Below are 144,179 nucleotides of genomic sequence, written 5' to 3' on the forward strand. Positions count from 1 at the left end.
CTGAGCACTGAGCTACAGAAGCCATAATAGCAAAGAATTCATATTGATACACCATGCTAGTATTTAATTAATTGCTCTGGTGCATCATGGCATGTGAATATGCATTGAGAAAATGTGTCGGATTTACTTTGAAACAATTTTCACTCTGAAATTGCTAGGGAATTTTTACAAATTACAAATAAACAGGAATGAAACACTTTGATTTAAACATGAAATTTTGAAGTAGAAAGACTAAAATAGCATTGTCTTGTGCGCCAATAATCTTTGTTTTATTTGCGGTGTGGTATTACCATCTGATTACATTAATGTACCATGGTAATGCATAGCTGTTTCTTTTTCCACAGTCTATCCTTGATGTCATCAACGGCTTCCATTATAATGATGTTGCTATGGTCACCAAAGCTCTGGATGTTGTCAGTCAGGCCATAGACAGCATGAAACAGGCCCTTAAACTAATGCATGGTAATACTGTCAGGAGAACAGATGAAGTTGTTTTAATATATTCATTCAAGTGGATTTAATACTGCATGTAAAATATAAATCTTTACTGTTTCAGAATATGTAGATCCCTCCATATTCTATGGCATTATGAGGATCTATCTGTCTGGGTAAGTCATACTGTAGATTTCACTGCTGTTGTTTGGATTTCCTTCAGAGTTCTTCTGAATCTATAAAAGTGGATTAACTCTCCTTCTGCATGTGGGTGTTAGATGGAAAGATAACCCATCGATGCCAGAAGGTCTTGTGTATCAGGGAGTTCAGGAGAAGCCAATGGAGTTTTCAGGAGGCAGTGCCGCTCAGAGTAGTATCTTACACTGCTTTGATGAGCTGCTGGGAGTCCAACATGAAGGCAACAGCGGTAAGAGAACCATCAGTAATTGTTCTTATGGTTAGATCATTCCTGGTTGCATGATGCATTACAGGTCCTTCTCAAAAAATTAGCATATTGTGATAAAGTTAATTATTTTCTGTAATGTACTGATAAACATTAGACTTTCTTAAATTTTAGATTCATTACAACACAACTGAAGTAGTTCAAGCCTTTTATTGTTTTAATATTGATGATTTTGGCATACAGCTCATGAAAACCCCAAATTCCTATCTCAAAAAATTAGCATATTTCATCCGACCAATAAAAGAATGGCCATTATGTTAATTTATGCACTCAATACTTGGTCGGGAATCCTTTTGCAGAAATGACTGCTTCAATGCGGCGTGGCATGGAGGCAATCAGCCTGTGGCACTGCTGAGGTGTTATGGAGGCCCAGGATGCTTCGATAGCGGCCTTAAGCTCATCCAGAGTGTTGGGTCTTGCGTCTCTCAACTTTCTCTTCACAATATCCCACAGATTCTCTATGGGGTTCAGGTCAGGAGAGTTGGCAGGCCAATTGAGCACAGTAATACCATGGTCAGTAAACCATTTACCAGTGGTTTTGGCACTGTGAGCAGGTGCCAGGTCGTGCTGAAATATTAAATCTTCATCTCCATAAAGCTTTTCAGCAGATGGAAGCATGAAGTGCTCCAAAATCTCCTGATAGCTAGCTGCATTGACCCTGCCCTTGATAAAACACAGTGGACCAACACCAGCATCACTGACTGTGGGTACTTGACACTGGACTTCAGGCATTTTGTCATTTCCCTCTCCCCAGTCTTCCTCCAGACTCTGGCACCTTGATTTCCGAATGACATGCAAAATTTGCTTTCATCCGAAAAAAGTACTTTGGACCACTGAGCAACAGTCCAGTGCTGCTTCTCTGTAGCCCAGGTCAGGCCCTTCTGCCGCTGTTTCTGGTTCAAAAGTGGCTTGACCTGGGGAATGCGGCACCTGTAGCCCATTTCCTGCACACGCCTGTACACGGTGGCTCTGGATGTTTCTACTCCAGACTCAGTCCACTGCTTCCGCAGGTCCCCCAAGGTCTGGAATCGGTCCTTCTCCACAATCTTCCTCAGGGTCCGGTCACCTCTTCTCGTTGTGCTGCGTTTTCTTAAACACAGGTGATGAGAATGAATGAACTAACAAGGAACTGATGAGGAAAACTGGAACAAAACCAATTAAGGGCAAACAGGAAACTAAGCAGAAACCAAGGTCGGCAGTCTTACCCATGATTGCGGTTTTGAGTAATGAACCAGGCTGGGAGTTTTTAAAAGCCTCAGGAATCTTTTGCAGGTGTTTAGAGTTAATTAGTTGATTCAGATGATTAGGTTAATAGCTCGTTTAGAGAACCTTTTCATGATATGCTAATTTTTTGAGATAGGAATTTTGGGTTTTCATGAGCTGTATGCCAAAATCATCAATATTAAAACAATAAAAGGCTTGAACTACTTCAGTTGTGTTGTAATGAATCTAAAATATATGAAAGTCTAATGTTTATCAGTACATTACAGAAAATAATGAACTTTATCACAATATGCTAATTATTTGAGAAGGACCTGTATATGAAAATTATAGTTTTGCTCTATCAACACTGTCCAAACAGGAGACTTCCTGAGAAGAATGAGGGACTACATGCCGCGCTCTCATACGCAATTCATTGAAAACATCTCTAGTCGCCCATCTCTGCGCAGCTTTGTGCTCCAGCAAGCGGATGAGCGTCTAACCCACACATTTGAGCAGTGTGTTGTGCGCTTGGTGGACTTTCGAAATTACCATATCAACATGGTCACCCGTTACATCACTATCCCGGCCTCCCGTGCCAAACAGCTCCGTTCCAACAAGCAGGGTTTAGCCGAAGAGCTGGACGTGATCAGAAGAGCACCCACAGCGCTGGAGGAAAGAGGTACTGGAGGGTCAGGGATTATGACCTTTCTGAAGACAGTGCGTGACGAAACCAAAGACACTTCCATCTCACAGTTTACTGTTGAAAACCAAATCTCGCCAGACCCATCGATAACAGAAATACAGAAGGCTGCATCTGAACTCATAATAGAATGATAATAGCACCAAAGTATTATCACCAAAGTAAATCATGCACTACGGTAAAAGTGTTTTTATAGGTCATAATATAATTTAGGGTGATATTACACACACAGACAGCAGTAGTTCCCATTCCCATTCTGACTTTAGCAAGGGCTTAATTCAAACTGTCTTTAACAATTTGACCCCATAATGAGGTAATATTTGTGTTTCTGATTAAACAATCCAGATATGAAACACATGGAGAATTTATGCACAAAACATGACACTATTTAACAAAATATAACTATGTTGGTTGTTTCACTGCTAAACCCTAACACAAAACCAAAGAAAACATATTAAAATACAAACTCCTCGAGGCTGTACTGTCTGTGTGCATGTTTATAACGTGACAAACAATCCTGATTTAAGGGTTATTCAAGGTTAAATCTAAATTTCATTCATTTTGAAGTCAACATGAATTGTTTGTAACTCATCTTACTTCCAAAATTTGACATGCAGTATTTTCATATAAAACAGGATATACAATAACAAAGTTGAGACTTTTTGAGTTGAGATTTTTTTGAAAGTGTATGTCTAATAGGCAATGTGCTATAAATAAATTGTTTAATAAATAAAAAATAAATAAATAAAAAACTGAGTTAGTATTCTTTTTGAAATGGAGTGGAGGCTTGGACAATATTTTAGATAATATTGTGTCTAAAACATAAATCACTTAATATTAACTTCTTGTTAATTGAACTGTTTAATAAAATCAATATCACATTTGCAATTGCACAATACCAAACATTGTTAAAAATGTACCTTTAGGTGTACAACAGCTTGTCACTGGGGCATTACCCTTAAAACTCACCATATATATTTGGACACTGACACAATTTTCATAATTTTGGCTCTGTATGCCACCAGAATTGAATTAAAATGAAACAATCAAGATGAAATTTAAGTGCAGACTTTACGCTTTAATACAAACTATTGAATTGCAAATACGCATTGAACAAAAATATAGCATAAAATGCTTAGGAATTACAATTTTTATACACAGTCCCCCCATTTTCAGGGGCTCAAATGTAATTGGACAAATATAATCATAAATAAAATGTTCATATTTTAATATTGTGTTGAGAATCCTTTGCAGGCAATGACTGCCTTAAGTCTGGAACTCATGGACATCACCAGAGACTGGTTCTTTTTGTTTATTCACTATTTGATTTTTCAAGCCTAAAACTTTCAAGCTTTGGTCTTCTAGTACAGGGGCATCATCTTACAGTTTTTCACATTTGCTAAACCTAAACAAATTTGTCAAATTAATCACTCTTTTTTGCAAAACCTTAAACAAGTTCAGGCAGTTTAGACACTGTTTGAAGATCTCACGCACCCTTTTTTGCAAAATTCTAAACACTTTCTCACTCATTAAGACACAATTTGCACTGTGATTAGGGTGACCATACTGTCACGGTTTGGTTTCTGCTTAGTTTCCTGTTTGCCCTTAATTGGTTTTGTTCCAGTTTTCCTCATCAGTTCCTTGTTAGTTCATTCATTCTCATCACCTGTGTTTAATTAATTATCTTGTTTCCTCGTTTGGTTGGTCCCTTTATAAGTCCTCAGTTCTCCCTCAGTCTTTGTCTTGGATTAATGTTAAATAATGGTAGTGTGTGTTGAAGCTTAAAAAAAAAAAAAAAATACTCCTTTTCGTCTATTCCTCGTCGTGCGCATTCTTCTACAACCACATCCCGTAACACATACGTCCTCTTTTCCCCGGACAAGTCCTCTTTTTGGACCAAAAAAAATGCGTCTGGCCAGGATTTCTAAATCGCCTAGAATGTTTGGGAATCGGTTTTTGCTTTCTACAGTCACCATTCATTGTGTGCATCTTTGTATTAAAGCCCTGCACGGGACTGTTTTTTTTTTAAATCCCGCTCCCAATTTCTGACTATTACCGCCTTCGCATAATAACAAACTTCACATCTTTTTTTCCAAACTTTACACACAAATCCAAGAATTGCACACACAAAATGCAAAATGCCTCACATCTCTTGAAAATGAAGCACTGCATTCAAAATATCACAAACACATCTCAAAAGCAAACATTTGTCTTGCGTTGAACGCAAGATTGAAAACACTTTTTTTTCCATTTAAATTTTTATTTTATTTTACAGTAAGCATTTGTGGTTGTGGATCCAGTATTACACAGTGAGAAAGAAAGGAAATACATTGTTTGCATCCATTGTTTAAAACCTACAGTTTTTCTCAGTCGCTTTGGTGCATTTCTCGAATCATCCTTACTGTAATACTGGCAAAGAACTATGTGCATTTCTCAAAACTATTTGTACAAACAGCACCATACAATGGATTATTTGCATGATACATAATCAATTGCATGAATGTACCAAAGCAATTGCAACTTGTTCAAAAGAATGAGAAACTGATTTTATGATGTGCACAAGTGACTAGATGATGTGGAGTTTCAACAAGTAATGTTGAGAATTTAATTTTTGATCTGAGAAATGCATCAAAGCGACTGAGAAAACCTGTATAACTTGACCTGTGGCCTATTTATAGACTTATTCTAAAGCCATGAGTGTTTGCAGATGTGAACAGTTAGTGTGAAGCACTGATGAATTAGCGTGGCTTTTTAAATGATTTTGTTTGAAAAAGGAAATCAAGACTCTTCCTGTTAGGGGATCACATGACGCTTTCATGAGCCAAGTCTCACATTAGCTGAGCTCCGTGTATATTACCGTCTTTTACTGTTGTTCATCTTCGTTTTTTATATTTGGGGTAGTTTTTTCATTTGTCGTTGGTCTGAAAAGACTACGCCTAACCCTGATCGTAAGGCTAAAACAGATATTTTCTGAAAAGTTATCAGAATCAGAATCAGAATCAGAAATCAGAATCAGAATCAGAAAGAGCTTTATTGCCAAGTGTGTTTGCACACACAAGGAATTTGTCTTGGTGTTATGAGCTTCCAGTACAGAAAGTACAAACATAGTGCAGACAACATATAATTAAGGTGATAAAGAACACTAATGAGAGAATATACAATAATTAAGGATAACAATAGTAATAAAAATAAAAATATACAGAAAAGAGACATGACCATAGACAGAACTGTGAATGTGCATGTGTCCTATGTACAGATGAAGGTTTGATGGGTTATTTACAGATGCACAGTACCGGGGTGTGTTATGTGTTGTTCAGGTGGGATACGGCCTGGGGGAAAAAAACTGTTCTTGTGTCTGGCTGTTCTGGTGCTCAGTGATCTGTAGCGCCGGCCAGAGGGCAACAGTACAAAGAGAGAGTGAGCTGGGTGTGAGGGGTCCAGAGTGACTTTCTTAGCCCTTTTCCTCACTCTGGAGGTGTAAAGTTCTTGGAGGCTGGGCAGAGGGGCACCGATAATTCTCTCAGCAGTCCTGACTGTCCGTTGTAGTCTTCTGATGTCTGTTTTGGTAGCTGAACCAAACCAAACAGTTATAGAAGAACATAGGACAGACTCGATGATGGCAGAGTAGAACTGTTTCAGCAGCTCCTGAGGCAGGTTGAACTTCCTTAGCTGGCGGAGGAAATACAGCCTCTGCTGGGCCTTTTTCGCAATAGAGTCAATGTGATTGTCCCACTTCAGGTCCTGGGAGATGGTGGTGCCCAGGAATCTGAATGACTCTACTGAAGTCACAGTGCTGTTCATGATGGTGAGTGGGGGGAGAGCAGGGGGGTTTCTCCTGAAGTCCACTATCATCTCCACAGTTTTGAGCGTGTTCAGCTCCAGGTCGTTAAGACTGCACCAGACAGCCAGCTCCTTAACCTCCTGTCTGTAAGCAGACTCGTCACCGTCCTTGATGAGGCCTATGACTGTAGTGTCATCCGCAAACTTCAGGAGCTTGACAGAAGGGTCCTTTGATGTGCAGTCATTCGTGTAGAGGGAGAAGAGCAGTGGGGAGAGAACGCAACCCTGAGGGGCGCCAGTGCTGATGGTGAGAGTCCTGGATGTGAGTTTGCCCAGCCTCACTAGCTGCTGCCTGTCTGTCAGGAAGCTGGTGATCCACTGACAGATGGAGGAGGGCACAGAGAGCTGTCTCAGTTTGTCTGAGAGAAGGTCAGGTATGATGGTATTGAAGGCCGAGCTGAAGTCCACAAATAAGATCCTTGCATAATTCCCAGGTTTATCGAGGTGTTGCAGGATGTAATGCAGTCCCATATTGACAGCGTCATCCACAGACCTGTTTGCTCTATAGGCAAACTGAAGAGGATCCAGCAAGGGTCTAGTGATGTCCTTCAGGTAGGCCAGGACCAGTCTCTCAAGTGACTTCATGACCACAGACGTGAGTGCGACAGGTCTGTAGTCATTAAGTCCAGTGATTTTGGGCTTTTTGGGGACGGGAATGATGGTGGAGCGTTTGAAGCAGCAGGGAACTTCACACAGCTCCAGAGATCTGTTGAAGATTTGTGTAAAGCTGGGGGCCAATTGGTCAGCACAGACTCTATCAATTCTGAGTTATCTCTCAATTCTGAAAGATGTTGATCCAGGAGCATGTTGTACTTGGTGAGGAACATGTTGTACTTGATGAAATCACGCTCACCACATTTTTTATGACATCATATAGAATCCAAATGTTTTGTACCATTTTAGTGTCATGTGATGTCTGGTCGAGATGCAGAATCAGTAATATGTGAATATCAGCTCCGCAAATGTGAATTAGAACATATATTAATTATTATATATTATACTATGGGCCGTTGAATGCTTGAATCTGATTGGCTGACGAATGTTCTAAGGTGTGCAATTATTTTCAGGGAAACGCACGGCGAACGTAGTTCCAGGGACAGCATTACATGTCCATATCACTTCGCCAAATGATTTGTGTTATTTCAAATGTCCTTACAGCCTAAAACAGCAAAAGAACCAAAACCCACAACGACACTGGCCAAACAAATAAATATAGTAAACATAAGGATACAAACGACAGATTATATTCATGTTTTCGCTACAAAATTAAATTTTATTACCAGTTCTCAACTCCACAGGACCTCCAATCAACCACATCCAATGCTCTAACTCCCATCTTCTCCTTCTGTCCCCTCACCGAGGCAGAAGTATCCAAACTTCTCCTCTCCAGCCATCCTATAACATGTCCTCTCGACCCAATCCCCTCACACTTTCTCCAAACAATCTCTCCCACACTCTTACCGGCACTCACATACATTATCAACACATCTCTCCACACAGGCATCTTCCCCACAGCATTCAAGCAGGCTCAGGTAACCCCACTGATCAAAAAACCTACATTAAACACTTCTCTTTTAGAAAACTACAGACCTGTCTCTCTCCTTCCATTCGTATGGAAAACATCTGTGGGGAAGATGCCTGTGAGGAGAGATGTGTTGATAATGTGTGTGAGTGCCTTTATGAACTACTTTACTTCCAAGATCGATACTATCAGAGATAAAATTGTAATCATGCAGCTTCAGCACGTCAGCTACAGTATCGCATCAGATCCCCTGAGGAACAATTCCACTCATTCTCTACTATAGGAGAGGAAGAATTGTATAAACTTGTTAAATCATCTAAACCAACAACATGTATGTTAGACCCTATTCCATCTAAACTACTAAAAGGGCTGCTTCCAGAAGTCATAGATCCTCTTTTGGCTATTATTAATTCATCATTGTCATTAGGATATGTCACCAAAACCTTCAAATTAGCTGTAATTAAGCCTCTCATTAAAAAAACACAACCTGACCCCAAAGATCTAGTTAATTACAGACCGATCTCAAATCTCCCTTTTCTGTCAAAGATACTAGAAAAGGTAGTATCCTCACAATTATATTCCTTCTTAGAGAAAAATGGTATCTGTGAGGAATTCCAGTCAGTATTTAGACCGTATCATAGTACTGAGACTGCTCTCATTAGAGTTACAAATTGTACTTATCTGTCCGCCATCAATTCGTAGCAGTGAATAAAGAGGTATCATATCGATCACAAGTGCAGTACGGAGTACCTCAAGGCTCAGTACTAGGGCTGTTACTTTTCACGCTTTACATGTTACCCTTGGGTGATATTATCAGGAGACATGGCATGAAACGGCTTTCACTGTTATGCTGATGATACTCAGCTCTATATTTCTTCGTGGCCCGGTGAAACACACCGAATTGAGAAACTAACGGAATGCATAGTCGGTATAAAAAACTGGATGACAAGTAATTTCTTACTGCTAAATTCTGAAAAAACAGAAGTGTTAAATTTCGGACCTAAAAACCCCACATGTAATAACCTAGAACACTATCTAACACTTGACGGCTGCTCTGTCAATTCTTTGCCATCAGTTAAGAACCTAGGTGTGCTGTTTGATAGCAATCTTTCATTTGAAAGCCATGTTTCTAGCATCTGTAAAACTGCGTTTTTCCATCTCAAAAACATATCTAATTTGCGACATTTGCAATGTCAAATGCAGAAATGCTAATTCATGCGTTTATGAGCTCAAGGTTAAACTATTGTAATGCTTTATTGGGTGGTCTTTCTGCACGCTTGATCAACAAACTACAGCTGGTCCAAAATGCAGCAGCTAGAGTTCTTACTAGAACTAGGAAGTATGACCATATTAGCCCGGTTCTGTCAACACTGCACTGGCTCCCTACCTACATTTCACTGCTGGTTATACCCTGTATAACTGTATATGTGACAAATAAAAATCTTGAATCTTGAACATCGTATAGATTTTAAAATCTTGTTAACTACTTATAAAGCCCTGAATGGCTTAGCTCCTCAGTACCTGAGCGAGCTTACTTTACTTACTTACTTTTACTTTTGTAATTTAGCAGACGCTTTTGTCCAAAGCGACTTACAAATAAGAAAAAGTAACTAAAACTAAAAGTTATAACTCTATAACTCTTATCACATTATAGTCCTCCATGTCCGCTGCGTTCTCAAAACTCTGGCCGTTTGATAATCGTTTTGATAATAAGGTAGATCCTTTTACTATTTAGCGCCCAAACTCTGGAACAATCTATCTAAAGCTGTTCGGGAGGCAGACACACTCTGTCAGTTTAAATCTAGATTAAAGACACATTTCTTTAACCTGGCTTACACATAACACACTAATACGCTTCTATTATTCAAATCCATTAAAGGATTGTTAGGCTGCATTAATTAGATCAACCGTGTAGCGTAGTTCAAAATAGCACAAAGGACGAGGAAGTCAGGGGTGGCGAGCAGGGTGTCCTTTAATGAAAATAACGAAAAAAATAAACCAACAAATAATCTTTAGTCGAGACACATAAGGCAAACATGCGTTCCGTACTCCTCCGGCTCTGCCGCTCACTCTCCCCTCTCAATGATCTGCGGGCGTTTTTCAGTCATCTCTCCCCAATCACTGGAACCAGACACAGGTGTTAGTCATCATTCACTTGACCTCCTTTTTACCACTCGCGTTGGTATCCTTCATACGGTGGTGCCACTGGAGGGGCGCGTGGTCCGAACAGAGGGTGAATTCCCGTCCCAGGAGGTAATAGCGGAGGGTAAGGACGTCCCAGCGAATGGCTAAGCATTCCTTCTCAATGGTGCTGTATCTGGCCTCTCTCTTTGAGGGCTTCCGGCTCAGATACAGCACCGGCCGCTCCTCCCCTCCGACCACCTGGGCCAGGACTGCCCCCAGCCCCCTGTCCGACGCGTCCGTCTGCAACAAAAAGGGGAGATCAAAGTTAGGAGAGTGCAAGAGTGGCCCGCCGCACAGGGCAGCCTTTACGTTGGTTAGGGCCTGTTGGCACAGCTCCGTCCACTGGACCGGATCTGGGGCTTCCTTTTTAGTGAGATCCGTCAACGGGCTGGTGAGCTCCGAATAATTAGGAATAAACCTTCTATAATACCCCGCCAACCCTAAGAACTGTCTCACCTCCTTTTTGGTCTTGGGACTTGGACAGGCCGCAATCGCTGCCATCTTATCAATTTGGGGACGCACCTGCCCATGTCCCAAGTGGAAGCCCAGATACCGTACCTCCACCCGCCCAATTGCACACTTCCGCGGGTTCGCCGTGAGTCCAGCCACCCTCAGGGACCTCAGGACAGCGCGCAGATGTTCCATATGCCGCTGCCAATCATTACTGTGTATAATGATGTCATCGAGATAGGCAGCGGCGTACGCGCTATGAGGCCGGAGGATTTTGTCCATGAGCCGCTGAAAGGTGGCGGGAGCCCCGAACAAACCGAACGGAAGCGTAACAAATTGGTGTAACCCGAACGGCGTGGTGAAGGCTGTCTTTTCCTTGGATAATGGCGACAAGGGGATCTGCCAGTACCCTTTCGTTAAATCCAGTGTCGAATAAAAGCGAGCCGAACCTAACCGATCAAGCAGCTCGTCAATCCGGGGCATTGGATAAGCGTCAAATTTCGACACAGCGTTCACCTTCCTGTAATCAACACAGAAACGGACGGAGCCGTCCGTCTTAGGCACTAACACTATCGGGCTCGCCCAGTCGCTATGCGATTCTTCTATGACTCCCAACTTAAGCATGGCCTTTAATTCGTCCTGGACCACCTTTTTCTTGTGTTCCGGTAATCGATAAGGATGGCTACGTGCCACTACCCCGGGGATCGTTTCGATATGGTGCTGTATGAGGTCTGTGCGACCGGGCAGGGGTGAAAACACATCAGCAAAATCTGCTTGCAACTTGGCTACATCTGTGAGCTGCCGCGGTGAGAGGTGATCTCCCCTGGGGACCAGAGCCAGCGGATTGGTTTTGATAGCTGCTTCTGGCCCGAGATCCTCCTCCGCCGAAACGGCCGCGGCTAACTCAACCGATGTCACCTCATTCCAGCGTTTTAGGAGATTGAGATGATAAATTTTACGTGAATCACCCCTGTCTGTTCGCTTTACCTCATAATCGAGATCCCCAACTCGCCGTGTAACCACAAAAGGTCCTTGCCACTTTGCGAGTAATTTTGAACTAGAGGTTGGGAGTAATACAAGCACTTTATCTCCCGGTGCAAATTGACGTTCTCGTGTGCCCCGGTTGTACAGCCGACTCTGCCTGTCCTGGGCCTGGAGCAAATTTTCCATTGAGAGCCGCCCCAATGTGTGGAGTTTTGCTCGGAGGTCCAGGACATACTGAATTTCACTACGACTGTTTGAAGGCCCCTCCTCCCAAGCTTCTATAATGACGTCAAGTACCCCTCGGGGCTGACGCCCATAGAGGAGCTCGAATGGGGAAAACCCAGTGGAGGCTTGCGGAACCTCCCGCACCGCGAACAACAGGGGCTCGAGCCATTTATCCCAATTTTTGGCGTCTTCCTTTACAAACTTACGAACCATGGATTTCAACGTGCGATTAAATTGTTCCACCAGGCCGTCCGTCTGTGGGTGGTAGACGCTGGTGCGGATTGATTTAATGCCCAACAGTTCGTATAGTTCGCTTAACGTACATGACATAAACGCCGTGCCCTGATCAGTGAGAATCTCTTTCGGGATCCCCACTCGGGAGATGACTCGAAACAGCGCCTCCGCTACACTCTTTGCCGAAATGGTGCGCAGCGGCACTGCTTCCGGATATCGAGTGGCATAGTCCACCAGAACTAATGCAAAACGATGTCCCCGTGCAGACCGTTCTAATGGCCCGATGAGGTCCATACCAATTTTCTCGAAGGGGGCCTCTACTAGTGGTAATGGGCGCAATGGCGCTTTTGAAGTGGCCGGTGGATTAACCAGCTGACATTCACGACACGCCGCACACCACCGGCGTACGTTCTCGTGAATGCCCGGCCAAAAAAATCGGTCCATGAGACGTTCGCGTGTCTTTGCCTCCCCCAAGTGGCCTGCCATGGGACTACAATGAGCCGCCTGGAAAAGCATTTCCCGACGGCTTCTTGGGACTAACAATTGGGTTGCATTTCCTTTTACCTGGGTATCTTGGGTCACCTGATACAACCTATCACTGATAAGGGAAAAATAGGGATAGGAGAGTGGCTAGTCAGGCTGGAGCAGCTGTCCGTCGATGGAGCGGACCTGGTTATATGCGTTTTTGAGCAACTCATCACGCGACTGCTCCAGAGGAAAGTCATCCCGCTCAGGGGGCTTAAGTTCCACCCTTGCTCTCGTTTCCTCCGAGCCAGTCGGCGAAGGTCCCAGACCCGCATCTCCAGCCTGAGCCAGGGCCTCACCGTCTCCCCGCCCTGTCCCCCAAGAAGCATCCGCACACAAAACCCCCAATAATTGTGCAAAAGGTGGCCAATCTGTACCCAGAATCAGCGGATGCCTGAGGTGGGAATTAACCGCTACCTTCACTCTATGCGTTTTCCCCCGAAATTGAATACTAACAGGCACTAACGGGTAGTTCACCACCTCCCCATGCACACACCTCACCTTAACCTCGCGGCTCGTATCCAATGCCCTTGATTGCATCAGGCTTTGATGAATAGAGGTTTGGTTGCAGCCTGAATCCACCAAAGCCTGATATGTACCCCCCTTGATACTCACAGGTATTTGGTACTGCCCGGCTTGATCGGGGGCAGCCCCCGGGGAGTCGGGGACCCGAATCAACACTCCCACCTCCATCATCGGACACCGATCCTGAAAATGACCCGGGTCCCCGCATCTCCAGCAGACCAGCCCAGGCTTTCCCGCCACCCCAACGGCAGGAGGAGAGCCCAGAGATTGGCGGAGAGATGGAAAAGGTGCCACGGGAGCGGTGGCCCCTGCAGTCTCCGCCACGCCCCCTCGTGTCCACGCCCTGTTCCCCTGGAGGACGCTTCCCCGCTGTGGGGTTCGAGGGGGCGCGTTGCTACGCGACCTAGGAGCAGGAATAGGGCGAGAGAGAGTCGATAGGGAAGGAGAGGGGTTGGAGAGAGAGAGGTTAATAAGGGGCTCGCCGACCCCAGGGCACGCCACCAGATGATCTTCAGCCAGCTGGATGGCCTGCGTCAGCGACGTCGGGCGGTGGCACTGGACCCACTCGGCCGTTGGACGTGGTAGCCGGGCGATGAACTGTTCCAGGACCACCAAGTCGACAACCTCCTCGACGTCGCGATCTTCGGCCATCAGCCACTTGCGGCAAGCGTCTCTGAGCTGTTGGGCCAACACAAATGGTCGGCCGTTATCCCCCAGTTCCACGGAGCGGAAGCGTTGCCGATGCTGCTCGGGGGTACGGCCGACTCGTTGAAGGATGGCCCGCTTGAGATCGTCGTAGGCCAGGAGGCTCGTTACCGGCAGCTGTTGGGCTGCCACCTGTGCCTCACCAGTCAGCAGCGGGATCAAGCGCACCGGCCATTGGGTGCGCGCCCAGCCACACGCCTCCGCTGTTTTTTCAAGGAGGTCCACAAACGCCTCCGGATCGTCCTGTGGACCCATCTTCATCAGCGGGATGTGGGCGGTGGAGGGGGCCGCGACGGGGGTGGCCTCCCGGCCCACCAAGCTCCTGAGGACCTGCCGATCTTCCTCCTGGACCAACAAGCGGAACCGATCCTCTTGTTCCCGCCTGAGGTCCATGAGCGCCTGGTGTTGAGATTGGTGAAGACCGGCAAGGGACTTCACCAGCTCCGCAAGTGGCGTGGGTGATGCTGGCTGCATGGCGGCGTACCGGCTTCCTCGTCCCGGGTTTCGGCACCAGTGTAGCGTAGTTCAAAATAGCACAAAGGACGAGGAAGTCAGGGGTGGCGAGCAGGGTGTCCTTTAATGAAAATAACGAAAAAAATAAACCAACAAATAATCTGTAGTCGAGACACATAAGGCAAACACGCGTTCCGTACTCCTCCGGCTCTGCCGCTCACTCTCCCCTCTCAATGATCTGCGGGCGCTTTTCAGTCATCTCTCCCCAATCACTGGAACCAGACACAGGTGTTAGTCATCATTCACTTGACCTCCTTTTTACCACTCGTTCTCCCGCCGCAGCCGACGTCTTCCCACGCCCCCCTCGCCACAAACCGGAACCGGGAACACTCCCCATAACACACAATGTACTCGTTACATCGTAAGAAGAATGGCATCTACGTTAATATTTGTCTGTTTCTCAGTCCGTGTCCGGATCAGATGGTGGATCGGCGCCAGGAGATGATGTCTCCCTGATCGTCGGCAGAGGCCGGGACACCTGGATGAGCCCCAGGGACATATCCCCAGTGAAGACCTCGACTTAAATGCAATAAAAGTAAAACTAAAAAGAAAAGAAAATAACTAAAAATATAATAAAATACCTAACTACATAATACTATTATTGTTAGAAATTGCAACAATACAAAATATAAATAAATACATTTATACATTTAAAATTTTAATTAAAACAATAAGTAAACAATAAATAAACAATTATCTCCTGGCCAGAGGAGAACTGGCCCCCCAACTGAGCCTGGTTTCTCCCAAGGTTTTTTTTTTTCTCCATTCTGTCACAGAGGGAGTTTTGGTTCCTTGCTGCAGTCGCCTCTGGCTTGCTCAGTTGGGGACACTTAATTTCTAGTGATTATCGTCAATTTGATTTAGCAGATACTATTTAAACTAAACTGATCTAGACAATGACATCTCTGAACTCAATAATGAAATGCCTTAACTGAACATTGAGTGTTTAATCTTATTTGTATACATTACTGACACTCTATCCTCCAATTTGATACTGTTAAGTGCTTTGACACAATCTGTATTGTTAAAAGCGCTATATAACTAAAGGTGACTTGATTTGACTTGACTTGAAAATGCCGCTGCAACCTTTCAAAGGCTTATGAAGAACATTCTGAAAGACTACATAGGGAAGTTCTGCTTTGTATATCTTGATGACGTAGTGATCTATTCTAAAACTGTCCAAGACCACTTTCAACATCTCAAGCAACTTTTTGCAAAACTGGAATTCTCAAGATTGACACTCAAACTCAAGAAATGTTCTATGCTGCAAAAGACCATAACATATCTAGGACACCAAAGCTTCTAAAATCAAAGCTGTTCAAGATTTCCCTGTACCTAAGAATCTCAAAGAGGTACAAAGGTGTTTAGGTCTTGCAAGTTGGTATCACCGTTTCATCTCCCACTTATCCGAGCGAGCAGCCCCTTTATATGCACTAAAGGCTAATAATGCAATTTGGGATTGGACAGTTGAATGTCAAAATGCTTTTTATCTTAAATATGCCCTACAACGAGCACCAGTTTTAATGCAGCCTGATTTCATCAAGGATTTCAGAGTACAAATGGATGCCAGCGATATAGGATTAGGAGCTGTATTGACACAAGATTTTGATGAGGCAGAACAGGTCTTTGCCTACACTTCGTGGCTTCTGCATGGAGCAGAGAAGTCATACTCTACTGCAGAGAAGGAATGTCTTGCAGTAGTGTGGGCCGTGGAAAAGTGGAGACAGTACTTGGAGGGAAGAAACTTTGAAGTACTCACAGATCATTCTGCACTGACTTGGGTATTCAATCACCCTAAACCATCCTCACGCTTGACCATGTGGGCTTTACGTCTGCAAGGTTTCAGCTTCATGGTAAAGCATTGGAAAGGATCATGTAATGTGGTACCTGATGCCCTATCTAGAGGAGTACCTGTACAAGAGGTGGTAAGTCATATTGCCCTATGTCAAACTTCAAAACCAGACCCTAATTTGCCCGTCAGTGGGGATGAAATTGGAAAAGCCCAAAAGCTTGATTCTTCTTTGCATGCTCTATGGGAGTTTGCAAAACAACCTACCACAAATCCTAACCGCATTGCTTACATCATACAGAATGACTACCTGCTTCGCAGTTTGCCTGACAAGCACCAAGGATACACTCACCAACTAGTCATTCCAGCATCACTTCAGGAAACGTTTTTGCATTTTGCTCATTCGAACCCACTGAGTGGACATTTGGGGAGAATGAAAACCTTAAGGAGACTATGAGGTTATGTTTGTTGACGTAAATAGTAATATGAGAAGGAATGTGCAAAAAGTTGTGCAGGGTATTTACATAGCAGCAATACGAGGTAGAAAAAAAAATATGAATCACTTGAAATAGTGATATTTACATGGAGTCGTGAGATGTTATGACACAGAGTTAAAGTTTAGGAGCCTGATGGCCTGGGTGAAGAAGCTCCTCCTAAGTCTCTCAGTTTTTGCCATCAGGCTATGGAAGCGCTTGCCGGATGGTAGCAAAGTGAATAGATGGTTACCAGGGTGATTTGAGTCCTTGATGATTTTGACAGCTCTACTTTTGCAGCGTTTGAGGTAGATGTCCTACATAGAGGGGAGAGCAGACCCTGAGATGCGCACAGCTAAGCTAAGCTCTGTGGTGCTTTGCAGTCCTGATTGGAGCTGTTTCCATACCACACTGAGATGCACTGAGTCAATACACTTTCTATGGTCCCTGAATAGAAAGTTTTCAGGATTGCTGGTGAGACCCTGAATTTTCTCAGCTGTCGCAGATGGTACAGTCTTTGCCTGGCTTTCTTAACCTGTGTTTGGATGTATGTAGTCCAAGTCAGGTTCTCGGAGATGTTTACACCAAGGTACTTGAAGAGACTCACCCTCTCCACAGGGGTCTCACTGATCATAAGAGGAGTGTAGAGCTGCTGCTGTCTCTTACTAAAGTCCATGATCAGCTCTTTAGTTCCCTTCCAGGAACTTCGAGCTGCGTCGAAAACGCATATGGGAACGCCTTCAGCGTGACCAGGCTCTGAATATGATGTGTAATCAGTCAAACAAGGGCGAGGCGTCACGGGCGGGGTGACGTCACGACCAGGAAGCATATAAGCACGTGCGGCGGAGCCGGCTTCAGCTTTTTGTCATTCAGCGAAGCGCTCTGTGTGTGACAGTCTTATTTACTCCTCCCGTATCCGCCAGATCTGGCGCCCCGTCTCTCGGTGTGGAAGCGTGACCAGGCTCTGAATATGATGTGTAATCAGTCAAACAAGGGCGAGGCGTCACGGGCGGGGTGACGTCACGACCAGGAAGCATATAAGCACGTGCGGCGGAGCCGGCTTCAGCTTTTTGTCATTCAGCGAAGCGCTCTGTGTGTGACAGTCTTATTTACTCCTCCCGTATCCGCCAGATCTGGCGCCCCGTCTCTCGGTGTGGAAGCTGTCTCTTCCCCCGAGACGAGGGCTCAATGCTTCGTCTCTCTTCCTCTGAGGAGGTTGATATGCATACATAAACATATGTGACAAGCGTTCACGAGGTTTCGCCGCCTCTGTCACCCCAATATGATATAACTATGAGCTTTGTAAGCTGCAGTGTTTGCACAAGCATAAAATGAATAAAGCCGGTCCCGCTTCTGCCTTTAAATCAGAGAGAAAAAAAGGCAGAGCGGCGGCTGCGCTCGCGGGGCTTGCAGAGAGAAAAAAAAAAGAGAGAAAAAGGCTGATCTGGCTGGCGAGAGTCAGACGGGCATGTCCCTATCTCCTCCCGCGCCTGATCTGGCGCCCCGTCTCTCGGTTCGGAAGCGGTCTCTTTCTTCCCCCGAGACGAGGGCTTGACGCTGCGTCCTCCGAGGAGGTTGATGTGACGAGCGTTGACGAGGTTTCGCCGCCTCTCTCGCCCCAGAGAGCTACTTCTACACAGGAGCCTCTCGTTTTCCCCGATCTCCTCACCGAGGTGTCGAGATCGCGGGTGAAATCTTTTCGTCCCGGCCATTCGTTCCCGCGGGAACTGAAAGAGCGCGGGTATGCGGCGATGCCGCGGGTTGAACAGACGCTTGCGAGCTATCTGTCTCCCTCTACGGTATCGCCTTTGAAGGCTCCTGCTCTGCTTACAACATCTTTGGTGGGCAGAGGGTATGCGCGCTCTCTAAACTCGGTGACCACTTCACCTCGGTGCCCTCCAGGGACTTGTCTGCTGACCCTGCCGCTGTTCCAGGGCACAGCCGGTCCCAGCGAGCATATTTCTCAGGTTTGTCCGCCCGGCAGCGCGGAGCCGTGAAACTCGCCTCAGCCGCCAGATTACGCGTCTCATTCCGGTGCACCGCATCGAGACAGCGGTCTGGCCGCTTCTCTGAACCCAGAGGTCAGTCTCGAGAGACTGATTCCCTTAGAAGATCATTGGGCAGCGAGCTGCCGAATGTGTTTCTTTGGGTCCTGCCTTGCAGGGTCTGGTTCGTTCAGAGGTCCTGACGCGTGAGCCCCAGGACTACGGAGGACGACCCCTACTGGGGTGGAGCGGCTGACACCGGGGCACACGGTGACCGTCTCCCCTCGGTGCCCTCCAGGGACTTGTCTGCTGACCCTGCCGCTTTTCCAGGGCACAGCCGGTCCCAGCGAGTATATTTCTCAGGTTTGTCCGCCCGGCAGCGCGGAGCCGAGAAACTCGCCCCAGCAGCCAGGCCACGTGCCTCCTTCCGGTGCGCCGCTTCGAGACAGCGGTCTGGCTGCACCAGAGGTCAGTCTCGAGAGACTGATTCCCTTAGTAGAGCATTTGACAGCCTGGCAGCGGCTGCCGAATGTGTCTCCTTGGGTCCTGCAGACCGTAGCGAAAGGCTATCGTATTCAGTTCGGCGGGCCACCCCCGCCGTTCTGCGGGGTTGTTATGACTGCGGTCCGCCCCGGGCAGGCTCTGGTTTTAGAACAGGAAGTTGGTACTCTGCTGAGGAAGGAAGCCATCGAGTTGGTTCCTCCTCACGAGACCCAGTCCGGTTTCTACAGCCGGTACTTCATTGTTCCGAAGAAGGATGGAGGGCTGAGGCCCATACTGGATCTGCGTCTACTGAACCGCTCAGTCAGAAAGCTGAAGTTCAGGATGCCTACTATCAAGCAGGTCGTGACTCAAATCAGGTCCGAGGACTGGTTTGTCACGATAGATCTCGAAGACGCATATTTCCATCCTTCCTTCTCACAGGAAGTTCCTGAGGTTCGCCTTTGGGGGCAAAGCGTACCAATATCGGGTTTTTCCTTCGGCCTAGCACTTTCACCCCGCACTTTCACCAAGTGTGTGGATGCGGCACTGGCCCCGTTGCGGCTTCAGGGCATCCGCATACTCAATTATATCGACAATTGGTTGATCCTCGCTCAATCAGAGCGGTTGGCGGTTCGGCATCGAGATGTCGTTCTCGCCCACATGAAAGAACTGGGGTTGAGACTGAACACCAAGAAAAGTGTGCTTTCTCCGGTTCTGAGAATCACTTATCTAGGCATGGTGTGGGATTCGACCACGATGCAGGCACGATTGTCCCCTGCTCGGATCGAGTCGATCCTTACTACAGTCAGGAGAGTGCGAGAAGGCCAGTCACTCACTGTCAAGCAGTTTCAGAGACTGCTGGGGCTCATGGCAGCTGTGTCCAGCGTGATACCTTCTGGCCTGCTGTACATGAGACCCCTACAGTGGTGGCTCAAGACCAAGGGGGTCTCCCTGAGGGGAAACTCACTCCGCGCTGTCAAAGTGTCACGCCGTTGTGTCCGTGCCTTCGACATGTGGAGGAATCCTTGGTTCTTGTCCCAGGGCCCGGTGTTGGGAGCTCCTTGTCGCCGCATCTCGCTAGCGATGGACGCTTCCCTCTCCGGTTGGGGTGCGGTCATGAGTGGCCACCCTGCCCGCAGTCTGTGGAGAGGTTGCCACCTGACGTGGCATATCAATCGGCTAGAGATGTTAGCGGTGTTCCGTGCACTCAAGCACTTCCTCCCAGACCTGAGAGATCACCACGTGCTGGTGCGCACCGACAGCACGGCAGTGGTCTCTTACATCAACCACCAAGGAGGTCTGCGGTCGCGCCCCTTGTATAAGCTGGCATACCAGATCCTTGTGTGGTCCCAGGGCAAGCTCCTATCACTGAGAGCTGTGCACATTCCTGGGCATCTTTATGTGGGAGCAGGCGTCCTGTCGAGACAGGGGCCGAGGCCCGGGGTATGGATCCTTCACCCTGAGGGGTGAAGCAGATGTGGAAGGTTTTTGGCCAGGCACAGGTGGACCTCTTCGCCACTCGAGAGTCAGCGCAATGTCCCCTCTGGTTCCTCCAGCTCCTCCGGGACTGGACGCTATGGTACAGACGTGGCCGAGGCTCCGTCTGTACGCCTTCCCCCCCGATCGCTCTGCTCCCTGGAGTTCTGGCGAGAGTGCGCCGGGACGAGGTCAGTCTACTGTTAGTAGCACCGTTCTGGCCGGGCCGAGTATGGTTCTCGGACCTGATATCTCTCCTCGACGGCACTCCGTGGGAAGTGCCAGTCAGGAGGGACCTCCTCTCATAGGCCGGGGGCACCGAGTTGCACCCTCGCCCGGAGTGATGGAAGCTGTTGGTGTGACCCCTGAGGGGGCACAGCTCATAGCTTCCGGTCTGTCAACCGAGGTTGTCGAGACCATCCTCCAATCCAGAGCTCCCTCTACGAGGAAACTGTACGCCTTGAAGTGGAGGCTCTTCACTTCTTGGTGCGGGGACCGCCAGCTCGACCCTGTCAACTGCCCCGTTGGTGCAGTACTGGAGTTCCTGCAGGCCCGTTTCTCCGCAGGGGTAACCCATTACACTGTTAAGGTCTACGTGGCAGCTATTTCGTCATACCACGCCCTTACCGGTGGCCAGTCAGTGGGTAGACACCCCCTGGTTACACGTTTCCTCCGCGGTGCGCTGAGGCTGAGGCCTCCGGTACGATCTCGTCCCTACGTGGGATCTGGCTGTGGTTCTGGAGGCTCTGTGCAATGCACCTTTCGAGCCCATTCAGGAGATAACTGAGAGACTCCTCACTATCAAGACCGTTTTCTTATTGGCTATCACCTCTCTGAGGAGGGTGAGTGACCTTCAGGCCCTGACTACGGCCTCTATTCACTTTGCGCCCGGTTTGGCGAAAGTATTCCTCTACCCCCGCGTGGGGTATGTTCCGAAGGTCCCATCGGTCGTTCCACAGCCGGTCGTACTGCAGGCCTTCTGTCCTCCTCCCTTCGGGGAGCCAGACCAGGAGAAGCACAACCGTATGTGTCCAGTGCGAGCACTAGACGCATACATCCACAGGTCCTCCCTGTGGAGAAAGCGGACCAGCTGCCCGTGTGCTATGGTCCGCCTAAGAGGGGTCTTCCTGCTACGAAGCCCTCCTCTTAGTAGGTGGATTGTGGGTGCCATGGCTTTGGCATACGAGGCCTCTGAGCTCCCCCCGCCGGTGGGAGTCAGAGCGCACTCAACCCGAGGTGTGGCGGCCTCCAAGGCCTTCTGGGCAGGTGTTCCATGCAGGACATCTGCAACGCAGCTGGGTGGTCCACGCCCCTGACTTTCGTTAGGTTCTATGACCTCGACATCCGAGCCACTCCCGGCTCCTCTGTCCTTTCGTCCTGACACCAGGCAGGGACTTGTCAGTCTGGCGGCGTTGGTATCTCGTTCCCATATGCGTTTTCGACGCAGCTCGAAGTTCCTGGAAGGGAACGTCTCAGGTTACGTATGTAACCATGGTTCCCTGAAGGGAACAAGACGCTGCGTCGCGTTGCCACACTTCCGGCATCCCTGCCAGCGCTTGCTTCATGACTTGAAGCTGAAGCCGGCTCCGCCGCACGTGCTTATATGCTTCCTGGTCGTGACGTCACCCCGCCCGTGACGCCTCGCCCTTGTTTGACTGATTACACATCATATTCAGAGCCTGGTCATGCTGAAGGCGTTCCCATATGCGTTTTCGACGCAGCGTCTCGTTCCCTTCAGGGAACCATGGTTACATACGTAACCTGAGACGTTTTCCTCACATTCAGAGAGAGACAGTTGTCCTGGCACCGTGATGTGAGTCTCTCTACCTCATCCAAGTATGCGGTCTCATCATTGTTGGAAATGAGGCCCAGAACCACAGTATCATCAGCGAATTTGATAATGGATGTGGAGCTGTGAGAGGACACGCAGTCATGCGTGTAGAGAGAGTAGAGCAGGGGACTCAGGACACAGCCCTGTGGGGCTCCTATGTTCAGGGTGATGGAGTTTGAGGTGAACTGGCCAACTTTCACCACTTGAGGTCTGCCGATGAGGAAGTCTTGAATCCAGTCGCAGAGTGAGGAGTTTAGGCTGAGGTCTGTGAGTTTAGAAGCTAGCTTGATGGAGACTATAGTATTGAAAGCTGAGCTATAGTCAATGAATAGTAACCTTACATAATTCCCATTGTTGCTGTCTATGTGTGTGAGGGAAGAGTGGAGGACGTGAGAGATGGCATCGTCAGTAGATCTGTTTGGGCGATAGGCAAACTGAAGAGGGTCCAAAGTAACAGATATGTAGGAGCAGATGTGGCTCTTTACAAGTCTCTCAAAAACCTTCATTACTATTGATGTGAGGGCAACTGGGCGATATTCATTCAGGCAAGAGGGTTTATTGTTCTTTGGCACAGGGATACTGACGGATTTTTTAAACGAGGTGGGAACCATGGCGGTAGCAAGGTACTCATTAAAGATAGAAGTGAAGAAACCAGTGAGCTGATCAGCGCAGGACCTCAGAACACGGCCGGTTCTCCCATCAGGTCCGGCTGCTTTCCTCACGTTCACTTTCTTTAGTGCCCTCCGAACCTCATCCTCTGACACGGTGATTACAGGATTATCGCTGCTCTGCCTGCTGCTTCCTGACGCGCTGAACGGCAGAGTCGCGATGCTGCAGTTGCAATCGAAGTGGCCATAGAAGATGTTTAACTCGTCGGCCAGCAACGGATCTGCTCTCACCTCTGCGGAGGATTTGTTCCCGAAGGCACAGATGGTCCTCAGTCCCTGCCACATCCGTCGAGAGTCCTTGAGCTGGAAATTAGACTCAATTCTCTCTCTGTATCTGAGTTTGGCGGCTCTTAGTGTGTGTTGGAGAGCATAGCACGATGCTTTGTACTCGCTCATATTCCCGGTCAGAAGAGCCTCATTGTAAGCGCCAGTGCGTTTGTTAACCGCAGCACGGATTGTTCTGTCCACCCACAGTTTCTGATTAGAGAAGGTCCTTATAGTTACTGTTTCTGTAGCTTGCTCGGTTAGCGTGTTTACAAAGCTTAATGCTACATCCGTGAACTCACTGACATCAGATGAACTCGCCCGGAACATGTCCCAGTCGACGCCATCAAGAGCCGCCTGTAGCATAGCTTCTGAGTGGGAAGACCAGCGCGTCACTACTCTCTCTCCACCGGCGGATCCTGAACGAGCCTTTGTTTATATTCCGGTGTGAGGAAAATGGCGGCATGGTCCGATTTGCCAAAAGCCGGTAGTGAGCGGGCTTTGTAGGCATTCTTAAACTGAGAGTAGCAGTGATCCAGTGTATTTGGTTCCCTATCTGTCGGTCACTACGAGTTATGTCGTGACGACATTAGGGGATTTACTTGGAAGCCCCAATCATCTCTGACTTAAGAGAAAATGCCAATGAATATTGGCTAGTGGATTTTGCATACCTGAGCCACTCTACGAGTATAAAAGGGCGACAGGTGCATCCACTCATCAGATTTTTGCTTCGGAGCCGAGTGGATGAACGTGCTGATCTCCACAAAGCCATTCATCATCTGTCTGGAAGCTGTTCTGGTTGGCGTCACGGTGCGAACAGCGGTGTCCTGTCTGCAGCGATTCCCCTGGGCACTTCAACTAAAAGAGCAGATTTCCTAAAAGAGCAAATCATGGTCGGTTCACGTCTTTTTAAAGACGCTGTTCCGGCCGTGTCCTCTTGGTTGCGGTCGTTTCCTGTCCTCCGTCAACAGCCACGATCGTTGTCTTCAGTGTCTGGGGCTCCAGCACGCTGAAGCTGCGTTCGTGGATGGTTTACGCGTTCACTGAGCGTGTAACCATAGCAGCGCTGCGATCGCGCCTCTCTCTCCTCTCTCTCCTCATGGGGATGGGACGGGCTCCCTCCGTCTTCGGGATGAGGTGATTGGCTCCTCGGCATGGGCTGTGGCTCGCGACCACGCCCTGCTTTGGCTCCTTTCTTCCCGGAAGTGCACGAGGAGCTGATGGAGTCGTGGACGGCCCTTTTTACGGCCAGAAGCGGCGCGTCTGCCTCCTCCGTCCTCGCTACCCTCGATGGCGGGGCGGCTAAGGGTGACGGTGACATTCCCCAGGTGGAGAGAGCGGTCGCAGTGCACTGGTGCCCGCAAAACGCCGCCACTTGGAGGAATCGTCCGTGTCTCCCGGCCAAAGCCTGTAAATTCACGGCCGCGCTTGCCGCCAAGACTTACAGTGCTGCGGGCCAGGCAGCTATCCTGCGAGTACACAAGCCAAGGCATTAAATGCACGAGGGTAGTACCAACCCAAGGTTGACGCAGGTGCTGCGCTCAGCGACTGACCTTGCCCTTGGGCAACGGAAGTCACGGCGTAGTCCCTCGGGAAGGCAATGTCCACACTCTTGTGGTCCAAGAGTGCCGCAGGGTTCAGCCTGGTGAGAGGGACGAAATCGACAAAGTGCACTTTCTCGATGCTCTCGTCTCCCAGGCCGGACTGTTCGGCGACACTGTCGGGAGCTGTGCCAGCAGTTCTCGGCAGTACTGCAGCAGACTGAGGCGTCCAGCACATCTTGCCCCGGCGTGATGCTTCGCTCTGCCGCAGGGCAGCCCCAGTCTGCTGGCCGCCGTGGGCGCCCTCCTGTGTTCCCCTGAGCTGCTCCGCCTTGTGCTGGGGCGTCGAGCCTCTTGCAGGAACGGAGCTTCAGAAGCTCTGAGCAGCTCTTTGTCTGCCACGGAGGTCAGCAGAAAGGGAAGGCTGTCTCCAAGCAGAGGTTGGCCCACTGGATAGTTGATGCCATCGCCCTGGCGTACCAATCCCAAGGCGAGCCGTGCCCCCTTGGGGTGAGGGCTCACTCCACACGGAGTGTTGCCTCCTCCTATGCGTTGGCGCACGGCGCCTCTTTGGCAGACATCTGTAGAGCTGCGGGCTGGGCGACACCGAACACCTTCGCAAGATTTTACAGTCTCCGCGTTGAGCCAGTCTCTTCCCGTGTGTTGGATAACAGGTAAGTGGCGGGAAGAGTTGGCCGGTGTCACGCTTGCTGCGCCATTCCCTCTTACCCGGGGATATGAGCGCCTGTTTCTCTCCTCCAGTTTAGTTCCCCGGACGGCGAACCCTGGGGGAGTCCTCCAGCATCCCCGGCAGTCAGACCGGGCGGAGCAGTCTGACGCCAGGCCCAGTACCGGTGTTAGCTTGCTCGGGTCTCTGGTCAGTCCCTGTACTCGGCTAGGTGCCCGTGTGGCCTGATTCCCTTCGGGTGATCCCACACGTGTATTCATCCACGATACGGTTTCCCTCACGGTAAACCCATGTCTTCCCTTTGACAGAGCTCTGTCAGACCCTGCTGGCAGCCCTCCTCCCTACTCCTAGGTAGGATCTGCCTCAGGGTCCAGGCGTATGTAGCACTGCCCCAGGCCTGGGCCAGTCCATACCAGTGTCTCCACATGTTACCTCCCTTCGGGCAGGATGTGGCCTCCGTAGCGCCCTTCTCCGGAAGGCTCGCTTCCCTGTCGTTACTGCAAAGCTGTAACAACAAATAGGAAAGACTTGAAGCGGTCTTTCATAGAAGGTCGAAATCCCTTCCAATTTCTTGGGGAAAGGAACAGCGGCTTGGCTATCTCCAGCAGCAATGTACTCAGTGGTCCCTGCGGGCGCCAAGGTTAGCGAATTTGCGCTGGGGCGGTGGGAAGGTTGCGACCTTCGCATGGCATTTGTCTGTCACGCGCTAGCTTGTCAACATCTGCATGCCACAAGGTCGTGACGGGGTTCAGGTTGTGGCGCTTTCCATAGACCCCTAATGTCGTCACGACATAACTCGTAGTGACCGACAGATAGGGAACGTCTCGGTTACGTACGTAACCCTCGTTCCCTGATGGAGGGAACGGAGACGTTATGTCCCCATGCCACAATCTTGAACCATCGCTGGTTGCCAGGGACACGTTCTCGGCTCCTCAGCGGAAAACCTGATGAGTGGATGCACCTGTCGCCCTTTTATACCCGTATGCACGGGGAGTGGCTCAGGTATGCAAAATCCACTACCCAAATTTAATTGGCATTTTCTCTTATCAGAGGCAGTCGGGGCTCCCAAGTGAATCCCCTAATGTCGTCACGACATAACGTCTCCGTTCCCTCCATGAGGGAACGAGGGTTACGTACGTAACCGAGACGTTTTTTTTCTCCAGGAATGTAATGCAAGTAAAAGTACAAGTAACTGCTTTAAATTGTACTTGAATAAAGTACAAATCCCCCAAAATAATACTTAAGTAAAAGTTAAATTACTCAAGTATTTTACACCTCTGGTTATTAATCTTTCAATAGAAAAGCGATTATTTTGTCAAGACAATTTTTTAATGCAAGTAATTACACAATGTGATGATAAAATTGGAGCATCACATAAGAATCACAAATCAAATGGCTTAGTCATTTTGTGTTAAAAGAGAAAGCATCAAATAGAATACAGAAAGTACCTTTAGAAAGGAATATTTTACTTGATTCAGCACATAATTTATTACACATTATTACGCTTTTTTAAAACTAAAATTATATGACAATTTCCTTTAACATAGCCATCTTTGTTAAATAACCATTTAAAAACAAAAAATTGTTGAAGTATAGAGAGAAAGCGGGGGAAGTGGGATATTTAGGCCCACATGCCATAATAATGTTTAGAACTACCATAAAGAGATGTGCATGTGGAAGCACTGGCATTTTCACTGCACACCATCTTCACTGCAACCAAAACCACCTGCGATTTGTCGCTTTCTGTGTGTCTCTCTTCAAAAAGAACCAGACATATCATCTATGCCATGTCCCATGTGAAACTGCAATTATGTCTAAGTGGTGCTGCCAGCCCAATATGTGTCCCAATGTGCATACTATCCATCCTAAATTCTATGTGATATTAGTCATTTTCAATGCTATTTCGGGCAGATAGGGTGGATAGTATGCACATTGGGACGCAGGGTATGAGCAGCCCACTGGCCCCATCACCTGATGGCCACTCCGGGCCTGCTTAGTACACTATTTTCTCTCTGATTTCCGATAGGGGAAGTGAGGAAAGATCATTGTTATTGGCAGAAGAGAAAAGAAAGAAAAAGAAAAAGAGAGTGAAAGTGCTATTGCCTGGCAGATGAGGTTCATTCCACTTCCAGCTACAGAGTGGTGACAGTGCAATACACCCAGTGCTTGCTAAACGGAGAGCCAGTAACTAGTATTGTACTAAAAATGATGGGCACTAATGAGAAAAATAAAGAGACACCATTGTCTTTCAGACAGTTTCACATCTCTGTGGATTGTGGGTTTATTCTTCCTGAGCCTATGGTAGGTCACTCTTTTTTCTTCGCAAATTGCAACATTGTAGTAAGAATGTAATAAATAGGGGAATGAACAGGCATGCAAAAGGCAAATTTATGACAAAATAGTAAATAATAATAATAATTGCTATCAGGTACAAAGCTACAGTTTGTTTTATTACTTGTTAGTAAAACTGATAGTGTCACTGGGCTGGTGAGAATTTAACAAACTTTAATTTGCATTCATGTACTGTATAGTCATATATTTTCAGATACTGTAAGACAAATTTTTGTATATGAAAGCATTAGACATAGGATGCTTGAGTGACCTGTATATATGCGCTTTAATGGTAAATAGGTTGATACAAAACTTTTATCTCCAAAGACACAATTTTCTCTCTAAAGACACAAGTTTTTGATTATAATTTTGCACAGAATCCAAGAAAGCTAGACAGTGGTCTTAGAAAGATTTGTAAGACGACTTTGATATAAATTTGGTGACAAATGCAGTTCGTTTTTAGCTGTAAAATAATAATAATAATAATAACTTGTTAACTTTGACTTACATTTAGTATCTGGCATTATGTATCTCTTTTAAGGATTGGTTTAAAACTTATAAACTACCTTAAGATACACCAATGGACTATATAATCTGTTGTATTAAACTCTACGGCTGAAAAAAACAAAACAACAACAACAAAAAACATAACTGTATGGTGCTTTTTGTGGATATATCTAGGAGTAATAACATGATCTGACGTAAATTAGCTAGGCAGTATGCAAAGGATTATTTTTTTTTTTAAATCAAAACATTAGTATAAATGTAATTAGAATGAGAAATGAAAATATTTTAGTTAAGTATTTATATTATGATGTAACAATATATATTCTTATTAATTTTTCATTACATTATTATGGAATGTATCATAGACATATACATTATATAGATTATAGACATATATACACATTGTGTTTCAGACAGACCTGCCGGTTTACTACAACCCCTGGATGGACATTGCCAGAAATGTGCCAGAACTCATCTCTCGCCATTCTTTGCGCCTCAGAATTCATGATGTATGATCTTTCATACTAATAACATTATAGTGAAAGAGTCTTACCTGCACAGATAAAATTGTTTCTATAATTGCTTTTCAACAGTGGCAACATCCAGATAAATACATATGGATTTGCTGTATGTTTTTTCCCCAAGAAATTTAACTGACAGAATTATTCATTTTGAATTTCGTTGATGTAAACCATTAAATCTATGTGAACTCTTAACAACTTAAAAGTAATGCATAATTGTGTGCTTATGTCACATTTCAACTTTAACAAAGTTTTATTTATACAAATTATCTTTTATTTACACAAAATATGGCCAGTTTTATATTATTTTTTACATCAACATCAATAAAAAACATTGTTTACAATTGAATTAACTACAGTTAAAATAATTTAGTTGTCATTTCTAATGCTAATTGTTTCTGAACGGTTGCAACCTTTAGATCTTGTAATGCTGGCTAATGTATGATGACCTGCATTTCCGGTTTATTTATTCCGGTTCCACCAATGAATTTGTACATACACTATATGGAGCGGTCGCTTCTGAGACAGAGGCTATTAACCGCAATATGGATTCGATCACGGATAAGCTCTCGGCTTTGGAAAGGAAAATTGATGGACAAGGAGATTAGAATGGACAATGAGAATAGCTGTGAAATTAGGCAGCTGTTCGCCCAAAGACCAAACAATCTTATCTCTTTTCGGCTTCCCAAAACAACAGAACAGCTTGGCAAGGTTGTTCTGGAATCTAACTCCCCGGACGAATGCTGCAGGGAGACGCTCTTTCTTCCCTCCCCCCCTCAACAGACACCTTGTGATTGTCGAGCGTTTGGGCTCCGGCCAAGGTCGTTTCCATGGCAATTGCTGTGTCGCACCACAACCTGCGGACTGAGACAACTTGCTTGGAGTGCCAGCGCGGCGGATCTCTAGGCACACAAACTTACACATACACACACTCATACGCTCATAGATACAGATATTCATTCACCTCCCTTTACCCACATCCAACGCCTTTGCCGCTTCTTCCCGTCAGACTGATAACGGGTCTGGGTTAGCGCTGTAATGGCTGCAGACCGGATGGCTGGTCGTCTGAACTGGATTATTCTCTGCAAGTTCCTGTATTGACTGTGCTCTATGCTGAGGTTTTTTGTCTGTTCTCACACGGTACTCCCGTTCAGGAGCATAGTGTGAGGATTATTTTTTTCTCCTTCCTTTCCTCATGTTGTGCTGTATTTTTCTTCTCTATTGCATTTCGTTGCCTTGTATCTACATGTGCAATGACAATAAATTGAATCCAATCCAATCCAATCCAATATGGACATTAGTATTGGGACACCCCCTTCTTTAGAACAGAAGGCACTTCCAAAACTGTGGCAACAAAGATGGAAGCATAATTCACGTATTTAAAAACTGTATTTCCATATCTGTTGCAAGAGTTTTGAAAGTGTCTAAAATTACTACTCATATACATGTCATTGGTGTTTGGTGATGAGTTTATGGCTCAAGGTCTGCATATAAAGTCACACTAGAGATGTTCAGCTGAGATTGGTTTTAATCAGACCAGTCAAGTTCTTCCACACTGTCTGAATCAATCACTTCTTTTTGAACCTTGCCGTATACACAGAGGCACTGTCATGTTAGACTAGAAAAGGGTTCTGTCCAAACCGTTGCTATAAAATTAAAAACATACAATTCCTTAGAATATCATTATGTGATGTTTTATTAACAAATTTCGGGAGAAGCACGCGCAGATAATTAACACGGCCAATTCACCATCAGCAATCACACAGTCTATCCTATCAGCTGAGAGCGAACTTCTATAAATAGACCAAGCCATCTTACCTTCATTCTCTCTACAGTTTTAGCATTCGGTTTTGCTCCTTTGCTATTATATCACAGACGCATCTTTTTCTGGAAAATGAAAGAACCTCCATCGCAATCTGCAAGCTCTAGGCTCACTTCTTTTCCATCAGTCACCACCGCCGAGCACCAGGCTTCATCGCAGCCGTTGCTCCGCTCGACCAGCCACACAATGCTACACAAAGCTGAGGCTTAACCTCGCCTCAACCGACATCCTCGTCTCATTCGGCCATTCCAATATATTCTCTGATCGGAAGTGGGCAGTATTTAAGCCAGAAGCAAACGCTGATTTATTCTGACCAATCATTCCCGCGGAGGGCAAGCAAAGCAGATACGTGCGATCCATTCGTTACACTGCAAATTAGCCAACCACACTCCTAAATCCACTCCAGGCGCAAGGCGGCCAATAGATCGAGCAAAGCCCCGATCTTGCCTCACTCTCCACCATCATTGTCCCGTACAAGACCCGGCTCCCTTAGAGCGCTGGGTCGCAGCGCCAGGCCTCAAACGAGCCTATGCCGCACCCCAGTTCTCACCGCAGCGAAACCTCACTCACTCACTTCTTTTCTCCGCAGTTCTTCCGGCCGCAGTGCCGTATATAGCTCGAGCTCCAGCTCTCGTAGCAGTCAGCGCGAGGCTGCCTCCGGTAGCGGCGCAGGCCGTGTTGCAAACATCAACATGGTTTGCATCATTTGTTGCAAAAAAAAATTGTTAAACAATGCGATGACATTATGGATGGCGATGTCATGTCGGCAACCATGACGCAAACTGCGTCAAAGAGCACACAAGGTAATGATTCATTTTCCGTATTAAATTCAACTAGCATTTTACCTGTATTTTAAATTGCACATTACTCTGATAGACAGATAAGATGTAAAACATTGTTTGAACTTAATTTTTTGAAATCGTTGTACCTAAATTAACAATTATAGGTGCAAACTAACAACTAAGGTGTATCATAAAGAACTATTTATATCATCATTGAACAAATGCAACCCACTTTGCATGTGTTGTGCATACTACTAGGCACCCCTCTTCAAGTCTCTACCAACCGATGTGCGGCTTGGCTGGCCAGCTTTTTCAATACTTCCTCCCTTTCGCGTGGTTAAGAGAAAAACATGTATTTTCATAAATATTTTCTCCTGCTACTTCCAACCCCTCTTTCTTTTTCAGTGGTCTCCAGCTCCCACAACACTCGCTAGCGTGAGTCTGCCTCCGCTAGCGGCACAGGCTCTCCAGCTATTTTTCTCCGAATATCACAAGCCTCCACGGCCTACAGCTACAGAAGCTGAAACGAGCACAAAGTTGCTTATGCTTGCAACACATGCCCTCACATCTCAGTCTTTACCTCCCATTACTTCTAATCCTTTTCCTTTTGAGTGGCCTCCAGCTCCCATAGCACACACTAGCGTGAGTCTGCCTCCGCTAGCTGCGCAGGCTTTTCAGGATGTCAAAAAACCCCACTCCTGTGGTCTACAATGGCTGAAGGAAGCGTGAGGCTGCCTCCGCTTGCAAATCAGGCCCACACATCTTGGGCTTTTCTAACGACCCCCTTTTTCTTAACAATCGCCTCCAGCTCCCATGGCAGACACTAGCCCAGAGGCCTACTTAAAGTCAGGCTGCCTCTGCTGCAGGGTTGTCAATACGATGCATTCGAATTTTAGGCGTGTTAGGCAGCCTTATCAGTAGCACACAGAAGGCGTATTTTGCACATTTTCTAGAGTGACATCACTTTTAGTCTCGTATCTCGCACGAGAGAAGCATGTTTAGAAAGTCATGCAACATGTCTTATTGGCTCTCGTCGCTTTATATTAAACTATGCATACATGATGCTGTTTTGTTCACCATTGTTTAAGCAACTTAATTGATTTATATTTGGTTCATAAAGATTATGCACTTTTTCGCAGATAGTCATGTTTTATTGCTTTAATAAACGTGCATTAGTAATATTCTGCTCTATGCACCTTCCTGCGGCCTCAGGAGAGAAGCCAAAAGCTTTCTCCCCCTAACTGAAATTATGCCTTTCAAATTTGAATAGAATTCGAATATTGATAATATTTAGGTGGAGAATTCAATTGTTTTTCAGCCATGTCTGACAGCCCTACTCTGCTGTCAGTTGTGTCCCATGCTCCTTTCCCCCAGAGCTCCCTACTTCTTTCAAAATAATGTTGTCTTTTTCCAGATCAAGATCCGGCTCCCCTCGAGATTCAAGACGCAGCAGCAAGCATGGGCCACGCCCCAGACTCGGCCGCTCCTCACACTGCATTGCCTCTCTCCTCTTCTCAATAAATCACTGCGGCGCCTTCAGCTACAGCGCCACATGCAATGCTGCTGGCTTAGCTTCCCAAACTCCCATCCTTCGCATTCCCTTCCTTCTACCTCTGGCGGCAGACGCTAGCGTGAGGCTGCCTCCGCTAGCCACTCAAGCTTAGCCACCTTACACTTATCCTTTCGCTACTCCTTTTCCCCATCAATGGCCAGCAGCCCCTGCTACAGACATCCAAGTAGGGCATCATCAGCCAGCAATGCAAGCTTATTGGCCTTCTCCCTCATTTCCTTCTACCTCTTCCTACATGCTTCCCTAAGCACCAAAGGCTAATCCGTGCGCGAGGCTGCCTCCACAAATGGTTTTGGCCCCTCTCTATCTTCTTTTTAACCCTTCTCTCCAATCTAAACCCCAGTACACTTCAGTCACTCACTGCAGTCCCACTACCTACCCCACTGAATGTTGCAGCTCCAGAACTACCAACCGATGTGCGGCCTGGCTGGCCAGCTTTTTCAATACTTCCTCCCTTTCGCGTGGTTAAGAGAAAAACATGTATTTTCATAAATATTTTCTCCTGCTACTTCCAACCCCTCTTTCTTTTTCAGTGGTCTCCAGCTCCCAAAACACTCGCTAGCGTGAGTCTGCCTCCGCTAGCGGCACAGGCTCTCCAGCTATTTTTCTCCGAATATCACAAGCCTCCACGGCCTACAGCTACAGAAGCTGAAACGAGCACAAAGTTGCTTATGCTTGCAACACATGCCCTCACATCTCAGTCTTTACCTCCCATTACTTCTAATCCTTTTCCTTTTGAGTGGCCTCCAGCTCCCATAGCACACACTAGCGTGAGTCTGCCTCCGCTAGCTGCGCAGGCTTTTCAGGATGTCAAAAAACCCCACTCCTGTGGTCTACAATGGCTGAAGGAAGCGTGAGGCTGCCTCCGCTTGCAAATCAGGCCCACACATCTTGGGCTTTTCTAACGACCCCCTTTTTCTTATCAGTCGCCTCCAGCTCCCATGGCAGACACTAGCCCAGAGGCCTACTTAAAGTCAGGCTGCCTCTGCTGCAGGGTTGTCAATACGATGCATTCGAATTTTAGGCGTGTTAGGCAGCCTTATCAGTAGCACACAGAAGGCGTATTTTGCACATTTTCTAGAGTGACATCACTTTTAGTCTCGTATCTCGCACGAGAGAAGCATGTTTAGAAAGTCATGCAACATGTCTTATTGGCTCTCGTCGCTTTATATTAAACTATGCATACATGATGCTGTTTTGTTCACCATTGTTTAAGCAACTTAATTGATTTATATTTGGTTCATAAAGATTATGCACTTTTTCGCAGATAGTCATGTTTTATTGCTTTAATAAACGTGCATTAGTAATATTCTGCTCTATGCACCTTCCTGCGGCCTCAGGAGAGAAGCCAAAAGCTTTCTCCCCCTAACTGAAATTATGCCTTTCAAATTTGAATAGAATTCGAATATTGATAATATTTAGGTGGAGAATTCAATTGTTTTTCAGCCATGTCTGACAGCCCTACTCTGCTGTCAGTTGTGTCCCATGCTCCTTTCCCCCAGAGCTCCCTACTTCTTTCAAAATAATGTTGTCTTTTTCCAGATCAAGATCCGGCTCCCCTCGAGATTCAAGACGCAGCAGCAAGCATGGGCCACGCCCCAGACTCGGCCGCTCCTCACACTGCATTGCCTCTCTCCTCTTCTCAATAAATCACTGCGGCGCCTTCAGCTACAGCGCCACATGCAATGCTGCTGGCTTAGCTTCCCAAACTCCCATCCTTCGCATTCCCTTCCTTCTACCTCTGGCGGCAGACGCTAGCGTGAGGCTGCCTCCGCTAGCCACTCAAGCTTAGCCACCTTACACTTATCCTTTCGCTACTCCTTTTCCCCATCAATGGCCAGCAGCCCCTGCTACAGACATCCAAGTAGGGCATCATCAGCCAGCAATGCAAGCTTATTGGCCTTCTCCCTCATTTCCTTCTACCTCTTCCTACATGCTTCCCTAAGCACCAAAGGCTAATCCGTGCGCGAGGCTGCCTCCACAAATGGTTTTGGCCCCTCTCTATCTTCTTTTTAACCCTTCTCTCCAATCTAAACCCCAGTACACTTCAGTCACTCACTGCAGTCCCACTACCTACCCCACTGAATGTTGCAGCTCCAGAACTACCAACCGATGTGCGGCCTGGCTGGCCAGCTTTTTCAATACTTCCTCCCTTTCGCGTGGTTAAGAGAAAAACATGTATTTTCATAAATATTTTCTCCTGCTACTTCCAACCCCTCTTTCTTTTTCAGTGGTCTCCAGCTCCCACAACACTCGCTAGCGTGAGTCTGCCTCCGCTAGCGGCACAGGCTCTCCAGCTATTTTTCTCCGAATATCACAAGCCTCCACGGCCTACAGCTACAGAAGCTGAAACGAGCACAAAGTTGCTTATGCTTGCAACACATGCCCTCACATCTCAGTCTTTACCTCCCATTACTTCTAATCCTTTTCCTTTTGAGTGGCCTCCAGCTCCCATAGCACACACTAGCGTGAGTCTGCCTCCGCTAGCTGCGCAGGCTTTTCAGGATGTCAAAAAACCCCACTCCTGTGGTCTACAATGGCTGAAGGAAGCGTGAGGCTGCCTCTGCTTGCAAATCAGGCCCACACATCTTGGGCTTTTCTAACGACCCCCTTTTTCTTATCAGTCGCCTCCAGCTCCCATGGCAGACACTAGCCCAGAGGCCTATTTAAAGTCAGGCTGCCTCTGCTGCAGGGTTGTCAATACGATGCATTCGAATTTTAGGCGTGTTAGGCAGCCTTATCAGTAGCACACAGAAGGCGTATTTTGCACATTTTCTAGAGTGACATCACTTTTAGTCTCGTATCTCGCACGAGAGAAGCATGTTTAGAAAGTCATGCAACATGTCTTATTGGCTCTCGTCGCTTTATATTAAACTATGCATACATGATGCTGTTTTGTTCACCATTGTTTAAGCAACTTAATTGATTTATATTTGGTTCATAAAGATTATGCACTTTTTCGCAGATAGTCATGTTTTATTGCTTTAATAAACGTGCATTAGTAATATTCTGCTCTATGCACCTTCCTGCGGCCTCAGGAGAGAAGCCAAAAGCTTTCTCCCCCTAACTGAAATTATGCCTTTCAAATTTGAATAGAATTCGAATATTGATAATATTTAGGTGGAGAATTCAATTGTTTTTCAGCCATGTCTGACAGCCCTACTCTGCTGTCAGTTGTGTCCCATGCTCCTTTCCCCCAGAGCTCCCTACTTCTTTCAAAATAATGTTGTCTTTTTCCAGATCAAGATCCGGCTCCCCTCGAGATTCAAGACGCAGCAGCAAGCATGGGCCACGCCCCAGACTCGGCCGCTCCTCACACTGCATTGCCTCTCTCCTCTTCTCAATAAATCACTGCGGCGCCTTCAGCTACAGCGTCACATGCAATGCTGCTGGCTTAGCTTCCCAAACTCCCATCCTTCGCATTCCCTTCCTTCTACCTCTGGCGGCAGACGCTAGCGTGAGGCTGCCTCCGCTAGCCACTCAAGCTTAGCCACCTTACACTTATCCTTTCGCTACTCCTTTTCCCCATCAATGGCCAGCAGCCCCTGCTACAGACATCCAAGTAGGGCATCATCAGCCAGCAATGCAAGCTTATTGGCCTTCTCCCTCATTTCCTTCTACCTCTTCCTACATGCTTCCCTAAGCACCAAAGGCTAATCCGTGCGCGAGGCTGCCTCCACAAATGGTTTTGGCCCCTCTCTATCTTCTTTTTAACCCTTCTCTCCAATCTAAACCCCAGTACACTTCAGTCACTCACTGCAGTCCCACTACCTACCCCACTGAATGTTGCAGCTCCAGAACTACCAACCGATGTGCGGCCTGGCTGGCCAGCTTTTTCAATACTTCCTCCCTTTCGCGTGGTTAAGAGAAAAACATGTATTTTCATAAATATTTTCTCCTGCTACTTCCAACCCCTCTTTCTTTTTCAATGGTCTCCAGCTCCCAAAACACTCGCTAGCGTGAGTCTGCCTCCGCTAGCGGCACAGGCTCTCCAGCTATTTTTCTCCGAATATCACAAGCCTCCACGGCCTACAGCTACAGAAGCTGAAACGAGCACAAAGTTGCTTATGCTTGCAACACATGCCCTCACATCTCAGTCTTTACCTCCCATTACTTCTAATCCTTTTCCTTTTGAGTGGCCTCCAGCTCCCATAGCACACACTAGCGTGAGTCTGCCTCCGCTAGCTGCGCAGGCTTTTCAGGATGTCAAAAAACCCCACTCCTGTGGTCTACAATGGCTGAAGGAAGCGTGAGGCTGCCTCCGCTTGCAAATCAGGCCCACACATCTTGGGCTTTTCTAACGACCCCCTTTTTCTTATCAGTCGCCTCCAGCTCCCATGGCAGACACTAGCCCAGAGGCCTACTTAAAGTCAGGCTGCCTCTGCTGCAGGGTTGTCAATACGATGCATTCGAATTTTAGGCGTGTTAGGCAGCCTTATCAGTAGCACACAGAAGGCGTATTTTGCACATTTTCTAGAGTGACATCACTTTTAGTCTCGTATCTCGCACGAGAGAAGCATGTTTAGAAAGTCATGCAACATGTCTTATTGGCTCTCGTCGCTTTATATTAAACTATGCATACATGATGCTGTTTTGTTCACCATTGTTTAAGCAACTTAATTGATTTATATTTGGTTCATAAAGATTATGCACTTTTTCGCAGATAGTCATGTTTTATTGCTTTAATAAACGTGCATTAGTAATATTCTGCTCTATGCACCTTCCTGCGGCCTCAGGAGAGAAGCCAAAAGCTTTCTCCCCCTAACTGAAATTATGCCTTTCAAATTTGAATAGAATTCGAATATTGATAATATTTAGGTGGAGAATTCAATTGTTTTTCAGCCATGTCTGACAGCCCTACTCTGCTGTCAGTTGTGTCCCATGCTCCTTTCCCCCAGAGCTCCCTACTTCTTTCAAAATAATGTTGTCTTTTTCCAGATCAAGATCCGGCTCCCCTCGAGATTCAAGACGCAGCAGCAAGCATGGGCCACGCCCCAGACTCGGCCGCTCCTCACACTGCATTGCCTCTCTCCTCTTCTCAATAAATCACTGCGGCGCCTTCAGCTACAGCGCCACATGCAATGCTGCTGGCTTAGCTTCCCAAACTCCCATCCTTCGCATTCCCTTCCTTCTACCTCTGGCGGCAGACGCTAGCGTGAGGCTGCCTCCGCTAGCCACTCAAGCTTAGCCACCTTACACTTATCCTTTCGCTACTCCTTTTCCCCATCAATGGCCAGCAGCCCCTGCTACAGACATCCAAGTAGGGCATCATCAGCCAGCAATGCAAGCTTATTGGCCTTCTCCCTCATTTCCTTCTACCTCTTCCTACATGCTTCCCTAAGCACCAAAGGCTAATCCGTGCGCGAGGCTGCCTCCACAAATGGTTTTGGCCCCTCTCTATCTTCTTTTTAACCCTTCTCTCCAATCTAAACCCCAGTACACGTCAGTCACTCACTGCAGTCCCACTACCTACCCCACTGAATGTTGCAGCTCCAGAACTACCAACCGATGTGCGGCCTGGCTGGCCAGCTTTTTCAATACTTCCTCCCTTTCGCGTGGTTAAGAGAAAAACATGTATTTTCATAAATATTTTCTCCTGCTACTTCCAACCCCTCTTTCTTTTTCAGTGGTCTCCAGCTCCCACAACACTCGCTAGCGTGAGTCTGCCTCCGCTAGCGGCACAGGCTCTCCAGCTATTTTTCTCCGAATATCACAAGCCTCCACGGCCTACAGCTACAGAAGCTGAAACGAGCACAAAGTTGCTTATGCTTGCAACACATGCCCTCACATCTCAGTCTTTACCTCCCATTACTTCTAATCCTTTTCCTTTTGAGTGGCCTCCAGCTCCCATAGCACACACTAGCGTGAGTCTGCCTCCGCTAGCTGCGCAGGCTTTTCAGGATGTCAAAAAACCCCACTCCTGTGGTCTACAATGGCTGAAGGAAGCGTGAGGCTGCCTCTGCTTGCAAATCAGGCCCACACATCTTGGGCTTTTCTAACGACCCCCTTTTTCTTATCAGTCGCCTCCAGCTCCCATGGCAGACACTAGCCCAGAGGCCTATTTAAAGTCAGGCTGCCTCTGCTGCAGGGTTGTCAATACGATGCATTCGAATTTTAGGCGTGTTAGGCAGCCTTATCAGTAGCACACAGAAGGCGTATTTTGCACATTTTCTAGAGTGACATCACTTTTAGTCTCGTATCTCGCACGAGAGAAGCATGTTTAGAAAGTCATGCAACATGTCTTATTGGCTCTCGTCGCTTTATATTAAACTATGCATACATGATGCTGTTTTGTTCACCATTGTTTAAGCAACTTAATTGATTTATATTTGGTTCATAAAGATTATGCACTTTTTCGCAGATAGTCATGTTTTATTGCTTTAATAAACGTGCATTAGTAATATTCTGCTCTATGCACCTTCCTGCGGCCTCAGGAGAGAAGCCAAAAGCTTTCTCCCCCTAACTGAAATTATGCCTTTCAAATTTGAATAGAATTCGAATATTGATAATATTTAGGTGGAGAATTCAATTGTTTTTCAGCCATGTCTGACAGCCCTACTCTGCTGTCAGTTGTGTCCCATGCTCCTTTCCCCCAGAGCTCCCTACTTCTTTCAAAATAATGTTGTCTTTTTCCAGATCAAGATCCGGCTCCCCTCGAGATTCAAGACGCAGCAGCAAGCATGGGCCACGCCCCAGACTCGGCCGCTCCTCACACTGCATTGCCTCTCTCCTCTTCTCAATAAATCACTGCGGCGCCTTCAGCTACAGCGTCACATGCAATGCTGCTGGCTTAGCTTCCCAAACTCCCATCCTTCGCATTCCCTTCCTTCTACCTCTGGCGGCAGACGCTAGCGTGAGGCTGCCTCCGCTAGCCACTCAAGCTTAGCCACCTTACACTTATCCTTTCGCTACTCCTTTTCCCCATCAATGGCCAGCAGCCCCTGCTACAGACATCCAAGTAGGGCATCATCAGCCAGCAATGCAAGCTTATTGGCCTTCTCCCTCATTTCCTTCTACCTCTTCCTACATGCTTCCCTAAGCACCAAAGGCTAATCCGTGCGCGAGGCTGCCTCCACAAATGGTTTTGGCCCCTCTCTATCTTCTTTTTAACCCTTCTCTCCAATCTAAACCCCAGTACACTTCAGTCACTCACTGCAGTCCCACTACCTACCCCACTGAATGTTGCAGCTCCAGAACTACCAACCGATGTGCGGCCTGGCTGGCCAGCTTTTTCAATACTTCCTCCCTTTCGCGTGGTTAAGAGAAAAACATGTATTTTCATAAATATTTTCTCCTGCTACTTCCAACCCCTCTTTCTTTTTCAGTGGTCTCCAGCTCCCAAAACACTCGCTAGCGTGAGTCTGCCTCCGCTAGCGGCACAGGCTCTCCAGCTATTTTTCTCCGAATATCACAAGCCTCCACGGCCTACAGCTACAGAAGCTGAAACGAGCACAAAGTTGCTTATGCTTGCAACACATGCCCTCACATCTCAGTCTTTACCTCCCATTACTTCTAATCCTTTTCCTTTTGAGTGGCCTCCAGCTCCCATAGCACACACTAGCGTGAGTCTGCCTCCGCTAGCTGCGCAGGCTTTTCAGGATGTCAAAAAACCCCACTCCTGTGGTCTACAATGGCTGAAGGAAGCGTGAGGCTGCCTCCGCTTGCAAATCAGGCCCACACATCTTGGGCTTTTCTAACGACCCCCTTTTTCTTATCAGTCGCCTCCAGCTCCCATGGCAGACACTAGCCCAGAGGCCTACTTAAAGTCAGGCTGCCTCTGCTGCAGGGTTGTCAATACGATGCATTCGAATTTTAGGCGTGTTAGGCAGCCTTATCAGTAGCACACAGAAGGCGTATTTTGCACATTTTCTAGAGTGACATCACTTTTAGTCTCGTATCTCGCACGAGAGAAGCATGTTTAGAAAGTCATGCAACATGTCTTATTGGCTCTCGTCGCTTTATATTAAACTATGCATACATGATGCTGTTTTGTTCACCATTGTTTAAGCAACTTAATTGATTTATATTTGGTTCATAAAGATTATGCACTTTTTCGCAGATAGTCATGTTTTATTGCTTTAATAAACGTGCATTAGTAATATTCTGCTCTATGCACCTTCCTGCGGCCTCAGGAGAGAAGCCAAAAGCTTTCTCCCCCTAACTGAAATTATGCCTTTCAAATTTGAATAGAATTCGAATATTGATAATATTTAGGTGGAGAATTCAATTGTTTTTCAGCCATGTCTGACAGCCCTACTCTGCTGTCAGTTGTGTCCCATGCTCCTTTCCCCCAGAGCTCCCTACTTCTTTCAAAATAATGTTGTCTTTTTCCAGATCAAGATCCGGCTCCCCTCGAGATTCAAGACGCAGCAGCAAGCATGGGCCACGCCCCAGACTCGGCCGCTCCTCACACTGCATTGCCTCTCTCCTCTTCTCAATAAATCACTGCGGCGCCTTCAGCTACAGCGCCACATGCAATGCTGCTGGCTTAGCTTCCCAAACTCCCATCCTTCGCATTCCCTTCCTTCTACCTCTGGCGGCAGACGCTAGCGTGAGGCTGCCTCCGCTAGCCACTCAAGCTTAGCCACCTTACACTTATCCTTTCGCTACTCCTTTTCCCCATCAATGGCCAGCAGCCCCTGCTACAGACATCCAAGTAGGGCATCATCAGCCAGCAATGCAAGCTTATTGGCCTTCTCCCTCATTTCCTTCTACCTCTTCCTACATGCTTCCCTAAGCACCAAAGGCTAATCCGTGCACGAGGCTGCCTCCACAAATGGTTTTGGCCCCTCTCTATCTTCTTTTTAACCCTTCTCTCCAATCTAAACCCCAGTACACTTCAGTCACTCACTGCAGTCCCACTACCTACCCCACTGAATGTTGCAGCTCCAGAACTACCAACCGATGTGCGGCCTGGCTGGCCAGCTTTTTCAATACTTCCTCCCTTTCGCGTGGTTAAGAGAAAAACATGTATTTTCATAAATATTTTCTCCTGCTACTTCCAACCCCTCTTTCTTTTTCAGTGGTCTCCAGCTCCCAAAACACTCGCTAGCGTGAGTCTGCCTCCGCTAGCGGCACAGGCTCTCCAGCTATTTTTCTCCGAATATCACAAGCCTCCACGGCCTACAGCTACAGAAGCTGAAACGAGCACAAAGTTGCTTATGCTTGCAACACATGCCCTCACATCTCAGTCTTTACCTCCCATTACTTCTAATCCTTTTCCTTTTGAGTGGCCTCCAGCTCCCATAGCACACACTAGCGTGAGTCTGCCTCCGCTAGCTGCGCAGGCTTTTCAGGATGTCAAAAAACCCCACTCCTGTGGTCTACAATGGCTGAAGGAAGCGTGAGGCTGCCTCCGCTTGCAAATCAGGCCCACACATCTTGGGCTTTTCTAACGACCCCCTTTTTCTTATCAGTCGCCTCCAGCTCCCATGGCAGACACTAGCCCAGAGGCCTATTTAAAGTCAGGCTGCCTCTGCTGCAGGGTTGTCAATACGATGCATTCGAATTTTAGGTGTGTTAGGCAGCCTTATCAGTAGCACACAGAAGGCGTATTTTGCACATTTTCTAGAGTGACATCACTTTTAGTCTCGTATCTCGCACGAGAGAAGCATGTTTAGAAAGTCATGCAACATGTCTTATTGGCTCTCGTCGCTTTATATTAAACTATGCATACATGATGCTGTTTTGTTCACCATTGTTTAAGCAACTTAATTGATTTATATTTGGTTCATAAAGATTATGCACTTTTTCGCAGATAGTCATGTTTTATTGCTTTAATAAACGTGCATTAGTAATATTCTGCTCTATGCACCTTCCTGCGGCCTCAGGAGAGAAGCCAAAAGCTTTCTCCCCCTAACTGAAATTATGCCTTTCAAATTTGAATAGAATTCGGATATTGATAATATTTAGGTGGAGAATTCAATTGTTTTTCAGCCATGTCTGACAGCCCTACTCTGCTGTCAGTTGTGTCCCATGCTCCTTTCCCCCAGAGCTCCCTACTTCTTTCAAAATAATGTTGTCTTTTTCCAGATCAAGATCCGGCTCCCCTCGAGATTCAAGACGCAGCAGCAAGCATGGGCCACGCCCCAGACTCGGCCGCTCCTCACACTGCATTGCCTCTCTCCTCTTCTCAATAAATCACTGCGGCACCTTCAGCTACAGCGCCACATGCAATGCTGCTGGCTTAGCTTCCCAAACTCCCATCCTTCGCATTCCTTTCCTTCTACCTCTGGCGGCAGACGCTAGCGTGAGGCTGCCTCCGCTAGCCACTCAAGCTTAGCCACCTTACACTTATCCTTTCGCTACTCCTTTTCCCCATCAATGGCCAGCAGCCCCTGCTACAGACATCCAAGTAGGGCATCATCAGCCAGCAATGCAAGCTTATTGGCCTTCTCCCTCATTTCCTTCTACCTCTTCCTACATGCTTCCCTAAGCACCAAAGGCTAATCCGTGCGCGAGGCTGCCTCCACAAATGGTTTTGGCCCCTCTCTATCTTCTTTTTAACCCTTCTCTCCAATCTAAACCCCAGTACACTTCAGTCACTCACTGCAGTCCCACTACCTACCCCACTGAATGTTGCAGCTCCAGAACTACCAACCGATGTGCGGCTTGGCTGGCCAGCTTTTTCAATACTTCCTCCCTTTCGCGTGGTTAAGAGAAAAACATGTATTTTCATAAATATTTTCTCCTGCTACTTCCAACCCCTCTTTCTTTTTCAGTGGTCTCCAGCTCCCACAACACTCGCTAGCGTGAGTCTGCCTCCGCTAGCGGCACAGGCTCTCCAGCTATTTTTCTCCGAATATCACAAGCCTCCACGGCCTACAGCTACAGAAGCTGAAACGAGCACAAAGTTGCTTATGCTTGCAACACATGCCCTCACATCTCAGTCTTTACCTCCCATTACTTCTAATCCTTTTCCTTTTGAGTGGCCTCCAGCTCCCATTGCACACACTAGCGTGAGTCTGCCTCCGCTAGCTGCGCAGGCTTTTCAGGATGTCAAAAAACCCCACTCCTGTGGTCTACAATGGCTGAAGGAAGCGTGAGGCTGCCTCCGCTTGCAAATCAGGCCCACACATCTTGGGCTTTTCTAACGACCCCCTTTTTCTTATCAGTCGCCTCCAGCTCCCATGGCAGACACTAGCCCAGAGGCCTATTTAAAGTCAGGCTGCCTCTGCTGCAGGGTTGTCAATACGATGCATTCGAATTTTAGGCGTGTTAGGCAGCCTTATCAGTAGCACACAGAAGGCGTATTTTGCACATTTTCTAGAGTGACATCACTTTTAGTCTCGTATCTCGCACGAGAGAAGCATGTTTAGAAAGTCATGCAACATGTCTTATTGGCTCTCGTCGCTTTATATTAAACTATGCATACATGATGCTGTTTTGTTCACCATTGTTTAAGCAACTTAATTGATTTATATTTGGTTCATAAAGATTATGCACTTTTTCGCAGATAGTCATGTTTTATTGCTTTAATAAACGTGCATTAGTAATATTCTGCTCTATGCACCTTCCTGCGGCCTCAGGAGAGAAGCCAAAAGCTTTCTCCCCCTAACTGAAATTATGCCTTTCAAATTTGAATAGAATTCGAATATTGATAATATTTAGGTGGAGAATTCAATTGTTTTTCAGCCATGTCTGACAGCCCTACTCTGCTGTCAGTTGTGTCCCATGCTCCTTTCCCCCAGAGCTCCCTACTTCTTTCAAAATAATGTTGTCTTTTTCCAGATCAAGATCCGGCTCCCCTCGAGATTCAAGACGCAGCAGCAAGCATGGGCCACGCCCCAGACTCGGCCGCTCCTCACACTGCATTGCCTCTCTCCTCTTCTCAATAAATCACTGCGGCGCCTTCAGCTACAGCGTCACATGCAATGCTGCTGGCTTAGCTTCCCAAACTCCCATCCTTCGCATTCCCTTCCTTCTACCTCTGGCGGCAGACGCTAGCGTGAGGCTGCCTCCGCTAGCCACTCAAGCTTAGCCACCTTACACTTATCCTTTCGCTACTCCTTTTCCCCATCAATGGCCAGCAGCCCCTGCTACAGACATCCAAGTAGGGCATCATCAGCCAGCAATGCAAGCTTATTGGCCTTCTCCCTCATTTCCTTCTACCTCTTCCTACATGCTTCCCTAAGCACCAAAGGCTAATCCGTGCACGAGGCTGCCTCCACAAATGGTTTTGGCCCCTCTCTATCTTCTTTTTAACCCTTCTCTCCAATCTAAACCCCAGTACACTTCAGTCACTCACTGCAGTCCCACTACCTACCCCACTGAATGTTGCAGCTCCAGAACTACCAACCGATGTGCGGCCTGGCTGGCCAGCTTTTTCAATACTTCCTCCCTTTCGCGTGGTTAAGAGAAAAACATGTATTTTCATAAATATTTTCTCCTGCTACTTCCAACCCCTCTTTCTTTTTCAGTGGTCTCCAGCTCCCAAAACACTCGCTAGCGTGAGTCTGCCTCCGCTAGCGGCACAGGCTCTCCAGCTATTTTTCTCCGAATATCACAAGCCTCCACGGCCTACAGCTACAGAAGCTGAAACGAGCACAAAGTTGCTTATGCTTGCAACACATGCCCTCACATCTCAGTCTTTACCTCCCATTACTTCTAATCCTTTTCCTTTTGAGTGGCCTCCAGCTCCCATAGCACACACTAGCGTGAGTCTGCCTCCGCTAGCTGCGCAGGCTTTTCAGGATGTCAAAAAACCCCACTCCTGTGGTCTACAATGGCTGAAGGAAGCGTGAGGCTGCCTCCGCTTGCAAATCAGGCCCACACATCTTGGGCTTTTCTAACGACCCCCTTTTTCTTATCAGTCGCCTCCAGCTCCCATGGCAGACACTAGCCCAGAGGCCTATTTAAAGTCAGGCTGCCTCTGCTGCAGGGTTGTCAATACGATGCATTCGAATTTTAGGTGTGTTAGGCAGCCTTATCAGTAGCACACAGAAGGCGTATTTTGCACATTTTCTAGAGTGACATCACTTTTAGTCTCGTATCTCGCACGAGAGAAGCATGTTTAGAAAGTCATGCAACATGTCTTATTGGCTCTCGTCGCTTTATATTAAACTATGCATACATGATGCTGTTTTGTTCACCATTGTTTAAGCAACTTAATTGATTTATATTTGGTTCATAAAGATTATGCACTTTTTCGCAGATAGTCATGTTTTATTGCTTTAATAAACGTGCATTAGTAATATTCTGCTCTATGCACCTTCCTGCGGCCTCAGGAGAGAAGCCAAAAGCTTTCTCCCCCTAACTGAAATTATGCCTTTCAAATTTGAATAGAATTCGGATATTGATAATATTTAGGTGGAGAATTCAATTGTTTTTCAGCCATGTCTGACAGCCCTACTCTGCTGTCAGTTGTGTCCCATGCTCCTTTCCCCCAGAGCTCCCTACTTCTTTCAAAATAATGTTGTCTTTTTCCAGATCAAGATCCGGCTCCCCTCGAGATTCAAGACGCAGCAGCAAGCATGGGCCACGCCCCAGACTCGGCCGCTCCTCACACTGCATTGCCTCTCTCCTCTTCTCAATAAATCACTGCGGCGCCTTCAGCTACAGCGCCACATGCAATGCTGCTGGCTTAGCTTCCCAAACTCCCATCCTTCGCATTCCCTTCCTTCTACCTCTGGCGGCAGACGCTAGCGTGAGGCTGCCTCCGCTAGCCACTCAAGCTTAGCCACCTTACACTTATCCTTTCGCTACTCCTTTTCCCCATCAATGGCCAGCAGCCCCTGCTACAGACATCCAAGTAGGGCATCATCAGCCAGCAATGCAAGCTTATTGGCCTTCTCCCTCATTTCCTTCTACCTCTTCCTACATGCTTCCCTAAGCACCAAAGGCTAATCCGTGCGCGAGGCTGCCTCCACAAATGGTTTTGGCCCCTCTCTATCTTCTTTTTAACCCTTCTCTCCAATCTAAACCCCAGTACACTTCAGTCACTCACTGCAGTCCCACTACCTACCCCACTGAATGTTGCAGCTCCAGAACTACCAACCGATGTGCGGCTTGGCTGGCCAGCTTTTTCAATACTTCCTCCCTTTCGCGTGGTTAAGAGAAAAACATGTATTTTCATAAATATTTTCTCCTGCTACTTCCAACCCCTCTTTCTTTTTCAGTGGTCTCCAGCTCCCACAACACTCGCTAGCGTGAGTCTGCCTCCGCTAGCGGCACAGGCTCTCCAGCTATTTTTCTCCGAATATCACAAGCCTCCACGGCCTACAGCTACAGAAGCTGAAACGAGCACAAAGTTGCTTATGCTTGCAACACATGCCCTCACATCTCAGTCTTTACCTCCCATTACTTCTAATCCTTTTCCTTTTGAGTGGCCTCCAGCTCCCATTGCACACACTAGCGTGAGTCTGCCTCCGCTAGCTGCGCAGGCTTTTCAGGATGTCAAAAAACCCCACTCCTGTGGTCTACAATGGCTGAAGGAAGCGTGAGGCTGCCTCCGCTTGCAAATCAGGCCCACACATCTTGGGCTTTTCTAACGACCCCCTTTTTCTTATCAGTCGCCTCCAGCTCCCATGGCAGACACTAGCCCAGAGGCCTATTTAAAGTCAGGCTGCCTCTGCTGCAGGGTTGTCAATACGATGCATTCGAATTTTAGGCGTGTTAGGCAGCCTTATCAGTAGCACACAGAAGGCGTATTTTGCACATTTTCTAGAGTGACATCACTTTTAGTCTCGTATCTCGCACGAGAGAAGCATGTTTAGAAAGTCATGCAACATGTCTTATTGGCTCTCGTCGCTTTATATTAAACTATGCATACATGATGCTGTTTTGTTCACCATTGTTTAAGCAACTTAATTGATTTATATTTGGTTCATAAAGATTATGCACTTTTTCGCAGATAGTCATGTTTTATTGCTTTAATAAACGTGCATTAGTAATATTCTGCTCTATGCACCTTCCTGCGGCCTCAGGAGAGAAGCCAAAAGCTTTCTCCCCCTAACTGAAATTATGCCTTTCAAATTTGAATAGAATTCGAATATTGATAATATTTAGGTGGAGAATTCAATTGTTTTTCAGCCATGTCTGACAGCCCTACTCTGCTGTCAGTTGTGTCCCATGCTCCTTTCCCCCAGAGCTCCCTACTTCTTTCAAAATAATGTTGTCTTTTTCCAGATCAAGATCCGGCTCCCCTCGAGATTCAAGACGCAGCAGCAAGCATGGGCCACGCCCCAGACTCGGCCGCTCCTCACACTGCATTGCCTCTCTCCTCTTCTCAATAAATCACTGCGGCGCCTTCAGCTACAGCGTCACATGCAATGCTGCTGGCTTAGCTTCCCAAACTCCCATCCTTCGCATTCCCTTCCTTCTACCTCTGGCGGCAGACGCTAGCGTGAGGCTGCCTCCGCTAGCCACTCAAGCTTAGCCACCTTACACTTATCCTTTCGCTACTCCTTTTCCCCATCAATGGCCAGCAGCCCCTGCTACAGACATCCAAGTAGGGCATCATCAGCCAGCAATGCAAGCTTATTGGCCTTCTCCCTCATTTCCTTCTACCTCTTCCTACATGCTTCCCTAAGCACCAAAGGCTAATCCGTGCACGAGGCTGCCTCCACAAATGGTTTTGGCCCCTCTCTATCTTCTTTTTAACCCTTCTCTCCAATCTAAACCCCAGTACACTTCAGTCACTCACTGCAGTCCCACTACCTACCCCACTGAATGTTGCAGCTCCAGAACTACCAACCGATGTGCGGCCTGGCTGGCCAGCTTTTTCAATACTTCCTCCCTTTCGCGTGGTTAAGAGAAAAACATGTATTTTCATAAATATTTTCTCCTGCTACTTCCAACCCCTCTTTCTTTTTCAGTGGTCTCCAGCTCCCAAAACACTCGCTAGCGTGAGTCTGCCTCCGCTAGCGGCACAGGCTCTCCAGCTATTTTTCTCCGAATATCACAAGCCTCCACGGCCTACAGCTACAGAAGCTGAAACGAGCACAAAGTTGCTTATGCTTGCAACACATGCCCTCACATCTCAGTCTTTACCTCCCATTACTTCTAATCCTTTTCCTTTTGAGTGGCCTCCAGCTCCCATAGCACACACTAGCGTGAGTCTGCCTCCGCTAGCTGCGCAGGCTTTTCAGGATGTCAAAAAACCCCACTCCTGTGGTCTACAATGGCTGAAGGAAGCGTGAGGCTGCCTCCGCTTGCAAATCAGGCCCACACATCTTGGGCTTTTCTAACGACCCCCTTTTTCTTATCAGTCGCCTCCAGCTCCCATGGCAGACACTAGCCCAGAGGCCTATTTAAAGTCAGGCTGCCTCTGCTGCAGGGTTGTCAATACGATGCATTCGAATTTTAGGTGTGTTAGGCAGCCTTATCAGTAGCACACAGAAGGCGTATTTTGCACATTTTCTAGAGTGACATCACTTTTAGTCTCGTATCTCGCACGAGAGAAGCATGTTTAGAAAGTCATGCAACATGTCTTATTGGCTCTCGTCGCTTTATATTAAACTATGCATACATGATGCTGTTTTGTTCACCATTGTTTAAGCAACTTAATTGATTTATATTTGGTTCATAAAGATTATGCACTTTTTCGCAGATAGTCATGTTTTATTGCTTTAATAAACGTGCATTAGTAATATTCTGCTCTATGCACCTTCCTGCGGCCTCAGGAGAGAAGCCAAAAGCTTTCTCCCCCTAACTGAAATTATGCCTTTCAAATTTGAATAGAATTCGGATATTGATAATATTTAGGTGGAGAATTCAATTGTTTTTCAGCCATGTCTGACAGCCCTACTCTGCTGTCAGTTGTGTCCCATGCTCCTTTCCCCCAGAGCTCCCTACTTCTTTCAAAATAATGTTGTCTTTTTCCAGATCAAGATCCGGCTCCCCTCGAGATTCAAGACGCAGCAGCAAGCATGGGCCACGCCCCAGACTCGGCCGCTCCTCACACTGCATTGCCTCTCTCCTCTTCTCAATAAATCACTGCGGCGCCTTCAGCTACAGCGCCACATGCAATGCTGCTGGCTTAGCTTCCCAAACTCCCATCCTTCGCATTCCCTTCCTTCTACCTCTGGCGGCAGACGCTAGCGTGAGGCTGCCTCCGCTAGCCACTCAAGCTTAGCCACCTTACACTTATCCTTTCGCTACTCCTTTTCCCCATCAATGGCCAGCAGCCCCTGCTACAGACATCCAAGTAGGGCATCATCAGCCAGCAATGCAAGCTTATTGGCCTTCTCCCTCATTTCCTTCTACCTCTTCCTACATGCTTCCCTAAGCACCAAAGGCTAATCCGTGCGCGAGGCTGCCTCCACAAATGGTTTTGGCCCCTCTCTATCTTCTTTTTAACCCTTCTCTCCAATCTAAACCCCAGTACACTTCAGTCACTCACTGCAGTCCCACTACCTACCCCACTGAATGTTGCAGCTCCAGAACTACCAACCGATGTGCGGCTTGGCTGGCCAGCTTTTTCAATACTTCCTCCCTTTCGCGTGGTTAAGAGAAAAACATGTATTTTCATAAATATTTTCTCCTGCTACTTCCAACCCCTCTTTCTTTTTCAGTGGTCTCCAGCTCCCACAACACTCGCTAGCGTGAGTCTGCCTCCGCTAGCGGCACAGGCTCTCCAGCTATTTTTCTCCGAATATCACAAGCCTCCACGGCCTACAGCTACAGAAGCTGAAACGAGCACAAAGTTGCTTATGCTTGCAACACATGCCCTCACATCTCAGTCTTTACCTCCCATTACTTCTAATCCTTTTCCTTTTGAGTGGCCTCCAGCTCCCATTGCACACACTAGCGTGAGTCTGCCTCCGCTAGCTGCGCAGGCTTTTCAGGATGTCAAAAAACCCCACTCCTGTGGTCTACAATGGCTGAAGGAAGCGTGAGGCTGCCTCCGCTTGCAAATCAGGCCCACACATCTTGGGCTTTTCTAACGACCCCCTTTTTCTTATCAGTCGCCTCCAGCTCCCATGGCAGACACTAGCCCAGAGGCCTATTTAAAGTCAGGCTGCCTCTGCTGCAGGGTTGTCAATACGATGCATTCGAATTTTAGGCGTGTTAGGCAGCCTTATCAGTAGCACACAGAAGGCGTATTTTGCACATTTTCTAGAGTGACATCACTTTTAGTCTCGTATCTCGCACGAGAGAAGCATGTTTAGAAAGTCATGCAACATGTCTTATTGGCTCTCGTCGCTTTATATTAAACTATGCATACATGATGCTGTTTTGTTCACCATTGTTTAAGCAACTTAATTGATTTATATTTGGTTCATAAAGATTATGCACTTTTTCGCAGATAGTCATGTTTTATTGCTTTAATAAACGTGCATTAGTAATATTCTGCTCTATGCACCTTCCTGCGGCCTCAGGAGAGAAGCCAAAAGCTTTCTCCCCCTAACTGAAATTATGCCTTTCAAATTTGAATAGAATTCGAATATTGATAATATTTAGGTGGAGAATTCAATTGTTTTTCAGCCATGTCTGACAGCCCTACTCTGCTGTCAGTTGTGTCCCATGCTCCTTTCCCCCAGAGCTCCCTACTTCTTTCAAAATAATGTTGTCTTTTTCCAGATCAAGATCCGGCTCCCCTCGAGATTCAAGACGCAGCAGCAAGCATGGGCCACGCCCCAGACTCGGCCGCTCCTCACACTGCATTGCCTCTCTCCTCTTCTCAATAAATCACTGCGGCGCCTTCAGCTACAGCGTCACATGCAATGCTGCTGGCTTAGCTTCCCAAACTCCCATCCTTCGCATTCCCTTCCTTCTACCTCTGGCGGCAGACGCTAGCGTGAGGCTGCCTCCGCTAGCCACTCAAGCTTAGCCACCTTACACTTATCCTTTCGCTACTCCTTTTCCCCATCAATGGCCAGCAGCCCCTGCTACAGACATCCAAGTAGGGCATCATCAGCCAGCAATGCAAGCTTATTGGCCTTCTCCCTCATTTCCTTCTACCTCTTCCTACATGCTTCCCTAAGCACCAAAGGCTAATCCGTGCACGAGGCTGCCTCCACAAATGGTTTTGGCCCCTCTCTATCTTCTTTTTAACCCTTCTCTCCAATCTAAACCCCAGTACACTTCAGTCACTCACTGCAGTCCCACTACCTACCCCACTGAATGTTGCAGCTCCAGAACTACCAACCGATGTGCGGCCTGGCTGGCCAGCTTTTTCAATACTTCCTCCCTTTCGCGTGGTTAAGAGAAAAACATGTATTTTCATAAATATTTTCTCCTGCTACTTCCAACCCCTCTTTCTTTTTCAGTGGTCTCCAGCTCCCAAAACACTCGCTAGCGTGAGTCTGCCTCCGCTAGCGGCACAGGCTCTCCAGCTATTTTTCTCCGAATATCACAAGCCTCCACGGCCTACAGCTACAGAAGCTGAAACGAGCACAAAGTTGCTTATGCTTGCAACACATGCCCTCACATCTCAGTCTTTACCTCCCATTACTTCTAATCCTTTTCCTTTTGAGTGGCCTCCAGCTCCCATAGCACACACTAGCGTGAGTCTGCCTCCGCTAGCTGCGCAGGCTTTTCAGGATGTCAAAAAACCCCACTCCTGTGGTCTACAATGGCTGAAGGAAGCGTGAGGCTGCCTCCGCTTGCAAATCAGGCCCACACATCTTGGGCTTTTCTAACGACCCCCTTTTTCTTATCAGTCGCCTCCAGCTCCCATGGCAGACACTAGCCCAGAGGCCTATTTAAAGTCAGGCTGCCTCTGCTGCAGGGTTGTCAATACGATGCATTCGAATTTTAGGTGTGTTAGGCAGCCTTATCAGTAGCACACAGAAGGCGTATTTTGCACATTTTCTAGAGTGACATCACTTTTAGTCTCGTATCTCGCACGAGAGAAGCATGTTTAGAAAGTCATGCAACATGTCTTATTGGCTCTCGTCGCTTTATATTAAACTATGCATACATGATGCTGTTTTGTTCACCATTGTTTAAGCAACTTAATTGATTTATATTTGGTTCATAAAGATTATGCACTTTTTCGCAGATAGTCATGTTTTATTGCTTTAATAAACGTGCATTAGTAATATTCTGCTCTATGCACCTTCCTGCGGCCTCAGGAGAGAAGCCAAAAGCTTTCTCCCCCTAACTGAAATTATGCCTTTCAAATTTGAATAGAATTCGGATATTGATAATATTTAGGTGGAGAATTCAATTGTTTTTCAGCCATGTCTGACAGCCCTACTCTGCTGTCAGTTGTGTCCCATGCTCCTTTCCCCCAGAGCTCCCTACTTCTTTCAAAATAATGTTGTCTTTTTCCAGATCAAGATCCGGCTCCCCTCGAGATTCAAGACGCAGCAGCAAGCATGGGCCACGCCCCAGACTCGGCCGCTCCTCACACTGCATTGCCTCTCTCCTCTTCTCAATAAATCACTGCGGCGCCTTCAGCTACAGCGCCACATGCAATGCTGCTGGCTTAGCTTCCCAAACTCCCATCCTTCGCATTCCCTTCCTTCTACCTCTGGCGGCAGACGCTAGCGTGAGGCTGCCTCCGCTAGCCACTCAAGCTTAGCCACCTTACACTTATCCTTTCGCTACTCCTTTTCCCCATCAATGGCCAGCAGCCCCTGCTACAGACATCCAAGTAGGGCATCATCAGCCAGCAATGCAAGCTTATTGGCCTTCTCCCTCATTTCCTTCTACCTCTTCCTACATGCTTCCCTAAGCACCAAAGGCTAATCCGTGCGCGAGGCTGCCTCCACAAATGGTTTTGGCCCCTCTCTATCTTCTTTTTAACCCTTCTCTCCAATCTAAACCCCAGTACACTTCAGTCACTCACTGCAGTCCCACTACCTACCCCACTGAATGTTGCAGCTCCAGAACTACCAACCGATGTGCGGCTTGGCTGGCCAGCTTTTTCAATACTTCCTCCCTTTCGCGTGGTTAAGAGAAAAACATGTATTTTCATAAATATTTTCTCCTGCTACTTCCAACCCCTCTTTCTTTTTCAGTGGTCTCCAGCTCCCACAACACTCGCTAGCGTGAGTCTGCCTCCGCTAGCGGCACAGGCTCTCCAGCTATTTTTCTCCGAATATCACAAGCCTCCACGGCCTACAGCTACAGAAGCTGAAACGAGCACAAAGTTGCTTATGCTTGCAACACATGCCCTCACATCTCAGTCTTTACCTCCCATTACTTCTAATCCTTTTCCTTTTGAGTGGCCTCCAGCTCCCATTGCACACACTAGCGTGAGTCTGCCTCCGCTAGCTGCGCAGGCTTTTCAGGATGTCAAAAAACCCCACTCCTGTGGTCTACAATGGCTGAAGGAAGCGTGAGGCTGCCTCCGCTTGCAAATCAGGCCCACACATCTTGGGCTTTTCTAACGACCCCCTTTTTCTTATCAGTCGCCTCCAGCTCCCATGGCAGACACTAGCCCAGAGGCCTATTTAAAGTCAGGCTGCCTCTGCTGCAGGGTTGTCAATACGATGCATTCGAATTTTAGGCGTGTTAGGCAGCCTTATCAGTAGCACACAGAAGGCGTATTTTGCACATTTTCTAGAGTGACATCACTTTTAGTCTCGTATCTCGCACGAGAGAAGCATGTTTAGAAAGTCATGCAACATGTCTTATTGGCTCTCGTCGCTTTATATTAAACTATGCATACATGATGCTGTTTTGTTCACCATTGTTTAAGCAACTTAATTGATTTATATTTGGTTCATAAAGATTATGCACTTTTTCGCAGATAGTCATGTTTTATTGCTTTAATAAACGTGCATTAGTAATATTCTGCTCTATGCACCTTCCTGCGGCCTCAGGAGAGAAGCCAAAAGCTTTCTCCCCCTAACTGAAATTATGCCTTTCAAATTTGAATAGAATTCGAATATTGATAATATTTAGGTGGAGAATTCAATTGTTTTTCAGCCATGTCTGACAGCCCTACTCTGCTGTCAGTTGTGTCCCATGCTCCTTTCCCCCAGAGCTCCCTACTTCTTTCAAAATAATGTTGTCTTTTTCCAGATCAAGATCCGGCTCCCCTCGAGATTCAAGACGCAGCAGCAAGCATGGGCCACGCCCCAGACTCGGCCGCTCCTCACACTGCATTGCCTCTCTCCTCTTCTCAATAAATCACTGCGGCGCCTTCAGCTACAGCGCCACATGCAATGCTGCTGGCTTAGCTTCCCAAACTCCCATCCTTCGCATTCCCTTCCTTCTACCTCTGCCGGCAGACGCTAGCGTGAGGCTGCCTCCGCTAGCCACTCAAGCTTAGCCACCTTACACTTATCCTTTCGCTACTCCTTTTCCCCATCAATGGCCAGCAGCCCCTGCTACAGACATCCAAGTAGGGCATCATCAGCCAGCAATGCAAGCTTATTGGCCTTCTCCCTCATTTCCTTCTACCTCTTCCTACATGCTTCCCTAAGCACCAAAGGCTAATCCGTGCGCGAGGCTGCCTCCACAAATGGTTTTGGCCCCTCTCTATCTTCTTTTTAACCCTTCTCTCCAATCTAAACCCCAGTACACTTCAGTCACTCACTGCAGTCCCACTACCTACCCCACTGAATGTTGCAGCTCCAGAACTACCAACCGATGTGCGGCTTGGCTGGCCAGCTTTTTCAATACTTCCTCCCTTTCGCGTGGTTAAGAGAAAAACATGTATTTTCATAAATATTTTCTCCTGCTACTTCCAACCCCTCTTTCTTTTTCAGTGGTCTCCAGCTCCCACAACACTCGCTAGCGTGAGTCTGCCTCCGCTAGCGGCACAGGCTCTCCAGCTATTTTTCTCCGAATATCACAAGCCTCCACGGCCTACAGCTACAGAAGCTGAAACGAGCACAAAGTTGCTTATGCTTGCAACACATGCCCTCACATCTCAGTCTTTACCTCCCATTACTTCTAATCCTTTTCCTTTTGAGTGGCCTCCAGCTCCCATAGCACACACTAGCGTGAGTCTGCCTCCGCTAGCTGCGCAGGCTTTTCAGGATGTCAAAAAACCCCACTCCTGTGGTCTACAATGGCTGAAGGAAGCGTGAGGCTGCCTCCGCTTGCAAATCAGGCCCACACATCTTGGGCTTTTCTAACGACCCCCTTTTTCTTATCAGTCGCCTCCAGCTCCCATGGCAGACACTAGCCCAGAGGCCTACTTAAAGTCAGGCTGCCTCTGCTGCAGGGTTGTCAATACGATGCATTCGAATTTTAGGCGTGTTAGGCAGCCTTATCAGTAGCACACAGAAGGCGTATTTTGCACATTTTCTAGAGTGACATCACTTTTAGTCTCGTATCTCGCACGAGAGCAGCATATTTAGAAAGTCATGCAACATGTCTTATTGGCTCTCGTCGCTTTATATTAAACTATGCATACATGATGCTGTTTTGTTCACCATTGTTTAAGCAACTTAATTGATTTATATTTGGTTCATAAAGATTATGCACTTTTTCGCAGATAGTCATGTTTTATTGCTTTAATAAACGTGCATTAGTAATATTCTGCTCTATGCACCTTCCTGCGGCCTCAGGAGAGAAGCCAAAAGCTTTCTCCCCCTAACTGAAATTATGCCTTTCAAATTTGAATAGAATTCGAATATTGATAATATTTAGGTGGAGAATTCAATTGTTTTTCAGCCATGTCTGACAGCCCTACTCTGCTGTCAGTTGTGTCCCATGCTCCTTTCCCCCAGAGCTCCCTACTTCTTTCAAAATAATGTTGTCTTTTTCCAGATCAAGATCCGGCTCCCCTCGAGATTCAAGACGCAGCAGCAAGCATGGGCCACGCCCCAGACTCGGCCGCTCCTCACACTGCATTGCCTCTCTCCTCTTCTCAATAAATCACTGCGGCGCCTTCAGCTACAGCGCCACATGCAATGCTGCTGGCTTAGCTTCCCAAACTCCCATCCTTCGCATTCCCTTCCTTCTACCTCTGGCGGCAGACGCTAGCGTGAGGCTGCCTCCGCTAGCCACTCAAGCTTAGCCACCTTACACTTATCCTTTCGCTACTCCTTTTCCCCATCAATGGCCAGCAGCCCCTGCTACAGACATCCAAGTAGGGCATCATCAGCCAGCAATGCAAGCTTATTGGCCTTCTCCCTCATTTCCTTCTACCTCTTCCTACATGCTTCCCTAAGCACCAAAGGCTAATCCGTGCGCGAGGCTGCCTCCACAAATGGTTTTGGCCCCTCTCTATCTTCTTTTTAACCCTTCTCTCCAATCTAAACCCCAGTACACTTCAGTCACTCACTGCAGTCCCACTACCTACCCCACTGAATGTTGCAGCTCCAGAACCACACCGTATGCCAATACCATCAAGTCTCAGAACCATCAAGTCTCAGCTTTTCACAGAAATTCTAAGTGCTGGCTCCAGAGGCGGACCCATCGCCGACTCGTATCCCTATAACACATCCTTCAAAACTTCTCCTCGGCACGTTACTAAGTTCCTTTCTCCAAGCAGGTTCACCCAGTACCATCCATTCATATCCAACCGCTGATCCAAGCTCTCGGTCAATGGTCATCGGACGCCTTCAAGAGCGATATCAGGACCAATAATTTCCACAAAGGAAGCCATCTAACTCTGACCAGGTTAGTGAAATTTGGTACTACCGCTGCAGTGCCCCGCTCAAGCCACATTCTCTTTTCAGATGCCGCAGCAGCACCCTGCTCATTCGATACCGCCGCAGCAGTGCCTGCTTCCGCAGAAGCCACATTCCTTTTCAGACGCCGCAGCAGTGCCCGTTTCCGCAGAAGCCACATTCTCTTTTCAGATGCCGCAGCAGTGCCAGTTTCCGCAGAAGCCACACTCTCTTTTCAGATGCCGCAGCAGTGCCCTGCTCATTCGATACCGCCGCAGCAGTGCCTGCTTCCGCAGAAGCCACATTCTCTTTCCAGACGCCGCAGCAGTGCCTGCTTCCGCAGAAGCCACATTCCTTTTCAGACGCCACAGCAGTGCCCGTTTCCGCAGAAGCCACACTCTCTTTTCAGATGCCGCAGCAGCGCCCTGCTCATTCGATACCGCCGCAGCAGTGCCTGCTTCCGCAGAAGCCACATTCCTTTTCAGACGCCGCAGCAGTGCCCGTTTCCGCAGAAGCCACATTCTCTTTTCAGATGCCGCAGCAGTGGCGCTTCCGCAGAAGCCACATTCTCTTTCAGATGCCACAGCAGTGCTCGCTTCCGCGGAAGCCACATTCTCTTTCAGATGCCACAGCAGTGCTCGCTTCCGCAGAAGCCATATTCTCTTTCAGATGCCGCAGCAGTGGCGCTTCCGCAGAAGCCACATTCCTTTTCAGATGCCGCAGCAGCACCCTGCTCATTCGATACCGCCGCAGCAGGGCCTGCTTCCGCAGAAGCCACATTCTCTTTTCAGATGCCGCAGCAGTGCCCACTTCCGCAGAAGCCACACTCCTTTTCGGATGCCGCAGCAGTGCCCGCTTCCGCAGAAGCCACATTCTCTTTTCAGATGCCGCAGCAGTGGCGCTTCCGCAGAAGCCACATTCTCTTTCAGATGCCACAGCAGTGCCCGCTTCCGTGGAAGCCACATTCTCTTTCAGATGCCACAGCAGTGCCCGCTTCCGCAGAAGCCACATTCTCTTTTCAGATGCCGCAGCAGTGGCGCTTCCGCAGAAGTCACATTCTCTTTCAGATGCCACAGCAGTGCCCGCTTCCGCAGAAGCCACATTCTCTTTCAAAATGCTGCAGCAGTGCCCGCTTCCGCGGAAGCCACATTTTCTTTCAGATGCCACAGCAGTGCCCGCTTCCACGGAAGCCGCATTCTCTTTCAGATGCCGCAGCAGTGGCGCTTCCGCAGAAGCCACATTCCTTTTCAGATGCCGCAGCAGCACCCTGCTCATTCGATACCGCCGCAGCAGGGCCTGCTTCCGCAGAAGCCACATTCTCTTTTCAGACGCCGCAGCAGTGCCTGCTTCCGCAGAAGCCACATTCCTTTTCAGACGCCGCAGCAGTGCCCGTTTCCACAGAAGCCACATTCTCTTTTCAGATGCCGCAGCAGTGCCCGCTTCCGCAGAAGCCACATTCTCTTTTCAGATGCCGCAGCAGTGGCGCTTCCGCAGAATCCACATTCTCTTTCAAAATGCTGCAAGCAGTGGCCTATCCATTCGATACCGACGCAGCAGTGCCTCTTTCCGCAAAAACCACATTCTCTTTCAGATCCCACAGCAGTGCCCGCTTCCGCAGAAGCCACATTCTCTTTCAGATGCCACAGTAGTGCCCGCTTCCGCAGAAGCCACATTCTCTTTCAGATGCTTTCTCTTTCCAGATGCTGCAGCAGAGCCGCTTCCACAGAAGCCTCACTCTCTTTCCAGATACCACCGCAACAACTCCACTCCAAGCGACGTCCAGCGCCCCTCCATCCTTAAGCCTTGCAAATTTCGGGGGGTTATCAACGCCCCACTCCGGCTGCTGTCCCACGCTAATCGCATCTTTGGGGGGAGCGCTCTGGGTCCGGGCTAAATGCCGAGCTCGGACCCCTCTCCCCGGACAGGGGGAGTGCCCCGGGTTCAGGAGTAATTTACCGAGCTCGGAGCCCTCTCCCCGGACAGCACGCCAAATACGCATAAACCTTGACTCTGTTCATTATACGCAAGGGCGAACTCGTGAAGTGATGTTTTATTAACAAATTTCTTGAGGAGCACGCGCAGATAATTAACACGGCCAATTCACCATCAGCAATCACACAGTCTATCCTATCAGCCGAGAGCGAACTTCTATAAATAGACCAAGCCATCTTACCTTCATTCTCTCTACAGTTTTAGAATCCCTCCTCCACCCCAACTCCTCACCATCAGCCCGCTCCTACCCCAGCGTGGGGAGGAGCACAGGGGGAGCGCTCTGGGTCCGGGCTAAATGCCGAGCTCGGAGCCCTCTCCCCGGACAGCACGCCAAATACGCATAAACCTTGACTCTGTTCATTATACGCAAGGGCGAACTCTTGAAATGCTTAAACATTAAGGTTTGTTCTCATGGAAATTACTAAAGTAGTCAAACCTGTTCATTAGAAGGGGGTGACCCAATACTTTTGGCAATATAGTGTATACCTGATGCAATACTTTCAATGAACTTGAGTGAGGGTGTGCTGCCTACTCGTCATAGCACTTCTGCAGTTCTGATATGTTCATCTGAACTTGGCATGACATTAGTGACCTTTTTGATCAACGACATAACTCTTGGCAATTGGGGGTTTACCCCCAACAGCAAAGTCCTCTACATCCTTCTGCCATTTAGTACGAGTCTGCAGATTTGGAAGGTTGTACTTGATGAACTCATACCAGAATAAGTCAGTAAGGATCTGACTGTGGCACCATCATTTCCTACTGATCATTTCACTTTGAGGGTATACAACCTGTGGGAGAGAGCTATCAAGCTGCCCAATGAGAAGGTGATTCAGAGTAACAGGATCAATATCTGAGACCTCAGAGGATTGGTATCCAAGAAGCTTGTAGATCAGTATTATCTCAGTTAACACTGTCATGAGGACCTCATCTGTAACCGACTGAGCAAAATCAGAAGCATACAGAGCTGATTTAACAGGTCGCATCTCACATTTCCACGCTCCTTCGGTGGATTGAAATGGAAGTGAACATTCTCCTTCGCTAACTGTTGCTTTAACTCAGGTGACATACTTTTCAAGGCTTAATGCATTTTTTTCTCCCCCCCCTTTAAAATTAGTCCCTTGATTAGACCAAAGTTCAAAGGGTGTTCCTCTGTGTGCCGCAAATCTCCTAAATGCCATGATGAAGGAATGAGTGTCAACACTTGCTAGTATGTCTAGGTAGACACATCTGGTTGTCAAACAGTTCCACATTATTCACCATCTCTTCTCCACTCTTCATCCAATCTTTACTGAGAAGGGCCCGAAGCAATACATCCCTGTGGAGTAAAATGCTGTCTTAAATAACAGTAGTCAAGCTACAGGCAAGTCGATTTCTAGGTTGGCTCTCCATCTCTGACAGTTAGTGCATCAAAATCGGTGATTGCGGATGGCCTCTTTGCTACGCAGAATCCAAAACTTCCTTCGGATCTCAGCCAGAATTTATCATAATCTTGAATGATAAGCTTATTAAGGGCATGACTGGGGTCAAGGACAATTGGGTGCTTAGTTGCTATGTTGAGTGCTCCTCGAAATCTTCCACCTACTCAAATAACATCTATTTTTTCCAGCTCTGGAAAGGTGAGCAGTTTACTGTTAGAACGAAGAGGTTTACCTTGTTTTAGGCACTGAAAGTCATCAAAGAAACTATGCAGCTGTGATGCTCGCCACTGAAGTATTTCTGCTTTTAAGAAATCTTCAGCTATTAGTGGCTCTCCACTTGCCACACCATTAAAACATCATGCAGTAGCTTCCTCTGTAAGTTGTAAACTGTCTAGTATCAGGAATTTCTGCGTTGGAGGTCAATACATTTAGGGCTCAAAACTTTGACTTGTGTAACTCTGAGTCGTCTTTCAGAGTGCTGTCAGCAAAAATCTTAGATTAGGCGGATCGGCACCAATCAGCAGGTGTGGATGGACTGGATAGGAAGGCCCTTCAGGTGTTTGTACTTATTTACAAGGGGCTCCATAGGATAGGATGAGCTAATCTCAGGTGGTCAGCTGTAAAGGCTTGGATATGGTATGTCTTATGTGGTTGTGCCACTGGAGAGATGCTGAATGAAACCTTTGAGCATTGCAGTCATGACACTTTCTCATGGATGGTTCTAATAGATAGCTGCTCCTCTTCAACTTTCAGATTCAGAATCTGGGCTGCAGCAAATAACAAAATTGTGTGTTCATATCCATCGTATAGGATAGAATAAATTTATAATGTACGGTTATTATATCTCAGCAGAACTCTGATTACCTTCAGCAGGACCCGCCTATCTGTTCCATGTTTTTCCAGGTATAAGGTTTCAGCAGTGGAACTTGATACTGGGGAAGTACCTTTGACAGATTTTTAATTGATGTCATGGATTGTCAGCAAATGTTTCCCTTTACACTTGTTGCACAGTTTCTTCAGGTTGCACGATGCAGATAAATGTGACCTTCCACACTTCCAACAGCGTTAGTTAGTTTGAATCCATAGGCCATAAGGTGAAGCCGTTTTTTTCGTTTAATCCCATTCCCATACATGTGGAACTAAATTTAAAAAAAAGAAGATCTATTGGTTGTGAGGGAGAAAATAAAAGTTCCATGTGCAATCCAGCAGTTTATTTTTTATTAGAGTTTAAAATTGTCAATAGTTATTTCCCCGTGTAATCGTATTTTGATTGTGAGTGATGAGGCTTTGTGTCACGTAGTCTCAGCCTCAGACGTCACGCCCACGGACCGCTGGCTGAACGCCTGATGCATATGGCACACAAAAATGGAAACACTTCAGGAGCTTCGAAGTCGAATTGGTTGAATTATACAGGATTTCCAGGAGATGTGTGTGTCATGTTCTTTAACGTTCCGCCTGGAAACAAAGAGGCCGTGACGCCAAACCCCCTCACGAAGGAAGAAAGACGTCTTTTGTACAACTGTGACGACGAGCACTTATCAGGATCAAATAAACGCTGGATTTTCAAAAGTATGTGAAATATTTATATATATTATAAAGTTTGCGGCATAGAATCTTTCAAATACGTCCGATAGTTTTACACGCGTCACGTGCCTCCTGCTGGACCAATAAGGTAGCTGCTTTTCGGAACGAAGTAAACATGAGCCCAAGATGTCTGTGCCCTTGAAGAGGAACTTACAGCCAGATCTCCTTCAAAACTATGTAAAATTTATTATAAACAATGCTATAAGCATCTCGCGTCCATTAACAAAGAAAAAATTATTTTACACGCACACGGTGGATACATTCAGAAACAGCGTCAACCAGTGACATGTCTTGTATGATGCATCAGAAAATGGCAGAAACATACAAACAGTGTCTCTGCTTTTTGCATAAATTTTAAGAAAATGGACAAGTACATTACATTGTCAGGCAAACACAAGAAGGACCATCTTTCACAGGCAGAAACGGTGTCAGCAGGTATTTAAAAACAAAGTGCACAGACATTTTTACTGTTATGCCATATGCTGGGTAAGTTACCATAGCTAACTTTCAATTAGATTATTTATTTAATATTTATTGTACAGTCAGAGTCAAATTTGCATGTTAATGTTTTGCATACAGCTACAGCCAGAAGACTCAGTATTTTTTAACTGCAAACACAGTTCTTATTTAATGGTAATTATCTACAAATTAATTTAATTATAGTTTTTTTTTATTATTATTTATTTACAGGCCAGATGCTGAAAGTGATAGGCTGAGATGAAAGAAGACAATAGCATTATTGTGCATAAAGAGGTGCGATACCACGTCACCTTTATTTATATAGTGCTTTTAACAATACAGATTGTGTCAAAGCAGCTTTACAGTATTAAATAGGAAAATAGAGCATTAATAAAGCAAAAGGACAATAGTAAAAACTAAATTTTCAGTTTAAGGCATTCATCATCATCCAGGTCAGTTTAGTTTAAGTCCTTTTACAGACCGTAAACCAGGCTCTTGACAGTTTAGTGCAGGGGTCTCAAACCCTGAGCAAACGTCATGCAGATTTCAGCTCATACCCCAATCAAACACACCTGAAGTAGCTAATCAAGGTGTTCAGGGCTACTTGATAAAAGTAGACAGGTGGGTTGGAACTCTGCAGGATGGTAGCTCTCCTGGTCTGCTGCAACAGTTACTGGGGCCTCAGAAGAACAGTATATTGCATTATCAAATAATAAATATTATTTTGCTCACATTATTGCACATTTCAAAAGTAAAGCATTGACCATCTTCATAGTCTGTATATTGTTGGTTTGTCTGTAAACACAGTCTTGACTGTACAACTCTTGGCACAGTAATCAAGCATTATAAAATGTGTAGTGGTTCATGAAAGTAAAAGATAATAGAAATAGTTCATAACCAATATATATTCTTTCTTTAGAATAATAATAATAAAAAAAGCTTCTTAAATTGCTTGGTCAATTGATTTTGATTTGCTACTTAGGCTATATTTAAAATATAAGCCATTTAGAAATAATTATGGCATTTAACATATCTTTTCAGTTTTTAATGTTACATCATGTATTTTAACTTTCACAGTGATCCATACCTTCTCAGGTTGTAACCCTACAAGCGCCTTTTATGGCCAAGGCAAAAGAAAGGATTAACTGACTGCATTTACAATTCTGGGTAGCAGTTTTACTCTGAACCAGTTGAACTTTGAAATAATTTGCAAATATGTGAGCAACCGCTATGGCCAGTCATCTGCTGAAACTGTGAATGATGCAAGATACAAAGCCTTGCTCCGTGCTTCATGCTGCATGGCATCATCATCCATGCCCCCCACAAGTGATGCCCTGTACCAGGGATAGGCAACGTCGGCCCTGGAGTGCCGCTGTCCTGCAGAGTTTAGCTCCAACCCACATCAAACACACTTGAACAAGCTAATCAGTGACTTCAGGATTACTAAGGCTACAGGCAGGTGAGTTTGTTTTTTCTGTCTTTTTAGAGCTAAACTCTGCAGGACATCGGCACTCCAGGACCGATGTTGCCTACCCCTGCTCTGTACCAACACTGTAAAAGGGCAAACTACCAAGCAGCTATAATGAGACAGTGACCTGGATGACTATAAATTTTGCCCCTGAAAGGGTGTTGCAGGTAGTCCATTGCAGTTGCAAGCAAGGCAAATGTGAGACTGAAAGATGTTTCTGTATGTCTCCAAGACTGCGTTGTACTGATTTATGTCAGTTAAATGGGACCTATTATGCAAAAATCACTTTTATAAGGTGTTTGCCTATAATGTTAAAAATCCACCAACTAATTTTTTATAAAACCAATAAATCATAAATAGTCTATCAAAACGAGCTGTTTCAGATTCTCCCTCTGTGCACGTCACTGAGGGGAAAAAGTCCCGCCCATTTGTGATTGTGATTGTGCGGTCCATTACTGGAGATATATACAATGTCAGTGCCAAAGAGGCTTTACAAGTGTTGTGTTTTGGGATGCACTAATAAACATAGGAGTCGCCATAATCTCCTCCCATCTGAGCCGAGGACACTGTGGTTAAATTTTATTTTCGATGGAAATATCCTAGAAAAAATCGGTAACGTCCCCTATATGTTTAGGAATTAATACCAACGCTTCGTGCACGAACGTCACCTAAAATAACCAGATGTTGTTTTTTTGCGCTGCACAGAATGATCGTTGTATGACATCTAAGTACCTGTCCCCGAGAAATGGCACGTCTGGTCAAAAGTTGTTGTTTTTTTTTTTTCAATAAATTAGGATGCTGTCAAATGTTGAAATGATGAAAGAGATGAGTTTTCAGCTGTCGCTTAAAAATGGTCAGGGATTCATCATTCCGGATAGGACTGGGAAGATGATTCCAAGTGAAAATGTTCTGGAAGGTAGTCAAGTCACCTTTATTTTTATGTAGTGCTATTAACAGTACAGATTGTGTCAAAGCAACTTTACAATATAAAAATAGGGAAATAGTGTGTCTATAATGTAAAATGACAAGATTAAACACTCAATTTTCAGTTAAAGGCATTTCATTATTGAATTCAGTGATGTCATCGTCCATCTCAGTGCAGAAGTAGTATATGTAAACCTGAATGAGTTTCTTTCTTCTGCTGAACATAAATGCTATTTTGAAGAAGGTGGAAAACCAAACAGTTGCTGGTCCACAGTGACTTCCATAGGATTTTTCTTTCATATCAAATGCAATGTGGACCAGCAACTGTTTGGTTACCCTCATTCTTCAAAATATCTTATTTTGGGTTCAGCACAAGAAATTAATAGAGGTTTGGGACAACATGTGAGTGAGTAAATAATGACAGAAATTAAATTTTAGGGTGAACTATCCCTTTAATGAGTTGACAGCATGTTTAGTGTCCTGTCCCTTTAAGACCTGCACCCATAATGACATGCATCCATTTCTCTCTTAACTATTTACTTTCATTTTAGAGATAACCAACTAAGTCTGTATGTAAACGTTGTGTGTTTTGACAGTATTAGCGCAAAAGATAACCTAGTTGAGTAATCAGGCGCTGTTAGACAGTCTTTTTAGTGCGCGTGCTTTAGGTGTATGCACTCAGAAAAAGTGCACGTCAGACCAGCGCGCAAATTAAACATTTAACCAGCAAGGCTTGTATGCAAATAATGTACTTTTGCGATCGCGAATAAGTGCAGTGTCCTGTCAGAGTAACTCTACTGCTGTATGTCGTGTTGTACAGTATATAGAGATGGAGGAGCCAGAACTGTATTTGATATAATGTGCGCTGTAGCACGATACTACAATATTTCATCAAAAGCAGATCGTGGAGACATTTTTATCGTCCACGATCAAAAATCGTCATATCGCACACCCCTACTTTCAGGTATTCAGGTCTTTGTCTGCAAAGGGTGGTGTCAGTCAGGTGAATGTGGTGTTACAGTAGTCCGCCCAGGCCATTGGTGGAGTAACTGTGGGAACTGGGGGAAGAGTTGGAGCAGTTGGGTCTGGTCTTGTTTTGACAGGTATTCGATATATGCGTTCAGTTGTTGCTCTTGTGCCAGCTTGTCTTCCACTAAGTTCACCAGTTGTACCATCAGCGCAGTCTTTGGAGTGTTTTTACATCTTTCTTTCCACTCTTTCAACAGGCTCACATGATATTGGTTTGTCTTTGCATTTGTCTGGGTGGTACACTTCATATGTCACTAGCCCCATCTCCAGTGTTATGATATACGGCCCCTGCCATCTTGCTAGTAGTTTGTTTGAAGAGGTAGGTAATAGAAACAGCACCTTCTTCCCTGGTTGGTACTCACGCTGTCTGCAGTTTTTGTTGTAACACAGCCTCTAGGCTTGTTGGAGGCCTTGATGGTGGCCTCTTCATGGTACTTGTTTAGCCGCTTTTTAAGGTGCTGCGCTCAGACTGCTTTGTAGTTGGCTCCCAGCTTCTCTTCAGCATATCCTAGGGCCCCTGGACATGCCATACAACAGCTCGAATGGCAAAAACCCTGTTGATGCATGGGGAGCTATTCTGTATGCAAACAAAAGAAAGGGAAGCCACTAATCCCAGTCACGTCCTGTGTCTGCAACACAATTCTGAAGCATCGACTTTAGCATCTGGTTGAACCTCTCCATCAATTCATCAGACCACTCCATCAGACCATCAGTCTGGGGGTGATAAGGACTGGTGTGGATACTTCTGATGCGCAGCTACTGTTAAAATTGCCTCATCAGCTGTGACGTGAAGTTTGTGCCCTGATCAGTCAGGATTTTGTCTGGTATTCCAACCCTGGAAAACAACAGGACAAGGGCTTGGGTGTTGTTATGGAAAGTAAGGGGAAAGTCTCTGCGTATCATGTAGCATAGTCAGTGATTACCAATACATACTGGTTGCATGTCTTGCTTCACTCGATTGACCCCTCTATTTCCATTGCAATCTGCTTGAAGGGCTCTGTGATGACTGGCAATGGCCACAGTGGAGCTCTGCTCTGACGAACATCACTGGTTTTCTAGGAAATGGGACATGTCTGACAATATGTGAGCACATCATTCAGTATACATGCTGGGCCAAAATAATTGTGTACCAATGCGTGTGTATGTTTTGTGGTGATCTGACCAAGGAACCAAATGACCAATTTGTAAAACAATCGGTTGACAAAACTTTGGCAGTCCAAGACGTGTCACATCTTTACATTGAGCATATAAAACCCCATTGTCAATCACAAAGTGTTCTGTCTCGGTTTTAGATTTATCAACATTTTCAGATTTTTTAAACAAAGGGCTTAGAGACAAATAATTGTTTTGCATACTGCCTATATCCTCTGGTAAATTCCAACTAGGTTCCTCGAGATCTTTGTGTGCAGCAAAGTGTCTGGTTCTGAGTCTTTGACAGAGTAGTCCATAGGGTTTGTAACAGTTCTTTTCAAGATAATCAAGTCATTTCCTAGAATCATGTTGGCAGGCAAATCAGCAACAATGGCAACAGTCAAGTCAAGTCACCTTTATTTATATAGCGCTTTTAACAATACAGATTGTGTCAAAGCAACTTTCCAACAGAAAAATAGGAAAATAGTGTGGCGATAATGTTTGAAAGTTTCCAAATCCACACTTAACAAGCTGTAATGTATACAAAATTGGATGGCCTTCTGAACTTGGATGGCCTTCTGAACTTAGGGAAGCTCAGACCTATGATATTTTTAAAGCACAACTCGACATTTTTTTTTAAACTAGCATTTGGTTGTTGAAGTGTATTTTATTTGATTATTTTCTTTATTGTGCTTTGAGCAGCTGCTTTAAGGTGCTTTATAAATCAAAATGTATTATTATTTTGTTACTTAACCCTTGTGCGTCAATACAAAAGTTACACATAGGTCCATAGTCGTGTGGGAAGTCGTGGCCTAATGGTTAGAGAGACGGACTCGTAATCCAAAGGTTGCGGGTTCGAGTCTCAGGCCGGCAGGGATTGTAGGTGGGGGGAGTGAATGTCCAGCGCTCTCTCCACCCTCAATACCACGACTGAGGTGCCCTTGAGCAAGGCACCGAACCCCCAACTGCTCCCCGGGCGCCGCAGCATAAATGGCTGCCCACTGCTCCGGGTGTGTGTTCACGATGTGTGTGTGTTCACTGCTGTGTGTGTGCACGTTGGATGGGTTAAATGCAGAGCACGAATTCCGAGTATGGGTCACCATACTTGGCAGTATGTCACTTCACTTCACTTCACTTCACTTATAGTGGACAAAAATGTCTGTCAAAAAACTGTCATAAAAATTTGAAGCTTGGGAGCAAAGACTTAAATTTGGTCTAATTTTAAAAAAGACCTATAGCAGATTATTGTTGAAGTAAAAAAAAGATTAGAAAACTATAGAGGTTTAAGTTTATGAAAATGCTTTATGAACAATATTTTATATAAAATATATATTTTATGGAACATGTTGGACTCTAAACCTGCTAGAAAATCAAAGCCATACATCTGAACAAGCTGTTCCTGTCACGAATCCGGTCTATGAACTTCCGTTCATCCACCACAAAAGGTCGCCCTCCGATTACATTGACTTTCACACCACGCAGATTGTTGCACATCACCCTGGAGTGCATTTCCCATCATCCATTGCACTGATCACACAGCTGTCATCAATCACACGCTGCACTAATCACACGCTCATCTGAGAGCCATTGCACACACTACATAACACCCACTCAGATCCTGTTCAGATCGCTGAGTATTGTTCTAGCCTAGCGTTTAGCACTCTCCTAGTGTTAGCTGCCTTACCGAGCCATTCTGTGGTTCTGTTTAGTCTCTAGTATTGTTCTGCGTTTATCACTCATCTAGTGATAGCTGCTTTACAGAGTCTAGTTTCCAGTTCTAGTTAGTCTAGTCATTTCGTGTTGCCTTGTTTCCTGATTCCTGCCTGTGTATCTTGGATTAGCCCTTGTCTCACCGTTCGGACTCTGTTCGTACCTCATTTGTATTGCTCATGCTATTGGACTACCCCCTCTTCTCAAGCCCTCTGGATATTGTTCGCCGATCAAAGACCCACGCTTGCCCTAGGATTACTCTTTGTCTAGTCTGTGTTATACCTATTTGCTGATGTTTTGACCCTGCCTGTGTGTTTGACCATGTCTTGGAATAAAGCTTGCAAATGGATCTGCACATCTCACGTCTCGTCGGCTCCATAACAGTTTCAACTTTGAGGTTGATATCTCAAAAAAAGAGCTTTCAGTACGAGTTGGATTTGTGATTTGCAGTCAAATATTTTCTCTCAAATATTACAAACACAATTTTTTTTTATGACACACAAACGACACTGACATCCCTACCAACACACCCACACAATTATAGCTGCATTATTTATCCAATTGGCTCTATAATATGCAGAAGTAGAAAACAGGAATAAAGCAAGTATTTGCTTTATCGGCCAAACCTGAAAAAATGGCACCATCTGGTAAAAAAAATAATAAAATAAATAATTTTGAAGCCTTGCCAACAGAACGAAAGCCTATTAACAAAAATTGCATAATTTTACAGTTAAATGACACTGTGATTAAAAATAGCAGTTTTAATAGGATTCAATGGGGACATTTTTGTCCTTAAGGTCTTGAGAGGAACTATTTTTTTGTATGTAGTGCAAAATATATTTATTTATTAAAGGAAATGGGGGTGAAATGGTAAAATTTCAATAAAAATACGCACCTGTGCCAAAATTTATGCAGCTGGCAATAACAAGGGCAAAAATGAAAAAAAAAAAAAAACTGAAAAGGACAAAAATGTCCAAAAGGGGTTAAATTCCATATTTTCTGCCTTGTCATATGCCACCATGCTTGATTTAAAATGATTTATTTATTTTTATTAAAAGCAACATAATTTGAACACAGACGGACTTTTAATCTAATAATCTTTTGTGATTTTGGTACCAAGTGGAAAAACAAAACAAAACAAAAAACAGAATGATAATGAGAATGGATGCAGGGTCTAAAACTGGTTAATAATCCATCATAATTGTTCCTGTGATTGTTTTGTATTCTGTATCCCATCTCAGATGCCTCTGTTGGAGACTCATCTGTTACAGACTCATCGTGAGCTGCGTTTGGCCCATCTGGCTTTGAGCATGATGACTGTGGGTTACGTATGGCAGGAGGGCGAGAGAGAAACAATAAAAGTACCATTATCATTTTATATGCATTCCAAACCATTAATACGACTGAAGCAGAGAACTGAACTGTCTATTTATGTTCGTCATGAACATCTAGGTGCTTCCACGTAGTCTGTCGGTGCCATTCTGTGAGGTGTCTCAGAGACTGGGTCTGCCTGCGATTCTCATCTACGCTGATGCAGTTCTTGCCAACTGGAAGAAAAGAGATCCATATGGGTAAACTCACTGAACCATACATTATTAAAACTCATTCATATGTACTGAATGTAATAACATGTTATCCTCACCTATTTTTACTAATTTGCAGAGGTGGAAAGTAACGAATTACATTTACTCATATTACTGTAATTGTGTACTTTTTAAAGTAATTTTTAAAATCTGTAATTTTACTTTTACTTAAGTATATTTTGTTTGAAGTATTGTACTTCGCTACATTTTAAAACGCATAAATTATGGAGTAAAAAAAAAAAAAAAAAAAAAAAAATCACTCCCTGGAAACTACTGCAGTAAATAATGGGCAGGAGAACAAACTGGCGCTAAAATCACAAGAAAGATGCAGACGGACAAGACAGGCGTTAATGGTGCAGACCTAGCTGAAAACCAAACCCCGTCATATTCTGCTAAAGTTGAACTCGAAGGAAATGAAGTGAACCCCTGGCCATGTTTATGCTCTCTATCATGCTGTGTAAGCTGTATTTGCCTAGGGAGACCAAACTATCAGCTATAAAATCTCGACATCAACCCTTCGCAAGCAAGTAGATACTTGTATCATTGCATTGGTGGTTAAAATGAAGCTTTGGCAGTTTAGAAAAAGGTTTTGCACAAATTAGCCAAAAAGACAATGGTGCAGGTTGTGTGATATTGTCTGTAATAATATTGTAATTGTTGTTTTAACGATGTGTGATTAGACATTATCAGTATATAGCCAAAAACCAAACAAAATACTCCTACAGAGTGCTGTGAAGTCTAGATTACACTAGTGCGCGCGCATTTAGAGTGCGTTCTTTCATTACGTGTTTCAGTCTGTAAAAATGCATTTAAAATGATCACAAAATTGAAGGTATAGGGGCAGAAAATGTATATTTATGTCATTTCATATAGTAAATCAATAATCACACGAAGAGCGCCGTTTTTCTCTAAAAATCAGCATGATAACATATAGATTTTTTTTACAACAGTTCAATAAACAAGTTAATTAAGAGACTTAATTAACAGACACAATATTTCCTGTTTTTGCTCTATTTCGACAACAAAAATAATCCCAAACACAGCCACAGCACTGTCTTGCGTCTCTGAGCAACACGACGGTGTTTCGTTCCTGAATGAATCAACTGTTTAAATGATTCAGTTCAGTCGCAATGACTTGGTGACACCTACTGACGGTTTTAATTTCACATTTAAAGTATCTTTTGATATATATATATATATATATATATATATATATATATATATATATATATATATATATATTTTTTTTTTTTTTTTTTTATTATTATTTTATTTTATATATATAATTTCAAATGAGTATTCAACATTTTATGTATTATATATCAAAACATTATTTCTTCATTTGTAACTGCAGGTTAAATGCATTCATGTCTTGCATTAAACAGTGTGTAAATACATCTAATACATTCAGATGAAGCTTCTGTGTTTCCTCTGCATTGCAATGTTGAATTTTGTTGATACTAATTTAATTTGCCTTGTAACAGCCCAAATGTCTTATTATTCTAAATAACTGATTTCTTTAATTAAAAAACAAGTAGTTTGAGATTAGGCCTATCCCAGGGGTTTCAAACTCAGCTCCTGGAGAGGCACAGCCCTGCTGAGTTTAGTTCCAACCCTGCTCCAACACACATACCACGTAGTTTTCAAATAAGTCTAAATGAGTAGATTAGCTGGATCAGATGTGTTTAATTAGGGTTATATCTATACTGTGTAGGGCTGTGGCTCTCCAGGAACTGAGTTTGACACCCTTGGCCTATCCAATTTTTGCATCCCTCCCACTGTTAAAAAGTAACTACATAATTTTAACTCGGAGTAAATTTTAAATGAGCTACTTTTTACTTTTACTTGAATAGATTTTTAGACTGGTACTTGTACTTAAGTAAAATTTCATTAATGTAATGGTACTTTTGCTTGAGTAAAATATTTTCGTACTCTTTCCACCTCTGCTAATTTGTACATTTTATCCAACTTTGGGTGGAAATAATTATTTAAAGGGGTCATATGATGTTGCTAAAAAGATCATTATTTGGTGTAATGCAATGTGTTTACATGGTTCGAGGTTCAAAAAACACATTATTTTCCACATACTGCACATTATTGTTGCTACGCCTTTTTGAAACGCCGATTTTTACAAAGCTCATCGTTCTGAGAAGCGAGGTGTGCTCTGATTGGCCAGCTATCCAGTGCGTTGTGATTGGCTGAATACCTCAAGCATGACGGAAATGTCACGCTCCTTACCATGTTGTAATGCCGTGTCCCGGCTCGACGAAACTAAAACAATAAAACCCACTATAAACTAGACATTTGTTGCATTCAGTGAGGACATAATTACTGATTATAATGACTCATACGGTCTTTTTACGCATTATGCCGTGCCGCACTGTGCCGTGTAAACATAACACCATGTCTACTCTACACTGCACAAAACTCGCGTTTGAATAGTCAGTAGCAAATTCTTTTAATACCAAAACATACTTACAGGCTGTGAGTCAGAAGCAACAGACTGTCCTTGCGACGTTGGAATTGCCCCACTTTATAATGTTCACATCACAGCCATTCATAGTGTTCACATTGTAGGCTACTCTTTCCCAAGTTCAGGAAACAGTCCTCTGTTAAATGCGCTGCACACACTCTAATATTTGCGTTGTACTGTTTTGGAACAGTGTTGTAAATATAATTTAACCTCTGATTTCTAATTGTGTACTCATTTGGAAGGCCAAACAAAGTACTATAGTTTTCACAACGAAACATAGCGTCTCCATGACATGGCAGCGGCAACAACAATACTACAGCGAGAATAAAAGTTATGCCTTCTTTCATTGAGTATACGTTTGGGCGGTGTTATGAAAATCTTCCTACACTGTGATGTAGACATGGGGGGGCGTGTTTGAATGAGTCGTTTTAGGAAGGCGTGGTAGAGTCTTAACTTTTATTAATAATATCTTTTTGGGTTTGAGACTTTAACCTTTGCAACTTTACAGATGTTATATATGCACAAACAGCTTGTAACACTCCAAAGACAAAGGAAAACATGAAATCGCATCATATGACCCCTTTAATAACTATTCAATACCCGCTAGTCTTCAATACCTCCTAGCATTTCAGTTAGCATTTCTATTTAGGCCAATGTCAATGGCAGTTGTTCAGCTGGTGCAGGACCCCCAGAAGTATACAATTTTAAAATCATCTTCACTTTTTTCAGTGCATGTTTCCAAAAAGCATAGTTAGCCTGCTGCAAGCTCTACTGTGTTCTGACTGGATGTTTCCCAAAACCAGCAAAGTTATGTTGTTGGAAATGCAGCTCTCAGTCTGTTCATGTTTTATAGATTCTTGTTAGATCTTATATAGATCAGATTAGTAGACTGTCTGTTTAAAATCTTCTAACACTTTATTTTGATGGGTCTACAACATACAACATACTGACTATGATAAACTTTGCAAGTACATGTTAACTTATTCTACTAACCCTAAACCTACCCTAACAGTCTACTCTGAGAGTTAGTAGACATGTAGTTGCAAATTAATGAGAATTAGTTGACATGTAGTTAACATGTAGTTACAAAGTTACTTATAGTTTGTATAATGTCTAAAGTGGACTATCACAATAAAGTGTAACCACTATATATACTATATACTTAATCTATAACTTCTTCATAACTGCGTCTTTTATGGACTGCTCTGTTGTTTAGTTACGTGCATCTTGTCACTGTTTAAATTGCCCTGTCAATCATCTTGTCACAGTTAACATTATCCACATTTTGTTTAATTTTCTTTTCTGCCGTATTGGAGAAAAATGAAAAGATGCTTTGATCTGCCAGAGTGACAGAAACCCACGACCCACGATACGCACCGCCTTGAAAAAACTCTCCATTTATGTACATAAAGACGCCTCGTGGAAGGAGCCCTAGTCTCAGAGATAGTGTTCAACACACGCTCAGGAAGTGCATCTGTTACTGGCAAGCTCCGTTGAGTGGCCAGATATGAAGGCTCCATGACTCTGGATTTGGGTGCCATATCGTTCCTTGTGCTTGAGAGAGGAGGTCTCTCTTCAGTGGGATAGTCCACAGTGGGGCTACCAGCATCTCCATCAGTTCTGGGAACCACGGCTGATTGGGCCATTTCGGTGCCACTAACAGAACAGATTCCTTTTCCTCTCTGACTTTGCAAAGCACGCAAGGCAGAAGTTTCACTGGAGGAAATGCATACTTGTGTACTCTCGGCCAGCTGTGAGCTAGTGCATCCACTCCCAGGGGAGAGTGTGTCAGTGAATAAAACAACGGGCAGTGAGTGTTGTCCCCTGATGCGAAGAGATCCACCTCTGCCCTGCCGAACACACTCCAAATAATTTTGACTGTCAGAGGGTGTAATCTCCACTCCCCATGGATTACCCCGCCCCTCGACAGTAAATCCGCTCCATTGTTCAGGGGTCCGGGGACATGTACTGCCCGGATGGAGAGGAGGTGTCGATCTGCCCACAGAAGGAGGTCTCTCACCAGCTGCAGCAGTGGTCGCGAGTTCACACCCTAGATAGCACACTGTCGAGGCAGCAGCCATCTGGCTGAACGTCCTCTGAAAGCATTTTAACGGGGGAGAACGCCCTAATTTGAAGACTGCGAGAGAGCAGATCAGTTTTTGTGAGCGCTTCTCCGACAGACGCCCTCGCATATTGATTGAGTTCAGCTCCACTCCTAAAAAGGAGATGTTCTGGCTCGGTACCAGCATGCTCTTTTGAATATTTACAGTCAGCCCTAAGCTCTGAATATGAGCGAGGAGTCTGAGCTTGTTGCTGAGCAGCGCGCTCTCTGATTGGGCTAAGACTAGCCAGTCGTCCAGTCTGCTTCAGAGGAGAGAGAGCAGCGTCCATGCATTTCGTAAATGTACGAGGGGCCAGACATAAGCCGAAGGGCAGGACCGTGAAATGGTACGCTATCCCCTCGAATGCAAATCTCAGGAAGCACCTGTGGTGGGGGGTTACCTGAATGTGAAAATAAGCGTCCTTTAAATCCACGGAGATAAACCAACCTCCCGGTCTGATATGTGAGAGGATTTGTCTCAGCGTAATTATTTTGAACGAGCGCTTTGAAAGCGTGCAATTCAGCAGTCTCAGGTCCAAGATTGGGCGGAGTCCACCGTCTTTCTTTGGCACCAGAAAATAAAGACTGTAGAAACCCCTCTCGCGGTCTGTGAGGGGTAATGCCTCTACAGCGCGCTTTGCGAGAAGATTGTGCATTTCCTTTCGCAGAACTGAGGCATTCCGCTCCCGTACAGTGGTCATTAACACACCGTTGAAACAGGGCGGTCAAGGCAGACTGCACACCGTGAGGGATAACTCGCCGCTGGGCGGTGGGGAGTTTAATACCACACGAGTGTGAGAGTGAGTGATGGGGGAGAGGGGAGTGAGAGGAGGAAAATCGCCCTGATATTGAGGTGAGTTTTGTATGTTTTTTGACTTTATTGCACTGCATAGTGGAACAGTCAAAACATGAAAATTGCTCTCGCCACACGCAACAGGCAGGGGGGCGTGGTGAGCAACCACAGCGGAGCGAGCGGACTTCTTCAGTGGCTCGTCTTCGGCGCTGGGTGCAGCTTTCCTCCTCTGGGAGACAGCATCAGGAACGCGGCTTTGATTCCGGTGCCGGAGCCCTGCCATTTCTGTCAGGGCGGGGTCTCTGGTCCTTCGAGCTCTGATCGCTTCAGCCACTGTTGTCTTGACCTCACCGCCGGCTCATGTTCATGCCGAACAGCAGCAGAAGAGGCGTGCGGTCTTCCCGCTCGCTGTGCTGAAGAGGAGCAGGAACGCGCGGGAGGTTTCGCGCAAGCGCGCTTTGGCAGGAAGTGGCTAATGGCCTTCGACTGCTTCTGCGCTTCAATGAACCGCTCCGAAGAGACCTGAGGTATTCACGGGAGTGTCCAGAAGGGCCGTTTTCTCTGAGTCCTTTAGCTTGGTCAGAGTAAGCCACAGGTGACGATCTAGCACCGCAAGATTCCCCATATTGCAGCCAATCGCTCAAGCTGTCACCTTCATCACTCTGAGAGCCAGATCCGTGTTACGTCGGAGCTCTTTAAACACTTCAGGGTCTGGGCCGTCATCATCTTGAGACTTTAGCAACTTGGCCTGACATACCCCACCTTGGTCAGGTCCGTCCACAGAAGACAGGAGGGAGGATCCCGGATTATGAACCCAACTTTTTTATCTCGTTGTGCACCTCGGGGAAAAAGGGTCCGGGTCTCCGCGGGGTGTCTTTTCGGTCGCAATCCGACTGGAGGTACCACTCGTCCAGACGGCTTCTGGCCGGCTCGGCAGGAGGCGCCCACTCCAAACCGAGCTCAGGTGCAGAAAGGGGCGAGCTCGTCTCCAACCCATCTGCCACATCCATGCGCGATCCCCGCGATCTCAATCGCCACCGTGCCTCAGCAGCAGCGGGACCAGAACTGCAAGGCACAGGCACGGACACACTCCCCGGAGCGTGCCCGGCGGGAGCGGAACGTTTGCAGCGGGGAGAAGCACAATCAGCCCCCCTTTTTTCCTCGAGAGCTGACTGCGCAAGCTCCGCTCCCCAGAAATGCTGCTCATAATGATATTCATTCACAATATGCTTGTGCAAACAATATGCTTGTGAAACTGCTTTACGAAAGCTCATCGACATCCTCCACGTCCACCTCCTCGGAGGAAGACAGGCAGAGCGTCGAACCGTGGGGCGGGCTTCCGATCCCAGAGAGCGGGTGCTGGATCTTGTGGGAAAGGAAGAAAATAGGAGCTTGCCCATCTTCATTCCCCCCACCTGAATCATCTGTGATTCCCACGAGCACAGCCGCCTCGGCGAAAGCGGGGCCGGCACCGTGAGGAATGCTGGTGAAAGCTCCCTCCTCAGTGAGCTCTCTGAGAGTAAAGCATACGCAGTGACAAACGCTCTCAAAGCGAGCTGACTCTGCATGCTCTGCTCTCAAGCAGACAACACACACAAACTGTGTGTATCCCCACCCGTAATGTAGCGGGGGCAGAGACGGACACAAAGCCTGAGATGCCGCCTGCCCTCTCCATATGTTTGTCTTCACTCGTAAGAAATAAGGAGTGATAATGGACAGACAACACCAAATAAGACTAACACATATAGGCCACGTACACACTGCAGTTAAATTTGGTTGTCAGTTCACCTTTTACTCCTTAATCGCGTACTGTACACACATAATTCACTAAAATACAGGAGTGACAACCGCATTCCACAACCGCATTAACTCCCGAAAAATACAGGTTGTGACAACCGCATTTACAGAAATTCTACGCAGTGTGTACAGAACCGAACTGGACAACTGTTGTTTTGAACGTGCATCAGTGTATTCGTCTGTATGTGAGATGCAAGAAAACAGTGAAAGAAGTCTTAACTTAGCACGGGGCTAGCTGCGCTCATGAACCGTGCGGTAAAGTGAGTGTTGCCAGATCTTCATAGAAAAAACAAACAAACAAACAAAGACAAGCACAAAAAAACTCTAAAACTAAAACCCAAATGCTTTGTTTTATAACACACACAAAATCATATCTCATATCCGTGACAGAAAACTTTATGAACTTCATAAAGTGACTATCTTTATGAGCTAAGACCAAACAACATGCCTGAAAGCACTTCTAAATGTGAGGACATGGCAACATTGCAAGACAGCGCTCTCTAAAGCAGCCTCCCGAGCATAAACAACACACAGCACGTCTATCAGCGGTAGTTTAGTTAAATTCGACGGACAAAAAGCGCCTTTAGTCAAAAAATGGCACATAACAAACGGCTAAACTTTTACTCACTCAAGACGACAGAATGTTGCTATGGTTACAAATGCGGGAGTGACTGCCGTTCCGTACACACATGGAAAGATAATTTACGGGACTCACTCCCGCATTTAAATGCGGTTGTCACTCCTGAAACTTGCAGTGTGTACGTGGCTACAGAGTTCTTGCTGAATGACAGAAAGCTGACACCGGTTCCACTGCACGTGCTTTTAAGTCAAGTCACCATTATTTATATAGCGCTTTCAACAATACAGATTGTGTCAAAGCACCAGTATCAAATTGGAGGATAGAGTGTCAGTAATGTATAGAAATAAGATTAAACACTCAATGTTCAGTTAAGGCATTTCATTTTTGAATTCAGAGATGTCATTGTCTAGCTCAGTTTAGTTTAAATAGTATCTGCAAAATCAAATTGACGATAATCACTAGAAATTAAGTGTCCCCAACCGAGCAAGCCAGAGGTGACAGCGGCAAGGAACCAAAACTCCCTCTGTGACAGAATGGAGAAAAAAACCTTGGGAGAAACCATGCTCAGTTGGTGGGGGGCCAGTTCTCCTCTGGCCAGGAGATTGTTTATTTATAGTTTACTTATTGTTTTAATGAAAATTTTAAATGTATACATTTATTATATTTCTATTTTATATTGTTGCAATTTCTAACAATAATAGTATTATGTAGTTAGGTATTTTATAATATTTTTTAGTTATTTTCTTTTATTTTTATTTTTATTGTATTTAAGTCGAGGTCTTCACTGAGGATATGTCCCCGGGGCTCATCCAGGTGTCCCGGCCTCCGCCAACGATCAGGGAGACATCATCTCCCGGCGCCGATCCACCATCTGATCCGGACACAGATTGAGAAACAGAATAAGAAAGAAACAGACAAATATTAGCGTAGATTTAATTCATCTTACGATGTAGAGTACATCGTGTGTTATGGGGCGTGTTCCCGGTTCCGGTTGATCTAATTAATGCAGCCTAACAATCCTTTAACGTATTTGAATAATAGAAGTGCATTAGTGTGTTATGTGTAAACCAGTTTAAAGAAATGTGTCTCTAATCTAGATTTAAACTGACAGAGTGTGTCTGCCTCCCGAACAGTGTTAGGTAGATTGTTCCAGAGTTTGGGTGGTAAATAGGAAAAGGATCTGCCGCCCGGAGTCGATTTTGATATTCTAGGTATTATCAAATGGCCAGAGTTTTGAAAACACAGCGGACGTGGAGGACTATAATGTGATAAGAGCTCGCTCAGGTACTGCGTTAAACATTGTATAAAATCTATACAATGTTTGATAGGGAGCCAGTGCAGTGTTGACAGAACCGGGCTAATATGGTCATACTTCCTGGTTTTAGTAAGAACTCTAGCTGCTGCATTTTGGACCACCTGTAGTTTGTTGATCAAGCGTGCAGAACGACCACCCAATAAAGTATTACAATAGTCTAACCTTGAGGTCATAAACGCATGAATTAGCATTTCTGCATTTGACGTTGAGAGCATAGGTCGCAATTTAGATATGTTTTTGAGATGGAAAAAGGCAGTTTTACAGATGTTAGAAACTTGGCTTTGAAATTAAAGATTGCTATCAAACAGCACACCTAGGTTCCAAACTGATGAAGAAGAAATGACAGAGCAGCCATCAAGTGTTAGATAGTGTTCCAGGTTATTACATGTGGGGTTTTTAGATCTGATAATTAACACCTCTGTTTTTTCAGAATTTAGCAGTAAGAAGTTAATTGTCATCCAGTTTTTATAACGACTATGCATTCCGTTAATTTCTCAATTTGGTGTGCTTCACCGGGCCGTGAAGAAATATAGAGCTGAAATTGATAGCGGTCAGATAAATACGATTTGAACCATGCTAAGGCACTTCCACTAGTGCCAACAAAGTGTTCGAGTCTATTTAAAAGAATGTTTTGGTCGATAGTGTCGAACGCAGCACTAAGATCCAGTAGCACTAATAATGAGATACAACCACGCTCAGATGATAGAAGCAGGTCATTTGTAACTCTAATGAGAGCAGTCTCAGTACTATGATACGGTCTAAATCCTGACTGGAATTCCTCACAGATACCCTTTTTCTTTAAGAAGGAATATAATTGTGAGGATACTACCTTTTCTAGTATCTTTGACAGAAAAGGGAGATTTGAGATCGGTCTGTAATTAACTAGATCTTTGGGGTCAAGTTGTGTTTTTTTTATGAGAGGCTTAATTAAAGCCAATTTGAAGGTTTTGGGGACATGTCCTAATGGCAATGATGAATTAATAATAGCCAAAAGAGGATCTATGACTTCTGGAAGCAGCTCTTTTAGTAGTTTAGATGGAATAGGGTCTAACATACATGTTGTTGATTTAGATGATTTAACAAGTTTAACAATTCTTCCTTTCCTATAGTAGAGAATGAGTGGAATTGTTCCTCAGGGGATCTGACTGTATTGAATAAATATGTTATGTTTGTTTTCTTCTAGAAGAGACGAAAAGTAATCAGATCTAGCAGTTTTTAATGCTTTTCTGTAGGATAGGGTACGTTCCCGCCAAGCTATACGAAATACCTATAGTTTTGTTATCCTCCAGCTGAGCTCCATTTTCCGGGCTGCTCTCTTTAGGGTGCGAGTGTGCTCATTATACCACGGAGTCAGACTGTTTTCTTTGATCTTCCTTAAGCGTAAAGGAGCAATTGTATCTAAAGTGCTAGAAAAGAGAGAGTCCATAGTTTGTTACATCATCAAGTTTTTCTGCGCTGTTGGATATGCTTAGGAATTTAGATAAATCAGGAAGATTACTTACAAAGCAGTCTTTTGTGGTACAAGTGATGGTTCTACCATACTTGTAACAAGGAGTAGAATTTACAGTTTTAGCTATATGGAGTTTGCACAAGACTAGATAATGATCTGAGATATCATCGTTTTGCTGCAGAATTTCAATACCACTGTGAACATCAATTCCATGTGACAGTATTGAATCTAGAGTATGATTTCGACAATGAGTAGGTCTTGAAACGTGTTGTCTAACCCCAATAGAGTTCAGAATGTCTATGAATGCTGATCCTAATGCATCTTTTTCATTATTGACATGGATATTAAAATCCCCAACAATTAAGACTTTATCTGCAGCGAGTACTAACTCAGATAGAAAATCAGCAAATTCTTTAATAAAGTCTGTATGGTGCCCTGGTGGCCTGTATACAGTAGCCAGTACAAACATCACAGGGAATTTATCACTAACATTTGTTTCTCTAGATAATGTTATACGCAGCACCATAACTTCAAACGAGTTATACTTAAAGCCTGCCCTCTGAGAAATACTGAGATTATTGCTATAAATTGTAGCAACATCTCCCCCTTTACCTTTTGGACGTGGCTCATTTTTATAGCAGTAATCTTGGGGGGTACACTCATTTAAAATAATGTATTCATCTGGTTTTAGCCAGGTTTCTGTCAAACAGAGCACATCTAGTTTATGATCATTGCTCAAATAATTTACAAAAAGTGCTTTTGTAGAAAGGGATATTCAGTAAGCCAAGTTTTATCAATTGTTTCTCTGTATTGTAAACATTTTTTATTTGTTGATCATCAATTAGATTGTTACTAGGGCTGAACGATTTTGGAAAATAATCTAATTGTGATTTATTTATTTTTTTTACCAATATTGCGATTGCAATTATTTTTTAAAGCTTTTTATATTCTGTATTATTCAACAAAGACAAGTAATAAGTCATTGTATAGTATGCAGTGTTGGGCACGTTACTTTAAAAAAGTAATTAGTTATATTACTAGTTACTTCTCACAAACAGTAACTGAGTTACATCATTATAAAATAAACTAATTACCAGGGAAATTAACTACTGTTACTTTTTTTTAAAATGTTCAAATATGTCAAATAACTTGAATGCCCGCAATTTTAAATATGTTAAATGAATGAAATGGTCACTATTCTACACTACACTATACTAATCTACACTATTTTAACGTTTCTGTGGGACAATGTGAGAGACACCTATCAAATTCAATTGATTATTGTAAATATTATCAACCCTCTACTTGGCAATATAATCTCCATTGGCTTATAATTGTTTTTAGTTTACTCACCAGACTAATATTAATTATCTGATATACTTATATATAATGCTTATGTTTGGAAAATGGCACAGTTTTTTTTTTTTTATCTCACTTAGCATCAGTCAGTCAAACATTATATGATATTATGATAATTTAGCATTAAATGATGATAGAACTTTAGTAATTAGAATAACCATGTATGAATGCATATTTGTCATGTTGACTGAACTTAGGTCTGGTGGTGGTTCTTAAGATATTGTCTGTCATTTAGTGTTTCTATAAAAAAGGGTGAAAAAACTACAAATAATACTGATAAGATAGAACTACTACGAATTCTACTACTAATAAGAACAATATCAAATGCACTAAGGATTATTGAGCTGCTGGGTTAATGAATATTAATCGGGTTGTCTGCATTCGCTCAAACTGATTCGCTGAAATCAAAACAGGGTGGATAATAGGTGAGCGCCAACCAATGAGATTGCCGTTTTCGCATTAGTCCCGCTCACTACCGGAAAACCCGTTAGTTCTTACAATCGGAAGAATTCCAAAGGAGCTCCGTTATTTTGACAGGAAAATACAACAAAGGATATCATTTACATGTAGCGCGTCAATTCTGCATGATATGTAAGACTGCAAACTGCGGACTTGGTAACATAGCATGCCAACTTGATACTTCCTGTGAAGACTGCTTAGATGTGTTCGACTTGAAGCAGCGCAGCTAGACCGATCGCTGTGTGTCATCAGATACTGCGAGAGCTATAAGAGAGCGGGCGTCTCCTTATGCTTTCTCTCACCGTACTTTGATGCCATGATACACCGATCGATCTTCAAGTCGAACACACCTCTTTACTCTCGCGTGTCACATGACAGAGTGTAATCGTAGCCTCTGCGGTTGAAAAATCACATTTTTCATATCGAGATATTATAGCAAATGCAATTAATTGCTCAGCCCTAGTGGGGAGAACCTGTTTGATGTTCTGATCGGAACGGAAGAGCGGTGTTTGACCCGCGACTATGCTGCCTCATTGTCACCCAGTTGCCCTGCTGCATGGGCTCTACCGGAAACGAACAATGTACATGACTCGTTGAGCTAGTCGCATCCAAAGCCTTATCTACAGCCTTCACATTCTTACTGTCCTCAGTTAAAGTTTGGATGCGTGTCTCTAGTTCTAAAACCTTCCCTGTCAGCCTAACTATGTCACTGCATTTATCACATGTGAATCCCTCGTCGTCGACAGGGAGAGATAAACTGTACATGTGACATGAAGTGCAAATAACAAGAGAAGGAGAAGCCATTACTCACAGTGATAGAGGAATGATTTACTTACCACTGTTGTTTGATGAACTTGTGAGTTCAACCAGAGAGAGAGAGAGATGAAACAGCAAGAAAAAAGAAAACAATAATAGACGAGAATATAAATGCGAATGACAAGCTAACGGCTAACGAATGCTAATGCATGGCACACGCGTTGCACTCGCGGTTTTTAGATTTTTAGGTTTTTAGGTTTTTAGAACGATCAAATTAGTCAGATTAGTTTGATAGATAATATCAGAAATATGGAGGGAATTAAGTTATATTTTATCATTTTAAACAACAGAGAGTGGTAATAAAATTCAGCAGAAAAGCGAAGCTACACGGAGCTACAATCACAAATCTCTCAGCAGAACGGCAGACAGGAGCAATCGAGCAATCGACCGTCAACTGACCCTGTCACGACTGACCAATCAGAATTACCAATCAATTCAAGGAAAGAGATACAAGGGGTCCTGGTCGCTACCTCACCCCGCCCATGACGTCTCGCCCTTCCATTAGACTGATTACACATGTGATTCAGAGCATGGTCACGCTGAAGGCGTCCCCATAACGTTTTCTGACGCAGCTCGAGTTCGTGAAGGGGAACTGACGTATTGACGACACCTAAAAATGAATCCTTATGAATATTGAAATCGTGGCATTAAATTTATTGTTGTTTTTAGTTGTCATATCAATGACCTTGTTTTCAATTGCATTATTTAATTGTTTACTTATTATGAAATGATAACATTTCGTTCTGTTCTGTGTAATTTCTGCTGCCAGCTCGTTTCCAAGAATAGGCCTACATAATGTTAAACAAAACTACACTTTAAACCCTTAAAATAAATTTAATTTCTGCTATCGTTTAATCTTTACTTGTCATGTAATGTTTTTCTTTGTTTGCCATGGACCACAAAAGGCCCAACATTTCTCTGATATGCTGTGACTGACAATAGAACTATAAAATACACCAAAAACGCAACATAATTACGAAATTAAGCAATTTTATTTGTGCGCTGTAATCCAAATCTTCTGAATCCATACAACTGCAAGGAACAGACCCAAATCCAAGCCTTTATTTGGCAATCTTTATCTCCATCCCGAGCAGCGAGACCGTAAGCATCAAAGCCCGCGCTGATTGATGCGCTCTTTACAAATTCAAATGTTGCTGCTTCAAACGACAAGTTTTACGGCAGGATAATCGAACGCTCATTGGCTCTCGCCTGCATTCGTCACAGATTGCGAAATGCCGTGTTTCTGGTGAGGTGTGCTTGAATGATTCATGCTTTCATGTTTTTCTCATACTGTACAGAAATAGTTATGTTTAGGTTTAGAGGTAGGAGTGGGATTAGCGACTATAAAAAAATTTGTCATGCTACATTGTTATTAAAATGGTTATTTTCTTGCATATTTCAAGATTCAAGATTTTTTATTTGTCACATACACAATTATACAGTATAACCAGCAATGAAATGTAGGTCAGATCCGCTCCAAGGACAGTGCAGTTATATAGAATACAGTTATTAAGAAAAAGAAAAGTAGAAAAAATTTAAGAATAAAATAAAATAAAAGATAAAAAATATCAATATAAATGTGCAGGTCAGTATGTTGTTGACTTAGAATGTGCAAAAGAATGTGCAAAAAGGAATGTGCAAAAGAATGTGCAAAAAAGTTGTACAGAGTATTTAAATAGCAGCAATATGAGGTAGAGAAAAATTATGAATAGCTTATTGATATGGTCATATTTACATGGAGTCAAGTGATATTATGACACAGAGTTAGAGTTTAGGAGCCTGATGGCCTGGGGGAAGAAGCTCCTCCTAAGTCTCTCAGTTTTTGCCATCAGGCTACGGAAGCGCTTACCAGATGAAAGCAAAGTGAATGGACGGTAACCAGGGTGATTTGAGTCCTTGATGATTTTGACAGCTCTATTTTTGCAGCGTTTGAGGTAGATGTCCTGCAGAGAGGGGAGAGCAGACCCTGAGATGCGCTCAGCTAAGCGCACAACTCTCTGTAGTGCTTTGCAGTCCTGATTGGAGAAGTGTAGGGCTGCTGCTGTCTCTTCCTAAAGTCCATGATCAGCTCTTTAGTTTTCCTCACATTCAGAGAGAGACAGTTGTCCTGGCACCATGACGTGAGTCTCTCTACCTCGGTCTCATCATTGTTGGAGATGAGGTCCAGAACCACAGCATCATCAGCGAATTTGATGATAGATGTGGAGCTGTGAGAGGACACGCAGTCATGCGTGTAGAGAGAGTAGACCAGGGGACTCAGGACACAGCCCTGTGGGGCTCCTACGTTCAGGGTGATGGAGGTTGAGGTGAACTGGCCAACTTTCACCACTTGAGGTCTGCCGGTGAGGAAGTCTTGAATCCAGTCACAGAGTTAGGAGTTTAGGGAGAGGTCTGTGAGTTTAGAAGCCAGCTTGATGGGGACTATAGTGTTGAAAGCTGAGCTATAGTCAATGAATAGCAGCCTTACATAATTCCCATTGTTGCTGTCCAAGTGTATGAGGGAAGAGTGGAGGACGTGAGAGATGGCATCGTCAGTGGATCTATTTGGGCGATAGGCAAACTGAAGAGGGTCCAAAGTATCAGGTATGGAGGAGCAAATGTGGCTCTTTACAAGTCTCTCAAAAACCTTCATGACTATAGATGTTAGGGCAACTGGGCGATAGTCATTCAGGCAAGAGGGTTTATTGTTCTTAGGCACAGGGATAATGATGGATTTTTTGAATGAGGTGGGAACCACGGAGGTAGCAAGGGACTCATTAAAGATAGAAGTGAACAAACCAGCGAGCTGATCGGCGCTGGACCTCAGAACACGGCCGGTTATCCCATCAGGTCCAGCTGCTTTCCTGACGTTCACCTCCTTTAGCGCCCTCCGAACCTCATCCTCCGACACGGTGATTACAGGATCATCGCTGCTCTGCCTGCTGCTTCCTGACGCGTTGGACGGCAGAGACGCACTGCCGCCATTGCAATCGAAGCGGCCGTAGAAGATGTTTAACTCGTCGGCCAGCAACGGATCTGCTCTCACCTCAGCGGAGGATTTGTTTCCAAAAGCACAGATGGTCCTAAGTCCCTGCCACATCCGTCGAGAGTCATTGAGCTGGAAATGAGACTCAATTCTCTCTCTGTATCTGTGTTTAGCGGCTCTTACTGCACGTCGGAGAGCATAGTACGATGCTTTGTACTCACTCGTATTCCTGGTCAGAAGAGCCTCATTGTAAGCGGCAGTGCGTGTGTTAACCGCAGCACGAATTGTTCTGTCCGCCCACGGTTTCTGGTTGGAGAATGTCCTTATCGTTATTGTTTCTGTAGCTTGCTCGGTTAGCGTGTTTACAAAGCTTAATGCTACATTCGTGAACTCGCTGACGTCAGAAGAACTCGGCCGGAACATGTCCCAGTTGATGTCATCAAGAGCCGCCTGCAACATAGCCTCTGAGTGGGAGGACCAGCGCGTCACTACTCTCTGCACTGGGGGATCCTGAACGAGCCTTTGTTTATATTCCGGTGTGAGGAAAATGGCGACATGGTCCGATTTGCCAAAAGCCGGTAATGAGCGGGCTTTGTACGCATTCTTGAACTGAGTGTAGCAATGATCCAGTGTATTTGGTCCTCTAGTTGGACAGGATACATGTTGATAAAAGTTCGGCATGACGTGCCTGAGGTTGGCTTTGTTAAAGTCTCCCGCGATGATAAAGGCAGCGTCAGGATGTTTGTTAATGTAGCCGCCGAGCACGTCGTGAAGCTTAGACAAAGCCAAGCCGGTGTCTGCCTGTGGTGGAATGTACACAGCAGTAACAATGATCGATGAAAACTCCCGGGGCAGATAAAATGGGCGGTAAATAATTAATAGATATTCCAGATTAGGCGAGCAGGAACGCGACAGAATGGAGATCTCCAAGGATTGGACATTTACGAGCAGAATGCACGGAAGAGGAGGACTGTGAGCCCTTTTCCTGAGTCTATCTCGAATCCCAGCGCGTTTCCCGCGGTGTTTCTTGATCCGTCGCGTCGTGGGGTTATTGGTCATCTCTGCGTTCCGAAGAATCTCCAGAGGCCACGCTGGATTCGTGGCTAAAGTGTCCTGGAACAGGTTGCTGTAGCGGTTTCCAATGTCCTTTTCTGTGTGGGTCCTAACGCCCCGGTATAGTGACGGGGACACTATACTGTCAAAAAGCACCGTCTTTCGGATGAGACGTTAAACCGAGGTCCTGACTCTCTGTGGTCATTAAAAATCCCATGGCACTTCTCGTAAAGAGTAGGGGTGTAACCCCGGTGTCCTGGCCAAAATTCCCTCCACTGGCCCTTGTCTATCATGGCCTCCTAATAATCCCCATACACTTGATTGGCTCTATCACTCTCTCTCCTCTCCACCTGTAGCTGGTGTGTGGTGAGCGCACTGGCGCCGTTGTCCTGTGGCTGCCGTCGCATCATCCAAGTGGATGCTGCACACTGGTGGTGGTAGAGGAGAGACCCCCCACATGATTGTAAAGCGCTTTGGGTGTACAGCAATACACAATAAAGCGCTATATAAAATGCTTCATTCATTCATTCATTCAGTCCAAAAGTGTTTCTATGTTATAGGTGATCAGTGCCGACGTGAAATGTGTAAAAAGAGAAAGTAAAAGTAAGTAAAAAAGTAAATTAAAGCAAAAACTAAGTGGAGCGGCCTGGATGGCGTCCGAACACAGCGGCGCCATTTCGAATCATATTTCAGTCAATTGTGTATTATATTCGCTATAAAATGGGTAGTTTAAGGTTTGGAGGTCGCTTAAGGGTTCTAAAAATCTAAATCGCTTATTCATAAAATTATAAAAATTCATATTTGCTATAAAATGGGTAGGGTTAGATTTTATGGTAGGTTAAGAAGTCTAAAAATCTAAATAGCTTATTGATAAAATGATAAAAATACATTCATACAAATATCTTTAATGATATAAAAGATACGTAAATATTTTACGCATTTTAGCTAAAAATACGTCGCGATTTGTACATTTTAAACGTTCAAATACATCTAAATTGTAAGTTTTAGCATCAGTAAAAACATACAAAAATGTACATTTTGTGCTTGTAAATGTTAAGTATTAATACCTACGTATAAACAATGAGACCAGGCTGATCTTTCAGATAGGTGTTTAGTTAAACTGCATTCTCTTAACAGCAGGTAGCCTAGGCAAGGCAAGGCAAGGCAAGGCAAGTTTATTTATATAGCACATTTCATACACAGTGGTAATTCAAAGTGCTTTACATAAAAGAAAGTGAAATAGACATTAAAATCAATAAAACATGGAAATAAAAATAATAAAAACAAGGAATTTTAAAATGATATAGAAAAGGATTTAAAATAAATTTAAAGAAAATGATTATACATAAAATTCATTGCAGTCAGTTCGGACATATAGCACAGTGCTCATTCAACAAATGCACAGTTAATCAGATGAGTTTTGAGTCTTGATTTAAATGTGGCTAATGTTTTAGCACATCTGATCTCTTCTGGAAGCTGGTTCCAACTGCGGGCCGCATAATAGCTAAACGCAGACTCCCCTTGTTTTGTGTGAACCCTTGGTATTTCTAACTGACTCGATCCTAATGATCTGAGTGGTCTGTTCGGTTTATATTCAGTGAGCATATCAGCAATATATTTAGGTCCTAGGCCATTGAGTGACTTATAAACGAGTAAAAGTACTTTAAAATCAATCCTAAATGTAACTGGAAGCCAGTGTAAGGACCCGAGGACTGGTGTGATATGCTCAGATTTTCTAGTTCTAGTCAGAATCCTGGCAGCAGCATTCTGGATGAGCTGCAGTTGTCTAATGGTCTTCTTGGGAAGGCCGGTGAGGAGACCATTACAGTAATCCACCCTTCTGGTCTTGATTGGAAACAAAACATCTAATTCTTGCAATATTTTTGAGATGATAGTATGCTGATTTAGTTATTGCTTTGACATGACTACTGAAACTAAGGTCTGTCTCCAGAATCACCCCAAGATTTCTGACTTGATTTTTAGTTGTTTGACCCCTACAGTCAAGGCATGCATTCACCTTGAGAACTTCATCTTTGATTCCAAATGCAATGAATTCAGTTTTCTCCTTGTTTAACTGAAGAAAGTTCTGGCACATCCAACTGTTAATTTCATCAATGCATTGGCAGAGGGAGTCAATGGGGCTGTAGTCATTTGGAGATAAGGCTAGGTAAATCTGGGTATCATCAGCATAGCTGTGATAGGCAATTTGGTTCTTCCTCATTATCTGACTTAGTGGGAGCATATACAGGTTAAACAAGAGCGGTGCAAGAATTGAGCCTTGTGGGACTCCACATGTCATGGCCGTCCACTTAGACTTATGCTCTCCTATACTCACATAATAACCTCTCCCTTCTAAGTATGACCTGAACCATTTGAGTGCCATCCCAGAAAGCCCGACCCAGTTTTCCAGTCTCTCTAAAAGTATGTTATGATCGACAGTGTCAAACGCAGCACTAAGATCTAGTAGTACCAGCACTGATATTTTGCCAGAATCAGAATTGACGCGAATATCATTTATTATCTTAATGAGTGCTGTCTCTGTGCTGTGATGTGCTCGGAAACCAGACTGAAAATTGTCCAGGTATCCATTTGACTTTAAGTAGTTGTTCAGCTGATTAGAAACTACCTTTTCAATAATCTTACCTGTGAAAGGAAGATTTGATATTGGTCTATAGTTGCTCAACATGGTGTTATCAAGATTGCGCTTTTTCAGAAGGGGCTTAACAACTGCAGTTTTAAGGGAGTTTGGAAAAGTCCCAGAAAGAAGTGAGGCGTTCACCACTTCTAAGAGATCAGCTTCTAAACAGTTAAGCACATTTTTGAAAAAGGATGTGGGAAGTGTGTCAAGATAGCAGGTTGAAGATTTAAGGTGCTGTACTATTTCTTCCAAAATTTTATCAATTTCTTTAAAAACACACATAGTCACTTCTTTTTGAAATTGCGGTCGAATCTGTGTGACCTCTGCATAACTTGAGGATGTGCCAATCTCTGATATTATTGATCTTCTCAGAAAAGAAGGAAGCAAACTCATTGCATTTGCTGTCGGAGAGAATTTCACTGGGAATCTGACTTGGGGGGTTTGTCAGTCTCTCAACAGTCGCAAAAAGAGTGCGGGTGTTGTTTAAGTTACTGTTTATAAGGTTTGAAAAGAAAGTCTGTCTAGCTGTGGCTAGTTCCACATTGAAAGCATGAAGGCTGTCTTTATAGATGCTATAGTGAATTTCCAGTTTCGTCTTCCGCCACATCCGCTCAGCTTTTCTGCATTGTCTTTTCATGTTCTGAACTGCTGTTGATTTTCTCCAAATTGATTTCTGTTTCCCCATCTTCTTGCTGACCTTTATCGGGGCAATATCATCAATAACATTCTTAATTTTTGAGTTAAATGACTCCAGGAGAAGATCAACAGAGTCTGCAGAAATGCTTGGTGTTAATGATATTGCCTCCATAAGTAGCGCACTAGTGTTCTCGTTAATGCATCTCTTTCTGATAGAGACAGATCTAGATTCAGTGGTGATTGAGATCAATATATCAAAGAAAATTCAGAAGTGATCAGATAGTGCTACATCCTTAATTTCAATGGATGAGATGTTTAGACCTCTACTGATGAGTAAATCTAGAGTGTGTCCACGATTGTGTGTGGGTCCGTGCAGATGCTGACTCAGGTCAAAAGTGTTTAAAACAGTTATAATTTCTTTTGTAGTTTTGATTTCTGCATTATCTATGTGAATATTAAAATCCCCTGCAATAGCAAAACAGTCAAACTCTGAGGAAATCATTGATAACAGTTCAGTGAAATCATCAACAAAGGCTGGAGAATATTTTGGAGGTCTGTAAATAATGATAAACAGGGTGCGTGGACCACCTTTCAGCACAATACCTAGGTATTCAAAAGATGAATACTGACCAAATGACATTTGCTTGCACTGATAAACATCTTTAAACAGAGCAGCTACACCTCCACCTCTCCTAACAGTCCTGCAGACACTTATAAAATTAAAGTTAGGAGGGGCTGTTTCAGTGAGGACTGTTGAACTGCAGCTGTCTTCTAACCATGTTTCATTTAGAAACATAAAATCCAGGTTGTTTGTGGTTATTAAATCGTTGATCAGAAATGATTTATTTTTAAGTGAGCGAATGTTTAAAAATGCTAACTTGATGGAATTACATTTTGTCTCTACAGCAATCTTAGATTGATGCATTATAGGCCGCAGGTTAGATGGGTCAGCTGTACGGCCTGAGAAGGCCTTAGACTTTCTATCACTTAATAAAACAGAAATAGAGGAGGCTACAGGCACACTGGGTTCCCGCTTGTTCTGTAAACATTTGTGAATGTTGCTGCTAATATAGCGGGGACCCGACACATATCACTGAGAGCTGTTATCAGTTGTTTTTGGTTCACCTACACCAGATGGAGAGGGGTTTGGGCCCTGACGTTGTGGCAGCGGCCGGAGAGCTCTCGCAGGAGGAGGAGGGTGAGCTGGGCCTGCAGTCTTTGGTGGTTGTGGGGCCCGCCATTTTTTAGTTGATATCTGGGGGCTTGAAGCGAAAGAGTGGGATAGTTTGGTCCCAGCATACACCAGTTCCTCCATTTTCTGTGAGAAGCTTAGAAGTGGAGATTCTGGAGAGAGTGATAGTGTATCTGGTGAGCAGGGCTCTGGCTCTGGTGTTTCCGCTGGCTGTGAGATGTCGTTCTGGCTTCCCTGGCTGTTTTCCAGAAAGTCGTCCTTGGGTGCTGAGTCTTGGAGCTGTTGTAGTACGTCACAGTCTGCATGTGATGAGCTCTGTGGGCAGGGCTCAGCTGGGATGTCCATGAGCAGTGCTTGTTGTGGCTGCGTGGTGTTATCATGTTGACTCAGAAGCTGACATGAAGTCCTGTGGTCACTCATATACTGTCCAGGTGTGTGTGTGCCATTCAGGCCGAGTAGATTGGCACACACCGCTGAAGGATGACGGAGGGAGAAATAGATATTGTCCTTAAGCACTCTTGCACCGAGTCTGTTTGGGTGGAGGCCATCTAGTTTAAACAGTTGTCTGTGGCCCCAGAAAAGATTGAAGTTGTCGATGAAGTTGACTCCTTTTATACTGCAGGTTCTTTGTAGCCATGTATTCAGCCCAAGCAACCGTGAGAACATGTTAGTTCCCCTTGCTGGGAGTGGTCCACTGATGAACGACTGAACTTCAAGACTTTGAAGCGTTTCAAAGAGTTCACTGAAATCCTTCTTAAGGAGTTCTGACTGCTCCTTCCGAATATCATTCTTCCCCACATGGATGATGACTCGATTTGCAGTCTTGTGCTTCATCAGAATGTTCCGAAGTTCTTTGTTCACATCAGAGACATTATGCTCACCTACATTCGCAGGTGAACATAAAATATGTTACATACCACTACTGGTTATCGAGCCAGTGTAATGCAAATATGTCTGAAAGGTCTGATATTACAAGATGCCACGTAAACGATACTGTATGAAGAAGCATTTGTTTACATCACGTTGCCCCTGTCCAAATTATGGTGAAAACCAAAACATTTGTATGTTAAAATAACATTTGTGTGTTAAAAAAGTAAAAAAAAAAAAGCTTATATTACTTTACTGTCCAGCGGAGCGAACCAACCCTGTGACGTCACACACGGTGGTACTGCAAGATGGCGGCGCCCGTGCTCCAAAAGCTATAACAAAATATCCTTTTTTCTTTAAAATGGTTACATTAATCATGTTTGTTATATATTTTTAATTAAAGTGGAAATCAATTTACTAAATAGTGACTGCTTCACTTCCACTTTTAAGGATCTTTGTTATTAATCACTCAAACCCTTTTCTCAACTTGTCCATTGGTCTTGCATATTTAACACTTTTTATTTGTGTTTGTAGTTCTAATCAAATACTCATCCAACGAACAATGGGTTGCGGGCAATATTAGCTGTCAGAATGTGCATTGGATCTCCATTTCTAATTTCCATTGAAAACAGCATACCACCTTTGGGGCACTTTGGTATATCTTTGGGATATACATTCAATACTACGACCAAGTTGTAGTAACCAAGTTATGCCAGACCCATTGATAGAAATACAGAATGCTGCATCTGAGCTCCCAACAGAATGATGTTAGCACCAAAGTATCTTGCAATAGTGATTTGACAACCGATGCTCATTGGAAAAATTGGCCTGTACCACAAACTAATTTATGAATAAAACAAAGTATGTGGTAAATATAAATTGCCCTCCCCTAGCACAGCCCCTGCTTTACAGACTTGATCAATCATATCACATAATAGTAAGCTACTTCAATAAAGGTGTTCCTCTCTTCCCGACAAGACATGAGATAAACCTTATGGGCGCTTGCTAATGTTGCCCCTCCCCTTTGTTTGGCATGAGCAGTTTATCAAAGAACATTACTGACTTCAGTCTAGCATGAGTTTAAAGCACACTCAAAAAGCTCCCTTTATAATTAGTAAAGCTGTCTACACTGAAATGAATCACATGTAGTCCACATCTGCACTTTGTTGTTTATAATGAAATAATTTTTGAGAGTGCGGCATTCAGTCAGTGAGCACACACACTGAAACAAAACTTTGGTGGTTCAGTGATGACTCATCTGAACAATTCTGATTGGCCATTGCATTCATAAGAATCATGTGTGATTGATTATAATGTGAAACCTTGTAAAAACATGTACAAAGACAAATTATGCAACATGAACAAATCTAACTAAATTTAATGCCACATTCAATGGTTTTCATTTAATTTTCACTTTTTTGAATTTGAATACAAGTTGACTTAAAAAGAGAAAATAAACTCTAAACTCACTAATATTGCGTGAACATTAAGTAATAAGCAATGTATTTGCAGGGTTTTTCCGCCCCTCATGTTTGTTTTAATATTGGCAGTCTTGCTTCAAATCACCAACTGAATTGCAGAAAAAACTTAGCCTATATTTAGGGAAATCAGCTGTTTCAGATGTTATATTATTAACCAAACTAACTAGTAATAATACATTTCTTTTTCATGCACAACTGAACACGGACTGTTCCTAGACCTTTTTCCATGGAGTAAGTATTTTGAGGAATGAACAGAAATGTTAAATGTTATTGATTTTTAAAATCAGCAGAGGGAGCCACTTCATTATGTTCAGAGGTGAATATGTAAATATCCTCTGTGTGAATTCAGAACTTAATTTACAGCATCTGACCTTATAATTACATTTATGTCAAGAATTAGACACCACAATGACAACATGTAAAAAAGAAATAAGAAAAATACATTGTTATACATTGTAAACCACATGTTGATGTAGTTTATGGCTAGTTAAGTGTTGACCTGTCATTCATGGTGACTGTTTTTGCTTCCTGTAAGGAACCTGGAGTTGTTGTTGACATTTCCTGGCGGGGAAAGTGTAAGAGGATTTTTTCTGGTGACACTGCTGGTGGAGTTGGCAGCTGTTCCCGGCCTGAAGGTTTGATACCTTGACAAATGCAAACGTTCACAGACAGAGCACTGAGCCACAGAAGCCATAATAGCCAATAATTCATATTTATACACTGTGCTAGTATTTGTTTAATTACTTTGATGCACCATGGTATGTGAATATGCATTGAAAAAAATGTGTCAGTTACTTTGAAACACTCCGAAATTTCTAGTTAATTACACTAAGTACAAAGAAATGACAAGCGACACATTGATTTCAACATGACATTTTGAAATAGAAAGACTAAAATAGTACTGCCTTGTCGATCCAGTAATCTTTGTTTTCTTTTCAACTTCCAAAAAAAACAAACAAACAAACAAACAAAAAAAAAACAATAATAATGATAATAATTTTTAACAGTGTGGTATTACCATCTGATTACATTACTGTACCGGGGCAATACTATAGCTGTTTCTTTTTTCACAGTCTATCCTTGATGTCATCAACGGTGTCAATTATAATGATGTTGCTATGGTCACCAAAGCTCTGGAGGTTGTCAGTCAGGCCATAGACAGCATGAAACAGGCCTTTAAACTAATGCATGGTAATACTTTCAGGAGGGAAAAAAATTAAATAAATAAAAAATATTAAATAATATAAAACAAAATAAAACTTATTAAACTTTGATTCATTTTAACAATTCATGAGACATATAATTGTTTACTGTTTCAGAATATGTAGATCCCTCCGTATTCTATGGCATTATGAGGATCTATCTGTCTGGGTAAGCTTCTTTTTCCTCTTTTTTTTTCTTTTTTGGATTCCCTTCAGAGTTTTTCTGAATCAATAAAAACTTAACTCTCCTTCTGCATGTGGGTGTTAGATGGAAAGATAACCCATTAATGCCAGAAGGTCTTGTGTATGAGGGAGTTCAGGAGAAGCCAATGGAGTTTTCAGGAAGCAGTGCTGCTCAAAGTAGTATCTTACACTGCTTTGATGAGCTGCTGGGAGTCCAACATGAAGGCAGCAGCGGTGAGTGAACTATCAGCAATTGTTCTCTTGGTCAAAGCATTCCCAATTTAAAATTTTGTCTTGCATTTACAGTAATAATTTTGCTGTTTTGCACAAACTTGTGAAGTCACTGCCAGTGATGCTGCTATTAAATAACCAAGGGGATCATTTCAGTTGCAACATGTAACTGGGTTTTCAAACCAGTGTCCAGTGACCTTCTGGGGCCTGTAAAGGGGTGCTTGGGGATCATCCGAAAAGGATTTTACGAAGTCTGTTTTTAGGGCTATCAAAGTTACTACAAAAACTAAAAATTATTTTATAACTCAAATAAGGTGTGTCTATTTAAACTAAGTGCAAATAGCTGACCTTGTTGGCAGAAGCTGTTTATTATAAACTACGCCCACCAACGTGTGATTGGGCTAGTCAACACTACAAAAGATGGCTGTCAAATGGCAGCTCCAGTGGCATAGATGGTTAATTGCATACCATAATCTTTTTGACGGGATTGACCCAGGTTCAATCCCACCTTTTGCCAAAAACTTTTTTTCTCCCTTTTAAAATCTCATATCACATTAGAAAGGCATTTCTTTTCAACAAAAATGAAGGAAAGTCAAAAGGTTGAAAATAAAGTATCGGGTAGGGTTAGGGTAGGTGCAGGGAGGGCTTTGTTGTCCCAAATATGTGCAATCCATTTAATAATTTGAATTAAAATTATATAATTTACACTCAGTATGTTATTATTGCATTCTGTTTTATAATGCATTGGTCCTGGAGGCACCCCCAACACTGTACATTTTGCATGTCTCCTTTCTCTGACACCAATTTCAGGTCTTGGAGTCTCTACTAATGAGCTGACGACAAAAAACATGCAGTGTTTCTGTCACAGATGGAGTTTTGGTTCCTTGCCACTGTCGCCTCTGGTTTGCTTACTTGGGGACACTTCATTTCCAGCAATATTGTCGACTTGATTGCACAGATACTATTTAAACTGAACTGAGCTTTATGATGACATGACTGAAACTTGCTAACTAGCACATTATTAGGAAAGGCACAGAATGCACAGACTAGACTTAAAATAGGGGAGCTGATTAGGGACAGACAGGTCAGGAGGATCAACTAAAGACACAACGAGAGAAGGAATGACCAAATATGGGTGCATGAGGGAGAAAACACAAACAAAAGTCCAATACTGTAAAAGTTCACCCCCCTCTCAGAAGGCACGACCTCGCGCCACAGAGACAAAGGAAGGGACGGAGGGGGACTTAGGAGGAGGACAAAGGGGTGGATGTGGGATGGAGACTAGGGATGGCAAAGGGCTGGCAGGAAGGCAGGCAGACAATACAGTAGGGCTGCACGATTAGTCCCATGCGATTGTCATGCGCATCTCATCAGTAAAGCCGGTTCTGTGATTAGTAGTTAATCTCCTTCATGTGCTCATTTAATTAGGGTGACCATACGTGCCATTTTTCCCAGACGCATCCTGGCCAGGATTTCTAAATTGACTAAAAATCTAGGTTTTGGCTTCGTTTGTGTATGCAGACCGATCAGTGTATGACATCAAAGTGCCATACAGATGGTTCCTTATGCTTTCAAAATGCTCTCGAGGTACTTTGATGTCAAACTATGATCGTTCTGAGGAGCCTGACAGCGCCAGAGGGATGAGGGAACCCAGCAGAGCTGGTGCCATAGCGGAGAGAAGGGAGCTAGTGGCCATGGTGGAGCCGCTGGGTCGACAGGCCGAGTTGGAGTCCTGGCCTCAGAGGCTGGAGGTGGAGGCAAGGGATCCTCCAGCCACGATGTCGATTGAGACTCGCAGACCCGCGGCAATCCCACCGCACAGAAGGTGGGCTGAGGGTGAGCAGAGGAACTGACAGAGGACAGCAGTGGCGATGGTGAGGGCTGATGCAGAGGTGGTGGGAGAGGGAGGCTGGGCGGGAGTTCAGGATGCTCAGGGGGCTTAGGAATGGTGTGTGCTGCCCACACACACCACAAGGCTACTTCCAGCACCGGAGCGCCAGCGACCTCCGTGGTCGTTATCGCACTGGCATGTGATTCAGGGCAGACAAATATTTCCACAGACAGTTAAAATACAACCTCCGTGGTTGGTTCAGGACAGGCAGACAGCTCAGGGCAGGCAGATGATGACAGGAGAATGGCAGGTAATACACAGTCCGCTGAACTCAGCTCACCCAACCATGGTACTGTGGGCAGAGCGTCCCTCCGTGCTCTCGCTGTCCACAGCGTTCTCCTCTGTGGTGAGCTCTGTTGCCAGCTCTTGCACTGATGTCACATGAGGCTCTGGCTCCGGGGTGATCCTCAGCACAGTCGCTCTTATAGGCAATGGCTCGTTGGTCGTGGCGGGCTCTGGCTCTCCGACAGCGGTGGACTCAGGCTTATGCTCCCCGCTGCGGGGTGATGGTGGGCTGGGCTCTGGGTCAGGAGTCGGGCTGTGGGCCACTCAATGAAGGCGGCGAGGCTCTCTTGAGGACCCTCCCCGGACAACTGCGCTCATGTGGCGGCATTAAGTCCAGCACGATAGAATGAACAGAAGCAGATGTCTGGGTAGTGTGTGAGGTTGGTGAGGAACACAAAGTCTCTAGTATGGTCCTTGAGAGAGCGGTCCCCCTGCTCCAGCAGGAGGACGAGAATGGCAGGGTCATCCATAACAAACAAGGAAAACTTTCAAAACAAAAACAAACATGAGGGAAAGGGCGTCGCTTACTCTTTTTTTGTTGGTCTGGTATTCTGTAACTCTAACTGCTGTTAGGGAGACGAAGGCACGACAAAGATTATAACAACAAATTCTTTTAATGGTAATCTGCACAAAGAAGAGGGTCTAACACACAGGGTAACATTGTACAATACCGGACAAAGACAGAATGCACAGACTAGATTTAAAATAGGGGAGCTGATTAGGGACAGACAGGTGAGGAGGATCAACTAATAATGACTATGTTTACATGCGCACAAATAATGCGATTATTTTCAATAATCAGAGTAAGGACTTAATCGCATTATGATGTTTACATGTCAAGAGCAAATCTCTTACTCCCGTTTACATGCAATTTCCATTATTCTTATTATTCGCTAAGAATTGTGGTTAATTTTTTGCTGCCATTACTAACATACCCCACTCAGAAAGAGCAGGTGTGTTATTGACTGCTGTTTTAATTTATTATTATTAATTATTTATTTATTATTATTATTATTATTATTATTATGATCTAATGCAAAACTCTTTTGTATGATTGTATTTAGGGCTGGACAATAATTCAATATCAATATATATCGCGATATAATTTTTTTCAATATACGCCACAAATAAATCGATGTATGGGAAACACTGGTAATGTATATCGAAATATCGGAAATGTGTTTAAAAATCATAGCACCGTTATTGAAAAAAAATAAGAGAGGGCAGAGCGAGAGTGAGTGTGAGAGTAATTGTAACCTCATAGGTTATCGGTTCGCTTTGAAGCAGCGCTGTGCAGACCGATCACTGCATGACATCAAAGCACTGCGAGAGCTACAGAGAGCAGATGGCTCTGCATGCTTTCGAATCGCTCTCATGGTACTTTGACATGGTGCTGCTTCAAATCGAACACACGTCATATCACAGTCGGTCCGTTTTGACGTCGTCACAAATAACCTACACCTAAATATAATGTAGAAACATAAAATTTTCCGTAAAGCAGCTTCACAACACTTTGTATCATGAAAAGCGCTATACAAATAAACTTGAATTGAACCAATAGTGCAAATGTATCACAGCCAATAAAATATGTATTTCATATAAAATATGAATTGAAAATATTTATTATGTTTAATGCAATAATTGTTTTAACATTGTGCTTTCTTTGCCATAATAATTGTGAAAAAAAAATAATAAAAAAAATAACTGAATAGAAAATATTATTTTTCAGGCTTATACATTAACTCCCAGTATTTAAAAATGTTGACAGTATTAAAATATTTAAATAAAGTTGTTATTTGTGATATTAATTATTATATAATTATTATTATTATTATATTATTTACTTATTTGTTATTTTTCAAAATAAAAATTTCAGCAAGGATGCATTAAATTGTAAAAAAAAAAAAAAAAGAAAGAAAGAAAAGTAAAGTAAAGTAAAAAAAGATGGTAAAGGCTTTCAAATAAGTGTTGTTATTTATATTCATAATATAAGAATCCTGGAAAAATTTATCACAGTTTCCATAAAAAATATTAAGCAACCCAACATTTTTTTGATAATAATAATAAATGGTTCTTGAGCAGCAAATCAGCTTATTAGAATGATTTCTGAAGGACCATTTGACACTGCAGACTGGAGTAATGATGCTAAAATTCAGCTTTGCATCACAGAAATAAGTTACATTATAAAATATATTGAAATAGAAACAGCTATTTAATTTTTTTATATTTCACCGTATTTGGTCAAATGTCAAAAACATAAACAAAAATCTTACCAACCCCAAACTTTTGAATGCTAGTATATATAGGCCTATATAATGCAGCACCATTTTCCAGATAATGTATTTGAATGAAAACAATGCAAAAATATATATGCATTTTACTAGATGCAACATGTCTTTATATTGAAAATATTGTTTTGCTCTGTCAACACTGTCCAAACAGGAGACTTCCTGAGAAGAATGAGGGACTACATGCCGCCCTCTCATAAGCAATTCATTGAAAACATCTCTAGTCACCCATCTCTGCATAGCTTTGTGATCCAGAAAGCAGATGAGCGTCTAACCCACACATTTGAGCAGTGTGTTGCCTGCTTGGTGGACTTTCGGAATTACCACATCAACATGGTCACCCGTTACATCACTATCCCGGCCTCCCATGCCAAACAGCTCCGTGCCAACAAGCAGGGGTTGGCTGAAGAGCAGGACGCAATCAGAAGTGCACCCACAGCGCTGGAGGAAAGAGGTACTGGAGGGTCAGGGATTATGACCTTTCTGAAGACAGTGCGTGATGAAACCAAAGATGCTTCCATCTCAGAGTGTACTATTGAAAACCAAGTTTTGCCAGAAGCATTGATGACAGAAATACAGAAGCCTGCATCTGAGCTCACACCAGAATGATAATAGCACCAAACTATCTTGCAATGGTGATTTGACAACCAAGGCTCATTGGAAACATGTGCGGTAACACTTTAGAATAGGGAACACTTATTCACTATTATAACTACGATTTTTTCCTCAATAAATTTCTAATTTACTGCTTATTAATAGTTAGTAAGGTAGTTGTTAAATTTAGGTATTAGGGATGTAGTATAAGGGATTAGGATTAGGTATGTAGTATAAAGTAATGTAGAATAAGGCATTAATATCACCTACATTTCACTGCTGGTTATACTCTGTATAATTGTGTATGTGACAAATAAAAAAATCTTGAATATGTTCTTAATTAGTACTAATATATGGCTAATATTCTAGTAATATGCATGCTAATAAGCAACTACTTCTGAGACCTACAGCGTTCAAATTGTAGGGTCCCCTTCAAATGATAATAATAATAAAAACAAATAAATAAATTATATAAATATGATTAAGATTTGTTGTCTTGTCCTCGTTATTGTTGAGAAAACCTAATTCTAAGATAAAAGCTTATTTTATGATGATCAGTGAATTATGTGTACCAAACAATCACTAAGCAAAAAAGAATTAAATATCTAACCTAGGGGTGTGTGATATATAGACAAAATATGATATCTATATGATAATCAGACAATCTTTTTCTGAGTGTGTCGTGCTGCAGGACTGCCATGGACAGCTGAAGTTTTTGATAGCCTATTCTTTATATTCTCTGTGGTCAGTCAAATTCTTGTATTTCATAAATAAAGTCAATTAGAATAATAAGACATTTGGGGCTGTTACCAAACAAATAAAATCATTATCAACAAAATGAATCTTTGAAATGCAGAGGAAACACAGAAGCTGCATCTGAAGAGACAAAATGACGTGTATATGTATTTATTTACACACTGTTTAATGCAGGACATGAATGCATTTAACCTGCAGTTACAAATGCATAAATAATGCTTTGACATTTTAATCCTAAAACGTTGAATACTAATATATGAAATAATTTATCAAAAATGAAAAGGTACTTTAAATGTGAAATTAAAACTGCCAGTAGGTGGCAGCAAGTCACTGTTAATTAGTGTTGATTCGGTTGATTCATTCAGGAACGAAACATGTCATTTTGCTCAGAGTCGTAAAAGAGTGCTGTGGCTGTGTTTGGAACTATTTTTGGTTCTTGAATATTGGCAGCATTCTAAATGCATTTTATTAGACTGAGCACAGTCAGTCTCAGTCTAGTTAGTGTTTAAGCACTCATAACTTCTCTTATAAACTGTATGATAAATAAATCTCTTAGTTTTATCGTACGCACATCTGCACTTTTGTTGCCTATGATGAGGGAATTTGAAAGTTTCAGTCTAAACAAAATTCAGCGATGACTAATCTGAGTGCCTCTGATTGGCCACTGCATTCCTAAGCTCAACAGAATTGTGTGTGATTGGTTATAATGAGCAACACTGTAAAAATGCATAAAAATAAAATATGATGTAACGAGCTATTTTTTAGTCTAAATTTAATACAGCAATTGAATCCTTTCATTTTATTTTCACTAGTTTCATGTTTCAAGTATTATAGTTTTATTGAAAAACCAGGGGACCCCCCAAGTATATTTTTTGGGGTGTTCTGGGGGGTCCCAATGCTTATGGAAGGTTCGGGGTCCCCCCCAGCCCCCCCTCAATTCGGACACTGATTACCAATTGTGCCTGTTGCGACATTTCTGCAAAATTATATTACATTGCTACTTGAGAGTTTTGCAGCACTTTGTTAAAAACACATTTAATTTCATCCACAACAGATTATTATGTTGGTTGTTGTACTGTACATATAGCAGCAGTTTGAAAATTAAATGTCAAGTGAGTGGCGCTAAAAAGTTCACCCAAAAATTTACATTTACTCCAAGATGTCTCCAAGATCTTCCAAGACGTAGGTTCCTTTTTTCTTCAGAAGAACATTAAAGATAAAATTCAAGTTAACAGCTATAACGTCACTTTGAGAGTCAAAAGCATCTACAGGCAAGACAAAATGAATAATCACAGCTCCTGACGATATATTGAGGTGTGATGATATATTGAAACAAAACGATTGAACCATGCAAGAAACTGAACATTATTTACAATCAGACTCGGACCGAAGAACTGATAAGCTGATGATACGACCAAAAACTATATGGAGACAGATTAAAAAATTAACCAGGCAAAATAATATCAAAGCAAGGTCAATTGAATTGAAAATTAATGATAAAATTTTGCAGAGCCCAATTGTTGTGGCACAGGCCTTTAATCCCTATTTTATTGATTCAGTGGATAAAATTGCTCAAAGTTTCAAAATACAACAATCGTATTTACGAACAAATAATGCCAGTGAGACATCTTTAGTATTAGGACCAGTAACTAAATTAGATGTTGAAAAGGTAGTAATTTCTCTTAAGTCCTCAAGGGCTAAAGATCTCTATGGTATAGACACACTTTTATTGAAACACATTAGTTCCTCAATAGTTAACCCTATAACACGTATCATTAATAGTTCATTAGATCAAGGGAGATTCCCTACCTCTTGGAAGCCGACAGATGTGGCCCCTATATTTAAGGGAGGCGATCCCCATTTAACCAGCAATTATAGGCCAATTAGTGTCCTCCCCACAATATCAAAATTTTTTGAAAAACTAATTATTGACCATTTTAATAATAGTCCTTTTTAATTGCATCCGATGCAGTTTGGCTTTAGGATAAATCATTCAACAGAAACGGCTACTTGTTATTTTATTGAAAAGGTAAAGGCATTAAGGGATAAAGGTGGAGTGGTAGGGGCTGCATTTCTTGATTTACAGAAGGCGTTTGATACGGTAATTCATAATATTCTTTTACAACAATTACTCAATTTTAATTTTTCGACAAAATCTGTAAATTTAATTGAATCTTATCTTCCCGTTCTCAGGTAGTAAAAATTGATCATTACAAATCTAATTCACTACTGGGGCCAATTCTCTTCAGCATGTATTTTAATGATTTACCCATGGTATATCAACAATGTAATATCATAATGTATGCTGACGATAGTCATTTTCATGCATCGTTAAAATGCAGAAGAGGTTGCAAATACGTTGACAGTTCTGGCAAAAATCAGTGTCATCTGAAAGTAAACGTGTCAAAAACAGCTTGTATGTTCTTTTCTAAAGGACATTGTTACGGGAGCGACGAGACGTGAGACGTGCGGATCCATTTGCGAAGCTTTATTAAAAAGACGTGGTCATACAGGGCAGGGTCGAGAGACAGCAAACAGGTATGGCAGAGGCAAGACAGAGCAATCCGTGGAGCAAGCGTAGGTCAACGATCGGCGTACCAAATCCAGACAGGGCAAGGCAGAGAGAATAATCCAAAGACACGGGCAGGGTCAGACACGGCAAGATAAACCAGAAAAGACTACTAAGGAAACGCTTTGTATGCAGACTAGGCTAACAATACTCGGCAGTGAGCAATAGCAAGTCCCAGACTTAAATAGTGAGTGAGTGATTGTGAAATGATAATCAGGTGTGGGTGAGATAATGGTGAACAGCTGTGCGAGTCGTCAGTGCAATGGATTGTGGGAAATGGAGTCCACCGTGTTGTGAGTGAGAAAGTCAATGTGGTGAACGGGTGACCTCTAGTGGTGGTTGACCGGGAGAGCAAGGACCAGATTCGTGACAGACATAGTGTTGATATAAAACGGGATATTTTCATTTCGGGAGAGAGATTACAGGTTGTTTCAGAATATAAATATTTGGGGGTTCTCAGAAATGCAAACTCAGAGTATAATTTAAAACTCCAATAATTAAATGTCAAATAACACAAATATCCTTTCTATTTAATCCCATTTTATTAACATATTTACATTTTTATTATTTTTTATGATCTAATTCATCAATATGATTAAGCAGAATTTTTTTTTTTTTTTTTTAATTGCTGAAAAGTATTGAACTCCTGTGTACTATTATTAATGCAATCCAGAACAGCAGCACAGCTGAAAGGATTGTTTGGAATGCTGGGAAATGGACATTCCTTTATCATTTCATGCCGTGAATTATTTTGATTTGAAGCTGCAATTTAATCAAAGTATAGTAAAGCCTTCTACTTGAGCCACGAACATAGCTTCCCTTCAATGAAAAAGAGTGTTATGGACATTTTGTGGCAAAGAATGCAATGATTCCTTGCCAAACCATAATTTGAACCATCAACTTTAGTTTCCATTATATGCAACCACTAATCTTTCCATTTAATTTAAATTAGAATGCAAAATATGTCCCCCTTCTTACTCTGGGTAGTTTGATTCAAACCATGAGCCTCCGTTCCTGGATGACAATTGGCTGCAATGAGACCGCTCTCATGCTAGAAAGCTTTCATATCCCAGATGCTTATTTTTTTAGTAAATAACTGTGAGAATTTCAATAAGCAGCTGTTGCATTTGCATTTTTTGATGAAAAAAGATCATACTGTAATTATATCATTCTGTGCAAAGATTAAGTATGAATCTTGTTGCTAATTTTTCATGGTTTTTGTGGTTATTTTATCCTATGGTAAACCCATTAATGAAGTGCAGTGTGCAGTAAGTATAGACACAATACAATGCTGGTAATCATTTAATGAAATGAGAGTTTTCTCCCATTCAGTGTGGAGTAACTTACAGAAGCCCGTTTCCGCCTCAGAGTAAAAATATGATGTCGCTTTGAAATAAATAATAATTATAATAAGTCATATTGCGATAAAGTCCTGTTGTGTGATGAAGACTCTAAATTGTGAGATATGGTGACAGAAATGGGCTCTCATAATTATTATAATTCTAAATAACTAACTAAAATTAGTGATGCTACTAACTTATGTTAGTATGTGTTGGAAAGTATTTTTAAGTGAATTGGTTCGGTCAGATTGTTAATTTACATAAATTAACCATATTGCAGATTATTCACTGATTTGACTCAGGTAATTGATTTGTTTATATAAAGTTTGTAATATTAACAGTAATATTATAAATATTATTATAATAAAATTATAAAAATATTTATAATTTTTCTGTATAATTTTAATGTTGCCACCTTAATTTAAGATTCATTCATATATATATATATATATATATATATATATATATATATATATATATATATATATATATATATATATTATTTATTTATTTTTTGTTTCTGTTTTGTATTTAGCTATATTTTATGATATTTGTTTATTGGGTTTATACTATTAATATTATTATAGTAATATAAAGAATATTCATAATAATATTGAAAAGTTCTGTAAACGTTTAATGCTAAAAACATTTATTAATTATTTCATTAATTTATTCATTCTAGTTTTTTCTTCTTGCATTTAGTGATTTATTTATGTTTTTATAGAGTTAATAATGATGATGATGATAATAATAATAATAATACTATTTATAAGATATTTATAATTTGTCTGAATAACTTTATTAATTTCACCCTAATCAAACATTCATTAAATTTTCTTTTTCTTATTTTTGTATTTAGTGATATGTATCACTATAAAAGTTTTATAAAAGTGTTTATAATATTATTCATATTTGTATAAATACATTAATTCAAAAACCCTAATCTCTGCTTAAACTATGACTCTAAATGTATTCTGACATTTTTTATATTTTATATTTTTTTTATTATTTGATATATAAATATTGATATTTTAGTTTTCATTTTGATAATCATAGCATTTACAAATACATAATTACATATTAATTACAATGTCCCATTAAATAGCATTAATGCAGTTAGCATTTAGCTTGCAGCTTGACTGTACTTGAATACATATCTTGGCAAGTGCCAATGAAAGTGTCTCTGCTGAGCTGACATTCAGCTACATTAACAGTGTTGTTGGTTCGCGACATTGCACGCTGTATTTCACAGGAGGAACTACAGCTCATCCAATGACACAGCAGAGATAGCATGCAGAAAAAAGGTCACTATCATCATTCTAGTGTTTAACTAGAGACGTTTCACTCTGAATCACAGCTTAGGGTGTGTAGTTCCTGTGGGCATTCATATACTGATTCAAGAATCAGCTTTTTTACGGGATGAGGATTTCTGGTATTGGGTGGTAAAGCATGCCTAGGCCAGCGATGTCCAGGAGTTATTTTAAATATGGTCTTGATGCGACCTACGCTTATGAAGCTCATGGTTTATGGTTCATAACTAAGTAATTCACAGATCATTTGAAAATTCATGTCTTGACATGTAATGTTATATTGATAAACGCGAAACTAAGGGTGTTGGTTTCAATCAAGCATGACTAAGAATTTCCCACAGCTCATTGCCTAAAAGATGAATAATGACACGGAGGGCGGAGCATGTTACGCCCTTTATGAGATTCTCAATCTTTCAAAAAACATCACGTGAATATCACAAAGATACATAACAATTAATAAATCCACTGGGTTAGTTTAAATTCCACATAACAGCAAGCTCAAGATCTGAAGTTTCTGAATACCCTAAAAAAGGAGAGTATCTAATTGTACTGATTGTGCGCTTGTTTGCTTCAAATCTTAAAAGTATATATCTTCAAAAACTGTACTTGCAGATAATATAATATTACTAAACTAAAAGGTCACTTAAGCGTACATAAAGAGAGACATTTTCATGTTTTCTTCTGAAGTACACTAATGTCAATTTAAGTTTTACCTTAAAGTGGATTTTAAATTGTTTAATTGTTTTTTATTTGTGGTATTTAAAGAAGTTCTTCTTCTGATGCATTGACTAACATACTAAAGCAGATGTGTAATTACAAATATAAATACATGACATACCCATTTCAATAGAAAATCTAATTACTACTAATGCTAATCAGCACCTTCAGAAGTACAATTTGTCCATATTTCAAAGACAATACAAATAATTATGTGATTACATATAAAGATGTAATTACTGTAAGTGGGTCTAAAAACATACATAAATACATTTAATATAAATTTAATCATACATTTTCATTCAGTTGCAAATAACATGCAATTAAGTGTCTGAAAGCATTACTTAATTATGTTCTTTAAACACAAGCCTGTTGGTTAAAAAAACCTATAAAAACGCTATCTATTGTCTTCTCTATATATTGTGCAAATTTGAAAATGTAAGTCAGATCGTTTAGAAAACTAAACAAGTGATTTGAAATGTTTAACATGTCCATGCCATTCAGGCGACTTGGGTGGGTATATATATATGTGTGTGTGTGTGTTTATATATGTATGTATGTATGCAGGGCTTGACATTAACTTTTTTGCTCACCGGCCACTGTGGCTAGTGGTTTTCCAAATTTACTAGCCATTCAGCATTTTCACTAGCCACAATTTTCTTGTTGGGAAATTAAATTTTATATGATTTAATACTACGTACAAAAATGTATTTAAATTTATTTCCAGGTCATTTTTGACCTATTTAAAGGGTATTTTTCCCTAAACGTATTAAAACGCATTCTTACATTTTAATAATTTCACTTAATATAGTAAGATAATATAGGGCTTTTGATCATATGAGATCAGTACGTATCTTTCCACTGCAGAAGAAACAGAAGTGTCTGGAGCGGCCTTCATATGCATTTACACTGACAGTTCATGGTAGTTGAAACATAGCACAAATGCATTTACACTGCATGTAAAATTATAACAGCATAAATAAAGTGAGCTCTGTGTTTTAAAATATATATATTTTTAATATACAAAAATGAAATGTTGGAAAAAATGCAAAGATTGGCTACTATGAAAGTAAACGGCCAGTAGGTGGCAGCAAGTGACTATCTTAATTAATGAGTCATTGAAGCACGCCTTCAAACGATTCAATCAGACAGCTGATTCATTCAAGAATGAAGCAAGTGCCTGTCCTTATGAATGGACCACTGAATCATTGACTCAAATGATTCAAAATTCAAAAACACGAATCATTCATAACTAAACACCGATGTGTGTTGCTTAGACATGCGCGACTGTTCTAATGTGATATATATATATATATATATATATATATATATATATATATATATATATATGTGTGTGTGTGTGTGTGTGTGTGTGTGTGTGTGTGTGTATGTAGGTGTATATGTATGTATATACAGTGCCCTCTAAAAGTATTGGAACAGTAAGGCCAATTCCTTTATTTTTGCTGTAGACTGTAAACATTTGGGTTTGACATCAAAAGATGAATATGAGATGAGAGATTATTTCATCTTTTATTTACAGGTAATTTCATCTGGATCTGACACACAACTTAGAAGATCGTGTGACTGACAGGTGTGTTTTGTTGCCCTGGTATGTCCTATTAATTGATTATTCAAACAATAAATAGCACTGAATGTCTGCGCTCAGTTTCAGATCCGTGCAGACTGCATTTATAGTTAGTTAGACGTGTAACCAACATGAAAACCAGAGAGGTGTCTATGGGTGAAAGACGAGCAACTGTGAAGCTGAGAGAAGATGAAAAATCAATCAAACCATTGCACAAACACTGGCAATAGCAAGTACCACCATTTGGAATCTCCTGAGGAAGAAAGAAACCACTGGTGTACTAAGTAACACCTCAAATGGGTAGATCAAGGAAAACATCTGCAGTTTATGACAAACATTGTGACATCTGTAAAGAAAGACCCTAAAACAACTGTTAGTGACATCAGCAACAACCTCCAGAGGGCAGGAGTGAAGGTATCACAATCTGCTGTTCGCAGAAGACTTCATGAACAAAAGTACAGAGGCTACACCAGAAGATGCAAACCACTCATTAGCAAGAAGAACAGGAGACGAGCCTCAAAAATTCTGGGACAAGGTTTTATGGACTGATTTTAGGGACCAAAGTGATGGAAAGGCTAAAGTTTGGAGAAAGAAAGGATCTGCTCATGATCCCAAACATACAAGCTCATCTGAAACACAGTGTACACAGGTGTACATTATAGTACACATTACACAAGTAATGTAATGGCTTGGACTTTCATCGCTTCTTCTGGGACAGGCTCATTAATATTAATTAATGATGTAACACATGATGACAGCAGCAAAGTTAACTCAGAAGTCTACAGAAATATTTGTCTGACAATTTACAGAAAGATGCAACCAAACTGATTGGGAGATCCTTCATCATGCAGCAAGATAATGACCCAAAACATAGTGCCATAACAACAAAGGAGTTCATCAGGGGCAAGAAGTGGAAGGTTTTAGACTGGCCAAGTCAATCTCCACACTTAAACCCTGTAGAGTATGCATTTTAGAGTAACCCCCCAAAACTGAAAGAGGCTGCGGTGAAAGCCTGGAAAAGCATCACAAAAGAAGAATGCAAAAGTTTGGTGACGTCAATGGGTCACAGGCTTGATGCAGTCATTGAAAGCAAAGGATTTGCAACTAAATATTAAGTCAATTTCAGTTTAATCTATGTTAATTCTATCTGTTCCAATACTTTTGGTAACATGAAAAATGGGTGGGTTCAAACAAAAGGTGCTATCTTCTAAGTTGTGTATCAGATCCAGATGAAAATACCTGTAAATAAAAGATGAAATGTTAATCTCTCATCTCATATTCATCTTTTGATGTCAAACCCAAATGTTTTCAGTCTACAGCAAAAATAAAGGAATTGGCCTCACTGTTCCAATACTCTTGGAGTGCACTGTATGTATATGTATATATATATATATGTATATGTCACTGAGGTCACATGGACTGTTCCATGTGACCTCAGTGACATGGAGTTGTCACTGAGGTCAGTTGTGCTGCTGTCTATGGAGGGTCAGATAGCTCTCTGATTTCATCAAAAATATCTTAATTTGTTTTCCGAAGATGAACGAAGGTCTTAAGGGTTTGGAACGACATGAGGGTGAGTAATTAATGACAACATTTTCATTTTGGGGTGAACTAACCCTTTAAGTATCCAAAAGTTTACAGACAATAGTTATGTTTTTTTTCTTTTTTCCTCAGCATTATTGCCGTTTGATTATTACTGATGAGATCATAGACAGTGGCAGCTTTAACAAGCTGCATTCACACTCACAAAGATCTATTTCGATATATCAGATGTTTTGCCCTGCTGTGAAAACATAACCGACTGTGTATACATTAGTTTCGTATAAAAGTATTCGAAAATGCAAGTGCATTTAACTAGGGTGACCATACATGCATTTTTTGCCCTGGACGCATCCTGGCCAGGATTTCTATATTGCCTAAAATATCTAGGATTTGGGTTTGCTTGCATTTGCAGACCGATCGGTGTATGACATCGATTCGAAATGTTCTCGAGGTACTTTGAATCAAAGCAATATAGAAATCCTGGGCAGGACGTGTCTGGGAAAAATGGCACGTATGGTCACCCTAATTTAACCGCAGCCACAATCGAGCTTCAGTTGTGTTCACTGCTTTGTGTGTACACATGGATGGGTTAAATGCAGAGCACAAATTCTGAGTATGGGTCACCATACTTGGCCACACATCACTTCACTTTCACTTTCATCTAGCTACTGGGGTGCCTCTGGGCTCAGTTCTTGGACCATTTTTCTTCTCTGTCTGCATGGCATTATTAGGCTCTGACATTCAGAAACATGGCTTTTCATCTGCTATGCTGATGACACTCAACTCAACCTCTCATTCCATCCTGATGATCCGACGATAGCTGCTCGTATCTCAACTCGTCTAACAGACATTTCTTGCTGGATGAAGGACCATCACCTTCAACTCAACCTTGCCAAGAAAGAACTGTTTGTGCTTTCAGCAAAGCCATAACTTATTACAATTTCACCATTCAGCCAGGCGCATCAACCATAACTCCTTCAAGAAAAGCCAGAAACCTTGGAGTTATGATTGATGATCAGCTGACTTTTTGGAAATTTGCTAGAATTTCCTGGTCTTGCAGATTTGCTTAATACAACATTAGGAAGATTGGGCCCTTTCTTTCATAGTATGCTACATGACTTTCTGTTCAAGCTATTGTTCTCTTCAGGCTGGATTATTCCAAAGCTCTATTGGCAGATCTTTCAGCCAATATTATCAAACCGTTAGAGTTAATCTAGAATGCGGCTGCAAGATTAGTCTTTAATGAGCCAAAAAGAGTGCATGTCACATCTCTGTTCATCAATTTGCACTGGTTATCAATAGCTGCTTGCATAAAATTTAAAGCATTGATATTTACCTACAAAACAACCACTGTCTCTGCACCACTTTACCTAAATTCATTACTTCAGACTTATGTGCCCTGCAGAACCTTAAGTTCTGCAAGTGAATGGCACATTGTAGTGTTATCCCAAAGAGGCACAAAATCGCTTTCACAGAGTTTCCCTGCTGGTGGAATGACCTTCCCAACTCGATCTGAGCAGCTGTGTCCTTAGCCTTCTTCAAGAAACGGCTAACAACACATCTCTTCCATCGACACTTGACCCAATAACACTAGTATTCTATTCCAATTTTATCTACTTGTAAAAAATCCTATATGTGCACTGCGTTAGTTTAACCGAGACTTGCCACAGCACTTACAAATTATTGGGTGAACATGATTTATTGCTTCTATTGTCCTCATTTCCTTTCTGGTTTTGGGCCTACAAAATAATGTCATCCCTGCAGCACTCTATGTATTCACTCAACTAGTTGCACTGCATTATGGGATTGCCTTCCCTGTAAAAGATACATGTATTACTGAATTAAAATTAATCAAGGTATAGATGGCAGTATAAAGCTTCTTTTCTTTTGCTTTCTGATGATGACTTAAATGCTGCCTGGTTACATAAAATGCTAACTATAAACAAGGCTGTAACTTTACTGCACACATCCTTTAGCACAGGACATAAGGAAATTTACTTTCAGATATACACTTCACATACGGCACATCCGGTTGTCCGTAGGAAAAGGAAAAGGGAATTAGCCCGCGGGAGCAGTTTTGCTGAAGCGCTTATCTAAGATCAGAATAGCCCTGTGCTGAACCCACGCTTACCCCCAGCACAGCACAAACATTAATCTACTGGGCCCGGTCCGAGTTTTACACTACTCTCTCTATTATATGCAGTAGTTGGAGAGGGAAAGAGAGATAGAGAGATGCACTGCATTTATCTGAGATTTTCTATGCCTACGTCCACCCACATGTTCTCTCTCTTCCTGCTCATTTACCTCGTCCATTCTCTCACACTGATTCACTCTTCCTTAAACCCCCTCTTATGGAAAACAAGGAGATATGGATATTGCAGGGATGACTAGGTCATACAGTATTTGCACACACGCACATACAGTAAAACAACACCAGAAAATATTTGGATATGTGTATGAATTTCATAAAAAATTAATAGAAAAAAAATGGACCCAAAGCGGCATCTACAAACAAATGCTGCATAAGCTTTTTCTCAGAACCATTCCCAGTTTTCTCAGACATTTTTGCAATTACTTAATTGACAAGTTAGTATCAAAGTCGCTCATTTAATCCAAATACATCAAAAAAACAAAAAGGTTTTACTCAGAAACAAGCAGGTATGCATTTAATTAAACATGAAAATTTAAAGTATAAATAAATACTGAAATGATATATTCTCGCAAAACATACTTTAATAATCTCCAAAAATATTTGTAAAGTGTATTCGGCATGCAAAATGTCATGTCAGTATGATATCTTATACTTGGTATTCATGAGAGTAGTTTACTGTTTAGGTTTTGATATTTTTTTTATCTAATGAAATTACATTTGTGCATGTAAGTAAACAACATTTATAAATGCAATTCATAAATACAATGGCTTAAGTACACAGTTAATGATTTGTGAGTTAAAATTAATTTTGATAAGCTGTTTCACTGTTTGCCTGAAAAACATTTGACCATTAAATGAACAAGAAAAAAATATGTCTATGCAGTTTTTAATTTTAATTACATTAAATAAATTTAAAATGAAATTTAAAATAAAATAAAATTACATTACATTTTTGTACATTGTTAAACTAAATAAAAATCATAAATGTTGCCTTAGCAACTAGATTAATTTGATTTATGTATTTTACATTATGTATTTTATTTCAAGTAACACTTTTTAGTAATGTCTGTAGTTTTACTTTAAGTTTTAGTTTATATTTTATTTTATTTTATTTAGTTTGTATTATTATTATTATTATTATTATTATTATTATATATTATTAAATATAAACTTTTGTTGAAAGCACATGAAAAATCTAAATACTGAGTATCAAAACAGGCACATGCATTTTCAAGTAGAATTAAAAATTTAAATTCTGCTTTTCTTCATAATGCACACACTTATTAGTCATTGACCCAAGTATACGGTTATATTTACTGAAGCTGTTCATTACTATTCAATATGCCTCTCTTTCTTTCTCGTTCTCTCTCTCTCACTCACTTCTCATCTATCTCACATCTCATAGTATGACAGAATATGCAAATACTGACTCATAAACTGGAATACCCCTGACACAATAAACAAGCCTGGAGAGTGATGATCGTCACCGGATGACCAAACTATTCCACATAAACTGCTATCATTGTGGAAGTTCTTTCATGTTTGTTGAACCATCATAGTCCCATCGGGAACAGTGACAACATCCAAACACACACAGTATGCGCATTCATACGAACGTGCGATTGCTCAACAAGGATATGCGTTTTACAGGCTGAGTGATGAAAGGTCAAAACAAAATGCTAGAACAATGAGACGGAGGGACAGTGACACTGAGGTGGAACTGTGGGCTGACGCAATACTCCTGTGTCGTTTCTGTCTAATTACTTGCTTCCTCTTCAGCCAAGGCAAATAAAGTGCTTTCCGTATTGCCCAAGATCTCCGCACTCCCTGACAACACACCCACAAACACAGCAGCATCACTAAGGATGTACTCATTGTATGTTGTGAGTAATAGTAGTCAAGGGGGGATGTGGAACACAATGTAAAGACGCATGTACGCTTGTGCGGCACGAACCGACCAAGTCTCCTGGGTGGTTGGTTGGCCTCTCCCAGATTCCCAGGTCAGAACTCTACAGAATCCCTTCTGTTTCATTCAGTTTCACTTGTTCAGGATTCGCCTCTTTTTACATTCGACGTTTGTAGCGAAACCTGCTCCGTTAGGTGTGGCGCTCAGAGCTCCTGAGATTGTTTGTTTAGAGGGTAATGCTGGGAGCTTTCGCCTAAAGAGATGTCCTGACCTCTGGGTAGCACACAATTAACCACAGGTCAAAAACATTGCAAAAGCAGCATATGACTCATATTGCAAGTCATCTGAGGCCATGTGATAGCTTTGAGTCTATTTCTTTGTGCTTTCTGAAGTTTGATAGTTGTGGTCACCAGAGGTGGGTAGTAACGAGTTACATTTACTTCGTTACATTTACTTGAGTACATTTTTTGGGTAACTAATACTTTTAGAGTATATTTTAAAATGGGTACTTTTATTCTTACTCAAGTATATTTTTAGAGAAAAAACGGTACTTTTACTTCGTTACTGTGGGCGACTCTCCTCTCGTTACTGTATCTTAATGCAATACAAGTTAAAAATGCTTCGGTTTATTCCAAACGCGCCGTCTACTTTTCTCTGGGCAATGAACGATGCCCATTCGCGAATGATTCATTCTTTTGAGTCGATTCTGTTTAAAGGCTTAATCAAACCAGTTGGCAAACCAGTGAATCGGTTCGCGAATCAGTTTGAATGATTCGTTCAGTTCCCTGCCGCACGCGCTGAGTCTCTGAAGCGGTTCTCACTCAGATAACAGAGAGTTTAAGAAGATCTTTTATTAGATGAACACCGCGTGTGCTGTCTACTGTTCCACAGGTATAGGCCACGATACCACTAAGACATTACCAGTTTGTTGTACATGTACCTTACATTAAATACAATGTATCATTTATACATTAAATAAGCTGTCACAGAGTATGAAATGAACACCCGCGGAACCCGCGTTAGCTCTGTGCAGCGGCGCGTGGCCTGCTCTAGACACAATTAATATTCATATTTTTACAATATTTACGCTTGCAAAAATATAGGCTACATTTGTTTACAGTTTGCAGAACAGAAGATCCGTCAATATGCATTTGTTTCGTTATGTTCAGAGCAGTCATGTGAGGCGTTTTCAGAGGTTTCAGTGTCAGAGGTTATAGGATAATACATAATTAATTTACTTTAAAATATAATTTAATTCAGTGATGCAAATCAGAATTTTCATCAGCTGTTACTCCAGTTTTCGGAGTCATATGATCCTTCAGAAATCATTATAATATATCGATTTATTACCAGTGTTGGAAACAGTTTTGCTGCTTAATATTTTTTGGAACCTGTGATATTTTGTTCAGTATTCTTTGATGAATAGAAAGCTAAAAAGAGCAGCACTGATAATAAATCAACATGATTTCTGAAGGATTATGTGACTCTGAAGACTGGGGTAAAGGCTGATGAAAATTCTGATTTGCATCACTGAAATAAATTACATTAAAATATATATATATTTTGAACGGCAGTGTGTGTGTGTGTGTATACACATACACATTACATAAATGTAATCTATATATCTAAATAAAAATAGACTATATTCAGTACCTATATGATCCAAAGTAACTAGTAACTAACTACTTGAGTAGTTTTTTTATCCGATACTTTTTTACTCTTACTCAAGTAACTATTCAGACTATTACTTTTACTTTTACTTGAGTAAATATTTCTAGAAGTACTTTTACTTTTACTTGAGTACAAATTTTGGGTACTCTACCCACCTCTGGTGGTCACTATCGATGGCCTGTAAAGATTCTGATGACAGACTAACTGGGTTTTAAAAACGCAAATGGGGTCAACAAATGAGAGTGTTCTAATGAAGATTATGAAAAATTTTATTATTTTAAAATTTGAATTGAAAATACACATGCCAACATCTCAGAAAAACACTGTGGGTCATTTAGACTTGATTGTACTGTAATATGTTCATTCTCAAATTAAAGGAACACTGTTTCTTCAAATGATGAAATAAGTTTGAGTTCTTTTTTTTATCAATATTCTGTTACAGTTACAGTGTGCAAATTTAATGTCAACACAATAGCCGCATATATTTGACTTTTATCATAGCCTGTCTTTTGGTTTGTTAAACACTAGAATCTGAATTTATAATATTTATTAATAAACAGGGTTCCTTTTTAATTTGATAGTTTCTTATGAAGTTGCAGGATTATTTTGTGATAAATGATGACCCACTTTACCTGAAAAGCCCATTTGCCTGTTGTTCATGAACTCAAAATATTTAGTAGTATTCTATACTCCTTCGAAATTACATATTATATAAATTGAATTGAAATTAAAAATTATAACTGAACCTAAATTACATGTTTCACAAGAAGCGACCGACTTTTACGGAGCCCTTAAAGGGACATGGTGGTGGGAAAAATTCAGGATGAGTGAAAACAAATTTGAAGTGGGAGGAAAAAATATTTTTCAAATGTTTTGCGTTCTCTCACAAAGATATTTGCATTCCCTCGCAAAACGTTTGCGTTCCCTCATTTTGCGTTCTCTTGCAAAAGATGTTTGAGTTCTCTCGCAAAACCAGTTGAGTTCGGACAAACTCTTCCTGTTTACTTTACAGCTTGCAGTGGTTACAGCTCATATGTTCACAATGGAGCGGTTCATTAGCGGTTTTATTTTGATGTATTCAGGTCATTGTATTTATGAACTACATTCTTTATGTATTTTTGAATGAATGGACATTTCTCAAAAAAGGAGCTTATATATATATATATATATATATATATATATATATATATATATATATATATATTATTATTTTTTTTTTTTCCCCATTTCATTTAATTAGGACCTTAATTAGGGTTTATGCCTTATTGAATTTAAACAAGGTTGTGATAGAGACTTACAATCTTTACAATGCCATTCAATGTATAAAGGTCCTAGATCACATGCAATTATCACAGTTCACAACTTTCAAAACTGTTTATAAAGTTTTGTCAACTAAAGTTTTTGTTTTATAAACACTGCACTTCTATCCCACACGTCTCATTTTTATTCCTGTCAAAAATTAAATATGTAGCTACCCTGACTAAGGTCTATTCTGTGAATCTAAAAAAAAAAATTGCATAACGTGCACAGCCTTTATTCGTCTTATGCCCTGAACTTCATCATCATTTTCCTTTTTCCGTTAATACATATGCAGTGCCACCTGGAAGGCCAGCGCCCACTCTTCCCCTTATCGGATGCTTACCATCCAGGTGCCCCCACACACACACCCACACAAACGCACGTGCAATGAATGATATGGGAAACATATTCCAGGTTGATAAATCAGATTACAAAGTAGGTAATCGAAGATGAACCCAAAGGTTCATCAGTGTTGGCCTGGATATTTGCAAAGCCACCAGATAATCATTTCTACCATATCCCTAACAAGTCTAGTCTTATTTGGGACAATAAAAACATACTTTAACAGATGCAAAAACCTACAAGTGTAGTTTAAAGGATTAACCCCTGATGTCACATGGATTATTTACTGATCTCCTTGCTACGTTTCTGGACCTTGATCATGTAAGGACACTTGGACATATCAGGTATGTATTTTAGAGCAAGTACACAATGTTGAGGCCAATTATAGTTCATTTAGTGTCTATACATGCTGTTCAAAGCAGAGCTACTGTACAATCACATTATCTAGCACTGTTGGTTTTGTTCAGTTTTGCTTTGCACACAGTAAATTAAGAGGTATCATACAAATCACAAGTGAAGTATGGAGTACCTCAAGGCTCAGTACTTTGCCCCTTACTTTTCACGCTCCACATGTTACCCTTCGGAGATATCATTAGGAAACACGGTGTTAGCTTTCACTTTTATGCTGATGATACTCAGCCCTATATTTCTTCACAACCCGATCAAACTTACCAATTTGCAAAACTAACGGAATGTATAGTTGATATCAAAAACTGGAAGACTAGCAATTTTTTACTGCTAAATTCTGAAAAAAGAGAGGTGTTAATTATTGGACCAAAAACTTTTGCATGTAACAACCTAGATCACTGTCTAATAATTAATGGCTGCTCTGCAAATTCTACGTCATCAGCTAGGAACCTAGGCATACTTTTTGATAGCAATCTTTCCTTCGAAAAACATGTTTCTAGCATTTGTAAAACTGCATTTTTCCTTCTTAAAAATATATCTAAATTACGACCTATGCTCTATTCAAATGTCAAATGCAGAAATATTAATTAATGTGTTCTTGACCTCGAGGCTAGATTATTGTAATGCTTTATTGGGTGGTTGCTTTGCACGTTTAATAAACAAACTCCATCTGGTTCAAAATGCAGCAGCTAGAGTTCTTACTAAAACCAGGAAGTATGACCACATTAGCCCGGTTCTGTCAACACTGCACTGGCTCCCTATTAAACTTCATATACATTTTAAGGTCTTGCTAATGACTTATAAAGCACTGAATGGTTTGGCACCTCAGTTTTTGAGTGAGCTCTTATCACACTATAGACCTTCACATCCGCTGCGATCTCAAAACACTGGCCATTTGATAATACCTAGAATATCAAAATCAACTGTGGGCGGGAGATCCTTTTCCTATGTAGCACCCAAACTCCGGAACAATCTACCTAATACTGTTCAGGAAGCAGACACACTGTCAGTTTAAATCTAGATTTAAGACCCATCTCTTTAACCTGGCTTACACATAATACCCTATCGCATTTCTATAATTCAAATCTGTTTAAAGGATTGTTAGGCTGCATTAATTAGGTCAACCGGAACCGGGAACACTTCCCAAAACACCCATTTTACTTGTTACATTGTTAGAAGAATGGCATCTACACTAATATTAGTCTGTTTCTTATTCCGAGGTCACCATAGCCTCCCAGATCCAGTCCGTATCCAGATCAGATGGTGGATCAGCACCTAGAGATGACCTCTACAGCCCTGAACGTCAGCGGAGACCAGGACAGCTAGATGAGCCCCAGAGACTGATCCCCAGTGAAGACCCTGTCTCCTAGATGGCCATCGGGACAAGACCACAGGAAACAGATGAGCCCTTTGCACAATCCGACTCCGCTTTAACCTAGATTTAAACTGCTGATTTTGTCTGGCCAGAGGAGAATGACACTATTTTGACAAACTATTTTCCCGTCTAAATACTTTATATCAAGCTAATGTAAAGCTGTTTTGACACAATTTGCATTGTTACAAGCGCTGTACAAATAATAGTGACTTGACTTGACTTGCTGTCTATGGGAGGGTCAGAGAGCTCTCAGATTCCATCAAAAATATCCTAATTTGTGTTGGGTTTGGAACAACATGAGGATGAGTAATTAATGACAGAATTTTCATTTTTGGGTGAACTAACCCTTTAATGGTCAGCAAAACACAATCGAAGAGGATAAGTGGAGTTTTCTAATCATGTAGGCCTATATTGTGTCATGACATTCAGTTATCAGAGAGATGGTTAATTAAAGCAAAACAAAAGAGGTGAAACTGAAACGTCTAGTGATGAATGTCAAACTAATTGAGTAGATCAGATAAACAGAAATTGATTTCCACCCTTTGACACGATCCGTGTCCATAAGGGAGGAGGAAAGATTGGTGATATCATGGTTTGAAGCACAACAAATAATACCATGATGCTACTGATTATACTTCTGCTTCAAATACTATCAAAGCAATAGGGGAGAAGTAAGAGAGGTAAAACCACAGATGTAAAAAATAGTTATGATGCCTGATTAAGGGGATTTAATATGGGATTTTTCACCATACTTCACACTGTAATTATATACAATTGTGTATTTTTTTCAGTGTTAAAATACTTTAACTGCTTTCCCAGCTTGTAAGCATTTCTCTATAAACATTTGTGGGCTGATTTACCCGAAAAGCGAAACAGTGTGATTGTAAAGTGCTCTCAAATCATTACTCTGTTTGTTTGAGCATCCTGGCCAGCCCAACACAAGTAACATCTGTTTGTTTGAGCAACAGCATAAAGTGGGAGTTTTCGAGAAACCATTATTTTTGCAATTTAAATTTAGTGATGCAACTTGCAATGATATCAAGTAGAGATCTACAATGTGTGGCCTAATTTTGTTTTGTTTTGTTTTTGTTTATTTTGAACCTGAAGATTCGAGATACAATTCGACAACGAAAAGTGCTACCTGTTAAATTATGATTTATTAATGTCTACACCTACCACACCCTAAACCTACCCTTACAGTAGTGTATATACAGTAATTATGTGTTATATTCGCGGTTGTGGCTAGAAGGGATACAGCTACCAGGAACCAACAATAAATAATTTTTGTTAATAATTGTTTTATTAACGTCTACACCTACCAGATAGAAGGAAGACAGACAGACAGACAGACAGACAGACAGACAGACAGACAGACAGACAGGCAGACAGAGAGAGAGATAGACAGGAACAGGAACAGGAACTGTGTGTATGTGCGAGTCGAGCTCTGATGGAAGCAAAAGCTTGAACACTTTGTCCCTTTTTGTGTTATGTTTGTACTGTACGTTCCAGTACGTTCCATGGCACTCCTCAAGACTAAAGCTCATTAATCCATACTGATCACAGGCTTATGTCCCAGAATTCACTCCAGTGCAGCTGCTCCTGTGGGAAGTCAGGGCTTGTTCTGAGCATTACAGGTGGGAGGCATTACAGCAGGAGCGAGGAAGTGGGGCGAGGAATACTGAGCGCTAAAATAGAAAACTACAATGTCATGTAAGGAATGCGTGGAGCTTTTTAGGTCTTTATGTCTCCCTATCATGTGTGAGAAGGGTGAATGTGATTTTGGCAAGTAGGACAATGTCCCTGATGCTTCTGGAACAATATTTTAGGACTAGGGAACCGCTGGGTCGGATTAGGGCTGGGGTTGAGGCTTCAACAGCATTCTTATCAACCTATCATTTCCCTTTGATTTTAGCTGTAATTGATGGTTTGGGTTTGGGATGGGGTTGGGACTGTTTTTTTTTTCGGAAAAAAAACATTCCTCTTTTTTGAGGAATGTGCATCCAGAATCACATCTTTCTAGGCAAAACCAGGATAGTTGTGTGAGCATATCAGCATAAACTTTAATATTAAGACTTTTTTCAAAGCACAAAAGATACAAATCTATAATTGCAATCTGTTTCTGATATGCTGTAGATTTTTGCTAATGCTTAAGCCAACAAGCTCAGCCTCTTGGGTTTGTGTGTGTAGTGTACGACATGTACGACAACTATTTACCCAGGTTAGTAATATTTCAAACTGTCCTGCCAAAGTATGCACTCATTTAAAGCCAAAGACAACCAAATTATTGCTGTCAAATATTGTGCCATTCAGTGGAAGAGTGAGTTTTGGGTAGCGAGACTGAAAAATCAGGGACTAAAAAAACGACTATTATGCGTATTGAGGTTTTAGCACTAATAAACAGTCTTCCTGTAGCTCTAGTAATGGCAAGGTCATGGGTTCAATTCCCATGAACTGAAAAAATGTATAGCTTGAAAACAGTTTTAGTTTATTTTGTCTAAAACAGTATAAAATATATAAATAAAATAAAAAAATAAAGAGCTGTGAACCTACATGTTTATGTAAGGCAAAATTTGTCTCAAGTGCCAATGTTCACCAATTTTCATAAAATGTATCTCTTATTCTTCCTAAGAGAAGAGTTCTAATTCAATGTAATCAGACCTTGCCTGACAGTCTGGACTCAAAATCTTGGCCACTCAGCAAAGAAATGCCTGTTATATAAGAAATGAAATTATTACTCAAAAAGTAATTTCAGTGAAATACATTCTGTGCAACCGAGAACATGGTGAATGTTTCTGTTTGTTTGTTTGTTGGGAAATAACAGCAGGCAGCAGTATAATTGATTCGTGTCGCACAGCTGTTGATGAAATACACATGTGTTGACACTGGCCAAAAATCTGCCTCAGCACGTAATAAATGAACAAAATGAATGACATAAAATTGACAAAACAAAAACAAGGGCTGAAAGAAGTCCACTCCTGCAGATCTAGAACATAAAATGGAATCACTTTTAACACATGTAAAATAGCACCAAATTAAAAATGTTTACATATCCCTTATAATAACAATATATCCTCTATCATCTGGGCACATTTCTCTCCCGATTGAGAGAAGATTACTCTTTCACTGGATAAAGCAATATTATGGATAGAGGGCTCATATTTTAACTAAAAGGTTTGAAGTTAAAAATCTTAATAATGAATTTGTTTGTGACAAACATGCAGCTTTTTTCTTTACAAGATGTTAATTGGTGGACTGGAGAGGTGTGGATTACTTGCGGACTATTGTGATGTTTTTATCAGATGCTTGGAATCTCATTCTGACGGCACCCAAACTCATCAACATCTTGGATGGCCTGAGGGTGAGTAACGTCTCGGTTACGTATGTAACCCTCGTTCCCTGAAGAAGGGAACGGAGACATCACGTCGGTGACCGACGAATTGGGATCTCGCTTAGAGAGACCAATCCCCTACGAGAGTATCTAAACGAGCCAATGCACATTGGCATGCGATTATTGCATCCAGCTGCCGCTAATCACAGCGTGAGTATAAGTAGGCAGCGGGTGCAGCGCATATTCAGGTTTTCGCTGAGGAGCCGAGCTGGTGACCCGGCCGCTCAGCGGTGGTACAGCAGCCGTGGCGACGGGACGTGACGTCTCCGTTCCCTTCTTCAGGGAACGAGGGTTACATACGTAACCGAGACGTTCCCTATCAGTCGGTCACTCCGAGTCACGTCGGTGACCGACGAATTGGGATCCCTACCAAAGGGCCACGGATACTGCCCCTTCCAGTGTCCTGTGGAAGCCTCCTGTGCCCCTATTTTTTGGCGCAGGTCAGGGCTAGCAAAGAAGACCAGCTACTGTTGTCATGGCACTACCCACTCAGTAAGACTGGATAACACTGGGAAAAAGCGTACCCGTTCCAGTTGGAACCGGACGCTGCGGAAGCTCGCCCTTCCCGAAGGAGGTCCGGAGCAATTACGCATATGATCAACCTTTAGGCACATATGGAAATTAGAGGAATTTGTACCTCATGGAATTTGGCAGAAGACCTGCCGGGGAAACACGGCTCTCAGGCTATACCGTGGACTATACACATATGGGGTCCACTAAGGCCTTTCATATGGAACCCAGCCCTCTACCGGTTCTCATGGATTCAACGAGTGAGGGCCTAGCGTCAGATGCTCCGCCACATCTGACTGCCGAGGGGATGGAGGAACTCGACAGGGTCTACAGTATGGACTCTCTGGAGCAGTTTTAGCAAGCCGACCCGAAAACGGAACCTCTCAGTGCTTCTACCCATTTGAGGTGAGAACACAGGAGGAAACCGGTTCCACACGAAGGCTATAGAACCTAGCGAACGTGTTAGGGGTCGCCCATCCCGCAGCTCTACAAATATCTGCCAGCGAGGCGCCACGAGCCAACGCCCTGGAGGATGCAACAGCTCTAGTAGAGTGAGCTCTCAACCTGAACGGGCAGGGCACACCCTGTACCTGATAAGCCAGGGTGATGGCGTCCACTATCCAGTGGGCCATCCTCTGCTTGGAGACGGCCTTCCCCTTCTGCCGGCCTCCGTGACAGACAAAGAGCTGGTCTGAGGTCCTGAAGCTTTGTGTCCTGTCAACGTAGCATCTCAGCGCTCGGACGGGACAAAGCAAAGCAAGGGCTGGGTCTGCCTCCTCCGAGGGCAGCGCTTGCAGGCTCACCACCTGGTCCCTGAAGGGAGTAGTGGGAACCTTGGGCACGTAGCCAGGCCGGGGCCTCAGGATTACCTGGGAGTCAGCCGGCCCAAACTCTAGGCACGAATCGTCGACCGAAAATGCGTGCAGGTCCCCTACCCTCTTGATGGAGGCCAATGCAAGCAGGAGCAGGGTCTTCATTGAAATAAACTGCAGCTCAACTGACTGCAAAGGCTCAAATGGGGCCTGCTGTAGTGCTTTCAGCACTAGAGACAGGTCCCAAGAGGGTATAGAGGGGGGCCGTGGAGGATTTAACCTTCTTGCCCCCCTAAGGAACCTGATGACCAAGTCATGCTTACCCACCGACTTCCCTTCCACGGGGTCATGGTTGGCAGCAATCGCAGCCACATAGACTTTAAGGGTGGAGGGAGACAGCCTTCGCTCCAACCCCTGCTGCAAAAAAGAAAGCACGACTCTGATCGGGCACTTTCGGGGGTCTTCTCGGTGAGAAGAACACCACTCGACGAACAGGTTCCATTTCAAGGCGTAGGCCTGTCTCGTGGACGGCGCTCCAGCCGAAGTGATGGTGTCAACTACCCCTTGGGGTAGGTCACCTAGAACCTCCGCGTCCCGTCCAGGGACCAGACATGAAGTTTCCAGCTTCTTAGGTCTGGACGCGGGTGCCAAAGGTGCCCCGTCTCTGAGTCAGTAGATCCTTCCTCAGAGGAATCTGTCAGGGAGGGGCTGTCACGAGGAGCATCAGTTCTGAGAACCAAGTCCGAGTGGGCCGGTACGGCGCCACGAGCAGGACCTGCTGCTCGTCCCCCCTGATCTTGCATAGTATCTGTTTTTGCGAGAAGGCTCACTGGGGGAGACGCATACTTGCGAAGGCCCCGCGGCCAGCTGATCTGGACCGTCTGGGGATGGAGTCTCCATTCTCCGGGGAGCGCAGCTCGTGACAGCTCGTCGGCTGCCCGGTTGAGCAAGCCCGGAATATGAATGGCACGAAGCAACCTCAGATGCTTCTGACTCCAGAGGAGGAGGTGGCGGGCGAGTTGCGACATGCGACGGGAGCGCAGACTACCTTGTCGGTTGATGTACACAACGGTCGCAGTGTTGTCCGTGCGGACGAGTACGTGCTTGCCTCGTAAGCGCCTTCTGAGACGGATCAAGGCCAGACGTACTGCTAGCAACTCTAGGCAATTGATGTGCCAGTGCAGTAGGAGGCCCGTCCAAACCCCCGACACTGCAAGCCCGTTGAACGTGGCGCCCCAGCCGGTGGTGGAGGCATCTGTGGAAATCACAGCAAGCCTGGAGACCTGTTCCAGGGGCACTCCTGCCCGCAGAAACGAGAGGTCTGACCACGGGGTGAGGGTTCGGCGGCAGGCCGGTGTAACTTGGACCCGGTGAGTGCCGCGCTGCCACGCCCACCTCAGGACTCGGCCATGGAGCCAGTGTTGAAGCGGTCTCATATGAAGCAGCCCCAGCGGCGTGACTGCCGCTGGAGCTGCCATATGCCCCAGTAGCCTCTGAAATTGTTTCAGTGGGACCGCTGACCTGCTCTTGAACCTACTCAGGCAGTTCAACACCGACAGAGCACGTTCCTGCGTGAGGCGTGCTGTCTGGCTGACCGAATCCAACTCCATACCGAGAAAAGAGAACCTCTGCGTCGGGGAGAGTTTGCTCTTTTCCCAGTTGACCTGAAGGCCCAACTGGCTGAGGTGTGACACCAAATCCCTGTGTTCGCACAACCGGTCCTGAGACTGAGCCAGTATGGGCCAGTCGTTGAGGTAGTTGAAAACGCGAACGCTCTGTTCTCTCATGAGAACAAGGGCTGCCTCCGCAACTTTCGTGAAGACACGGGGTAACAGGGACAGCCCGAAGGGCAGGGCCTTGTACTGATATGCCCGTCCTTCGACGCAAACCGCAGGAATGGGCTGTGGCGCGGAAGGAATCGACACATGGAAGTACACGTCCTTCAGGTCGACCGCTGCAAACCAATCTCGGGGACGGATGCACCCAAAGATGCGTTTCTGCGTGAGCGTCTTGAACGAAAGCCTGTGAAGGGCCCAGTTCCAGACACGCAGATCCAAGATTGGTCGTAACCCACCGCTTTCTTGGGCACAATGCAGTAAGGGTTGCAAGCCCTGTCTTCATATCGGCTGGAGGGACCGGCTCCATCGCGTCCTCCGCCAGTAGGACAGCGATCTCTCCACATGAGACACGAGCATCAGCTGCCTTCACTGCTGTGAGGTGGATGCCCCTGAACTGGGAGGAAACTGAACCGCATAGCCAAGTCAGATGGTCCCCTGGAGCCAGCAAGACGGGCTGGGTAGACACAGGCACCCAGACACCGTATAAGCGGACCAGCGGGACCACCGACGTACCCACGGTGGGGCAGCGAGGTGGAACTCTCGAACCGCCCACTGCTGCCAGCTGGCGAAGAGGAGGATGAGCGCGGTCTGGAGTTGGTCCGTCCGTGACTCTCCATACCCTCTTGGGACCCAGAGGCAGAGACAACCGCTTCTTGTTGAGATTTTTGAAATAGAAGAATCTCCACCCGGCCCTCCTCCGGGGGAGGGGGAGGCGCATCCGCCACCTCCCAAAGCAGTCCTCTCTCTCTCTGGGTCGCCCGTCCTGCGCCTCTTGCTCTTCCGCTCACCGCCAGGTTTGACGGGGGCCAGGACGGGCGGGGCGGCCTGCCTACGCCCAGCTCAACGGCACCGCCTCTGGAAGCTGCTGCAGATGCGGTGCGGGAGCAGGGACTGACGCAGGGGCCGCCCTCTGTGACAAGCAGGCTGGGGCGCTGCAGCCGGCGGACGGGTGGAGGCAGCAGCTGCCCGCCGGGGCAGGAGGTGTTGGATCACCTCAGCCTGCTCGTGAGCAGCCGAGAACTGCTGGGCCATGTTCTCGACTGCGTCGCCGCAGAGGCCAGTCTGGGACACAGGGCCCTTGAGGAACCGATACTTTGTCGGTGTCCCCATGTCGACCAGACACAGCCAGGGGTGAGCGTCCTGGACCACAAGTGTGGACATCGCACGACCCAGAGACCGCGTCACCTTCGTCGCTCGTAGCGCGAGGCCCGAGGTACAAGCTCTCAGAGCTTCCGGATCGTAACCACCCCCGTGCATGTCCTCAGTGCTTTTAGCCTGAGGACCCTGCAGTAACGCCGTAGCGAACGGTGGAGGCAGCTTCCCCACAGGCCATATAAGCACCGCCGGACAGACCAGACGAGTACCTACAGGCCCGGAAGGGGAGGCACGGTTCGCCCCGCCGAGTGGAGACGGTATTAGGACACAACTGCATCGCAACCGACCGCTCCACCGTGGGGACCCCCGTATACCCCCTAACTGCGCCACCACCGAGGGTGGTGAGGGGGAGGAGCTAGCAGGGCGGTTTCTGGCAGTAAAAGGTGCCGTCCACGACCTGGTAAGCTCCCCATGCACCTCCGGGAGAGAGGCACTGGGGCAGGGCGCTGAGAACCAGCGCAAACTACCCCGAGAAACCAGTCGTCCAACCTCGAGGGCTCGGGACACGGTGGGATCTCCACTCGAGCCCTACCCTCTCAGTGGCCCGGGAAAGCATAGCCGTGATTTCTAGATCCGACTCAGGCACTGCTACTGCCGGAGCAGCAGCAGCCGAATCTTCTTGCCCAGAAATCTCCAGCTCACCCTCCGATGCAGCAGTCGACGTCTGGTCATCGGGAGGAGCGCCAGGGTAACTGCTGGTGCTCCCCTTGTAGAGGGCCCAGCACGCTCCACTGACAGCTCAACTGGTTTTGGAGCTCAAGAGGGGCGATGGTCCCTCAAGGGTTGGTTCCCTGGAGGGTTTGCCACCATGCCACCGCCTGAAATGGTCCCCGTCTGTCTGCAGCCAGAACGAGAGCCAAATCAAGGCAGGGGCAACAGAGCTCCGTCCCTTTGTCGAGGTATCGGAGCCTGGCCCGCAACTCCAAGATGATCATCTTCCCATGAGAAGATGCCTCATCCACGAACGCCACCTCAACATGCTTACTGCCCAGGCATGTGAGGCAGTGATCATGACCATCACCCGGCACCAGGTAACGACCGCATCCAGAAACGCACGGGTGACACGTTGTCTGAAGCAAGACCCAACTCGTCTTTACAAAGACGCAACGTCGAGTTTGCCAGATGCAACGTCGTCTTTAAAAAGACACACCCATGAATGCTCTTTTAGAGAAATCACTCTTTCAGTGTGCTGAAGCGCACAGGGGAGATGGCCACTTGCAACACAATCAGGGGGTAGTGCAGCCTGATGTGTGCAATCCACTCGACACAGGAAGAACCACCGCCGCTGAAGCGCCGTACCGCCAGCACGAGAGTCTCCCAAAGAGCGTGCTTAACTCGTTGAATTCACTCGTCAGCAGAGGTCAGGAGCAGAACAATGTAACCGCTCGGCTCCGAAGCGAAAAGCTGAATATGCGCTGCACCCGCTGCCTACTTATACTCACGCTGTGATTAGCGGCAGCTGGATGCAATAATCGCATGCCAATGTGCATTGGCTCGTTTAGATACTCTCGTAGGGGATTGGTCTCTCTAAGCGAGATCCCAATTCGTCGATCACCGACGTGACTCGGAGTGACCGACTGATAGGGAAGGGTGCTTTCACACTAGCACTTTAGGTGCGCACCTGGGCTCAATTGACGTCAGAGTTCGGTTTCTTTGAATGATGTGAACGCTGTCTTCCGAACTCAGGTGCGCAACCACGAACCGTGCCCGAGTCCGCTTAAATATATAAAAGTGCAGAGAGCAATCTTGTGCATTTTGCCGCCTTCTCCCGCGCCATCGTTACGGGGTAAACAACTGCTGGCTTGATGACGCAAACGAACCGCGGTTCAGTTCCAAACAAAATAATATGAACGCGGTCCAGCGGGGGCAGGGGGAGAGGGGAGCAATCCAACTCGGGTTCGGACCAGGCAATCAAACCAAGTGTGAAAGCACCCTAAATGTTCATTTTTTGTCATTGATACTTTATACTTGTAAAAAATAAGTGGGCTTAATTGTATTGAATGTTCACTTGCAGTGTACATCAAAAATTAAAAGTATATATATATATATATATATATATGTATACATATAGCAATTTTGTCTTTACTGTTCCAATACTTTTGGAGGGCACTGTGTATATATATATATATATTATATTTTATATATATATATATATATATATATATATACATATATTTATATATATATATACATATATTGTATATATATATACAGTGCCCTCCAAACGTATTGGAACAGTAAAGACAAAATTGCTCTGTCAAGACATTTACAAATATGATTAAAAGATGAATATGAGACAAAACTACAGAATGTCACATTTTATTATTGGGTGATTCAACACATAGATGTTTTACCAGCTAAGAAGTTCAGCACTTTTAGAGTTTCATCCCTCTATCTGATGTGAGCATAAATATTGGAACAGTTGCCTCACAGGACTTTGTAAGTGTTCAGCTGTGTCCTGTTGCATTAATTCTTCAGATATTAAAAGCAGGGAATGTGTCGTATCAGTTATATCCATTACTTCTGCATTCTGAATCTAGCATTTGATGATGACACACACAAACCAGGATGAAGATGAGGGAGCTGACTTTGAGAGAAAAGCAAGCAATTTGGATGCTAAACGAAAAGAGGAAGTCAGTTAGAGCTCTAGCAAAAACAAAGGGCATGGAGAAATAAAGAGTTTGGAAACCACCAGCGACACCAGCAACCAACAACGACCTGATCGGCTGAGAAAACAATAGTAGTTGGTGACAGACAAATCATAAAAGCTGTGAAAATGAATCCTAAAAGACATGTCTGTAACATCACCAACAACTTCCAGAAAGCTGGGGTGATGCTCTGACAATCTACTGTCCTCAGGAGACTTTGACACAGAATTACAGATGCTACACAGCAAGATGCAAACCTCTGACCAGCACCAAAAATAGAAAGGCAAGATTAGAGTTTGCAAAAAATCACAAAGGTGAGCCAGAGGAGTTTTGGAACTGTGTTTATGGACCGATGAGACAAAAATGAACCTTTATCTAAGTGATGGGAAAGCAATAATGTGGAGAAAAAAAGGGAACTGCAATGATCCCAAGCATACAGCCCCATCTGTAAAGCATGGTGGAGGTGGTGTCATGGCATGGGCATGCATGGCTGTCTCTGGAAAAGGCCCTCTCAACTTTACTGATGACTTAATGTATGATGACAGTAGCAGAATGAATTCGGAAGGGTACAAAACCATCTTGCCTACCAATATTCAAGAAAATGCCACCAGATTCATTGGGAAGTGCTTTATATTGCAACATGACAATGACCCAAAGCACCCTGCCAGTTCAGTCAAGGAATTTATAAGGGCAAAGAAATGGAAAGTCGTATATTGCCCAAGTCAATCTCCAGATTTAAATCCGATTAAACATGAATTTCACCAGCTGGAGAGGTGAGTAAAGGCAGAAACTCCTCAAAACAAAAAACAATTGGAATTGGCTACATTAAAGGCTGGGAAAAGTATTTCAAAGGATGAGACCAAGAGTCTGGTGATGTCTATGAGTCACAGACTCACTGCTGTGATTGTGCGCAAGGGATCTGCAACTAAATAATAGCTTTTAATCTTTTATATCTGCCTTATGTTCAACTGTCCCAATACTTATGCTCACATCAATGAGTGGGATGAACTCTAAAAGTGCTGTTCTTTTTATTTGTTAAAACATGTATGTGTTGAAACGGCTAATAATAAAATGTGACATTCTGTAGTTGTGTCCCATATTCATCTTTTAATCATATTTGCAAATGTCTTGACTCCACAGCCAACAGAGAAATTTTGTCTTTACTGTTCCAATACTTATGGAGGGCACTGTATGTATATATATATATATATAAACTGTACAAACGGTGGAGATAAAAATTTGAGAACAATCAATAAATGATTTATTTCCCAAAATTTTGTTAAATAAAAAAAAATGTTAAATTGTTGCTCAAAATTTTAAGGTGTAAAGTAGGGAGTCATGATGACGGAGTTGAGGATCCAAATGCAAAGCTTTTATGAAAGAGTGTAGACAGACGGGCAGGGTCAAAATCCAGCAAAACAGTACATCCAAGGCAATCCAAAAGAGTGATCCACAAAACAGGCTAATGCCAGGGCAGGCAGCAAACAATCATAGAACAGATAAATAGTCCAAGATCAAAACACATGAAGACAGGCCAAGGCAAGAAAACACAGGAATAAACAGGAGAATGTTACAGGCTAAGCAATCATCAGCAATGTGAATGTGTGTGCACTCCAGTGGGTGATCGTGACAGAGACCCCTCCCTCCCCCTCCCCATCCCCATCCCAAGGAGCGGCTTCCAGACGCTCCTTAACAGACCAGAGTCCAGGAGGGAGGAGGAGCGGAGACAGAACAGGGGGAGGGATGGAGAGCCAGGTCCATGAGGAAGTGGGGGAACAGGGGACTGAGGCAAAGCAGGAAGCCAATGCGGAGCAGGGTGCCAGGGCGGAGCTGATGGATCAGAGGACCACCGGGGTGGAACTGAAGAAGACCACCACAGCGGAGCAGTCGACCACCACGGCAGAGCAGACGGAGCATAAGACCATCAGAGCTGGACAGAAGACCACCACGGCACAGCAGACAAGATGGACGACCACAAAAGCAGTACTGAATCAGAATCAGAATGAGCTTTATTGGCCAGGAATGTTTACAGATACGAGGAATGTGTTATAGTGACAGAAGCTGCACAGTGCAACAGAAAGACAGCAACAGGACAGGACAGATAATAAAAGAATAATATACAAATATACAAGTAGGCAATGTACAAAATAGCAAAAACACAATATATAATATAAAAAATATGAAAAAATAAGTATGTGTGGTGAATAAATAATGTATAATAGTGTTGTGTGTTCCACGTTTAATGTCAAGCATTCATGAGATGGATTGCTTGAGGAAAGAAACTGTTTCTGTGTCTGGTCGTTCTGGTGCTCAGAGCTCTGTAGCGTCGAGCAGACGGTAACAGTTCAAAGAGGGAGTGTGCTGAATGTGAGGGGTCCAGAGTGATTTTGCCAGCCCTTTTTCTCACTCTGGATAAGTACAGTTCTTGGAGAGTGGGGAGGGTTGTACCAATGATTCTCTCAGCAGTCCGGACTACCCTCCGTAGTCTTCTGAGATCAGATTTGGTAGCTGAGCTGAACCAGACAGTTATTGAAGTGCAGAGGACGGATTCAATGATGGCGGAGTAGAACTGGCAGGTCCTGTGGCAGGGTTAACTTCCTCAACCGGTCGAAGGAAGTACAACCTCTGCTGGGTCTTTTTGACAATGAACTCAATGTGATTGCCCCACTTCAGGTCCTGAGAAGTTGTGGTGTCCAGGAATCTGAATGACTCAACTACAGTCACAGTGCTGTTCATGATGGTGAGTGGGGGGAGAGCAGGGGGGTTTCTCCTGAAGTCCACGATCATCTCCACCGTTTTGAGCGTGTTAACCTCCAGGTTGTTAAGACTGCACCAGACAGCCAGCTCCTTAACCTCCTGTCTGTAGGCAGACTCGTCACCGTCCTGGGTGAGGCCGATCAGTGTGGTGTCGTCTGCAACCTTCAGGAGCTTGACAGAGAGGTCTTTAGATGTGCAGTCGTTCGTGTAGAGGTAGAAGAACAGTGGGGAGAGAACGCAGCCCTGAGGAGCTCCAGTGCTGATGGTGCGGGTGCTGGATGAGAATTTTCCCAGCCTCACTAGCTGCAGCCTGTCTGTCAGGAAGCTGGTGAGCCACTGACAGACGGAGGTGGGGACAGAGAGCTGTGTCACTTCCTTCTTTTGTTCTTTCTGACCTGGCGCACATCGTCTTCACTTATCTGCAGTACATGTGTGGGGGAGAGGGGGGTTGCAGGAGGTGTGAATGGTGTTTTTTCAAACCTGCAATAGAACTCATTCAGGTTGTCTGCCAGTTGTTGATTCTGCAGAGTGCTGAGGGATGGTGTCTTGTAACTGATGATATCTTTCATACCTTTCCACACTGAAGCAGAATCACTGGAAGATAATTTGTTCCTTGGCTTGCCAGAATAATTCCTCTTTGCCACTCTGATCTCTTTTTCCAGTGTGTATTTGGCTTGTTTATACAATATTTTATCCCCCTTTCTGTAAGCATCTTCTTTGGCCTGACGGAGCTGTCTGAGTTTTGCAGTGAACCATGGTTTGTCGTTGTTGTAAGTTAGATGAGTCTTTGTTGGAATGCACATATCCTCACAGAAATTGAAATAAGATGTTACAGTCTCTGTGAGCTCGTCCAGATCGGTGGCAGCAGCTTCAAAAACAGTCCAATCAGTGAGAGAGAAACAGGCTTGTAAATACCGCTCTGCTTCTATAGTCCATCTTTTACCCCCCTGGGGTCTGAGGGTGTTTGGGGGCCTGGAGAAGTTTCGACATGCCCTGACATTTGTGCTTTTTTCAGTTGCTTATAAAAATGTAAATGTCTAAAGTCTAATAACACTGTAAACAGCAAAGACTGGGCTACAATAATATGTTAGCAGCATTTATGTACATGATTGTGTTTTTGAGAACGCAACATTTATGCGTGGTAAGTGAAAAACAAAAATTTTGCAGTCACTGAAATAAGACCATAAAACACATACAGAACATTTGTTTATAAGACTTTTGAGAACCGGATCTTGTAGCCTAGAGTTTTTGCTTAAACATTATGTGAAAATCAGCTTGTTTAATTGCTCACAGAAAACAATATATTGATTTACATTTTTAAAGACATGTTTTGTGATTGAAAGCCTATATGTGAGGGAGTGGCAATGGCCTTGAATATTAAGTGATTTTCACCTGAGAGACTAGGGCCCTCCCCTAATGGCCCCATAATGGCCCATCAGTGTGACTGTGACTTTGAGAAAGGTAAGAGAGAATGTGAGGAGATTGTATAAATATTTAAATTGTAACAATAAAATTTTTTTTTTTTTTTTATTATTTGTATTTTATTTACAGCACGGTATAATCACATCATACATAATGAAGGTCATAGTGGTAACCACAGAGATGTGAACATACTTTGAGTCATTCCTGCAACAGATTATGTTCAACAAGTGAAACAAGTAAGTCATACCTGATATTTACGTGTTAATTAAGTGCCATGGAACCGAGGGCCTGGAGTCATTCACAGACATACCGGCACCCAGTATGTGTATTGGGTGAGGGGGTCATTGATTATTTGTTAATCTAATAACTAATTGATTTTTTTAAATCAAATGATATATTGTGTGTCTGATTGGTCCAAATGCTACAGAGCCTAGGGACAACTGAGACACAAGAGACAGACAGTGCATTTATGGCATCAAGGACCGAGGCAGGGAAAACAAAAAGTTTATCAGTTTCCCTGGTGACAACTGAACGGGCAGACAGTTCACAGTTCATTCGAGTCCATTGACTGTAACTGGGAAGACAGACAGTTACAAATCAGGCTCATTGATTGAAACTGAACAGACAGACAGTTCATAATCAGGTCCTTTGACTGATACTGTACAGACAGACAGTTAAAAATTAATTGCATTGGCTGGAATAGAACTGGCAGATAGCTCAAAATCAAGGGCATTTACAGAGACTGAAGCAGACAGTTCAGTGACAGAAACTCACAAGACAGTTCAAAATCAGATTCATATGTTGATATGGGATAGACTGACAGTTCAAAATTGGATGTATTAACTGAAGCTGGACTGGTAGATATTTCAGTGACTGAAACTGCCCAGGTAGTCAAAACAGTTTGGCCCAATAATGGCCCAGATCCAGCAGGCCGGAAGAAAAACTCGGCCCGTCTGCGTTTGCCAGACTCGGCATGGACATGGGATGAATGACGCCCCAGAATTGCCCCAAATACACTGGCCCAAGTCCGGCTGCCAAAACTGGTGGCATTGGGCCACTAATCACGCCGACTAGAATTGAAACACTTAGCTAGTACTGGCCCGAGTCTGGGTACTGAAATTGAGCCAACACCACCGGCATTGGGACTGGGTACTGAAACTGAGGTGACACTGGTTCACAATCATGCCGATACCTAGCCGGTACTAGTCTTGTTCGCTAAATAAAAAAAATACATATATTTACACTTACTCATAAAGAATTACCACTTCTAGAAAAAAAATTAAAGACTCCTTCCAGTTTTTATATAAAACCAGAGTTCTGAATAATTAGTTTTTCCACAATTTGACATCCCAGACAGAAACCAGTGTCGGCCCAGATCGGCCATGGATTTCACACGCGCCAGATGTGAGCCGGATCTGGTGCAACAGTATGTTGCTGTTTGGAATTGTTACCTTAAAATCCTTAAGATGGCATCTACTTCCAGCTAAAATAAAATATATATTTTACTTGTTAAGCCTACACTTATGCATGTCAACCAAATGTGTCAGTTTTACAAAGATTAAGGGTTTGGCCCTTACACCATTTATTTTCAAGGCATCCCCACCTACTACCTCATGAATTACCCCATAACATCCATATGTGCTGCCAGAACACGACAGAGTGAGCGGACTGGACTCTCAGCCACAATTGGCCCGATTGCCCTGGCTACCTGGGTGGACAGACAATTCACACTCAGACCCATTAATAGAAACTGGACAGATGGATGGTTCATCATCAGACTCAATGATTAAATCAGGACCAAAAGATAGACCAAATTCAGACTCAACAGCAACATTTAGACAGACAGCTCAGGTTTAGATTACTTGACAGAAACAGGCAAAATCAGACACAGTATTTGAGACTAGATGGACAGACAGTTCACAATCAGCCACCATGATTGGTTCAGAACAGGATGAAAGTTCACAGCCTTGACTGGACAGGCAGAGAGTTCACAGACGGCCTCTATAACCGTGACTGGACCGGCAGAGAGTTCACAAATGGCCTCTGCGGCTGTGTTGAAACAGGACGATGTTTTATCACTGGCCTCCGTGGCCGGCACAGGATAGGACGAGATTTCATAGACAACCTCTAGAGACGGGACAAGGGTTCACGGGCTGGGAGTGTATCGCTGGGCAGCACCACTGCGCAGGGAGCTGAAGCAGAAGTCCCCGTTTCATGAGGTTCTGCAGCATAAACAGCATAAACTGGGGAAACTACTGCGGGCATTATTGTCTCTGAAGACACCGCAGTAGACACTGCTGCTTACATTTACATTTATTCATTTAGCTGATGCTTTTATCCAAAGCAACTTACAAGTGCTATATATGTCAGAGGTCGCATGTGTCTTGCTCAGGGACACATTGGTGTCTCACAGTGGATTCGAACCCAGGTCTCTCACACCAAAGGCATGTGTTTTATCCACTGCGCCATCACCACCCCCTGCTTCCGGAGGTTCTGCAGCATAAGCCTCCACCTCTGGAGAATCGGCGGTAATGTACGCGGCCGAGACACACCATTAAGCGATTCCCATTATGGGAAGCACTGCAGACGGGGGAATCGGTTCAAAAACTGGAGGGCTAAAGTGAGTTTGCTTGGGGATACCAGCTGCGTATGCCGACATCAGTGGTGGATCCTCCATGCTGGATACCAGTCGGGAATACTGACGAACTAATCTCGGAGATCCGGGTGTAACAGACAGGAAGTGACAGGACACTGGAAGAGCAGCCGGGATGTGACATGACACTGGACGAGCAACAGTGACGTGACAGGACACTGGCTGAGCAGCCGTAATGTGACGGGGCTCTGGACGAGCAGCCGTGACGACACTCTGGATGCGCAGCTGTGACGGGATGAGTAGTTGTGACGTGACAAGACTGTGGATGAGCAGCGGTTACTTGACTTGACACAGGAAGATCAGCGGTGACTTGACTTGACACAGGAAGATCAGCTGAGACGTGAACAGGCTCTGGCTTGGCAGGCTTGAAGTGAGCAGGCTCTCTAACGGCGGCCATGACGGAACAAGTCTCAGGAATGGCGACCATGATGGAACGAGACTCTGGAATGGCGGCTATTTTGTGAGTAGTCTCTGGGCTGGCAACCATCTTATGAAAAGTCTCTGTATTGGCAGCCATTTTGTGAGCAGTCTCAGAGCTAGCAGTCATTTTCTAAAAAGTCTCTGGGTTGGCAGCCATTTTGTGATGAGGCTCAGGTACAGGAACCACAGAACAGAAATATGTTGAAAACGTGGGAGTAGAGACCTTCTCAACCTCCCCAACTGTATAGGGAGATCCAGAAAACTGCAAAACAAAGTCAATAAACTGTGCCAGCTGGGGTCTTCCTCTGGTAAGTTTAGACTAATGTTAGTACCAAGTCCGCTCCAGAAACAGTCCACAAGGTGACTATACAAAAGGAATTCCTCCACATAACGTTCAATGCCATTTTGAAAAATGGAGCAGAGCACGCTTATGGGGTTGCAAAAAACTTTATACCTGGTCTGGTGCTCAATAAAGCTGGTGGATCCGGTTATGGCGGATGATTCTGTAACGTAGGGAGTCGTCATGACGGAGTTGAGGATCCAAATGCAAAGCTTTTATATACAGACGGTCAGGGTCAAAAACCAGCAAAACAGTGCATCCAAGGCAATCCAAAAGAATGATCCACAAAATAGGCTAAGGTCAGGCAGGTCAGGCAGCAAACAATCACAGAACAGAAAAATAGTCCAGGATCAAAACACACAAAACGAGGCAAAGCAAGAAAACACGGAAATGAAACTTGGGAAAAACAGGAGAACATTACAGGCTAAGCCAGGGGTGTCAAACTCAATTCCTGGAGGGCCGCAGCCCTGCACAGTTTACACAACCCTAATTAAACACACCTGATCCAGCTAATCAAGGCTCAATTGAAAACTAAATGGATTGTGTGTTGGAGCAGGGTTGGCACTAAACTCTGCAGGGCTGCGGCCCTCCAGGAACTGAGTTTGACAGCCCTGGGCTAAGCAATCATCAGCAATGTGTGTGTGTGTGTGTGTGTGTTCCATTCTTATACTGTGAGACTGATGAGGTAAGGAGAGACAGGTGATTGCAGCTGGTGATGAGTCCGGGCAAAGGATTATGGGAAATGGAGTCCTGGGTAAATGGTAAAAGTCAGGGGTGGCGTGCCCTCTGGTGGAGCTCATGGGCACTCCAGTGGATAATCGTTACAGAAGGAATATTAGCTGTAGGCAAACAACTGTTCTACTAACATGTTTGACAAAATAACCAAGGCATTTCAACAACAACAAAAAACAACTGTATTTTGTGGAAAAGTGATAAAAATTAGAGAACAGTAACAACTGTAGCACAAAAGAAGATTGCAACTAAAATTATGGAGGGTTACAGCTGTCAGAAATAGGAAGTGTAGAAGCTCTTGCTTTGAATGATTTCAGCACATCTGTAGCTGCAGGACTTCACTAGTTTTGGACTGCGCTGGGGTGATCTTGGTCCACTGTTCTTCCACTCTCTTCCATGGTTTGGTAACAGTAGTTGGTTTCTTAGCCATAACTTTGTCACCAAGGATTTTATAGAGATTTTCAGTTGGGTTTAGATCAAGACTCAGGGCTGGCTATTTCATTATGTCAATGTTTTCAGCTTCAAGGAACTGTTTGCCCGTTTCCACATTTTGACACCGAACAAAATGTTTCCCATCGGAACCAAATAAATTAAACTTGGTCTCATCACTGAAGTGAACTTTGGACTGGTTCTCCTTTTTCCACACAACATGCTCTTCAGCAAAGTTGAGTCTAGCCTTTTGATTCTTACTGGTGGTGAGAGGATTGGTCACTGCAGAGTGGGCTTTCATTCCAACTTCTATTAAACATGCAGAGAGAGATCCATACCCTGTCCATCTCTGAACTGGCGAGCAATTCCAGGAGAAGTGTTGAACATATTCTCCATTGAGAGTCTCTGTATTATCATATCATGCATTTGTCTTGCATGGATGACCAGAATGATTTAGTGTCATTGTAAAGTTGCAATATTCAAGAAATCACTGATTTGGAATGACCAGCTTCTCTTGCAATGGCTGAAAGGATCATCCCTTTGGCCTTCATCTGGACAAACTCCTGTCGCAGGGTTTCAGTCACTTTAGTGGCCTGCCATCTTGCAATCTCAGTGAAAATAGGAAGAATTCTGCCATTTAAAGAGGGTTTGTCATATAATTGAAGCATCAGGTGCCAGATTAACACCAATAACTTGGAGGCATCTGTAAGTGTTCTATAATTTTGATCAGAGTTCTTTTTTCAGATATCCAATTTATTTATTTTTTAATACTGTGCTTCAGAATACAATTAATTTATGAAATATGCTTAAAACTGCCCTTCTACTCCTGTTAGGATAACTACAAATAGGACTAAGCAGTGAGCTTGAAATTTAGGAAATTATAGTTGTTCTCTAATTTTGATCCCCAACCTTAAAATAAATAAATAACTATACAAATATAATTATTTTATAAATCTAAGTGATACGTAAAGATTTGTACATTTCTACAGTTGTGCATACATACTGTAAACATTTCTACATGTGAGATATCAATAATTCCATACTGTACATTTCAGAGATTATACAAATGTACAAAGATGCATATTAGTGAGTACCCACAAATATAAATGAGGTCATGTTGGTTAATTATTAATTGTTGTACCCCTAAGAGAAAAAAAACACAGATTTGGAACAACATACTGAATAAATAGTCACTGAATTAAATGTGTTAGGATGAACTATGCTTGTTAAACTGCATTTATTATTGGAAAGTGCAGAGAATCGTACGTACATTCCTCCGCTGCTGTACGAACATTTCCTGTAATTCCAATCCTACACGCCTCCACACATATTCACATTAAACACTTTTTATACTGCCATCTGCCTAAAATAAATCTTTGCAATAATAATATCCCATCCAGCAACATCAAGACATGGTGTCTGGCCAATCCTAACACAATGAATTCCAGAAGTCTGAGAATTATACGAAAATTACGCCAATAATTTACGGCTACTGCCCACTCCTCTTTGCACTATTTAAGAGAAAGCGAAGGCTTTTTCCTTCAAACCCACATGCCCTCTGTCTGTACGACACATGTAGCGTTAGCTCAGTGTTGGTGATCAATCAAAACCCCTGTCACTTTCCCATCAGGCTCTCTGCATTTCACACACTGAAGAAAAGCACGTTGCTGCGTCATCAGAGGAGTTTGGGTCTAGGCCTCGGTGCTTTGCAGCTCTGGCAGTCTGGTCTATAAAACCTAATTGCCCTGAACAGAATCTTGTAACAACGTGGTGCGCTACGACCTGTGTGGAACTTTTATAATTTTTTGTTACTTAATAAATTCTGCTCTCATCAACGTCGTCTACACCCCCCCTCCTCGTAAGAATTCAAGCATTCTCTCTCTCTCCTTGTGTCCTTCAGTCTCTCTTCACTCTCATTAAGGCCAATGGAAAATTCTTTCTCCAGATTTATCAGCATGTTAATTAAGAGACTAGAATAAAAAGGGTGGGAATCAAAAAAGCTGCTTCACGCCAAACATTTCCAGAAATTCCTTTACAGCAGTGGTTCTCACTCAGCTGGTGGGTCTCTGACCCAAAATGGCTCACAGGTCTGTTCTAAATAAAAAAAGTAAAAAAAAAAGCAGTGTAATCGTGCATAGCAGTGACAGCAAAATAAATAAGCTACTAACTTTTAAACCTGAGGACTGTCACTTTTCCTATCTAACCTAGATTAGTTTAAAAGTTTGGGATTAGTATGATTGTTTTTTCTATTCTTCAAGGAATCCTGAAAAAAAAAAGTATCACAGTTTCCACAAAAAATATGAAGCTGTTTTCGACACTGAAAGGTTTAGTTTTTTTTTTGTTTTTAGACATTTCTGTAATTTCTACAGTTATTTACTGTATATCACCCAGTGTAATACTGCAAATTCGCTTTACAGTAAATAACTGTAATAGCCTTTGCATCATGGGAATTTTCTGTGACATCAGACCCCACATACAGTGACTTACTGTATTTTTTTAAATTGCTGTATACTACTATATTTGCTGTAACAGCGTCTTTGACGGCATTCTATTGAGGTTGCTTTATTTTCCTAATTTCTTACATTTGGATTGACACGATTTTTTACATGCCGCAACTGCTTGGGACTGATTACACTGGATGTGTTACATCGCTTGTAATCGTTTGTCCTTCATGTCAGAAACAGCGTGAGTGCTTGGAGTGCATCAGTACGAAATATACCGGGGCATCACTTTACTGTCCGCATCCTCTGAAGATAGTATATATAATGGGTTTTGTTTTGTCTGTTGTCGAGTCGCACCACGCCGTGCCACTCACGTCCGAGGAAGTCACGGAACCAGCGCAGAAGCCATAGGTTTTGCCCGGGGATGAACCCGTGAGAGTGGAAGAGTTCCGGAGAACATCTACGCTGTGTCGGTGCACCTTACGAGAGAATAAGACCAGCAAGCAAGGTAAAAATATATATGCGTTTGTCTGTGTCAGATTTTTGCGCACCAGTTTAAACTAGTAAGATTTACCCTTCAACATGGTGGTAACAAAGTTTATTATGGTAAACTGTGCAATCGTTTCAAACGACTTTTGTAAGCTTATTGAATTAAGTTACCAAATTAAAATATTTTTTAACGAGCAACGCTTATCTTATATTAACATTAGGTTAACTAATGTGAAATTTTGTTCAGGTGTTAGAAGTTAATGTTGGCCTTGTAAGTAGCCTTGAGAAAGAAAAAAAATCACATGTTATAGCAAGATTAAACATGTTTTATGGTTATCTGCCTTTCTAGTTTTAGAATTAGTTTATTATAGTTTTTAATGGACTTTAAGATTTACTGAATTTTTTTTTTTGTATTCGTGTTTTAAAGGCAACTGCAATGAAGCATCAAGAAAGACATGAGCATGCTAGCCACCCTGAGACTCATAATTCATGCTAAGAGAACATCTATTGTTTTAAAAGATTTGTGTATTCTATATGGGGGTTGCCTTTTAAAAGTGTGCCATTTCTACTTCTTGTTTTTGTAGCAAATTAGCTCAAAAAGGAAATGTATATAAATAATTACAATCAATTATGATTAATCTAGTTTGAGCGATGAATGGAGCTCAAGCGTAATTCAGGCAGACCACAGCGTGACTGCAGCATCAGCTGACGCTCAGCTGATTGTAACTCCTCCCACTACAATTAATAAGATATATAAGATCATCCGTACTCACACTTGCCATCGTTTGTCGCGCAGACATGCGCTTAGTCAGCCTTGAGTTCTGTCGCACAGACGCGTGCTAAACAGTTTTAGTCTGTCGCACAGACACTCGCTTTTATGCTCAAGACAGCTTCAAAATGCTAATCCATTTCCCAGATACTCGCTTAACGGTCTTCTAGTTCGTCACAAACACTCACTCAGGACAGCTTCAAACGAATTCAAAGGATGTTGACCATACAGTTATCGCTTCAGATCCGGTCGTGTTTTGAACACACGATTAACCGCATCGCCCACGTAAAGTGGCTTGATTCGGAACTCAAGAACAATTCAGTCGAGATCGGACCTCCCTGCTTAAGGAATTGTACATCATAAAGAAAATAAGCATCCTCAACAGATGTGGATATATTTCACTCTCCATTCATCCGAACGTGTCTTCATGAAGCTAAGCCAAGTTTCTTTTCATACTCATGCAGTTATCAGGTATTGGCAACACGCTGTTGTGTTGCTAAGCTTAATTACTAAGTACACGCTGTCGCTATAGTCTTCTGATCTCGTTGGCCATAGCTTGTTTGGATTCGGCTGTTGCTTAAAAGCTATTTAGTCATTATTTGGAACCTACTGTTTGCCAGGATTTCATGTTTATCATTGGGAACATTCTCATTGTTAAGGTTAGCTGTGTTTTAGCAAATATGCTGTTGAAAAGCTTCTGTTTGTTATTGGAATGCTGTTGCAGTCTTTGTTATCGTCAACATGCTTAATACACTTG

General features: G+C 43.5%; 3 protein-coding genes across 5 annotated transcripts in view; 2 read left to right on the plus strand and 1 right to left on the minus strand.

Moving 5' to 3' along the window:
- Positions 1-3,522, plus strand: part of LOC306849601 (indoleamine 2,3-dioxygenase 2-like) — an 8,510-nt gene extending 4,988 nt beyond the window's left edge. Inside the window, exons 7-10 of the mRNA XM_079384762.1 lie at positions 345-462; positions 557-608; positions 711-859; positions 2,478-3,522. Coding sequence (XP_079240888.1) covers positions 345-462; positions 557-608; positions 711-859; positions 2,478-2,932 — 774 coding nt within the window. The 3' untranslated portion in view covers positions 2,933-3,522. The remainder of the gene's footprint in view (positions 1-344; positions 463-556; positions 609-710; positions 860-2,477) is intronic.
- Positions 3,523-10,114: 6,592 nt separating this feature from the next.
- LOC306849603 (uncharacterized protein) lies at positions 10,115-45,980 on the minus strand. Of its 3 annotated transcripts, XM_079384765.1 has the most exons (4): positions 45,831-45,980; positions 14,646-14,717; positions 13,844-14,566; positions 10,115-10,584 (listed from the first exon to the last, which is right to left on the minus strand). In XM_079384765.1, exons 3-4 carry the CDS (start codon positions 14,464-14,466, stop codon positions 10,506-10,508), a joined length of 702 nt encoding a protein of 233 aa, XP_079240891.1. In that variant the 5' UTR covers positions 14,467-14,566; positions 14,646-14,717; positions 45,831-45,980; the 3' UTR covers positions 10,115-10,505. The 3 variants fall into 3 exon arrangements, with proteins under 3 accessions (XP_079240891.1, XP_079240890.1, XP_079240892.1); XM_079384764.1 differs by lacking the exon at positions 45,831-45,980 and having other exon boundaries at positions 14,646-15,448; XM_079384766.1 differs by lacking the exon at positions 45,831-45,980 and having other exon boundaries at positions 10,116-10,584; positions 13,844-15,448.
- On the plus strand, positions 27,625-102,130 carry LOC306849602 (indoleamine 2,3-dioxygenase 2-like). The gene is made up of 10 exons (XM_079384763.1): positions 27,625-28,004; positions 28,955-29,050; positions 70,657-70,776; positions 70,868-70,986; positions 95,190-95,204; positions 95,509-95,608; positions 96,047-96,164; positions 96,293-96,344; positions 96,444-96,592; positions 101,208-102,130. The coding sequence occupies exons 1-10, from the start codon at positions 27,909-27,911 to the stop codon at positions 101,660-101,662; spliced, it is 1,320 nt and encodes a 439-aa protein (XP_079240889.1). The 5' UTR covers positions 27,625-27,908; the 3' UTR covers positions 101,663-102,130.
- The last annotated feature ends 42,049 nt before the right edge of the window (positions 102,131-144,179 follow it).

The sequence above is a fragment of the Barbus barbus genome (genome assembly GCF_936440315.1).
Source record: "Barbus barbus genome assembly, chromosome: 29".
Classification (NCBI taxonomy): domain Eukaryota; kingdom Metazoa; phylum Chordata; class Actinopteri; order Cypriniformes; family Cyprinidae; genus Barbus; species Barbus barbus.

Bases quoted from the DNA above. Each gene is read 5' to 3' on its own strand.
- LOC306849603 (XM_079384765.1), bottom strand. From the start codon at position 14,466: ATGCAGCCAGCATCACCCACGCCACTTGCGGAGCTGGTGAAGTCCCTT. The intron at 10,585-13,843 runs GTGCCACCGCCC...TTTTTGTTGCAG, and splicing joins CCAACGGCCGAGTGGGTCCA to ACGGACGCGTCGGACAGGGG.
- LOC306849602 (XM_079384763.1), top strand. From the start codon at position 27,909: ATGATGGGCACTAATGAGAAAAATAAAGAGACACCATTGTCTTTCAGA. The intron at 70,777-70,867 runs GTACCATTATCA...ATGAACATCTAG, and splicing joins GCGAGAGAGAAACAATAAAA to GTGCTTCCACGTAGTCTGTC. The intron at 96,593-101,207 runs GTGAGTGAACTA...CTGTCCAAACAG, and splicing joins CCAACATGAAGGCAGCAGCG to GAGACTTCCTGAGAAGAATG.